This window comes from Helianthus annuus, chromosome 8 (genome assembly GCF_002127325.2).
Source record: "Helianthus annuus cultivar XRQ/B chromosome 8, HanXRQr2.0-SUNRISE, whole genome shotgun sequence".
Classification (NCBI taxonomy): domain Eukaryota; kingdom Viridiplantae; phylum Streptophyta; class Magnoliopsida; order Asterales; family Asteraceae; genus Helianthus; species Helianthus annuus.
In genome coordinates this window covers 119335866-119480044 of record NC_035440.2, presented here as the reverse complement: position 1 = coordinate 119480044, position 144179 = coordinate 119335866, and the positions used below count along the sequence as shown (strand labels likewise).

The following is a 144179-nucleotide window of genomic DNA, read 5'->3' as shown; positions in this document are numbered from 1 at the left end:
ATACAAACGTATTACAAAGGTTTATACATACTCGCTTTTACATGAACTCGCTCAACTTTTTGTTGATTTTTCAAATTACATGTATTTCAGGGAATTAGGGATCTTGCAAGGTATGCTATGTCGTCAAGCTGCGTAAGAAGAATGATGTCATCCAAGTTTAGGGATTTTGACTTTTGCCTGGACGAGTCACAAGTCTTAAACTGTGTTTATTTTATGTTTTATGGTTGTGTCGTATGAACAATATTTTTAATATGTCTTGTTGGATTGTCGTTGCATGTGTCGACTCTTGAAAACAATGTTGTCGTATTTTATTTTTAAAACTTGAATTAATGGATGATCATCATGGTTTTACTTTCATATAGCTTTGTTGTGATTAAGCTGTGGTATTAAGAAGTCACACCAAATAAACCCGCGCTTCCACAAAGCCAGGGTGTGACAGTATGAAACCCTTTTCCAAGAGTTCTTGTAGTTGTGTGGACAGCTCTTCAAGTTCTGATGGAGCTAGACGATAAGGTGCTCGAGCTATGGGCGCTGCTCTAGGAGCTAGCTCGATTTGAAACTCAACTTGACGATGAGGCGGAAGACCAGGTAATTTCTCAGGAAATACCTCAGGGAAGTCGCGCACAATAGGAATGTCTTCTATCTTCCTTTCTTCCGAGGATGTATCAGAAACGAGGGCTAGAATAGCAGTGTGGCCCTTTTGCAAACATTTTTGGGCCTTAAGGAAATAGATGATGCTCACAACAGCACCACTCTTGTCACCATGAATCACGAGGGGTTCTTTGCCAGCATGAGGGATGCGGACAACCTTCTCGTTGCAAAGAATTTCTGCTTGTTGATGGGATAACCAATCCATCCCAATAACAACGTCGAAACTACCCAGAATGATAAGAATAAGATCGATAGAGAAGGTCTGACCAGCTAGGACGAGGTTACAGCCCTTAACTATGTGTGTGGCTTCAAGACTTTTACCGTTTGCTATTTCTACCGTGTGTTTGGTGTTCAGAAGTGTTGGAGTGCGCTTAAGCATTTGGCTAACTTTTAAGGATACATAACTAGTATTGGCACCCGAATCAAATAAAACAGTAACAAAGAAGTCGTCCAGAAGAAACTTACCCATCACAACGTTGGGATCATTCCTTGTATCACCCTGACCAATCACGAAGGCACGACCTCGGGCGCCATTGCCATTATTGTTACCCCCGTTGTTGCCTCCATTGTTACGTCCATTGTTGTTCCCGTTTCCTTGGTTGTTGTTCTGGTTCTGGTTCAACTGAGGATAGTTCCTCTTAAAGTGGCCTTCAGCGCCACACTGAAAGCATCCTTTATTGCCCTGCTGTTGCTGCTGCTGGTGGTTCTGTGGAGCTTGTTGTTGTTGTTGGCGATTCTGATTTGCAGGACGTGGGCTCCTGCAATCCTTGGCTTCATGCCCCAGCTTGTTACATCTCAGACAACGACCCTTGCGGCACTGCCCGCTATGATGCTTGTTGCACTTGGGGTGGTTCCCTCGGTATCCACCCTGTCCTTGACTACCAGAAGATTGCTGACCAGGACTCTGGTGGTCATCAGTCTTTCGTTGCTGGGACTGAACTGAAGTAGAACCCTTGCCCGCATTTCCATCCCACTTGCGCTTGTTATCACTAGGAGCATCAGAAGTAGTAGCGCTAATACGCTTAGGCAGCTTGTTCTGCTCAACTGCCTGATCGGTGAGGCGGTGAGCCAGTCGTATAACTTGCTGAAAGGTACCCAGGTTAGCTGAAGTCACGTGACTCTGGATCTCTAGTACTAGACCCTTGAGGTACAGCTCAATACGTTTAATGGGAGGGTCCGCCATAGTAGGACACAAGATAGCTAATTCATTCGCTCTCTTTGTGTATGCCTCAATTTCAGATCCCGTCATCTTCAGATTGAAAAATTCCACCTCTAGCTTGTGGATGTCGTCACGACTGCAGTATTCTTCTTTGATCAACTCCTTGAAGTCGTTCCAGGGGGTGACATTAGCAACTGCCAGCCCTAGCAGTTGAACCTGCGCTTTCCACCAGGTTAACGCAGCACCTTCAAGCGTTCCAGTAGCAAACTTCACCCTACGATCTTCAGGGCATTCACACATCTCAAAAACAGACTCAAGCTTCTCGAACCAATGAAGAAGGCCTACAGCTCCTTCTGTGCCGCTGAAAGTACTAGGTCGGCAGTCCATGAATGTTTTGAATGTGCACACAGGAGGCTGAGCATGTTGACCTGTTGCGCGAGAATAAAAGACAGGTTAAGCACAAGGGTTGGTTTGCTAAGGTAGGATCAAAACGCCCTAAGATGGGTTGATATGGCAGGTTATACCTCCTGCAGGGACAGCCGCGAGTGCCTCAGCAACTCGTTCATTGATCAAAGCCGTCAACTGGGCTTGAGTGAGGTTGATACGTCCTCCGCGTCCGTTCATGATCTTCACAACGAAGCAACATAAGTGAGAAAGTGTCGCGAAAGTGCGTAAGCGTGGGACGACAGAAGAGAGTAAGCACACAAGGCTCAAATAGCAGTTATCACATAACTAATGCACTATGTGAACTATCAAATAGACAATACAAACATAAATCATACCACTTATTGTGTCGAGTCTTGCACGTGGAGCGAAGCGTCGTTGTGGATCGTTGAGCACTGTACAGGTTATAGTCTGGTTTTATCAAAAAGCTTTTCCCTTTTTAAAACCAAATTCACTATAACCAATGGCTCTGATACCAATCTGTCACACCCCCAAAATCCACCATGCGAAGTACCACCGTTTGGAGGCGTGACGTGACCAGGATCGAGCCACCAATCATATTGAACAACGTAATTAAGCAAATAAAACCAACCACAATACAATTGGTGACCAAAAGCTAGTTAACCAATTTTATCTTAAACAGCGGAAGCATAATCGTAAGTACAAAACATAAGTTCGTAGTTCATGAGTTTAAGACCCAAAACATAAGTTCCATAAGTTTATAAAGTTTAATTATTAAGTACGGGACATAACAGTTCGCATCCCACAACGACTTCCTCCTTGTGCAAGCTCCATAAGCATCTAGCGACCTGTAAGGCATGTAACAACGAGTCAACAACAAAGTTGAGTGAGTTCACGGTTGGTTGATTAGTTTTAAGATGTTTCTGAAAAACGTGGTTTGACTTTCGTTGGCTTATTTGCCGTGGGGGTTACCCCATAGTTGAAAGTATGTTTAACCAGTTCCTTTTATTACCCAAACCATTTCCATAATCAGTGGGGGCTTCCCCATGTGAACTACTAGACCGTACCATATCGACAACTGACGAACATTAAATGTGCCCTACGTCAATGTCTATCATCATTGACAGTTTGCCATAGTCCATTAGTACATGCCCGTCCGAACGGCACGGTGTAAGGTTTGTTAAACCTAATAGCGCTATTAACTAATGACTCGCTTGCCATCGGCCTCGGCGATTAAGTCGATATAAGATGAGGGACTGAATGATAGAGTTTTGTCTAGTAAGTTTTAAGGTTGTTGTCCTACCCAAGGAGGACGAACGCACGTATTCTACCCAAGGAGAATACGCAGGATTAATATTGGCATCCTACCTATGGAGGATGGCCGTATATATCCTACCCAAGGAGGATATGTAGATTTTGTTTTAATTCTTTAACCCATTCCCAAACCACCGGGAATCCCATGCCTTGTAGAAAGTGTGAACTCACCTCGGTTTGCTCGGTTTGATTAATTACTCAAATAATCAGGAAATCAAGCACGTCCTAATAAGGTACAGATAACAATCAGTTTCTCATGCATAACACGTATCCTACGTACGGTTTATCTACTCATTACTTCTATCACGTACGACACAATTCTAATGTCAATGTACTTTGTTAAGGTGTAACAAGACTTACTACTAGCACAAGGCTAGGGTAGAATCTAGTGAAGAGATGATGAAGAACAAGCAAGAAAGAAAGCTCCTTGAAGTCCCACAAGTTGCAAGCTTCCTTAATCCTTCTTCTAGACTTGAATGTGACTTAAAAATGGATGAATGGGGTGGTGGAAGGGTGGTGATGGTGGCGGTTGTGTGTGAGCCGAGAGAGGGAGAGAAGAGAGTGAGGTGAGGGGTGTGAAATGATGGAGTATGGATGGTGATCTTCACACCATGCTTTATAGATGTTCATCAAATATTATGGCAACTTATATAAGTAATAATCCAATAAAATAATGAGATATAATCTAGTAGGAGATGTGAGGCATGGTGAAGATGATTTGTGGGTCCCTTGGGACCGATTTCGGTTTAGGGGGGGTTGGTTGCAAACTTTTGTAACTAAATAGCAATGGTTAGTTAGATTTCAAGTATTATGCTTCCATATGTTATTTATTTGATATTTAGTGGGTGTTGGGGTGTTCGGGGATCACGACAAGCCAAGAAATAGTGAAACAATGTATTTTGCAAAAATTTAGTGTTCCGGGTAATGTCCGGTTATTCGGTTGGGTACCGTTCCGTTAAAGTGTTTAATTATTCCTTAAAGTGACTTTTATATATATTTTTGTAATACTTTTAATCCCCGACACTTAGGAAAGTATACAGGACCATTTAGTCAATTTTTCTGTACAAGACTAGTACGTTAACAAGCACATGTAAGCATGACGCAGTAATCAGAAAGCAGTTAAGTAATTCAACACAGTCATCAAGCACTTTAATTAACATTAATAAATCGTACGGAATACATGTAATTTTTGAGGGTTGTCACATTGCTTGACTATTTCCTTCCAGTTTGTGACAGTAACATTACCGTACATCATGCTCACCTACCATTAAATTACTTGACCATTTCAAACATTAAATACCGGGTTCAAATGGCAATCACCATTTGACCCGCATAACTCATTTATCCTTTCAACCATTCTGGTATACAATACATGAGCATAATTATATTCATATATTTACATATATATATATATATATATATAAGTTCAAAACATAACTTGAATAATATCCGCTTCTTAAAGAATATTTACTCGTTCGATCTATAATTACTTAAATTTTTGAGCCTTTCATTCTTGTCATTCATTCTTACTTATTTGATTCATGCCTATTTACGAATTTTAAACTTTTTCATTCTATCATTCATTCCCTTCTATGTTTCGAATCTGTCTCGCGGTTTCTAACATATCATTCATATCTTTCATTCCTTTCATGTTTCGAATCCGTTTCGCGGATTCTAACTTATCATTCATACTTCTCATGTGTATTTGGTACTTTCAAAACCCTGAAAGTCTTACATTTCCCTTCACCCTCACGTCCACCTACTACCTAATTCTAACGGACATACCTGTAACAATTATCACGGTCTCACGAACGTCATATGTTTCTTGTGTACTGGCCAAGTACCCAATCCACATACTAGTTTCGTGTCTTCGTGTAATCGTCACCTTATGTCCGAAGAATTAGGTTTCGGCGCGTGTAACATTTTCAAAACTTCATTACCATTCTATTATTATATTCCTTTTTGAAATTTTCCTTCACTTGTGTAACAACTCTCACCAAAATTAGTATTTATTAGTAGATTATGTGTTATTATATTCACCCGGAAACCCTAATTGAGAAACCCAAGTGATTTTACATAAACCCTAAAATTTTCAGAACAATCGGAAATCAGGATCAGGGCCCCTAAAACTCAGGGGGGGTTAAACCCTAAGTTACGATTATCTAAATTAAACGTTGTCGGAATAAAATTTTACGAATCCAGCGACTCAGCAAGGCTATGCAAGTGACGGGGCTACCCTAGGGTAGATGGTCACCCGCCGCGACACGCGACATGACTGGTGTCATGTGTCGCGACTCGCCTGGGGAACCAAATTTCAGTATATATAGGGGGGCTTGGCACTTGCAGTTTGCTGTTCGTTCGACGTAAAAATTCCAAATATACGTTGAGTTATACATTGTTTAATACAAAACACACACGAAACACGAAACGCTGCCACGACAAACAGGGTAATAACTTAATCGCTGCTACGATTAAATATCCGATCGATTTAAACTATCCAACAGGATGTTTAAGTGCTGCCCGCATTAGGGTTATACTTTGTTATTCGTCGTGATTCTGACAGGATATTTGGGTATTGCCCAAATTCGGGCTATGCTCTGTTATTCGTTGTGAATCCGCTGGATATTCGAGTATTTGCACTTTGTCATTCGTTGTGAGGGTTACATCTCATGAATTATCGTAAATGCTGTATTAGTTACTGACCTAGTTTTCGTGTGCATTGTTATTTGAATTAGGTTAATCAAGCTAATCAGTAGGCTAAACCTTCGCTCGTTAAACTTGCAATGTGAGTCATTCTCTTTTTATCAACTATTTTACAATACCTCAAATTATTTTCAAAGGTTATAATTACAGGGATTAAGTCGTGGTTATCTTGAATCACTGGCTAGTGGGGTATTATGCACATTACTAATCTCTCACGGTTAGGCAAATAAGTCCTAACAGTGATAATTGTCACTACTTGGGGAAGGACCCAATAGTGGCATGACCATAGTCACCAGGAGGTGACAAGGCGCCAGATAAAAATAAGATACTGCCATTGTAATAGCTCTTATCCTGTAAATTATAACTAGGTGTCTTTTTATTAAAATGATGATTCACTCAGTATTTCCCCGCTGACAAAATATTTTTACAACATGTTTCAGGTGACCTACTTTGAATCAAGTACAAGTGCTCAGGAGCACTCTGAAGCTTAAAGTAGTGGCTCGAATAAAGAAATAAACATGTTTGTAAAATGAAGAAATTATGAAATTTCTCTACTGTAAATTACGGGGTTTATCCCGAATTATAAATAAATAAAACTCGGGTATTTTCAAGTTTAAAACGATCCTGATAAGACTTCCGCTGTGAACATGAATACCACGTGATTTCTGTCCCGCGGCTCCTGGACCGGGTTAAACCGGACACGGGGGCCGTGACAGAAAAAGGTGGTATCAGAGCCACTGATTTAAGCCAATTAAGTATTTAGAAAATACTTAATTTATCTGATTGCCATTCTGTGATTTTATGAAACTTAAGTTTACAAAATTTTAACTTAGGATTATGTGCGTCTTTATGTGTGTTAACAGCATGAATGAAATATCAGAAGCCCTACAAAATATTTCCATCCATAGTACAGATATGGATATCACCGGTATTACTGCTGGATACCAGGCGGACGTAAAGGAGCCCATGGTATTTAAAGCCCAGCCTCAGGAAAAACCCAAAGTAGTGAAAAAGAGACATAGGTGGGCAGGTGGAGGCGTGTGCGTAGGAAGAAGCCCGCAACTCAGAAAACCATGAAAAAGGACGACCAAAAGACAAAGGAAAAGGCATAGAAATTGGAGAGAGTTCTAGACAAAATCAGGAACCCCTATCTTGGGAGGAAGAGCTAGATCGTAAACTGTCGCTAGGAGATATCATTGGGTCAACCGATGAAACCCTCTTTAGCCACCCAGCAGAAGCTCTATTGCCTGTTAACCTAGAACCTGCTATTCCAGACCCTATTATGCACCATAGACCTTTTCCAGGAACCTTAGAACAGTGGTGGTTTGCCGACTGGCAATTTCAGAACATCATGAATAGCCCTAACACTTTTCTCCCTCAATTCGACCCGGAACCTATACCCAATCCACCAATGAGTAACGAAAATTTAGCTGAACTTCGCCACTACGGCGAAGAATTGATGGATGCAGGAAATAGAATTCGGGAGGTAGGAGAGCAGATCTCCTGGAAATACGACGAGAGGGAACGTCGTTACTGAAAAAGCCAATCAACGGAAAATGCAGGGGGGGTGGTGTAATGTATAATAGTAAAATATAACTCTTGTAAAATAGTTTAAAATAAAACCTTGTAAGATAAGCAGTGTGTACGGACGCATAGTATTAAAAATATATAAAAATCGAATAGTCGCAAAGTCGAAAATTTTGGCTGTAATTGTTATGTGTTTATTTGTTTCCTTAATTGTTAATTAGTATTAATTGCCTACTTGTTAACGTACAGAATGGGTAAACAAAAGCTCTCGGATAATTACTACCAACTAGACAGTGCCCAAAAGACTAAGAAAACCTCATCCCGACCAAACTCCTCGAGATATTCAGTAAACACTAGTGAAGGAATATTTATCCGTAAAGCATCCTATGAAAACCCACTTACTCCCGAGAAAAGAGACTGGATTATTATAAAAAGTCAAGAGAAAATAGGAACGTCCAAATCAAAAGAAATAGTTATTAATAAGGAAACCGCTAAAAACCCACCGTGGGAAGACGAGTTAGAGGAAAAATGGTCAGACCTTTATATGTTAGCTACTACTGCAGCGAACCTTGATCCATAATCAAGATAAGTAGCAAAACAAAGACCAACCCTGCTAAATAAATAAGTACGAGGAAATAAACGAATTGCAGGATGTAGTTGTTAAAATAATAGTATGTTTTTGAAATATCAGTTGTAATAGATCTATAAGATTGTGTGTTGTTTTCTTAAATAAAGTTTGATTATATAATGGACTCAAAGTATTTGTGCTAAATAATAGTTCATAAACATACAGATGGAACACGCTGTAAATGAACCAGTTAACGAAGTTAACCAGTCAGAACATAATAACGAGGATCACTTCCTAAATCGGCAAGACATAGAAAATATCGTTGCTCAAGGAATAGTTAATGCTATCCCAGCTATCGTCGCTGCGGTAAAAAGTCCTGTCGAGCCTTCGCAAGCTCACCCTAGTAAACGTACGCACGACGATACTGCAAGTAATAGTATCAACGGAGGTGGTAATAATAATAACAATGGAATTCAGGCCCCGCTACACAAAAAGATGAAAGCTGCAACACCTGGTTGCACTTACAAAGAATTCCTTGCCTGTAAACCAGTAGAATTTGCAGGCAACGAAGGGGCAACTGCGGCATTACGTTGGTTGGAGAAAACGGAGGCGGTAATTAAAATAAGCAAATGTGCCGAGGAAGATAAAGTCATGTACGCTTCGCACCTTTTCAAGGAGGAAGCGTTAGAATGGTGGAACACAGTATTACAAGCTAAAGGAAGTGACATGGCTTATGTCATGAGTTGGGAGGAATTTAAACAGCTGATAGAAAGGAAGTTCTGCCCTGAATACGAGAAAGAGCAGATGGCGAAGTTCTGCCCTGAATACGAATGGTGGATATAGATTGTCGAGGGTATACCTCAAAATTCTTTGAGTATGCCAGAATTGTACCTACTCTGGCTTCGCTAGAACCAGTACTTATTTCTCGCTACATTTGGGGTTTAATTAGCAAGATTCGTGATATTGTCAAAGCTGCGAGACCACGCACAATTGACGATGCAGTAGAACTAGCCAACACTTTAACTGACGGACTGATACGCACTCGAGAAGAAAATAGAAAGAAGGATTTGGCTCAGAAAATTACTCAAGGATTTCGTGTGGGTAGTGGTAGTAACTTCAAGAAAAGAGGAACCGGGCGGTTTTCCAACATCCCATTCTGCAGTACCTGTAAAAAGAAGCATTTTGGAAAATGCAGAGGGTACTGTAGTTTCTGCAAAACTCCAGGACATCAGGAAGAAGACTGCAGAAGGAAGAAAACAATAGTTTGCTATAACTGTGGAGAAACCGGGCATTATAAGCCAGATCGCCCTAAATTAGTCAAACCAGCAGACAACAAAGCTAAACCGGCTGAAGGAACCACCAAGAGGAACGCTATAGCCTTCCAATTGACTACTCAGGAAGCCGAACTAATTCCTGATTTCATAGCTTGTACGTTTTTAGTCCACAACATTTATGCAAAAGTATTATTTGACTCTGGTGCAAACCAAAGTTTTATAAATACTTCGTTCTGCCAAGCCCTTAATTTACCTTTAACCAACCTTAGGCAGATTCTTACAGTCGAAACGGCAGATGGAAATTCTGTTAAAATAAATAAGGTTTTGCAAGGAGGAACGATAGAACTCTTAGGCCATAAATTCTCTGCAAACCTGTTACCAATGAACTTAGCCGAATTCGATGTCGTATTAGGAATGGATTGGTTAATAGCCAACCATGCTCGAATTCTCTGTGATAAAAATTCCATAGAAATCCATACACCCACAGGAGAATTAGTAATAATTACCGGAGACAAACCACAAAAGCCACTGAAATTTATTTCAGTAATGAAGTTGGCAAGTTATTCAAGAAAACAAGGAATAGCATATATGGTTTCAGTAGTTGTTAATACCAAAAGTAAGAAACTGGAGGATATTCCAATAGTATCTGAATACCCAGATGTCTTTCCAGAAGAATTACCAGGATTACCACCCGATAGGGAGATAGAATTTAGAATTCATCTAATTCCAGGAACTGTACCGATAGCCAAGGCACCCTATCGGTTAGCACCTACTGAAATGTTAGAATTAAAGAAACAGTTAGATGAATTACTAAGTAAAGGATTTATACGACCAAGTTCCTCTCCATGGGGAGCCCCGGTGTTGTTTGTAAAGAAGAAAGATGGATCAATGAGAATGTGTATCGATTATAGGGAATTAAACAAAGTCACAATTAAGAATCGATACCCATTACCTAGGATTGATGATCTTTTTGATCAATTGCAAGGAGCTAGATATTTTTCTAAGATAGATTTGCGCTCCGGATATCATCAATTAAAGGTACAAGAAGAAGACATACCTAAAACTGCTTTCAGAACTAGGTATGGACATTACGAGTTTACAGTCATGCCCTTCGGATTAACAAATGCCCCAGCAGCATTTATGGACATGATGAATAGAATCTGTAAACCGTACTTGGACAAATTTGTGATCGTCTTCATCGACGATATACTTATTTACTCCAAAAGTCAGGAGGAACATTGTGAGCACCTACATGCACTCTTAACTTTGTTAAGAAAAGAAAAGCTTTATGCCAAATTCTCGAAGTGTGAATTTTGGCTCAAGGAAGTGCAATTCTTAGGACACATGGTGAATCACGAAGGTATTCACGTAGATCCCTCCAAGATTGAAGCCATCACCAAATGGAAAGCCCCGCAATCAGCAACGGAAGTTAGAAGTTTTCTAGGATTAGCTGGTTATTATAGACGCTTTATTAAAGATTTTTCTAAGATAGCCGTGCCATTAACCAAGTTAACATGTAAAGCTGTAAAATTTGAGTGGGGACCAAAACAGGAAGAAGCTTTTAGGATTTTAAAGCAAAGATTAACAAATGCCCCAATCTTAGCATTACCAGATGGAACAGAAAATTTTGAAGTTTACTGTGATGCTTCTATGCTAGGATTAGGATGTGTATTAATGCAACGCAAAAAGGTAATTGCGTATGCTTCAAGACAATTGAAAAAGCACGAAGAAAATTACACAACTCATGACTTAGAATTAGGAGCAATAATTTTTGCCCTTAAGATTTGGAGACACTATCTGTACGGGAGTAAATTTACTGTCTATACAGATCATAAAAGTTTAAGGTACATATTTGGGCAAAAAGAGTTAAACATGAGGCAAAGAAGATGGATGGAAATCCTAAGCGATTACGACTATGATATTCAATATCACGAAGGAAAGGCAAACGTAGTCGCAGATGCCTTAAGTCGTAAATACCACGAAAAGCAAAGGCGAATTCGTGCTCTTAGATTAAATCTCCAGATAGATTTAATGGAACAATTAAAGAACGTTCAAACCACAGCAACTGATTAACCTGCGGTCACCATATATAACCAACACGTTAGTACATGGTAACATCATATATAATTTAATACATATACTTAAAAGGCTATATCACATTCTAACTACGTTAGGTATATTCCATTGAAACAACCTCTCAGTTTTATCTACTCGAGTCCGACATCAATTCCTCGAGAGTTTGGCGTTCCCATACCTGCACTCCATTTATTTCATTCTCAATAGTAACATGGTTAGGAGTACGTAATCTCAAACATATTGAAAACCAACATTTTCACATTTACGTATACCAGTGATCTACAACCATTTGATTACAACACGTGTATACACTTTCATATATCTAGGTACATTCATACGTATCCCATTCATATGTACATACATACAAGTTCACACTACTTACACACGCTACAGTTCAATATCTACATACATACATACATACATACATACATACATACATACATACATACATACATACATACATACATACATACATACATACATACATACATACATACATACATACATACATACATACATACATACATACATACATACATACATACATACATACATACATACATACATACATACATACATACATACATACATACATACATACATACATACATACATACATACATACATACATACATACATACATACATACATACATACATACATACATACATACATACATACATACATACATACATACATACATACATACATACATACATACATACATACATACATACATACATACATACATACATACATACATACATACATACATACATACATACATACATACATACATACATACATACATACATACATACATACATACATACATACATACATACATACATACATACATACATACATACATACATACATACATACATACATACATACATACATACATACATACATACATACATACATACATACATACATACATACATACATACAAGTCACATTCTCTTATTGTAAGTTGAGCCTTATCTACAAACATATCAACACAAATCAATGCAATTACAAACAAACATAACCGACTAACTTCCAACAAACATCATGAACAATCCATTAACATGATGAACATTTCAGTAACATGATGAACATTCCAGTAACATGATGAACATTCAGCAACATAATGAACATTCCATTAACACGATGAACATTCAACAACATAATGAACATTCTATTAACACGATGAACATTCAGCAACATAATGAACATTCAATTAACACGGTGAACATTCAGCAACATAATGAACATTCTATTAACGCGATGAACATTCAGCAACATAATGAACATTCTATTAACACGATGAACATTCAGCAACATAATGAACATTCCATTAACACAATGAACATTCAGCAACATAATGAACATTCTATTAACACGATGAACATTCAGCAACATAATGAACATTCTATTAACACGATGAACATTCAGCAACATAATGAACATTCTATTAACACGATGAACATTCAGCAACATAATGAACATTCTGTTAACACGATGAACATTCAGCAACATAATGAACATTCTATTAACACGATGAACATTCAGCAACATAATGAACATTCTATTTACACGATGAACATTCTATTAACACGGTGAACATTCAGCAACATAATGAACATTCTATTAACACGATGAACATTCAGCAACATAATGAACATTCTATTAACATGATGAACATTCAGCAACATAATTAAAATTCTATTTACACGATGAACATTATATTAACACGGTGAACATTCAGCAACATAATGAACATTCTATTAACACGAAAAACATTCAGCAACATAATGAACATTCCATTAACACGATGAGACTATCATCTTAATTTATATTAAGGATAGACGAAGTTCATATGAACTTACCTTGGTACTCACCCTTATCCGTAACTTCTTACATGGTTCTCTATATATAACATATCAAACTTCATTTATAAATAAGAAGTGATTCGGGAAATCACTTACCTTAAGCGTCCGTTTCGTACTTGCTTCCACGCATCCTTCCCGTTAGCCTTCCACGCTTCCACCCACCTTGACATGATCTTATACTTTCATGTTATTATGGTTACTGCATTATTAGCGTACACACACATTCTAAATTACATTCATTTCACATTCATATTCTATATTGACCTTTATTAGTCAAATACCAACCACACAATGCATAAGGATAACAATCACATCCTTTCATTCCACATAATTCTTTATATCGTCACATATCACATTTATTGGTACAACATGTGCCTTGCGATTTCCCTAACATTATACTTGTGGCCATGTTGGTACACTACGTCTGTCGACTACGTCTTACCTTGAGTCTTAGTGTTGTATAGGTTAGACATTGCACGAAATCCTAGAAACATGTGTTTGTATAGGTTTCGCTTGTTAGGCATAGTCTAGGTTTCGCTTGTATGTCATGATGATGGTTTCGCTTGAACGTCATTCATGTAGGTTCCACTTATGCGTGCATGTACGTATAAGCGAAACCTGATCATCTATATATATGGGTACGTTTAAGCGGAACAGAACACATAGTTTATGGTGTTTTTCTTCCGGTGAGCCACGAAGTGCTGCCGAAGTGCTGTCAGAACGTGTAATCGAGTTATTGATCAATACAACAGCAATATTAAAGTGAATGTGACTGAAATAGCACCAAATCATTAGTTTCCGCCTCTTGACTTGGATAGGAATTCTTCTGATCGACTCAAACAGGGCCGGAACACGATCCTACAAGTGGTATCAGAGCTCAGGAGGAGGAGTTCTTGCCATTTTAGCTGCATTTCATCTATTTTTCTTCACTTTCTTCATACTTTCAAAAAAAATTTCGGTAAAACCAGCTCAAAATCACACACTGCACTCGGAATCATGTATTAGTAAACCCTTGAAAGTTTCAGATCTAAAATCAACCTAGAACTTAAGTTTTTAGGGGTTTCGCTTATTCGTGCATGACATCAGCAGGTTGTTTCGCTTCAGTGGCAGATAGTTTCATTTCAAAGTACATTGTTCCGCTTCAAAGTACCCGCTAGTTTCGCTTCATTGGACATATTTGACACAGTTCCGCTTCAAATTACAAGTTAGGTTCGCTTCAAGGAACAGGTTCCGCTTGAAAGTTTCGTTTGATCGAATAGGTTCCGCTTGATAGATTCGCTTGTCTAGTCCGCTTTAGTGACCGAGATAGTTTCGCTTGATCAGACGTTGATAGTTCCACTTGAACTGCAACTTAGTGGTTCCGCTTATAAGTCACTTGAAAGTTCCGCTTATTTGAACAAGTGGTTTCGCTTGATTGGACAATTGGAGTTTCGCTTATTTGACTGTTGTGTAATTTTGAACAATTGAACAATGGACAACGATTTCTATAACGCCTTTGCTAGTCCGATCTCAATTACTCAGAATGCCTTGATTGAAAATGAAACCGGAACGTCTCAGAAGCCGCCTAAACTCATCGATATTGATGATTATAACGTGTAGTCTGAACGTTTTGGAAATTGGGTCGAGGCATATCACCTAGATGCGTGGGAACACACTGAGGAACAATATGTTAGACCCACAAAAAACAACGTTATAAATGGTGTGCCGTTAACACTTAGAGAAATGAGTTCGGAAGACAAAAAGAAATATCGAGATGAGAAACTCATGGTGAGTCTGCTTCAGCAAGCGATAAAAGAAGATATCTTGATATTGCTTCAACATGATGGAACTGCTTACTCAATCTGGACATAATTGGAAGCAAAATTCATTGGAAGTGATGATATGCTCAAGAATAAGATGTCTCTCATGAAAAAAAAAATTTGACTTATTTCGTGGTTTGAAAACTGAAAACACCAAGCAGATAATAGATCGATATTGTAACTTGGTGAGAAACATGTCAAAACTTGGAACTAAGAAAGATACTGACGAATTGGTTGAAAAACTTGCAGATGCGCTACCACATGAAACATGGGGAACATTTCTGATGATGCTGAGATCCAACAGAAAAGATTATAAAAATATGACACTGGGAGATTTCATCAAACACCTGGAAGCTCAAGAGATGGAGCAGAGGAAGATTGCCAGGATGAAGAATTACGATGGAGAACAGGATATCAGTCTGTACTACAAGGGTGGTGTTCCTGGATCAACAAATCATTCTCCGAAAATCGAAACTGCTTTCAGTGTTAAAGATTCTCCTGAAAAGAAGTCTTCCCAGGGATCTAGCAGCTCAAGATTTTCATCATTCGATCCAAATATTTATGTAACAAAAAATGGAAGAAAACTTCAGTGCAATATTGTTCTTAGTATTGAAAATGATCAAGATTACACTGAAGAGATTGCTAAAAATCAAATGTCTTTGTTAAGAATGGTTCTTGAGTCTTACAGTAGTTTTGTGGCCGGAAAGATCGGTAATCCAATGCTCACGAAAGAGGATTACGATCAAATTGATGCTGAGGAAATGGAATTAATGGACATAAAATGGTGCATGGCTAGTGTGATGAGACGTGCTGAGAAGTTTAAACAAATTATAGGCCGAGACGATTTTCGTGATGCAAATGTTTCAACTTTAGGATTTGATAAATCTAAAGTTACTTGTTTTCGTTGCAGGGAAAAGGGGCATTTCAAGAGAGAGTGCAAAAACTGTGAAGCTACTGGAGCCCAAAATCCTTTTGGAAACAACTATTATCACAAAAAGGCGATTTATCATCAAGTCACACCACCAGCACAACATCAGGTACAAACTGCTCACGGGAGAGATGTGATTGATAAAAGAGCATGTCTAAGCAAATATGAAAATTTTTCATGGGATAAATATATTCCAAAAGACAGCAAAGTGTGTTTGGCAGAGCAAGATGATGAAAAGTTTGCTGAAGGTTTCATTTGGGATGATTTTTGCCCAGATAAAGATCTTATAGCCAAAGAGATGTCCAAAAACACTTCAAATGCTTTCTTTGCTAATGCCTATGATTTGAAATGTGCAGAAAGAAGCAGGAAAGTCATGGAAGCTGCTGAAGCAAGACGAAGAAAGCTCGAAGAAGAGGAAGAAGAGGAAGAGAGATTAAAAGCTGAAGCTGAAGCTGAGAGAAAAAGGAGAGCTAAATTTTTCCAACCAGACAGAAAAGTCAAAGAGATTCCTGAATTTGAAGTAAAAGTTGATGCTAAACCAGCTGAAGTTCCAGAAAAATGCATGAACTGTGATTCTTTAATCAAGCAGAACAATGAGTTGCTGCATAACATAAACAGATTGAAAGAATCATATGATACAATGAAAAGAGAAATCAACAAGTATACTGATTCGAGTGGTGAACAAGCTGTGGCAATGAATACATTGAAGATAGCTTATCTGAGACAGCTTGATGATGCAAATTTTCATATAAAGAAATGTGCAGATCTGAAGTTGGAATTAGCAACACAAAAGATAGAAACTGAGAAGGTGAAAAAGTTATTAGAAAGTTACTCATGTTCTTCTTTTGTTGTTGACAGGATTTATCCAGTTGTGGAAAATTTGAAGACGTTTGAAGAAGTGAAGACGTCTGAAGAAAGGAAATCTGTGAAAAAACACGAAGAAAATGTGAAGACTTCTGGTAAGAAATCAAGTGTGGTCTACAATAGATGTCCGCCTCGGGTCGAAAATGGATATTCACCTCGAAATCCAAATTTTGAGAGAGTCGAAAAAGCAATAAACTTAGAATGGGAGTCTGGGCCATCGGATAACTTGCCAGAAAATATTGATGTCACGTACACGTCATCCGACACTGATCATGAGTCAAAGTTGATAAAAAGTGTGGTTGATCAGGTGTTAGATAAAGATGACAGTGAGGAGTCAAACATGGAGTCCAAACCCGAGTTAAAGTCTGGGTCCAATGTGTCAAAGCCGACATTCAAAAAGGACAAACGGGTTTATGATAAAGAATTTTTGATGTCAAAATCTAATTTGAATGATGAATCATTCAAAGTGGCATATACTTTGAAAGATTCTGACAAATTATACTCTGATGAAGCTTTTCCAATAAGAAGTGTCAGATTTGAAATGATTCAAAAAGTTTTCAAAATAACAGAAATTAATATTTCTGAAATAAAAGATTTAAATCTTATCGGAAAACCTAAACAATACACTTCAAGAGATCAACAAAGAGTCAACAAGAAAATGGGTTACAATTGTGGTTATAGTTTCCAAAAGAAACCAAACCATAATCGTAATTTCAAAAAGAAAGGTCTTGGTTTTATTCCACCGAAAAACTATAAAAATGAAAAAGTTTATAAACCAAAAACTATGTTTGTTTCAGGGAAAACAACAGAAGCTGAAAAAGAACAATCATTCAGAAAGCAGACAAATCAGGAATTCCTTGCCAAGAAGCAAGAAGAACTGAAGAAGAATGAAGTTCCAAAGAAGATTGAAAAGAGAACATGTTTTCAGTGCAAGATTGCTGGTCATGTGGCGAAGGATTGTCCGAAGACATTCAAGCCAAAACAGGAAGTTTCTGGTAAAATGAAAGAGAAAGTTGTCGAGAAGACTGAACTGTCAACCCGGAAGTTTACTGGTTTTGAAAATTCAACTTTTGAAAAAGGAGAATGTTCAAAGAGTGCTTCAAAAAGAAAAGATAATGTGCCAAATCAAAAATGGGTTGTGAAAGGTTCAGGTAATAATTCTGGTGATGAATCTGATTCCACAAAATCAGAGGAGCCACGTGTTGAGAAAAAGGTTGAAAGAAAAGTTCCGACTATGAACGATGAAAATTTTCCACCGTTGCGTGCTGAAAATTTTATGAAGAAAGTTGGAAAAGTTGAAATTTCAAATCAATTTTATTCTGTTAAGAAGAAATTTGATGTTGAAAAGACTTTCAACGGAAGTGTGAAACACATTTTTTGGCAAAATGGTCAATGGTAAGGCTAAAGGTGTTAAAGAATTTTATGCTGCCAAAAGAGGGGTTCACAAGTCCGTTAAAAGTAAAGATGATGAGATTGTTACACCCAAGGAAGGTCAGGCTTGGGTGGATATATTTTTCAAAGAGTAAAAACCTGACTTGCCGGAGATCCCAAGTTGGTAATCGTGGATCATGAATCGGCATCATTCTGTATTGTGTTTGTATAATGTGTTTGAGAAGTTTTTGCAGGACTTGCCGGAACTCCCAGGTTTGTAAGCGAGGAGTAGGAATCGGCACCTTGAGAATTCAACCAACAATTGTAATTGATTGAAAACCACGTTTGAAGTTTGGTTTGTGCATATCTGCATATGGTAAATCAAGGATATTAATTTGTACTTGAATTTTTCCTATAAGTGTTTGAAAGACAATGTGATGATAAGTTTTCCCATAACCTACAATTGGTAAATTCATCAAACTTATTTTCCGTAAAAACCATTCTGATTAACACAAACTTGAGTGTTTTGAAATCATAATGGGAAAATAGTTTGTTGTGAGGGGGAGTTCTGATTGTTTAAGCCAAACGGATGGAGAATTGAAGCGATTCGATATCAGTTGTCATGTTCTGTATAGTTTGTTTTCAATTTTCTTTAGATGTATTTGAATTTTAGGGGGAGTAAGAAATTTTTAGAAAATCCAAAAACATCAGAAAATTTGAAAAAGATAAAAACATGATAAAACTGAAAAATGAGTTTTTGTTGCATAAAAGAGGAAATGATAGTACATCAATGGACTATCACAGCACGCTAAAGAAATGTAAAGTCAAAATGTGATAAACAATCTTACTGTGGATGTGTCAGTAGGTTTTCGCACATTTAGTAAACTGTAAAGAGATATAAACCTAAAATCAAACTTGCTTATTATGTGGGTTAACGAAACTGCTTGGATATATAGGTAACCCCTGAAATCTTGTTTGAAAGGTCCCTTATTCTGAGATACTAGGTCTTTATGCTCAGTGATATCTGGGATATTATCCCGGGACTTCTGCTGTATGGAAATACTAACCTAGTCCCCGGATAATACTTTCCGTAAAAAGCTTTGAAATATAAGCTCGCCCTCAGCATGCTGATGAAACAATAAAATTGATAGTCGCTGCTGTTGTAATTAAAAGATCCTCTAAAGGGGACCCACCAAAAGTCGAGGCCATCATCTCTCTGCGTATACGGAAGTATCGACCTGAGCTCTCACGGCCCTCGCACATAACCCCTTTACAGATATCATCTGTGGTATACTCACCTGTAAGACTGAATATTGGGATCTGGATACGGGAGTATATTCAAGTAGTGGGACACACGGATAAGTTTAAGTATCTAAGACACTAAGTGCGTATCTCGAATCAGTTGAAATCTGTGTGAAAATTTAAGAGGACAAACATACTGACAATCTAGGTAAATTGTTTAGAACTTAAAATGAAATCAAGCTTAACGGTGTTTGATGATATGTCTCAGAAACTGATATGATCCTCTTGCACGAACTCACAAAAAATACTGTCTGTAAATATTTCATTTCTGGTTTGTTTCATGTTTTACATGAAGTGTTAGTTACTTTGTTTTTGAAAAATCCAAAAAGATTTTCGACAACTGGTGTTGAGAAGCTGATTTTCGAAGTTCAAAATGCTGAACATGAAGAACAGGTTTGGGAGAGTAAATTTGAAGTTGTTAAGTTTGCTTGAATAGAGCCTATAAAAGATCCTAAATGCAAAATCATTACTGTAGTTTACCAACATAGTTTCTAAATTGATTGAAACGATTTAGTCTTTGAAGAAACTTATGGTTGGGTAGAGATTGTGCAGGTGAACATTTGCCAGGTAATGATCCAGAGAGAATGGAGTCAGGTATCGATTTAGAACCTGATGGAAGCCTATGCACGATCTGAGAATGAAGCTGTAAATTCCAGACTACGATCCCAGTTGTTTGAGAGGGGGAGTCTGAAGACGAAAGTTGAAGAAGCAGTTAGAGCCTATACTGATCTTGGAATTTGCTATCAAGAAAGAGAAGCTTGTTAGTGATGAAGATAGAGAACGGGGATTCTTGAAATGACAAATACTTCAGAAGATTGAAGACTGATAAAGACTGTAGATGACAGTTGAGAAGACTCGAAGACTCCGTCAACATCCGAGGGGGAGTCTGTTGGTACACTACGTCTGTCGACTACGTCTTACCTTGAGTCTTAGTGTTGTATAGGTTAGACATTGCACGAAATCCTAGAAACATGTGTTTGTATAGGTTTCGCTTGTTAGGCATAGTCTAGGTTTCGCTTGTATGTCATGATGATGGTTTCGCTTGAACGTCATTCATGTAGGTTCTGCTTATGCGTGCATGTATGTATAAGCGAAACCTAATCATCTATATATAGGGGTACGTTCAAGCGGAACAGAACACATAGTTTATGGTGTTTTTCTTCCGGTGAGCCACGAAGTGCTGTCGAAGTGCTGTCAGAACGTGTAATCGAGTTATTGATCAATACAACAGCAATATTAAAGTGAATGTGACTGAAATAGCACCAAATCATTAGTTTCCGCCTCTTGACTTGGATAGGAATTCTTCTAATCGACTCAAACAGGGCCGAAACACGATCCTACAGGCCAAATGTCTTGCCATGCTATTTATGCATAGTTGACTTTTAGAAAGTCAACTGTCCATTATATGCATTATAAACTTAAGCTCATACATTCTCAACATTAATAGATTATACTACGGACATCATACACATTTCATACTCTCATAGCAATACACATATATCTACATGATCATCTAGTTGTATGCACACAAAACATAAACAATTTCTTCCTTACTAGTAATATCATGATTTTACAATTAACAACATAGTCCAAGCTTAGTTAACACACATAGCTTCCCAACCTTACTCGTTACTAATATACGCACTTTCTACACACATAACACCAAATCACATTTGATTTCATCTAAGCATAAGTAAATCAACACATAATGTGCATCATATTACCCAAGCATTGAGTACAACTTCTAATGCATACTATTTACCAAATCATATAATTAACCAAAAATCATAGATGTATTCCATCGGAAATATATTTCTTATGTTCAATTACCACAAAATACATGACATCCTCATATTATACATTTTCATCCATTACTTGCATGCGATCTCATCTAGTAATCTCTCCTAGACATTTCATCAAACACTTGGTGTGCGTACACCATTTAATGCACAATTTATAACTAATTCATGCATAATCTTCCAAGTTCTTACTTTCAACCACCAACACAACTAAACGTCAAACTAACTTCATACCATATTTAACCTAACTTGCAAGAGTTCATCATATTCAACATAATACATCAAGAATTACACAAATATTGAACATGGATGATTCACTCACTTCATCTTCCTCACCACTACAACTGGGTTTCACCCCCAAACATCAAATTAATCAAAATCATGCATAACACATGTTCTACATGGCAATTCTAACACATATACATGATTAATTTCATTCAACTTTGTAGATTAAACATAACCCACTTCATACAAGATCACCAAATCACAAATTTCAACTTACCACATGTTCATCTTGTCTAGATGGTTAAGAATCTAAACACATGCATCCGATTTGGGGCCAATCTCCATCCTAATTTGATCAATTAGGCCATTCTTAAGTTGAAGAGGGGTTTTTCCTTCTCTCTCTCTCTCTCTCTCTCTCTCTCTCTCTAATCGAACACACATACCCACACTACACACATTTAGGTGTTTTATAAAACTTTCATTACTTTTTCCAAGTTTAGCCCCTTGTGTTTGCCATTCTTTCTTTTTGTCACAAAACTTTATTCATTACTACTTAACCTACATATCCTAACTAAGTTAAAAGACTTAGTTATTTATTTATTTTTTTTCCATTACCCAAGGAACATACTGACGAAATAAAACTTCTGGTTTTTGGGGTGTTACATGATGGATTAGTGTTCATTTCTCAAAGTATTAGATTACATCATCTAAGACGTAATAACTTGTTATGATTCTAATGGGTATTTGAACCCATGAAAACATTCTAACCCTTGGGGTTTCATAGTGTCAAACAAGTATTATGTGACTAGATGATTACTTTTCATATGTTTATTTTCATGTCCTCGAACTCCAAATCCTTAAACCATATGTAAACATCCCTTAAACTCCAAATCGAACACATTCAACTTCCTTATCTCTTACACTCGTCAACACTTGGATAATCGGAAGACTTAGAAATTTTGTGAGTATACTTGGCCCATTTTACCGTTTTCATACTTTTGGGTGTAACATGTTTTTATATACAAAACACACTTAGTATACATATTCTTATGCAAATACATAAACAAACAATCCAATACATGCTTACTATTTGTTATGCTTGATTCGTGTTTTCTGGGTGATTCTTATGTGATGAACTTGTCATTAGCTTCGTACAAGCCTCCACTTAACATGTATAGCGCTATAGGAGTAACACACTGCCCGTGAACGAGAGGTCATGTTAGGTTTATTCATTCATACTTGTGTAAACAGAGGGTTGACTTGTTAATCGCATGCCAGTTTAATATGTTAAACTTGATAACTAGGTTTGCCATGTGGATTGTTCCTTATTATTTTTATACTTATATACTACGCACCAAACTTGTATACTCGCCAATACTTTTTGTATTGAACTACACTTTTAAAACATGTTGCAGGTTTAGCGACGATGTTGGTGATGCATGGAATCTAGTAGGATGCTTAGATATACACTTTAATTTATATTCTTATTGTATTGTATTTCATCATTCATGTTGTAATTGTTTCAAATCCTTGTAATTGACTCTTTAGAAATGAAACGAAAATTTATTACGTAAATACTTGTCACAAATAGTGTTATGAAGTCTCTTGCAATCTATATCGTCTCACTCCGATGTTTCCACCATCGGTTGGGGTGTGACAGTAGTGATGATGGAAGTACAAGATTTAGGAAGAAAACTTACAAGAATCGCGAGGAATCAAGAGAAAAGAGGCTGAGAGTGTGTGGGTCGGACGGAGATGTCACATCATTAAACAGTGATGTGACAGTGGGGTATTTATAGTATGAGGGGAGAAAGGCGGTGTAGAGTCGATGGGTCGGACGACCGTTCAATCGGATGGCCATCCGATCGGATGGCCATCCGGTCAGATATCCACTCGATCGAATGGTCGTTCGATCGATTGGCTCGTGCGGGTTAGTTTTCCAATTTTTGTTTCGTGCGTTGAGTGTTGCGTTGCGTTTAAGCGAGTTGCGAGTAAGCGATGCGATAGTATTAAATAATAGTTACACAAATAACATAACTAACACATAACATAAAAGTATAACTTAATTTCGAGTCCGCGATGAGATTGCGTTGCGATAGAGTTGCGATTGCGTTTGCGAATAACATCCCAAAACATAACATCAGCACATACAAGTAAAGCACATAACAACACACGTACATAGAACAATACCAATAACTGCGATTCAAGTTGCGATGCGATAGTGATGCGTAGCGTTAAGTAGATTAGCGTTTAGTTGCGTTTATCGCATTGTTACTTCACATAATAAATAAATCGTAATCTAAAACAGCGTTAACTAAACTATCGATTATCGAGTTGGAGAGTACAAGCAATAATTAAGTAAGAAATGACAGATCTGAATGCTGACATGTCTTGACTTTGACTTTGACTTGTACTTTGACTTTAAAAGTCGGGTTGTTACACGCATAACTCATTTGTCCTTTCCACCATTCTTGCATACAACGCATTAGCATAAATATATTCATATATATATATATATATATATATATACTAGCCATTTACCCGCGCGATGCGGCGGGAGTGACGATTTACAATAGAATACTCGTTTACCGTTAGTTTATCACCTATAGGTTTGGCGGGAGTGACGAATTACAATAGGATACTCGTTTACCGTTAGTTTATCACCTATAGGTTTGTTGTTCTTCGATTTCAATATGGCGCGATAAATTGTAGCAAGTGAATTTAGAGAGAAAAATGGCTCAAGATTTTAGGGTTTCATTGTTTAGAGATGTAATCCGGGTCAAGTAGGATCTATTAGTACCTTATGTAATTTAAATTGTAATCCGGGTCAAGATTTTAGGTTCCTTTGTCCAACTATTTATACTTGTATTAAACATAACTACAAAAACAACATTAAAATGTTAAGTGTTGAAAAGGTAACGCTGTCTGATTACTTACTGCACGTTGGCAGATATTTACCAATACATATGCTCTAAAGGTCAAGTCAAGATTTGAAACCTGCCAACCGATGGGTCAATATTGTGTTTTATAACAGATGAAGTGATGGCATATCTAGTAAAGTTAACCACATAACCCAACCAACCATTTTCTTGCTACAACTAACTGATTCCGAAGATCCATTTTTAGAGTTCGAAAGCCTATTTTGACCCGTTAGTTGACCCAAACAATGAACTTGAGTGGCAATGCACACAAAGAATAACTTTACCTTTTGCTGTGCATGACACTTCGTACAAGTGTATACAAGATAATCAATTATGAATACATATTGGTAGCTAGCATCATAAATATGAAATTATCTTGTTTTTGTTGGTCCAATAGTTGTTCCCATTCAAGCATCAGAAATATGTAGGTGGTTTCTAATATATAATCAGAACATGCATACATACATACATCTGTTTTTTTTTAAAAGTAGTTCACTACAGCATGATTGCTTTTTATTATAAACTTGAATGGCTATCATTTCAAATCCAGAAAACTGATTTGGGCTCGATTCAAGCCGACCGGTGTCACTGCAGTAGTCATAGAATAGAGTAAGTACGGAAGTTCTTTGTTGCGTCAAACCACAGGTTCAACCTCTGTTCCCTATTACCCTGCATATACCAAACAAACTTGCGATTAGTTTATGCACAGCTATTCATAATCATTTTATCATGAAATAAGGATACCTGAACAAATGTCTCGCTCGACCAATAGTTTCCCTTGACGCATTATGCAAGGTTCGCTCGGTCCAACAACTCAAGCAAATGTTTTCTATGTTTTTTAGGGGGAAGATGGGTGCATCTCTCCACAGGGCATACAAGACACGGGTCATTGGCGGAAGCCCGCCAAATTTAACATATAAAGTTTTTTTATATGTTAAATATGGCGAGCTGCCGCCAATAACCTATGTTTTGTATGCCCTGGGAGAGAAGCACCCATGTTCCCCCTAAAATGCAAAGAAAACATTTGCTTGAGTTGTTGGATAGATTACACAGGCTCAGTTTTTGCATCACAGCCTCAAACACTTTCAGTTCAGATAGATTACACAGGCTCAGTTTTTGCATCACAGCCTCAAAACACTTTTAGTTCAGACAGATTAAGAACACAAGGTCAGCTTATGCATCATAGACTCAACACTTTTAGTTCAGACAGATTAAGAACACAAGCTCAGCTTTCGCATCACAGCCTCAAACACTTTCAGTTCAGACAGATTAAGAACAACAAAATCCGCATCTATGGTCAAGCCTGAACTGTTCTTCGACCTTTTAAAAGGAAGACCTTTAACACTGGGTTTCTAAGATAGCTCGTTGGAATGATGACCTGTCATAGCTTGGGTGTTACATAAACTGCCAGGTCCCTTTTAAGGATATCATTTGGCAAATCAGGCTTTAACTCTTTTTATAAGTGAGCCGTTTGCCTCGAATCGGTGGATCTCTCCACAGGGCATACAAGACACAGGTTATTGGCGGCAGTCCGCCAAATTTAACATATAAAGTTTTTTTATATGTTAAATATGGCGAGCTGCCGCCAATAACCTATGTTTTGTATGCCCCGGGAGAGAAGCACCCATGTTCCCCCTAAAATGCAAAGAAAACATTTGCTTGAGTTGTTGGATAGATTACACAGGCTCAGTTTTTGCATCACAGCCTCAAACACTTTCAGTTCAGATAGATTACACAGGCTCAGTTTTTGCATCACAGCCTCAAAACACTTTTAGTTCAGACAGATTAAGAACACAAGGTCAGCTTATGCATCATAGACTCAACACTTTTAGTTCAGACAGATTAAGAACACAAGCTCAGCTTTCGCATCACAGCCTCAAACACTTTCAGTTCAGACAGATTAAGAACACAAAATCCGGAGTACACAACAAGAGTAATTTGCCACTAAACTTAAACAACCTTTAAAGCATGATGTACACGTGTTTTAAGCACAAGAAACAAATATGTAACCTGACAGACTCAGCTTATGCATCATAGCCTCAAACACTTTCAGTTCAGACATATTAAGAACACAAGCTCCGTTAGTTCTCGCAAAGTCAACCATCATAAAAAGAAATCAAGTATTAGTAAAGATTTGATATTAGTTATAACCAGTACACTATTAACTTAAAATAAATTTAATATAAATCACATTTTGTCAAGTTGCAAATATAAAAACCTTTATTCTAAAAAAAAAGAAAAGAAAATTGATGAATGATGATAAACTTTACTTTACCTCTGCTTGAGTGAGCATGAGACCACTAAGTGAGGGAACATTCTGCATATGAAGCCCCCATCGATTCGAATGAAGCAGCGTTCAGCGTCACTAAAGCCGATTCCGAGACTCTCCAAGCAGATACACTTTCTCCGGCAGCCAGAAGATCGGAGTGAGCTTGTTCTGTAATAATAGTGATCGTGACAGTCGTTAACCAAAGGTATAACTAATTAAATTCAGATCCTAAAAAAAGGTTTCCTTGCGAGTTGCGAGTGACATACCTGAACTGTTCTTGAATCTGACATGGGATGGTGAGACCGCATCTATGGTCAAGCCTGAACTGTTCTTCGACCTTTTAAAAGGAAGACCTTTAACACTGGGTTGCTAAGATAGCTCGTTGGAATGATGACCTGACATAGCTTGGGTGTTACGTAAACCGTCCATTTGACTTCACACGGATCACCATATGCTTTCTCTCTCAATGCTCACACATCTCACAAAACAACATCACATCTCACAAAAAGGGATGCCAAAAGCAGGGAAGTACAATCAACAGGAAAAAGCAACACTTTACTTTTGTGTGAAAGACAGCTTGCTTGCTGCAGTCTCTATAATATATCAACACTCTTCCATACACTGTTTGAAAGACAGCATGCTTGAAAGACAGCATGCTTGAAAGACAGCATGCTTGCTTCAGTCTCTATAAATAATTCAGAGATATCTACACTCTACTCACACTTTACAAACTCTCAACTACACTCAACTGGAAGACTCAGACATGTAATTGAGAGATGAACACAACTACGGGTAAAGCCATGGCTGCAACACACGGTTGCAAAGTGAGAACTATGCAACCTGGATATTGCCCCGCCAAGATGCTACTCGGATCTTCTATGTACCCTCAAAATACAATCATCATCACAGTCTATTGTGTTATGTAACCCCGCTTTAAAGCATGATGTACAAGAGTAATTTTCCACTAAACTTAAACAACCTTTAAAGCATGATGTACAAGTGTTTTAAGCACAAGAAACACATATGTAACCTCACAGGCTCAGCTTATGCATCATAGCCTTAACAGTTTCAGTTCAGACATATTAAGAACAAAGCTCAGCTTATGCATCATAGAGTCGACAGGCTCAGCTTATGCATCATAGCCTCACAGGCTCAGCTTATGCATCATAGCCTCACAGGCTCAGCTTATGCATCATAGAACACTTGGGAAATGAAAAAGTATATCAAAACATCCCACAGAACAAACTAAAATCAAAAGTACATAACAATCTATCTTTTCACTATTCCATATCTAAAATTGACCTAACTATCATAATTTTCATTGAACTACAACTCTTATCATCCCCAAAAATGACCTAAATATCATAATTATCACAAAACCATGACACTTATCAGTCCCAAAAATGAAGGAAAAGATCAAAATATAACAGAACAAAGTAAAATCAAAACTACAAAAACAATTTATCCTTTCACTATGTCATATCTGAAATTAACCTAACTATCATCACCAAAAATACAAATTCAAATATCACAAAACTTTCAACCTAATTTGAAATAACCGCATCTACTAACAAATCCACATCAAGATTAAAGATAAATCAACATTTAGAACCTAACCTGAGTCGATTCATCACAAAACACATGCGAAAATCCTTCGTAAACCTCAGATTTCGTCCTTCGAACATCCGTCAAGCTCTTCCTATCACTTTAATAAACATATATCAAAGACAAGATGGTAATTGAACAAGGTGTTGAAAAAACACTTAATGCACAATGTACAACTGTTAAGGCACAAGAAAACACAAAACCATTTACCCTTTACACGGATCTACATCTGCCGTCCATTTTTTTAACTTTATCACACGGATCTAGATCTGGACCGTCCATTTCACTTCACACGGATCACCAATTGCTTTCTCTCTCAATGCTCACACATCTCACAAAACAACATCAGATCTTCTCTATTGATCATCATCACAGTGAGGAAGAGCTTGACGGATATTCAATTACCATCTTGTCCTGGATCATCATCACAGTCTATTATGCATCATAGCCTCACAGGCTCAGCTTATGCATCATAGCCTCACAGGCTCAGCTTATGCATCATAGAACACTTGGGAAACATCCAAGTGATATATCGTATAGTACTTTATAGAGACTGCAGCAAGCAAGCTGTCTTTCAGACATGTACTTTTAGATCTGTGAATCTGTGATAATACTTTTACAACTGGAAGACTCAGACATGTAATTGAGAGATGAACACAACTACGGGTAAAGCCATGGCTGCAACACACGGTTGCAAAGTGAGAACTCTGCAACCTGGATATTGCCCCGCCAAGATGCTACTCGGATCTTCTATGTACCCTCAAAATACAATCATCATCACAGTCTATTGTGTTATGTAACCCCGCTTTAAAGCATGATGTACAAGAGTAATTTTCCACTAAACTTAAACAACCTTTAAAGCATGATGTACAAGTGTTTTAAGCACAAGAAACACATATGTAACCTCACAGGCTCAGCTTATGCATCATAGCCTTAACAGTTTCAGTTCAGACATATTAAGAACACAAGCTCAGCTTATGCATCATAGAGTCGACAGGCTCAGCTTATGCATCATAGCCTCACAGGCTCAGCTTATGCATCATAGCCTCACAGGCTCAGCTTATGCATCATAGAACACTTGGGAAACATCCAAGCCATCTAGGTCGTATAACTTAGGACCTTAGTCCGACAACCATCAAACTCTGCCATCTGTCCGGCCCTTAGAAACACCTTTGTCTTACTAATCTGCATGTGACATATAAACAAACAAGTAAACATAAAAAAAATTAAAAAGGTAAATCCTAACTAAAACATCGGATGTAGGAAATAACCGCATCTACTAACAAATCCACATCAAGATTAAAGATAAATCAACATTTAGAACCTAACCTGAGTCGATTCATCACAAAACACATGCGAAAATCCTTCGTAAACCTCAGATTTTCACAAAACCATGACACTTATCAGTCCCAAAAATGAAGGAAAAGATCAAAATATAACAGAATAAAGTAAAATCAAAACTACAAAAACAATTTATCCTTTCACTATGTCATATCTGAAATTAACCTAACTATCATCACCAAAAATACAAATTCAAATATCACAAAACTTTCAACCTAATTTGAAATAACCGCATCTACTAACAAATCCACATCAAGATTAAAGATAAATCAACATTTAGAACCTAACCTGAGTCGATTCATCACAAAACACATGCGAAAATCCTTCGTAAACCTCAGATTTTCACAAAACTATGACACTTATCAGTCCCAAAAATGAAGGAAAAGATCAAAATATAACAGAATAAAGTAAAATCAAAACTACAAAAACAATTTATCCTTTCACTATGTCATATCTGAAATTAACCTAACTATCATCACCAAAAATACAAATTCAAATATCACAAAACTTTCAACCTAATTTGAAATAACCGCATCTACTAACAAATCCACATCAAGATTAAAGATAAATCAACATTTAGAACCTAACCTGAGTCGATTCATCACAAAACACATGCGAAAATCCTTCGTAAACCTCAGATTTCGTCCTTCGAACATCCGTCAACCGCTTCACCAGAAAAGTAAGAATCACAAAAGAACATGGTAAGATATATAGCACTCATTGCAACTTATCAGAACATCAAACGGATCCCTTGTTCAAATCTGTGGATCCCTTGCCAGATAAAGCTTGTGATAGATCTCATGAAACCCTAGATCTGCTCATCAAACGGATCTGGTGATAGATTCAAACGGATCTGGTGATAGATCTCATGAAACCCTAGATCGCCGAGAAGAGAGAGAGAAGAGAGAGAGAAGATCTGATGTTGTTTTGTGAGATGTGTGAGCATTGAGAGAGAAAGCATATGGTGATCCGTGTGAAGTCAAATGGACGGTCCCGATGTTGATCCGTGTGAGAAAGTTAAACATTTGGACGGAAGATGTATAACCTTGTAAATGGTAAAAGGGTTTGTGTTTTCTTGTGCCTTAACAGTTGTACATTGTGCATTAAGTGTTTTTTCAACACCTTGTTCAATTACCATCTTGTCCTTCACATATGTTTATTAAAGTAGTATATATATATATATATATATATAAGTTTAAAGCGTAACTTGAATCATATCCGCGTTAAAGATTATTTACTTGTTTGGTGTGTACTTACTTACATATTTTGAACCTTTCATTCTTATTATTTATTCTTACTTGTTAATTCATACTTACTTACGAATTCAAACTATTCATTCTCTTCTATGTCTTGAATCCGTCTCATGGATTATAACATATCATTCGTATCCTTCATTCCTTCCATGTTTCGAATCCGTCTCGCGGATTCTAGCATATCATTCATATCCTTCATTCCTTCTATCTTTCGAATCCGTCTCGCAGATTCAAACATATCATTCATACTTCTCATTTTGCATTTGGTACTTTCAATTTCTTGAGAGTCTTACATTCCCTTCACCCTCACGTACACCTACTACCTAATTCTAACGGACATACCTGTAATAATTATCACGGTCTCACGAACGTATATGTTTCTTGTGTACTAGCCAGGTACACAATCCACATACTAGTTTCGTGTCTTCGTGTAATCGCCACCTTATGTTCGAAGAATTAGGTTTCAGCACGTGTAACATTTTCAAAACTTCATTACTATTCCATTATTATCTTTCATTTAAAATTTTCATTCACTTGATAGGTTTTACCATTACATGCACCCACATATTAAATTTACGTACCTGGGGTCAATTTGTCTTATTACATGCCTTGGTGTCGGTCCTAGACCGCATTCGCGGACCATCCTTTCCAAACAATTATGCTCACCTTACACAAAACATACTGTTAGTTTTCTTCAAACACATACTTTAATACATACTTACATTCACTTCTACCTTTAGATCTTGATCGAGTCTTGGATTGTACGGGCTCCTTGTCACAAGAGCACACAGGTTTCCTTCTACTTAATTTCTCTCAAACCAGGGCTCTGATACCAACTTGAAACACCCTAACACGTAATAACTTAAAAATGACGCAACGGAAAAAGGGCCTAAAAATTTCTTTCTTTATTAGACACATTACTTACATAAAGGCTCAGTTACGAAATGTCAAGCATTAACTAAAAATGTATACAACATTCACTACCAATTAACACTTTAAGGCGTTACATAAATAAAGCTAAGTGACCGTTCTTTCCATACAATCCTTGCTCTCGACTCGATCCATGTCCGCTTCTCCTCGTTCGTGGTAGAAGAAATCCGTGTAATACCTGTGGACATCACATACAACTTAACCAATAGTCATTAACAACATTATACGACATGATTCTCATATAGTCTAATATTCAATAACATTTAACAATAGAAACTTGATTCATTCAACTATCCTTTCGTATTTTCTTGTTTCGAGTTCGACTTTGATACCTCATGAACCCGATGTTCTTATACCTGCATTACATTTCAATCTCAAAGCACACCATTAGCAATCGTTAATGCCCAAACATAAGGAAACCATTCCTTCATACATTTATTACATCTTGCATTCACAAACGTATACATTCCTAATTCCTACGTGCATTCATAATAACCCACCTTCATACATACATGCGTTACTACATACGACCATACAATCTTATTTAACTATATGAGTGCATACACGGTTACGGGCTCTTGCTTACTACTTTTACACACATACTCTTATGTTATCATGTCAAAACTGTAACTTTACTTAATATGGGCATTATACATATCGACATACACACTTACTTGTTTCTAGATACGTTTACTTATAAATTTCCTTCACTTACACAAGAGTAATTCCATACTCATCGAACCAGATCAACATGTGATACAAACATATAGACAACTACCCTAAGATATACTTGGTATACGACACACTCAACTTGACATAACACACATTCAGTGCCCATTTACCCAGGTCGGCCCATCTGCCATGAACGTCTTCAGCCCAACCACGCGTTCTGCCGCCCAAAAACACATTAATCTACAAGTACATGTGTGTGTGGGTAGCCCATCAGGCCCAACTATGCATACTGTTACTCTAAGCTTTGTGTGACCCATATATACAAGCCCACCCAAAATCACGGCCCACACTCATAATGTGTGGCACCAAATCTAATTTAATGTAACAAAGAAAAACGTTTGCTAGAGTAACTCCATATTCAGCATGCATAGTCCGTTTGGCCTGTATGGCCCAGTCAACATATATATATATATATACGGTTTACATGCACCCTAATTCAAACAACCTAATGGACATCATCATTACTATTATCAAAATAATCAAACATGGCCACTTATCATTGTCTTATTGGACCAATTGTTTGTAGTGGGCTGCACATTTAATATCACTGGACCGATTTGTTTGGGTGGGTTTGACTAATGTGCTGGCCGCTAACCTTATAGGTTGAATAATGGGTCCAACCAAATCACATAATGGCGACAATCATATATATATGTACACAATTCTCATGTATTTAATCATAAGTTTAATATGCAAAACACAGTGGCCGATATTATATATATGTTATCACATGCAATGTATATTTAAGGAGGTTATCACATGCAATTTATCAACACAGGTGGCGGCAATTATGAATGATGAGTTGACAACATAGAACGTCACAACCACATGCAAACAGGACAGTTGAATCATTATGGCAAATTTCATGAACCTTGGTTTTAATTGGACCAACCACTGCATCTAATAATATAACATAGAACCCAATTCATGATTCTCTACATTTGATTGGGCCGTGGTGTTTGACCAACTATATGGCCGATCACATGCTATGATTGGACCAAAACAAGCATTCATATGGCATGGAGCAGACAAGCCTATTAAATCACATGCAATACTAGAGTGTTATGATATCAATAAAGACTGAGAAACTAACAAGCAATACCCATGCCATCATCGTGAACAATAAGCAAATAATGAATAGTAATTTATCATACTAACCGAAGTCAAGAAGGCACGATTGAAAAAGGCTTTGAATGAAGGGGGGGTTTACTGTCGATCGCAAGATTGGGAGAGAGGAGGGGTGTAGGGTTTGATTTTAAGTATGAGATTCTGTTTGTTACAAGTTACGTATTTCTATATAATACAACTTGAGGCGGTTCCTTAAATTGAGGGAAGTGGGCTCAGGCCCAAACATGACTTCGACTAATAATTCTAGAATAACTAGTGTTTGTTACATGATACGTATAGCCAACAGTGGATCACTTGGGCTTTGCCCGGCCCGAACATTGCTTCGATGTGCGATTGTGTTTGGTTTGGGCTTCGGCTCGTGTAACTTGGCCCGGGATAACTAGTGTGTGTGTGCGTGGACCGAAGGGGAGTGTAACAAGTGCGGCTGAAATAATCTAAGTCCCAAACATACGAACAGTGATTCCCTATTACATTAAGGTTTAAAAAAAATAACAATAGCGAGCATTCACCATAACATGTGATAAAAACGTAATGTAACAGAAGTAATACCCGATTAAGAGTTACAAGATTAGACGACACTAACCTTGAAAGTTCGGGTTGTCACATCATCCCCAACTTGAAAGAAATTTCGTCCCGAAATTTAGCACGTAGTTACTGAGGAAGCTAGTTAGGTTGCGTGATTTCCTGGTTTTTCCTGGGGTGTCACATCCTCCCCCGTTGATTTGGAATTTCGTCCCGAAATTCCGTAGTAGGTTCAGCCTCAGAAGTAGTAGCTTCAGTCTCAGTAGTAGTTGCATTGTTCCCGAACAACTGGGGATACTTGAGTTTCATTTGGTCTTCTCGTTCCCAGGTGAACTCTGGGCCACGACGGGAGTTCCAACGAACTCGAACAAGAGGTATTCTGGTGTGCTTGAGAACTTTCACATCTCGGTCAGTAATCTCTACTGGTTCCTCGATGAATCGCAACTGGTCGTCTATAGTGAGCTCCTTAAAAGGAACTATGAGGGTCTCATCTGACAGACACTTCTTCAGATTTGACACGTGAAAAACGTTGTGAACTCCACTGAGTTCTGCTGGTAGGTTCAGTTTGTAGGCCACTTTGCCTATTTTCTTAATGATTTCGAACGGTCCGACATATCGCGGATTGAGCTTGCCTCGTTTACCAAAACGAACTACACCGTTCCACGGTGAGACTTTGAGTAGCACTCGATCCCCAACCTGGAACTCGAGTGGTTTCCTGCGCTTATCAGCGTAGCTTTTCTGACGATCACGAGCTGCCGCCATTCGTTGTCGTATCTGTGCAATCCGTTCCGTTGTGTCTACTACAAGTTCTGGACCTGTGATTTGACTATCACCCACCTCTGCCCAACAAAGAGGTGATCGGCATTTACGCCCGTACAATGCCTCAAATGGAGCTGCCTGAATACTGGTGTGGTAACTGTTATTATACGAAAACTCCACCAATGGGAGATGCTTTTCCCAGCCGTTGCCAAAATCAATCACACATGCCCTAAGCATGTCTTCAAGGGTTTGAATAGTGCGCTCAGACTGCCCATCCGTCTGTGGATGATAAGCGGTGCTCATGTATAAACGTGAGCCAAAGGACTTGTGCATTGCTTGCCACAATTCAGAAGTAAAACGCGCATCACGATCGAAAATAATAGAGGTTGGCACCCCGTGCCTCGTAACCACTTCCTTTAAGTATACATCTGCCAAAGTAGAGAACTTGTCTGTTTCTTTGATAGGCAAAAAGTGTGCAGACTTAGTTAATCGGTCCACTATCACCCAAATAGTGTCATTTCCACGTTGAGATCTAGGCAGGCCAGTAACAAAATCCATGGAAATTTGTTCCCATTTCCATTGTGGTAATCTCTGGTTGTTGGAGAAGGGCCCGATGGTTTCTGATATTCGGATTTGACTCTCGCACAAGTCAAACATTTGCCAACGTAAGTTGCTATGTGGGCTTTCATACTAGGCCACCAATACGTAGTCCTGAGATCATGGTACATCTTATCCGAACCAGGATATACTGAGTAGCGAGACTTATGTGCTTCATCCATCACCAGCTCGCGTAAGTTTCCATAATGTGGAACCCAAATGCGCCCTGTAACATAGTATGCGCCGTCTTCATTCTGTTCTAACCGTTTCCTTGAGCCACATAGGGCTACAGCCCTGATGTTTTCTGGTTTCAACGCTTCAACCTGAGCATCTCGTATCTGGGAAGGAAGACTAGACTGAATGGTGAGTTGTAACGCTCACACACGCCTAGGTGTAGTATCCTTTCGACTGAGGGCGTCGGCCACAACATTAGCTTTGCCCGGATGGTACTTGATCGCGCATTCGTAATCATTCAGTAACTCGATCCATCGACGTTGACGCATGTTTAATTCCTTCTGTTGGAAGATATGCTCGAGACTCCTGTGATCGGTGTAAATGGTGCACTTGGTACCGTACAGGTAATGTCTCCATATCTTAAGCGTGAAAACAACAGCTCCCAGCTCCAGATCGTGTGTAGTGTAATTCCTTTCGTGAACTTTAAGTTGGCACGAGGCGTAAGCAATGACTTTATCCCGCTGCATCAATACACAACCAAGACCCTGAATTGACGCGTCACAATAAACCACAAAATCGTCTGTGCCCTCTAGCAATGAGAGAATAGGTGCGCTGCATAATCTTTCCTTTAAATACTAAAACGCTGACTCCTGGGCGTCGCCCCAATGGTAGGTGACGCCTTTCTGAGTTAGAGAAGTAAGAGGATGCGCAATCTTGGAGAAATCCTTGATGAACCTTCTGTAATAGCCTGCCAAACCCAAGAATTGGCGGATTTCTGTTGGTGTACGAGGTGCAGGCCAGTTCTTGATTGAGTCTACCTTGGATGGATCAACATGAATCCCATCCTTGTTTACCATATGGCCTAGAAAGTGAACTTCACGAAGCCAAAAGTCGCATTTCGAAAACTTAGCGTACAACCGTTCTGTTCGAAGGAGTTCTAAGATAAGCCGTAGATGGTGCTCGTGTTCCTCCTGACTCTTAGAATAAATCAGGATGTCTTCGAAGAATACAATAACAAACTTATCCAGGTAAGGTTTGCACACTCGGTTCATGAGATCCATGAAGACCGCAGGTGCGTTTGTTAATCCAAAAGGCATGACCAGAAACTCGTAATGCCCGTAACAAGTTCTGAATGCTGTCTTGGAGATATCCTCGTCTCGAGCTCTCAACTGATGGTAGCCCGATCTCAGATCAATCTTTGAGTAGAAGCTCGACCCTTGCAACTGGTCGAACAGATCATCAATACGTGGAAGTGGATAGCGATTCTTTACCGTCACCTTGTTGAGTTCGCGGTAGTCAATACACATTCTGAAGTACCGTCTTTCTTCTTCACAAATAATACTGGAGCTCCCCAGGGCGAAGAGCTAGGACGAATAAACCCTTATCCAAGAGCTCTTGTAGTTGCGCAGATAGTTCTTCCAGTTCTGATGGGGCTAAGCGATACGGTGCACGAGCTATTGGCGCTGCTCCAGGAGCTAGCTCGATTTGAAATTCAACCTGACGGTGGGGTGGTAGCCCGGGTAATTCTTCAGGAAACACTTGAGGAAAGTCGCGTACTACTGGAATATCTTCTATTATCTTCTCTTTTGCTGATGCGTCAGTAACGAGGGCTAGTATAGCAGTGTGGCCCTTACGCAAACACTTCTGGGCCTTAAGAAAAGAAATGATGCCCACAACAGCACCACTCTTGTCGCCTTGAATCACTAAAGGTTCTCCATTTGGACGAGGAATGCGGACGATCTTCTCCTTGCACAGGATCTCTGCTCGATGTTGCGATAACCAATCCATGCCAATAACAATGTCGAAACTACCCAGAACGATAGGAATGAGATTGATAGAGAAGGTCTGACCAGCTAAGATGAGATTACAACCCTTAACTAAGTGTGTGGCCTCTAAACTCTTACCATTTGCTAGCTCTACCATGTGCTTGGTGTTCAAAAGTGTTGGGACACGCTTTAACATGTGACTAACTTTTAGGGACACATAACTGGTATCAGCACCCGAATCAAATAAAACATTAACATAAAAGTCATCCAGTAGAAACTTACCCATCACGACGTTGGGATCGTTCCTAGCATCACCCTGACCAATCACGAACGCACGGCCCCGGGCACTATTGCTTCCATTGTTTCCCCCGTTGTTACCCCCATTGTTGTTTCCGTTTCCCTGATTGTTGTTGTTATTCTGGTTCTAGTTCAACTGAGGACAATTTCTCTTGAAGTGACCTTCAGCACCACACTGAAAGCATCCCCTGTTACCCTGCTGCTGTTGCGGCTGATTATGTGGAGCCTGCTGTTGTTGTTGACGATTCTGATTCACAGGTCGTGCGCCCCTGCAATCTTTTGCTTCATGACCAAACTTGTTACACCTCAGACAACGACCCTTGTTTCACTGCCCACTGTGATGCCTGTTGCATCGGTTGCACTTGGGGTGGTTTCCCCTGTATCCACCCTGCCCCTGACTACCAGAAGATTGCTGACCAGGACTCTGGTAGTCATTAGTCTTTCGCTGCTGTGACTGAGACTGAGCCGATGTTGAACCCTTGCTTGAAACTCCATCCCATTTGCGCTTGTTGTCGCTGGGGGCATCAGAAGTAGTAGTAACTGTAGTAGTAGTAGTACCAATACGCTTGGGCAGTTTGTTCTGTTCCACTGCCTGATCAGTGAGATGATGAGCAAGTCGAGTGACTTGCTGGATAGTGGCGAGGTTTGCTGCTGTCACGTGACTCTGGATCTCTGGCACTAAACCTTTGAGGTACAACTCGATTCGCTTGATAGGAGGATCCACCATAGTAGGACACAAAATTGCCAGCTCATTAGACATTTTCATGTACGCCTTGACTTCTGACCCCGTCATCTTTAAGTTGAAAAACTCCACCTCTAGCTTGTGGATGTCGTGGCGACTACAATACTCTTCCTTGATCAATTCCTTGAAATCATTCCATGGGGTGGCGTTAGCAGCAACAATTCCCAACATTTGAACCTGAGCGTTCCACCACGTGAGCGCTATTCCTTCAAGAGTACCAGTAGAATATTTCACCCTACGTGCCTCAGGGCATTCACACATCTCGAAGACAGACTTGAGCTTTTCGAACCAGTGGAGGAGGCCTACCGCTCCTTCAGTGCCACTGAATGTAGTGGGTCGACAGTCCATGAAAGTTTTGAAGGTACATGCAGGAGGGTGAGCATGTTGACCTGTCGTGTGTAGGAAGAGACAAAGTTAGACACAAGTGTTGGTTTACATGAGTAGGACCTAAAGATCCTAGAGTAAGTTGCAAATGGCAGGTTATACCTCCTGCCTGAGCGGCTGCGAGTGTTGCAGTAACTTGTTCATTGATCAGAGCCGTTAGCCGGGCTTGAGTTAGGTTAACGCGTCAACCCATGATCTTCATACCAAAGGAAACATGAGTGAGAGGTGTTCGTGAAAGTGCGATGACAGAAGAGAGTAAGCACACATGTGTTTTCAAACAACAATTATTACGTTCAGCTAAGCATACCATGAGCAAAATTCTATGTAACTAGCAAGTAGGCAATAAAACATAAACCATACCACCTATAGTGTTGAGTCTTGCACGTGGAGCGAAGCGTCGTTGTGGATCGTTGAGCACTGTACAGGTTATAGTCTGGTTTTATCAAAAAGCTTTTCCCCTTTTAAAACCATGTTCACTATAACCAATGGCTCTGATACCAATCTGTCACACCCCCAAAATCCACTCGCGGAGTATCACCGCTTGGAGGCGTGACTGACCAGGATCAAGCCACCAATCATATTGAACGATATAATTAAGTAAATGAAAGTCCAAATCAAACAATATAATTGGTGTCCAAAACAATTCAACCAAACTTAAGTTATCAGCGGAAGCATTAAGTTCAAAACCAAAATAAAGTATAAAAGTTCATAAGTTTAACATGGAACTCAACAGTCCATGTCCCACAACGACTCCTTCTCCCCTGCAAGCTCCAGCTAAACATCTAACGACCTGCAAGGCATGTAAGAACGAGTCAACAACAAAGTTGAGCGAGTTCACAGTTGGTTGTTCAGTTTTACCAGTTCGTTTTGAAATCATATGTTATTTCGTAAACCACGAGTTAATCAGTTCTTTTGTTTCCCAAACCGTAACCATAAGTAGTGGGGGGCTTCCCCTGTGAACCACTATACCATACCATATCGACTACTAACGAAAATATAAGTTGTGCCCTACATCAGTGTCTATCATCACTGACAGTTTGCCATAGTCCATTAGTACACGCCCGTTCGAACGACACGGTGTGAGGTTTGTTAAACCTAATAGCGCTATTAACTAATGACCCGCTCGCCATCGGCCTCGGCGATTAAGTCGATATAAAGAGGAGGGACTTCATGATAGAGTTTTGTCTAGTAAGTTAAGGTTGTTGTCCTACCCAAGGAGGACGAACGTACGTAGTTCTACCCAAGGAGAATACGCAGGAAATATAGTGGCATCCTACCCAAGGAGGATGGCCGTACATATCCTACCCAAGGAGGATATGTAGATTACCATTTTAGTTCTTATTAACCCATTCCCAACCCTTGGGAATCCCATGCCTTGTAGAAAGTGTGAACTCACCTTTGATTTGCTCGGTAAGATTAGTTACACTACTCGTTCCAAGCTGATCAATCAAATCCTAATTTGGTTATCATAAAGCAGTCAGTTTGACAGGAATAACTTATTTACACATCGATACACATATGTCAGCATTTACTATCATGTTTACATCTTTCTAGTTATACACATAATAGCATCGAACCAGATTAACATGTGTTACAAACATATAGACAACTACCCTAAGATATACTTGGTATACGGCACACTCAACTTGACATAACACACATTCAGTGCCCATTTACCCAGGTCGGCCCATCTGCCAAGAACGTCTTCAGCCCAACCACGCGTTCTGCCACCCAAAAACACATTAATCTACAAGTACATGTGTGTGTGGGTAGCCCATCAGGCCCAACTATGCATACTGTTACTCTAAGTTTTGTGTGACCCATATATACAAGCCCACTCAAAATCACGGCCCACACTCATAATGTGCGGCCCCAAATCTAATTTAATGTAACAAAGAAAAACGTTTGCTAGAGCAACTCCATATTCAGCATGCATAGTCTGTTTGGCCTGTATGGCCCAGTCAACATATATATATATATATATAGGGAGGGGCTCATGCGAGAACCACCCATATTGTGAGAACCTTGAGAACCAATGTAAACACAACCTAAAATAGCTAAAAAAACCTAAACCCCCTTCCCCCAAAACCTAAACCCCCCTCCCCCCCCCCCCCCCAAAAAAAAACCTAAACCCCCTCCCCCCATATTGTCGCCATTATATACGGTTTACATGCACCGTAATTCAACACAACCTAATGGACATCATCATTACTATTATCAAAATAATCAAACATGGCCACTTATCATTGTCTTATTGGACCAATTGTTTGTAGTGGGCTGCACATTTAATATCACTGGACCGATTTGTTTGGGTGGGTTTGACTAATGTGCTGGCCGCTAACCTTATAGGTTGAATAATGGGTCCAACCAAATCACATAATGGCGACAATCATATATATATATATGTACACAATTCTCATGTATTTAATCATAAGTTCAATATGCAAAACACAGTGGCCGATATTATATATATGTTATCACATGCAATGTATATTCAAGGAGGTTATCACATGCAATTTATCAACACAGGTGGCGGCAATTATAAATGATGAGTTGACAACATAGAACTTCACAACCACATGCAAACATGACAGTTGAATCATTATGGCAAATTTCATGAACCTTGGTTTTAATTGGACCAACCACTGCATCTAATAATATAACATAGAACCCAATTCGTGATTCTCTACATTTGATTGGGCCGTGGTGTTTGACCAACTATATGGCCGATCACATGCTATGATAGGACCAAAACAAGCATTCATATGGCATGGAGCAGACAAGCCTATTAAATCACATGCAATACTAGAGTGTTATGATATCAATAAAGACTAAGAAACTAACAAGCAATACCCATGCCATCATCGTGAACAATAAGCAAATAATGAATAGTAATTTATCATACTAACCGAAGTCAAGAAGGCACGATTGAAAAAGGCTTCGAATGAAGGGGGGTTTACTGCCGATCGCAAGATTGGGAGAGAGGAGGGGTGTAGGGTTTGATTTTAAGTATGAGATTCTGTTTGTTACAAGTTACGTATTTCTATATAATACAACTTGAGGCGGTTCCTTAAATTGAGGGAAGTGGGCTCAGGCCCAAACATGACTTCGATTAATAATTCTAGAATAACTAGTGTTTGTTACATGATACGTATAGCCAACAGTGGATCACTTGGGCTTTGCCCGGCCCGAACATTGCTTCGATGTGCGATTGTGTTTGGTTTGGGCTTCGGCTCGTGTAACTTGGCCTGGGATAACTAGTGTGTGTGTGCGTGGACCGAAGGGGAGTGTAACAAGTGTGGCCGAAATAATCTAAGGCCCAAACATACGAACAGTGATTCCCGGTTACATTAAGGTTTAAAAAAATAACAATAGCGAGCATTCACCGTAACATGTGATAAAAACGTCGTGTAACAGAAGTAATACCCGATTAAGAGTTACGAGATTAGACGACACTAACCTTGAAAGTTCGGGTTGTCACAGAAACTAACTAGAAAAACAAGTTTTGACAGCTTACTGGCTCTCGCGGGCGCGACAGATACAACCCCGGGCGGTCGCGGGGCGCGATAGTGGTCGCGATGCGCGACGGTAAAGCTGGTTTGCTGTCGCGTAGCGCGACAGCCCCTTTTCGACAGATCCATTCCTTTTGCTGCTGCACTTTTTGCCCAGCTATACATTCTAACCAATTCTCAACTTAAAACTTACATAACTTATGACCTAGACGTCCGTTTTGAGTAATTCCTGCTTCTACGCGTCCGTAATTTAATTACGGATCCGTTTACCATCCTAACTGACATCAAAAGCTGAATTATAAGAAAAATACATTTTTGATCCTTCATACCATTATTCGACCCGGTTAATTTCATCATTTTAGTTCCGATGCAACTAACTACTTTCAGCCCCATTAATCATTCCTATCTTAGTAATTCCAATAATTACTTAATCAAACAAGATTTCCTCGCATTCGTAATTATTAAATAATCCCCTACACATACTAATAAGTGAGTCGGAAGTCACTTACCTCGTGCATCCAAGTTTGTGCATAGCTTCCTTATTTACCCTTGACCCATTGCCCTTCCATGCTCGTATCCATGTTGACATGGCTCCTACACTTTCATGTTATCATCAATACTTTCTAGTTGGCACACATACCATTGTACTTGACTACGAGCATACCATTTGCATAATTCACATTTGACTTGCATTAGTCAATCCTATCAAGCATACAACATATACCCGATTTCACATCCTTTCAAACCCACATAATCCATCATATCATATATTTTTATACCGTGTACCATGCGCCTATCTGTAATTTTAAAATTACAACAACAAGTCTAGTCATGTTTCTCATGCGTAGTTGACTTTCAGAAGTCAACGATTTATCATTTTAACTTTCGGCTTAATCTCATAACCCATGACATCATTATAGGCTATACAATCGACATCATATACAACTTCCTACTCATAACGAAATGCGTTTACAAACACGTGATCATCTAATTATACACACTTGCTCTTACTTTCACATCTTAACACTTTGTAATCCTACAATTGGCAATATCATCTACGGTAACAATACGACATAACTCCAACATTATCGCTTACCAATAAGCTTATTCATTTCACATTTCATACAAATTCACTTTTAATTACCATAAATCAATCGCATCAAATACATGGTGAGCATCACACCATTCAAGCACAAGATACAAGTTCCTAATGCATAATTTTGTCAAAAACATACATTCCTCCGAATACTCATACGAATTCTATCTAAGGCACATTATTCAAGTTAGTTTACTACTAACCTCGTCATTCCACGATTCATTCATAAATGTCAAGCCGTTTCATACAATTCTCATATCCTAACATCACTTAGACATTTCATCATACACTTGGTGTGTATACCACCAATAAAGCACATGGTACAAGTACTTTATGCATTACTCTACTAGTTCATTCATAATTCATCAATTACAACAAGAATCAACTTAAGTACATACTATAATCAACCTATCTAACAATAATTCATTACATTCAACATACACATCAATGATTCAAACAAGGTTTTAACATGGGTTAATTACTTATGTCATCATCTTCACCGCAAGAAGTGGGTTTAACTTCTATCATTCTACTACTCAAAATCTTTCACAATACATGTTCCATATGAGGATTATAACACTTATTCATGCTCAATTTTTGTATCAATTCACGGATTGACCATAACCAATATCATCAAACATTACCAAAACATAAAATTAAACTTACTTGATGTGACCATAACACTTATTCATTTAATTACACATGGTAACCTACTAACGAATTTAATAATTCGAGTTTTGGGATGTTACATTATTTCTTGTATCCCGACACATACGATATAAGTATCTTCTATCCAATATAGGATAAGTGTTTAGGCTATCCATTGATGAGGCTTCAAAAAATAACGAACCGTGCAAGACTATAAAAAATGATCTTGAACTGTCGGGTTTCTTTTTCGGATCAGAGAATCTGATGGAATCTAATGAAATCTGATGAAAATCTGATAAAATATCAAAAAAAATCTGATGAAATATTAGAAAATCTGATGAAATATCAGAAATTCTGATGAAATATTAGAATTTTTTTTTAACAGAAATCCTAATGGAATCTGATAGAATCTGATGGAAATCTGATGAAATATCAAAAAATCTGAAAAAAAAATTACCAGAAAATCTGATAAACGCATTAGAAAATCTGACGAACGCATAAGAAAATCAGACTTTTTTATGAGATGAGAGGGAATAAGTAGAGAAAAGAGATATTGCTTACACATATTTGTCTGGTGGAAGTCTAAGTACTTATTCTTTTCTTCAAGGAATATTTTGTGAAATCTTTTTAAAAGATAATAATCATGAGTATGTTTTCTAAAGTTTCACACAGTTTTTTTTTTCATCTCTTTTTATCATATCATTCATTTTTTTTTTTTTTGAAAGTTAACTAACCAGAATTTTGAGTTATTTCATCAGATAAGATACAAATAAACTTTGTTTTATCAGAAACTTTCTTTTTAGATGTTAAAATTTTTCTTTCTGATAAACTAAAGTTTATTTATCCTTGTTTAACTCATTTTTTTGTTTTCATATCCTTTTTCTACACCTCTTTTTATACTAGAAAGAAAAAAATACTAATAGAAATAATAAAAGTAATAAGAGCAATAATAAAAGTAATGAAAATAACAGAAAAAAAAATAATTTCTCTACATACTTTATTTTTTTTTAGATCTGCAACAAAAGATTTTTCTTTTTACCTTTGGCAGATCATGAATATGCGTCTCTCTTACAGGAGCAAGGGATCTTGGAAATAATTTATCCAATCTGCTCTGATACCAATTGTTGGTCCCTTTTTGCAACCCTGTTTGAATGATGTAGCTTTCTTTGCTCATAGAGACGGGTGTTTGTGAAGTATATAAACATTCAAAGAGTAAAAATAGAGACACTGAGAGTGAGATTTCTTCAATGATTAACTCTTATAAAATAAATGTATCGTTCTATGAACACAAGAATTAATCTTTGTTTGGCGGAATCAAACAAAGAAGAAGGGGTCGATCCGAGAATCATGGTTGTAAAATAAGGTCTCCAAGGCCGAGTACTCCCCGAGTTGTCACTACAAGGTTGGTTGCCGAGGCGACTTACTTCAACTCCGCCTAATTATTCGGAATCGATGAAACACGGTCAACATCGGCCAAAATCGGATCTTGTAAGTCAACTCGGGCCGAGTCTGACTTAAAATAAAATAAAACATAATTTCTATGCATATCATATTAAAGAATGAATATCAGTTTCACTTATTTTGTTATAAATATTAGTAAATTTATTTTATTTGACATATATTTAATTTCTGAAAACTAATTTCTTAATAATTTGACGTGTTCGAGTACTCCCCGTGTACTCTCCGCCTAAACCGAGTACTCTCAACTCCCCGGTCGACCGACTAGGGAGCACCTAGCGACTTTTGCAACCATGCCGAGAATAAACTCGAATCTTGAATATCACCCCTTGGAACAATCCAGGGGGATTTCTCATGAAAAACTCTATATTAAAAATATTACTACACAAGACACATATAATTCCTACGAATGAATTATGTACTTATAGAGAATTTCATGTGTGTATCTCAAATGTGATTGGTTGATAAAATGTTGGTATGTGTGCCCAGAGCTTTATCTTCTTTATTCACCAACTTGTTCCTTTTGAGTTTCTATGAAAGCTTCACATATTAATATATTTTGCTTTTCTTTTATGTGAAAGCTTTTCACAAAGAGATATTATTCTTTTCTGATGAAATGTTTTTTTTAAAAGGAAAGATTCCTTTTCTTTTTCTTATGGAAGCATTTTTATAGAAAAAAATACTTAATGTGTTAATAAGATATATTATCTTATTAACACAATTCTTTGACTTTGTATCTTGTAAAATCCATAATGTCCCGCTAACAATTTGAAGTCTTGTAATTTTGTCGTGATCTTTAATTAAAGAATTTGAAGCTTGATTTTTTTTTCTTTCTCGGTCTACCTATTTAGTGCTTCTGGGACGGTTCGTCGGTCGGTTCGCCTTGACGGAATTATTTCTAAGTGACTTTAACAATTTTCAACAACAAATAACAAAAAGTTGCCTAACAGAGGATGAGAGACATGCAATTTGTGAATACTATAGGGAGGAGAGACAATCAAATAACGAAGACATTAGTGATGATGCGAGAACATTAAATAGATTTGAAATCCAGAACAGACAGACACATCAGAACCTTCGACCAGATTTGATTGAACATATTTGGATGATTTCGAGATACAACCCCGATGACGATAATGATAATTAAAAATAGAGTAAATTACAAAAATCGTCCTTTATGTATGTCACTTATTGCAAACTGCGTCCTTTATCTTCAATAATTACAGAAAACGTACTCGATGTTTGCAAACCCTTGCAAGTTATGTCCTTTATGTCACTTATTGCAAACTGCGTCCTTTATCTTCAATAATTACAGAAAACGTTCTCGATGTTTGCAAACCCTTGCAAGTTATGTCCTTTAGCCCTAACTCAATTAATTTTTTGTGGTTAAATATGACCAAATGGACACCGCATGAGGGTATTTTGGTCATTTTACTCTCATGTGATGTCCATTTGGTCAGATATAATTACAAAAATACCCTCATGTGGGGTCCATTTGGTCAGTTTAACCACAAAATTAACTGAGTTAGGGCTAAATGACATAACTTGCAAAGGTTTGCAAACATCGAATACGTTTTCTGTAATTATTGAAGCCAAAGGACACAGTTTGCAATAAGTGATATACAAAAAAGACGATTTTTTACTCTTAAAAATATGTGATGTAGTAGTTTTATATTTGATGTATTTTTTATTTAATTTGATATATTTTTCTAGTATAATTGTTATTGTCTTTATTTTTTCAATTAACTAGTGGTATCAAACCTGGCGCGTTGCGCCGGGTCTTCTCAGCTACACGACGGGAATTTGATCGATATCAGTTCGTTTCACTATCGACGCTCATTAAAGCAAACGGAAAAGAACAAATAAAAAATTAAATCGAGATATGACCAAAAGAATATCAAACACATAATTGGCCTAAATTAAACATAGTAAGAAGACATTCTATTCCAAATAGAAGGAACACATCCTCCACTTATAGTGTTAAAAGTGGTGGGTTCCAAAAAGGAGTTTCATTTGCTTGATTTTCATCGACTTAATGTAACCCAACATGTTTGACCTGCACATAAAAGTCGCACAAAAAAAAAAAAATAGACGTTAGACTACAATTTGATGGATCATCTATATAATCCTACAAAAGTTCTAGTATTTCAACTCCAAGTTACCCAAATCATTATGATATTAGTAGCTTAAGTAATCTTTTTAATTTAGACCTTAGTTTTGTTCGATAATTAATTTTGTATTCTATTCTGTAGTACCGATGGGGCCTTAAATAGAATGGAATTGTTGAACATTCAAATTGACATATTTTTTCATAATTATTTATGTCAATGGTGTATCATGTATCAGTCTTATCTTTTGTTCGTATTTTCTCTGCGGTTACTTAAGTGATGTTAGGTACATTATCTGCTTCTTGTAACTCACATCCATCATACTTGGGTAGTTTTGGCGAATATACGTCGTGGTACGATGCCTGTTTTATTTATGTTTTTCATGTATAAAAGTCATGTTGCTCTTAGCTATTTACTCGAAATCACAGAAAGCAGCATATATAGATTATAGCATATGAAACCATATCTTTTTTACGACTCTATTCTACACCCTTTTTTGCAAAAGTGGGGAAGTCCCGAATTTCCCGGATTGAAGCCAGTGTTTTCATATCTAGAAGATCCAATTATTTCTTTTCTTTCTGTTTAGTTTTTTTTGGGGTTAAATGCAATAAACAGCAAAGTATTTCAGGCTTATTCCATGTTTGGTAATGGGGTTTTTTTAAATACTAAAAACATCTAATATATGGATTTATGGGTGAAGAATTTACCTGCTCTTTAACTTCTTCAGAGATTCAAAGTTCTTCATGCTTCATAGATGCAAAGTTCTTCACACATGAATAGGTCTAGTGCTTTATGTTGTTTATTCAATATATCACGCACATCATGAGTAGATTTAGCAAATAACTGCAACCTGTAAAAGCTAGAAAATAACAAAACAAATAACATCAATAACGTATTAAGCAGATTGAGAAAGATTTTGCTCCACATAAGCAAATAAAAGAACATCCTTTTGTCATAATCCCCTAATCCATCTAATATATATACTTTCAATCAAACTAAAGTAAGATAATGTGTTTGAAATGGGGTTATACCTCATTGTTATGAACCACGGGAAGAAGACAATTCACCCTCCAATTTATCTCTTTCAGTCAAGCTTGGTTCTCTTTGACCAAAATCAATTTACAGACATAAGTTTAAAGTTCGCATCTACAGTTGGAGATTCCATTCAGTTATGTCCTTACCCATTCGCGGAGAAACTCTTCACCACTGTCTCATTCCATTCAATTGATGTCTCGCAATTCTGTACTTCTTTCTTCACTTTCTCGTACACCCTGTCCTTGCACTTCATTGCAACCTAAAATAGTTAAGAGAAAGTAAATCAGCATACAAATCGCGTTTACGATATCCGAAAGACATTAATTTTGGATCGGATTGTTACCTGCGAGCAACCTTTCTCCGAGAGAGGCACCACCACGTTAGAGGCGGCCACAACAAATAAATTAAGTTTGAAATCTAGCAATACGTAAGTTCATATATTCCACCAAATTCTCTTTTAGGGATTAACAAATAGATTGAAATCACATAAGTAACCCAAAAGGAGAGATAGAAACTCTCAACTTGATTTGGACATAACACAGACCTCGACTTTGACTCAGTTTCTTCAGTATATGTTTCATGATTGGTTTTTATTTTGAATACTGATGGTTTTAAGGGTTGTGAGAAAACAAAATTACCTGAGATTCTGCGGAAATCTCTTTGTTCCTTCTTCGCTGGTTCGATCTCCTCTAATCTGTGGAATATCGGAAGAAAGAGACGAAGGGGGTGTGTGACGCAGAAGAAGCATGGTAGACCTACAAAAAATCGCCTGCCCTGGCATCCCAAATCCTTCTGCTGCCACCGCTAATGGTAGCCAAAATCCTACTTCCTCCTCCGTCAAGACCGTGGAAAACCGACCGCTACGAAAGAACACCGTCGTGAATTGTTGGTGTTTCCGTCGCCGGAAGCAAAGCTGTTCGCCGGAACCCTAGAACCTCCGGCCGTAAAGTTTGCTTTCAGCGACGATCCACATCGGTCGGAGACCATAACTGGTTCCTCCACCCACCGCCGCGCCTCTCTCTATCTTACTCTACCTCCGTCGCGTTCTCTCTCTCCGTCGCGCACTCTCTCTCTCTCTCTTTCTACCGCCAGAAGGAAGCGGTGGATTTATTTGTGGTTAAAAAAACAAAGGAAAAACCTTAAATAGCTCCTGAAATTTACTGTTCATTCAGTTTTGGTTTTATCATATATGAATATAAATGTTTTTCCTATAAATTAAATTCATTTGTTTAGTAAAAGAAAGCGTATAAAAAAACTAGTGTAACGTGTCGACTCACACTCCAAACCCAACCTCTCCACTCTGAGGTTTGTATTGTAGAGCCATCTACGTAACAGACACATTAGAAAAATGGTTCCTATGCTCTTACGTAAATGTTTTAAAAACCGGTTTTAAATGAAATCGTGGTTTTTAAATCAAACCGGATTAGGCTAAAAAATGGTTCAATCGGTTGAACCAGGTTGTACCAAGCGGTTCAACCGGGTTGATTAACTAACTCTATAATTTCATAAATTACAATATCAACTCAAGAGTTAATCCAAAAATGCATGATTACATATTAAAAAAGAATAAAAAAGTAAATCCATAATAAAAAATAATCTAAAAGATAATCGAAATCATTCAATTTTCCAGCAGACTCTTTTAAATGAAAATGTGCGATATGTTTAAGTCATTTGAGTGTTGAATACATCAACTATTTTCGTTTCATAAAATACTAAATAACAACTTTTAGTTACGAATAATCATAATATATAAAAATTACGTAAGATAAGTAACATATATAATAAAAATAAGTAACAACCCACACTAAAATAACCATGGGCCGGTACCGGTAACTGGTATATCAGATTTTACCGCCGGTAAAAACCTTATACCGTTTCACTTATTTACCAGAGTATTTCGTACCAAATTTACATTCGAAAACGATAATACCAGCATAATTGGCCACTATTTACCGGTTTTAAAACATTGCTCTATCATAAAAAAAAATCCCAAAACCTGTACGGACCGTCTAAGGATATGCATCCTCCTCTTTCTAGGTCCACGTCAGACGAAGACATGGCACGTTGGCACCCCGGCGCATGTTAGAACCAACATCACTCTGCAGTGCCTGATTAAATTACGCATACGTGTCTTATCCTCGATATATTATTTGTTTTGACATCACCAAATTTTGGATCATGCTCCACTATGGATAAGAGCAATAAACAGTCAGCAACTTTGACTTTCATCCTCACCCTCCACGTGTCACCAACTTTTAATAAAAAAACTCATCAACGGCCCACATCTTTTCACTCTGAAAACCAGCCTCAGTACCATAACATTTCCCGTCTGTGTGCGCGCCACTACTACAAAACAAACTGCTGTAACTCTCCGTTATCACATCGTCGTGATATTTAGAGAGAGAAAGAGAGAGCACAAGAGCTACTTTTAGAGAGAGAGAGAGAGAGAGAGCGCAAGAGATACATCTAGAGTGAGAAAATAACTGCTGCAAGTCTCCGTTATCCTAGAGAGAGAAAGCAACAGATATTTCTAGAGAGAGAGTGAGAGCAAGCACTTTTCTAGAGAGAGAGAGAGTAAGAGCTATTTCTAGAGAGAGAGAAAGCAGTAGATACCTATAGAGAGAGAGAGAAAGTAAGAGATAGTTCTAGAGAGAGAGAACGATGAGTGAAGAAGGAAGTCCGAGGAGTCCAGAGGCGAAGCTAGGGAAGGAGGTGGAGGATCTGTGGGACGTACAAGAGGCACAGCTCACACCCACCGAGAAGCTAAATGCGTGTTTCGAGAGTATTCCGGTTTCTGAATTTCCTCATGCTTCGCCTTCACAAGGTATATATCGTTAATTTTATGATTCTGATTGATTCGCTGATTTTTTATTGATCACACAAATTCGGTGATTCAAACATATTCGGATCGTTCTGTTGTTTCAAATCATACGGAACAGATCAAGAGCATATGTTTACAACGATGAATTTCGTGATTAGTCGCATATTGTCACAATTCCGATCGGATTTTACTTGATCAATCTCGTAATTACGAAATTTAATCAGTCGAGTGTAGTTGCGTGTTTCTGAGCGTTCGTGATGTTAGAAAATTAGCTTCATAATTCATATTGAGTATTGACCACAGATTGTATTTGATATCGACTGATCCACACGGATCGATATGGTAACTACTAGAGGGGCAATCTTGACCCAAAGCCTTTTAAGTGGGTCAGTTTGGGTTGCTTTTAAAATTATATGGGTTGGTTTGGGTAAGAAATTTTAACTAAATGGGTCACAATGGGTCACTTGAAATTCCATCTTGTTATTTTTGGGTCAAAGCGGGTCGACAACATTAAAGAAATGGGTCGATGTGTGTCTTAAAGAAACGGGGCAGTTTCGGATCAGAATGGGTTTCGAGCCGGCACAAGTATCCGCACGAAACGGGTACGGCATGAAACAAGTTTTGGATCGGAACGGGGTCGGGTCGGGTCGGGTTTCAGGCCGACACGGGTTTCTGCACGGGACGGGTTTCGGATCGCAACGGGTTTCGGGCCGACAAGAGTTTCCGCACGAGACGAGTTTTGGGTCGGGACAGGTTTCGTACCGTTTCGACGCGTACCGTTTCAACGCGTACCGTTTCGACGTGTACCGTTTCGACCCGAACCGTTTCGACGCGAACCATTTCGACCCGAACCGTTTCGACCCGAACCGTTTCGACCCGTACCGTTTCAAACCGAACAAAATTGCCCGTTGATGTACAATCTCCTTAAAAAAAACATTTTTTAACCAACCCGACCTGAAACCCGTTCTGACCCGAATCCGTTCCGACCCGAACCCGATTTGACCCGAACCAAAACAACCCCTTTTTTAATTGACCCACTTTGACCCGAACCCGTTTTGACCCATGACCCGACCCCGTTTGACCCGAACCCGTTTTGACCCATGACCTGACCCGACCCGACCCGACCCAACCCGTTTGCCAGGTCTAGTAACTACGATTTGTTTAGTGGACTATGGTTGTGTAGTGTGTGGTCCAGATAGTTCTGATATTTGAAAGTTCACTTGATATTGACTTCTTGATCAGATGTTTAATATTGAATTGATGAGTACTTATTGAATTATTGTCTATACACGATCGGTGTAGTAATTACATAATTTAATATTTTAGTTAGATGTCATCGGTATGATCTCTAGTTGCGAGTGATGTTTAGGACTGTCCAAAAAGCTTGTGGCTCGTTTGGAAGAAGCTCGAAAAAAGCTTGCTCGAATTGGCTCGGTTTAAAACCGAGCTGGCACAGTTTGTAAACGAGCCAGGCCAACTCAGTTTAAATTCGAGCCAGGCCTGAGCTCACCCTGGCTTGGCTTGGCTTTTGAACTGTGCTAGTGATGTTCACATGATCCTTTCAAGCAAAAGTAGATTAAGCCTGCTATAGTTTCCCCCCTGATGTTTACCTATATATTGAATTCACTGATTAGATTGAACATCTGACTTTTTTTTTTTTTGGTTCAGTAATTGAGATAAGATCAGACGCAAGTCTGGGCGAAGCTGTCCGACTGCTGTCCCAAAATAAAGTTCTTAGTGCACCTGTTGTGGATGTTGATGCACCAGAAGACGCTAGTTGGATTGACAGATATCTTGGGATGGTTGAGTTTGCAGGCATTGTTGTTTGGATTCTGCATCAGGTTCACACACTTGTTTACTTGATTTGTAAATGACCTAGAAGGCTAGATATGCTGCTTCTTTATTAGCTTAATAAATTAATTAATGTGTTATTGTTGCTCTCATATTATATGTGCAGTCTGAAAAGAATAATGGGTCCGATGCATGTGATGCGTTTCAAAGTGCGATAGAGGACTCTATGGGACCCGCAGTTGTTGCGGCAGCTAGTGGGATGGCTTCTCCAAGATATAGAAGCTCACAGCCTGGTTCTCCAAAGACTGCTGGAAACTTTTTTGAGATATTAACTTCCTCTGATTTCTATAAAAACACAAAGGTTTTACGTCCGACTTTTTTGACATTCTTCCTTTTCTTCTAAAACTTATTAGGGTTGCCAATTCACGACACGGCCTGAAACACAAGGAAATAATTAGGTTTGGGCGTACATCTAAACAAATCGTGTTCGTGTTGGCCGTTTAATCAAACAGATTGACTCGCCAACCCGTTTAGTTAAACATGTTTACTTGTCAACCTGCTTAACCTGTTTATTGCGACCAGTTTAACACATTTACATCCTGTCAACCCTTGGCCAACCCATTTGACCTGTTTAGATAACTGGGTTAAACGAGCCATGTTCGAGTAACACTTTTTCTGGGTTAGGGTTGTTGTCTTTGACACACATATATATACGGGTCATGTTCAGGTAATCAGGTCCAACGAATTAACCTGCCAACCCGACACAATTGACACTATGATTGTTCATATTCCATTACCTGTTTCTCTCATATAATTCATAAAAACACAGGTTAAGGACATCTCAGGATCATTTCGATGGGCCCCATTTCTTGCATTGCAGACATCAAACTCATTTCTGACCATGCTTTTACTACTCTCAAAGTACAGAATGAAGAGTGTACCGGTAGTCGATCTTGGGGGCCAAAAGATAGACAACATCATTACACAATCTGCTGTGATACACATGTTGGGAGAATGTTCTGATCTCCAATGGTTCCGAAGCTTGGGTTCCAAGAAACTATGCGAGCTTGGTCTTCCCCTGATGAACACCAATCAAGTTATTAAGGTACACATGATCATATACAAACAACAAGAAACTACCTATCTTTTGTTTTTTGTTTTTTTATTTATAAAAAGGTAGTCATTGTATAAATATAATTATATCTAAAAAATAGGTAATTATTGGGATTATAATGACTTTACAGGTAGACGAGGATGAACCGGTGCTGCAAGCGTTTAGGCTAATGAGGGAGAAGGGGGTCGGTGGATTACCAGTGGTCAGTGGCGGAAATAAGCCAGTTGCTAACATAAGCATTAGAGACAGTCAGTTCCTCTTAATTGCCCCTGAAATCTACAAAGATTACAGGTTCGTTACACCATCTTCTTTACCATTTCTGCTGCATAGATTCCACAATTTTGTCCAAACCTAAGAAAAAAGAAAACTAGGATGAATGTCATAGAGCTCTGACAAAATGGGCAGTTAGTGGGTCGGGTTAACCCACAAAACACTTTTTTTCCCACGATAAAAGGATTTAATAAATAATTATCATGATAAATACTATTAAGATATTTGTTAAACTCTTTTTTAAAATAATACTCTGAATGCTCGAACAAAGTGCGACTTACGAGTTTGAATGCAATAATAACACATTTTGGGCGACTGTCGACGCATTTACGGGTTGCAGAAAACAGTGTTTAGACAACTTCTGTATTTGGGTCAATCTATTTTCACCCTTAAAATTACTAGGTATTCTAATATGACCATTAGCAACTTTAATGTCTTTTTTCTTTGCTTTTCATTTAAAGTTTAATTTTGTAATTTTGTTATTCTTAAATGTGCTATATAAATTCCGATACATTGTCGTGATATGTCTATTTTTACCTAAATTAAACCGAGACGTATGACGTATCCAATATAAATATATTATAAATGATATGGCCAATTTTTGGAAAAAAAAAGTATATATCACAACTAGGGCTGTAAACGAGCCGAGTCGAGCCGAGCTAGACCTAGCTCGAGCTCGGCTCGAACTCGATTCGAGCTGGCTCAGCTCGAGCTCGAATTTCAAATCGAGCTGAGATTTGAGGCTCGAGCTCGACTCGACTAGAATTCGAGCTAGCTCGGCTCGATCTAGCTCGAAGTAACAAAAAAACCGCAAAATTTACTACTTCAAAATTAATTTCTTCATAGACTAAGGGCCCTACTTGCCATTTAATTTAACCATATGGCTAAATATGCAAGTATAAATAGTTAATTCACTTTGTACATTGTCTTTACCTTCTTTTATAGGGGAAATACTCCCTTAGTTTTTGTTTTCTAAGCGATGTGGGACAAAAAAATGAAGGATGTAAACTTATCGAGCTAGCTCACGAGCCGAGCCAGACCAAGCTCGAGCTCGGCTCGTTTACAAATCGAGCCGAGCCGAGCTGGCTCGTTTACAAATCGAGCCGAGCCGAGCTGGCTCGTTAACAACCGAGCCAATTTCGAGCCGAGCTTTCTTCGAGCTTTTTTCGAGCGAGTTTCGAGCGAGCTGCGAGCCACGAGTTTTTTGAACACCCCTAATCACAACACCCTATTCATAAGTTATTTGAATTTATATATAAAAGATTATTTTTAAAAGAGTTGATTACTGTTTTCGTCCCTGTGGTTTGTAAAAAATCACTATATCAGTCCATTAGTTTAAAAATTGCGATTTCGGCCCCTGTGGTTTCACTTTTGTAACCATTTCAGTCCACCTCATAACCATTTCAGTCCCTGTACTAACAAAATAAATGGATTGAAATGGTTATGAAAGTGAAACCACATGGACTGAAATGGTTACGAAAGTGAAACTACAGGGACTGAAATCGCAATTTTTAAACTAATGGACTGAAATAGTGATTTTTGACAAACCACAAGGACAAAAACAGTAATTAACTCTTTTTAAAAATTACCGATACACACCCTTTAAAAATTTTTGATTTGACCCACTAAAAAGGAAAAAAAAGCTAAAGTGGGCAAAATAGGCTACTCAAGTTCAGTTAATATTTATTTGTACTTGCATAATCATGGGATTTGGAATGTAGATCCATCACAGCCAAGAACTTCGTGACGTCGGTGAAAAGGTATCTAGAGAATAACCAGAAGGCATCACCTTTAGTAAGTGGCATGATTACTTGTAGAAAAGACGACACGCTTAAAGACGTGATCACGAAGCTTGATTCCGAGGAGATTCATAGGATATACGTAGTGGACGACGAAGGCAATCTTGAAGGCGTGATAACGCTTAGAGATATAATATCAAGGATTGTACACGAGCCTCGTGGATACTTTGGTGACTTCTTTGATGGTGTGTTGCCATTACCTGCCAACAGTCGGGTTTGACTCGAGTATTTACCTCCCGCTTAACTTCTCGGTTTTGCTTTTTTCTAACATGAGACTGTTTTTGAGTTTGTTTTGTATATATCTGAATAAGTTGTATCTGGTTGCAACTATAAAACGGTATGCAGATAGGCAGGTCTAGTTTGTTTTCTACATGTTTTGTTGTAAAACAAATCAAAGTTTATAAACAAGTTGCGAATCAAAATATGCGTTTAAGTTCTACCAAATGTACCTGTCACCAGGTTCCTATTATTCAACTTTTTTTAACAATAGTATCAACTAGTTTAAGTACAAGAGTTGCTCAAAGTAAATTATATTATTTGTAATTATATTATTTACAAGTGTTTACGTAAAATTTTGAAATGAGCGAAATCTTTGATTTACATATATAATTTAACTCTAAAATTATCCAAACATGTATGAAATTAGATAGAGTTAATAGTCAAAATGGTCCCTGAGGTTTGCTCACTTTTGTCACTTTAGTCCAAAATTCAAAATTTTTAAATCTGGGTCCCTGAGGTTTGTATTTTGTTGTCATTTTAGTCCAAATTTTAAAACCCCCTATTTTTTTTACTGTTGCAACAAGTCTATTTTGTCCTTTTGTGCAGGGGTATTTTGGTCATTTTTATGAGTTATTATAACAAACCCAGATCAAGAACCCAGATTATCTCTCTCAAAGCAGATTAAGAACCCAGATCAACTCTCTCTCTTCTCTCTCTCTCTCTCTCTATAGCACCACCACCACCGCCAACAACTCTCTGCACCTCCTCTCTCTCTCTCTAAACACACCCGACTCTTTCTCTTCTCTCTCTCTATAGCTTTTACCCTCTCTTTCTCTCTCTAAACCTCGCCGGAGGCGATGATGATACAACAACAACGATCAGAGGGTTTTGACTTGATATGAGGTACAACAGCAACGATCAGAGGCGATGATGATTTTTTCGTTGTCTGAGTGAATCGAGTGAAGCTTGAGACTTACCGTATCTTGGCGGGGTGATATCCGGCTGTTGAAGCAGCCATGATGTTTGCAGCCATGGCGGTTGGTTCCTCTTTATTTTGATTATTATTAATAGATCTGAGCCTCTTCTAATTCTTCTTTTTCATATTTTCGTTTTTATTTTTATCAAGGGTTTTGACTTGATATTTTCGGGGTTAGTTAGTGTTGTTGATTCGTCATAGTTGCAGGTGCTGATGTTCAGTTGTTTGAGAAGATGATGATGATTCAGTTGTTTGATGATCTGCTTTGAGAGAGATGATCTGGGTTCTTGATCTGGGTTTGTTATAATAACTCATAAAAATGACCAAAATACCCCTGCACAAAAGGACAAAATAGGCTGGTTGCAACAGTAAAAAAAAGAGGGTTTTTGAAATTTGGACTAAAATGGCAACAAAATGCAAACCTCATGGACCCAGATTTTAAAATTTTGGATTTTGAACTAAAGTGGTAAAAGTGAGCAAATCTCAAAGACCATTTTGGCTATTAACTCAATTAGATATTACCTAAAATAATTGACAAACTTATATATATAATTAATAAATAAATATTGACTTTTCATATTTTTCCTCGTTTCATAACCAAGTAAAACCATTCAAGTTTTGGTTAAATTTGCAACACAAGGACATGAAGTGAACTGTTTAACGGGTTTGACCATAACCTTGTTCCAAGAGCCGGCCTAATGGGCTTGCAAAGGCCTAGGTCCTCCAAATTTTAAAGGTCTTAAATATTTTGTATTTTGGGCATCCTTCTTCAATAATATTAGCCCAACTATTGAATAATATTTGTATTTTGGGCCTCTCTCCTCATAGCCATGTCTGCCAAATCATTATGGAAACCATTGCATTCTAAAGAAAATATTTAAAAAAAGATCTAATATTGTCGAGAGTGGGATTTGAACCCACGCCCTTTCGGACCAGAACCTTAATCTGGCGCCTTAGACCAACTCGGCCATCTCGACATTTTTGTTTTGTTCCATACAGAAATTAAAAGATCAATCTACAGAACCCTTAACCACGAGTAACACATCATACAAAAAAAAAGATTATAAAAACACAGGTGGAGGTAGCAGAAACAAATGTGATACAAGATTACAACTTACAATAGAACACTGAACAAATTTTCAAATACAATACTTGAAATTTTTTTTGCAATAGGGCCACCACTTCGTAGTTCGATTAGGGCCTCTGAAAACGTAGGAACGGCACCGCTTGTTTCCGCATTCATGTTTAAATCAGGTTTGACCATAATGTGTCAAAAACTAGAGAATACTTGGTACACTTTATTGTCTAGCATCATATAAAATTTTTGCGAACACATTTGAATTGTTGATCACTTTCGTTTACTTGTAAAACTGAAAGTGAGGAAAGAAGTGTTCTTGAAATTCACTAGTAGATGTTGCTTGACATACAGGTAAAAGGTTAGCACTTCTTGGAGTTTTGTTCGCTTAAAGTGGATACATACAAAGGGAAGCAACACGCTTCCTTAGCCAATTACTACACAAACACGTCTAGAGCAAGAATCAAAGGCTATTTACTTAGGGGCTCTTTGTTTACCTCTTAATGAAGCTCTTAAAGGTTCAGACCTCTTACTGGTTCAGCACTTAATAGTTCAGACTGTTTGTTTCATGAGCAGATGTTTGAATGGTTCAGATAAGTGCCTCTAAATGATTAAGTATTATACAGAGTCTGAATGGTCAGACATTTGCCTCTGAAGGGTTAAGCATTATACTGACTTTTAATGGTTCAGACCTCTTACTAGTTCAGCACTTAACCATTCAGATGTTGCCAAACAACCCCTTAAAAGACCCTAGCTGTGGCGGACCTACAGCTAGTCTCGTGGGGTGGCGACCACCACCCTTAAATTTTTTTTAGTGTATTATTCAACCCAAAAATCTCGATCGCCTCCTTAAAATTCTCATTTGCCAAACACATGAGCATGGCTTTGTTACTATAAAGGACGGACTCATTATGGTTTCTACAACCAGCTCGACAAGTATTGATGGTCCAACACTCGTCAAAGGGAAACAAGTATATACTTAAGACGAAACAAATGTTGCAAATCGATGGGGCATATTGTTTGTGCATAAAGTTACCAGCCACAAGAGTATCGTTTAATCTAATATGACTGGTAGCTTTGCTGGAGAACAACATTCATGTAAAGGGTATTTCAGGCATTCACTTAATTTATTTTATTATATCTCATTAGTCAACCAACAAACTGCTTAACTTACATAAAAAAGGCAACTTGAGCTCTCTTAATCATAAAAACAAACAAACCCTAGTCTCTTGCTGCCTTATAGTTCATGATTCAAGGTTCAAGCCATGCCTCCACTTGTTGCCGTGCGAATTATCTGAAACAAAGCTGGTAAAAACAACACATAATCAGTCACATAATGAAGCCACCAAATTGACAAAACAAAAAAAAAAACACTTATTTTCAAGGTCATGGGTTCAATTCCAATGGTTGATCTGCAAACCGATATAGACATTTTCTGGCAAAGTTTAGAAAAGAGAGAAACTTACAGGATCCGATCACAACAAATATGAAGAAACCGAGCACGATGGGTCCCACAGGATAAGAATCCTTTTTCTTTGTTGCCGTTTCAGGAACGGTGCCGCGCTTCTTGATGTTCTTCTCAAACCTCTCCACCTTTCGGTCGGCTAAACGCTTGGATGTAGTCTACACAACATGATAAATCAGTTCAAGAACAAAAAGAAATCAACCCACAAGAAAAGAATTAAAAAGCAACATGCACTTTACTTTACATACTAAAAGCAAAAGTATATCTAGAATTATAACTTCAAAAGCTATGGATGTTAGCCTGAGGCCTAACCAAATATAAACACACATATGCATACATTTAAACAATTCTGTAATGTTAACAATTCTGGAATTATTTACTATATTATTTTAAGATTATATAAAATATTAATCAATTTGGTTTCCACACGGTTAAACAGGTTTGAAGATCAATTTGGTTTCCACACGTTTAAAAACAGGTTTGAGGTAATCGATCGGGCAGTATGACCTAACAAAATACACTTCCCAAACTAGTGAAAATTTCTAATAGTAATTTGATAGCCAGTGGCATACCCGTCCCAAATGTTTCAGGTTTTTCCGTCAGGTTCAGGTTCAAGTTCAAGTTCAAGTTCTTTTGCCAAGCTGATGTTAAATGACATGTAGTAAGTAGACAACTTTAAGAGACAGAAATCAACATATTAAAAAACATTCAATTGATTTTAACAGAAAAGGGGCCAGTTCAAAATATGAGCTTTAGCACAAAATGGCAAATATGAATAAGAATCTTTAGTATATAAAACTGATGTGACATGACAAAAATTGAGTTATAATTGACACAACAGCCAACTTTAATCCCTTCATCAATATTCAAATATACATTGCCTTTCAAAAAAAAAAAAAAAAAAAAACTCAATTCGATTATGCACCTCATTTCACAGACTTATCATAATAGATCCCATCACTAAATTCTTACAAAAAACAAAAGAAAAAGAAAAAAAAACAACCTATTATCAGTATATCAAGTACCAAAACAAGAATCAACATCAAATCATAAAATAAAAAGTCAATATTTGACCTAAAAAAGTGAAACCCTAAAATAAACATTAAAATCGAACAAAATTTCCACACAGATGGAACCATTTTAACCAGATCTGCTCAAATTTCAAATTAAATCCGTTATTCACAAATCGGAAGCTCTAATTCGACACAAAAACAACAGTTATTAAGTACAAATTTAACGGCTAAAAGAGATTAAATACGAACAAATGAGAGGATTAAAAGATAAAAAACTGTGAGAAGTATGAGGGAGACGATTACCATTGTATGGTGCAAAGATCTGATCTGCAAATCTTTGGATCGATTGAGAGAATTTAATAAGGAAGATGTGTGTGTGGGTTTTGAGAAACAAGTGCCTGTGATTTAGAGGAAGTCTGTCTGGATTAATTATGTGACCCGTGGTATTGCTATACAGAGTTGCCCGATCCACGCGTAAACAACTACAAATTGACTCATTAAGGGCATGTGTAGTCATAAAGCCCTCAAAGGGGCGTTATGCGCCATGTGGCATGCCACGTCAGCAAAGGGGCTTTATGGGGCTTTATGCAATTTGGGGCCGTAGTCATAAAGCCCCTGTGTAATCATTACTCAATTAATTTAATTTTCTATTTTTTAAATAATTTATAAGTTTTATAAAATAAAAAAACATTTCATTAAATAAAAAACACTACATTAAAAATTAAAAAAAAAAGTTACACTAAAAAAAAAATTACACCTAAAAAATAAATTTATTCTTCGGTGTCATCTTCGTTCTCTCCTTCTTCCTCTTCGTTTTCTCCAGCATCTAAACCTACGTCTTCAAAGTTCCCGTCTTCGAATTCCTCCCCCACTTCTTCCTCGGAATCTTCGTCGTGATCATTGTTTGATCGAATTGGGCGAATCGCCCAAGCATGCTCAACCAAATCCGCCTTCAACGTGTTATGTATTTCTCTAGATCGCAGTAGTTGAGCATTTGCGAGTCTCTCTTCCGTTGTCGCTTGGGGTAGTTCGACCAAATCTTCAGGAATATAGTTTTGGCATATCGCTTTTCCATCATCCTCAATGATCATATTATGCAAAATGATGCAAGCATACATGGCCATTCGTATTTTATCCTTATGCCACATGCGACAAGGATTCCTGATAAAATGCCATCGTTGCTGTAGAACCCCAAAACACCTCTCGATGTCCTTTCTCGAAGACTCTTGTAATTTTTTAAAATACTTCCTTTTTTCATCGAAAGTTTCAGAAAACGTTTTAACAATAATCGAATACTCGGGGTAGATACCATCGCCCAAGTAGTAGCCATGCTCGTAATCGTTCCCGTTTGCATGGAAACCGGCCTTTGGTATAGTTCCAGAAATGTAGCCCTCGATTAATGGTGAAGCCTCTAACGTATTAATATCGTTAAAACACCCGGCTACACCAAAGAAGGCCGACCAAACCCAAAGGTCGTATGACGCAACACCTTGTAATACCAAAGTTGGCCCTTTTTGATCACCCCGCGTATGTTGACCTCGCCATGCGGTTGGACAATTATACCAACGCCATTAACGACAATCCAAGCTACCAATCATGCCGGGTATTCCATGCTTTTCTAGATGCACCTCATATATTTTTTGAAGGTCGTTCCAAGTGGGGTTTCTCAAATAACGTTTTCCATATAACTGGCATATTCCTAAAATATAATTTAAAAGTTACGAAAAAATAAATGTATAAAAGTAAATAAATAAAAGACAATTAAAAAATTACCATAGCAAAAATGTTCCAAGGTATCTCGGGTTGTTTTCTCCGCCATCTTCAAATACTCGTCGTTGATGTCGTACGTGTTTCCGTATGCTAATACGCGTAAGGCGGATGTGACCTTTTGAATTGAGGTGAAGCCTAGATATCCTCGTGCGTCCATTCTTTGCTTAAAGAAATCGTACGTATTTTCCAAGTCATTGTTAATGCGCAAAAATAACCTTTGGCTCATCCGAAAACGTCGTCTAAAAACATTCGGTCCGTGAACCGGTGCCGCGTCAAAATAGTCTTTCATCAAACGCTCGTTCGCGGCTTCACGATCTCGCAAGATATAGGTGCGTCGCAAGATGGGTCGTGGAGGGGGAGGTGGCCGAATGTGCTCAAATGTTTGTAGCACAAAAGTACATGCACTCGTAACCCCTTCTTCCTCGGCCGCGTCTTCGTCGGGCGAAAAATATCTTCGGTAAATTTCGGTGAAAGACTCTTCCGACGGGGAACCCATTTTTTATAAAGTGAGACTAGTTTTTTTAAAAATATATAGAGAATGAGAAGGAGAATGAGAAGGAGAATGGTTTGAGTTGTAAAAAAAGTGGAAGAATATGAGGTTATTTATGGTGTTAATAATAAAAAAAATTGATTTTTTTTTAATATATGACCGTTTGATAACGGTCAAAATTTTAAATAAATCATCTCCTCGCGCCGCGATAAACATCACGCTGTTTTTTTTTTTTGGTTCATAGCGCCCATGGGGGCGGTGTGCTAGGCGCCATATCGGCGCTATGGCTTGGTCTCGCGCCCCAGTACATGTGCTCTAAGATGTTAGGTAAGTTATTTAGATAGGGTCGTATTATTCACACATTTTGAAAAATTAAATCGACACCTACAATACATATTGTATAAGCCTATCATGCGTGGTAATACGCATCGTATAGATGAAATTCAAACTTTAAGGTCAGTCAAAGGCTGACAAGGTCCCCATTATGCGCAGTAATACACATCATATAGGCCTATACGATGCGTATTGGTACTAGGTTGTCCTTCAAAGCTGACATTTAGGGTTCACATGCAACCCTAATACGCATCGTGTAGGCCTATACGATGCGTATTGTAGTACGATGTTGCTTTCTGTCACTCAAAAGTGACAGAAAGTGATTGACGTCAGCCTTATACGGGTCGTATAGGCCTATACAACCTGTATTGAATTGTAAATTTGCATTATGCTTCCCCTATTTAAACGATGAAGAAGACGATGATATATATCGTCTTCGTTATATATTCACATTCTTGCGCACAAGATTCATTGGGTGACGAGCAACCTGCTTACCCTAAAGTTTCGTACAAAACTGATCAGTTACGAATAATATATATTTTTGTTAAATGTTATATTTTTTCTGTTAAAAAATATTATAAAATTGTTAATAAATAATATATTAAAAATTGTTATATTTTTTAAATAGGATAAAAAATTAATTAAAAAATGTAATATTTTTATAAAATTGATTAAAATTGTTATATTTTTAAAATATTATAAAAATACATTAAAAATTGTTACATTTTTTAAAATATTTGTTATATTATTAGATTGATATGGATGACGTTGTTATATATTTTTTAAAAAGAATTATAAATAAAATTGTTATATTTTTAAAATATTATAAAAATACATTAAAAATTGTTACATTTTTTAAAATATTTGTTATATTATTAGATTGATATGGATGACGTTGTTATATATTTTTTAAAAAGAATTATAAATTTTATATTTTGTTTAAAAAATTATATTTTTGTTAAATGTTAAATTATAATAAAATTGTAAATGAAAATACATTCAAAATTGTTATATTTTTTAAATATGATAAAAATTAATTAAAAAATGTTAAATTTTTTATAAAATTAATTAAAATTGTTATATTTTTAAATATAATAAAAAATACACTAAAAATTGTTATATTTTTTTAAATTATTTGTTATATTTTTAGATTGATATGGTTGACGTTGTTATATATTTTTGTAAATGAATTACAAATGTTATATTTTATTCTTAAAAAATTATTATAAATGTTATATATATTTTTCACCTAGGATTTTATATCATGCGATGATTTGGAAGGTTGGGTAAAAAGAAGGGGTTTAGCCAACGGATGGTGTTAAAACACCATGACTTGAATAGCAATGGAATCATTCCAGATGTTAAAATACCATGGTTGTATTACAATTTAAGTCATGGTGTTTTTGGAATATGAATGGTGTTTTATACCTTCCAGATAACCAAAATCATTCAAGATGTTAAAACCCTATGACTGTATTAGGATTCAAACCGTGGTGTTTTTGGAATTCATATAGTGTTTTATACCTGCGAATTAACAAAGATGTTGATACGAATTTTATGGATTAAACAATACTTGATACTAGAGGTTATTACCATATTTCAAATAATAGAATATGGAATTTATAGTTTCCTAAAATCCCTCAAAAACAGTTTTGGAAAGAATTTGTTAATTAAATTGATTTTTATTTGAAATTACCCTATGACCCTCAATCTCTAATTTTAATTCAAGACACATGTTCTTATCATATTCCTTCTTAGGCTATAGGGTGTGGTCATGATCCTTATGATCTCCATGACCCTCCACATTAGCGTCATGTCACTTACTTTTAATCCATCATTCAAAACCACTACCCTAAGAGTGTGGTCATGACCCAAACCAATAATCTTTTATTTTAATTTATTTGTAAAAAAGGAAAAAAGAACATTAAAAAAGGAAAGGAAGGTCATGGTTACCATGGTTTAATCCATGCCAACCATGGTGAATGAAATAAGGGGGGGTAATGGTATAGCAATTATTAATGATCCTACATGGCAATTAATGACACAACCATGCCCCCCACACCCTTTAGCCTTATATTTCTCACACAAACCACCATTTTTAGAGGATCCTTAATCTAACTTGACTTGTTAAACTTATACTAATTTATTGTGTCATACATTTAAGTCTTTTTTTTTCACATACTTATTAACTTTACATTCTAAATACTATATTCTATTTAGACTTGTTATATAAACTAATAAATATATATTCTCATCCAATTTTAGTCAAACTATGATCTAAACATACACTCACATTATGGTAAATATATGATGTTCTATTTAGTCGAGATGATTCAAACTATATATATTTCATTATTTTATAAATACGAGTTATTTTAATATGTGACATTCTTATAGCTTTTATATTTCATAATTGTTTGAAACTTTTAGAATCCTAGATCAAATCCCTAAATTCATATGAACCTATAAATCTCTAAGTCATTTGAATTCATTTTATTATATCATTCATCCTTGTATATTATACATGCTATCAGGATAATTTTGGGATTATTCAAACCGCGATGACGGTATAATTTCAATAACCTTTATTTCACCATAACTTCTACAAGAGTTAATTACGTTTTTCGTCCTTATGGTTTATCAAAAATCACTATTTCAGTCCATTAGTTTAAAAATTGCCAAAACAGTTCATGTGGTTTCATTTTCATAACTATTACAGTCCAGCCTCACTAACGCCATCCAGTTATTCTGTTAGTTTATTTGAAATGACCATAGTGCCCTTATTATTAAAACTACAAAATACATAAATAAAGAGTTAATTACGCTTTTCGTCCATGTGGTTTGTTGAAAATAACTATTACAATCCATTAGTTTAAAAATTGCTAAAACAATACCAATACTTTCACACTTCCACATTCAACTCACCGATAATGGCGGTTAACAATTTCATCTATCTACCATCCTTTACTCTACTTTTAACGCTCTCTATTTCCTCAAATCTAGCTAGAAGATCACCTACTCCAGCTCCACACACTGTTGCAGAAATCGGCCTAGGCGGCCAATTAATCGGCGCCTAGGCGCTAGGCGGTCACTTATTGCCTAATTTTGAGCTAGGCGGTCAATTAATCGGTCATGGTCAAAAATCGGTCAAAATCGGTCCTAGGCGGTCAAAATCGGTCCTAAGCGGTCAAAAATCGGATTAATCGGACAATATTAGTTGGTCAAAATCGGTCCTAGGCGGTCAAAATTGGTCAAAATAGGTCAAAATCGAACCATACTATCTGAAACTTGAAGTATTTATGTGAATTTTGAAGTATTATTTTTATATTATTGGGTATATATATATAATTTTGAAAAAATACATACAAAAATCCCATTCCGATTAATCCTGATTAATCCCTAGGCTGTACCTCACCGCCCGACTAGCGCCTAGCGCCTTCTACAACATTGGCTCCACACCCTCTCCACTTCATCCATCTTCAACATCTCCCACCACCAGTGTTGTAAAAGTCGCTAGGCGGTCCGTAGTCGGGCGACTGAGGAGTTGGGAGTAATCGGAGTACTCGGAGAGTACTCGGGGAGTACGCGGAGATGGTAAATATAAAGAAAATTAATTGTTATATATTATTTATGTGTTAAAATAAGCACAATTCATGTCAACTGAGTATAATTTAAAATGAAACATGTTTAAAGTTCAAATATTCTGAATACAAGTCCGACTAGTCTAAGTACAAGGCCGAGTAGTCCGAGTACAAGGCCGAGTAGGCCGATTTTGACCGAGTTTGACCGATTAAAAGTCAACAAACCACGTTGACCGCCTAGACCGACTAGGCCGACTATGTCCGACTAGGCCGACTAGGCACCGAGTACTCCCGAGTAATCCCGAGGCCGACTAATTGAGACCGCCTAGGAGGAAGTCGCCTCGGAGGGGGTCCGAGGACCGAGTACTCGCCGAGTACTCGGCCGAGTAATCCGACTTTTACAACACTGCCCACCACCACACACACATACCTAAACGATGACCACCTCCACCACCCATATGCCCACCACCGTCATCAAACTACCACCCACCCCTCCCCCTACCCTCATGGCCATTCTCTTCAAACAAATCATCGGCCAACTCCTTTTCTACCGATGAATTCTACCAATTCCAACCACTACACAGGGCACCGCCTATACTTCATCTCCACCCCTCAAGTTTTTCGGGTAGGCCTCAAGTTTTCCTATTGGCGTCGATTGTTATGGGGAATATTAGGTGGCCGGCGATTTCGATTGAGACGGGGAAAGTTGGGTGGTCGGCGATTCAATTATTGTGTAACCGGTTGACAGAGACATATCTGACGCCGATGGAGGTGATAGAGGAGATCCGGTTGACGGTGATCGGGAGCGGTGGAGCTGGAGAAGGTGATGTTCTAACAGGATCCGAAGATACGAGGAGAGTGAAAAGTAAGGATACTGGTACTGTTTTGGCAATTTTTAAACTAATGGACTGTAATGATTATTTTTAACAAACCACAGGGACGAAAACGTAACCAACTCTTTATTTATTTTACTTTTAAATTTAATAACAGGGACATTATGGTCATTTGATATAAACTAATAGAATAACTGGATGACGTTAGTGTGGGTGGACTGTAGGGACATTATGGTCATTTCATATAAACTGATAGAATAACTGGATGACGTTAGTGTGGGTGGACTGTAATAGTTACGAAAGTGAAACCCTAAGGACTGTTTTGGCAATTTTTAAACTAATGGATTGAAATAGTGATTTTTGAAAACCCACATGGATGAAAAAGATAATTAACTCCTACGAATTTGTTTGCATATTTTCAGGTGAAAATAAAATCATATGTAACTGTCGATTTTCTCCATGGTTGGGGCCGGGAGTGGTGGCATTGCCCATAAATTTGTATCTTTATCCCTACTAATGTTAGTTGCTTCTAATACATTACTAAAGGTCATTCGAGGTTGTTTCTTGCCATTTTTTCTAGAAGAAACACCTGACATCGCATCAATAGCATTCGATGAATTATTGATAGCCTCGTTGGAAGATGAAAATGTGTCCTTAGATAGGCTTTTTTGGACGGATGAAATTAACGAACTAAACACACCAACTTCCTTTAATCCTTGTATAATCACCTGTTAACGGTTAGAAAAAAACGTTACTATATAAATTGGATTAAACGGGTCAAACATATCGGATGGGTCGAAATTCGTCCAAAGTACTCATCTTTATATATATAACATCCTAAACCATTTTCTTTGAATAAACAGGTTACTAATTAAACAATACAATTTTTTAATGTTATTTGGCGTAACAAAAAACAGTTCCACGTCAACCCAACCCGATCTTTCATTTCAACCCCTTTATCCAAAATTTACGAGTTTTAACTGGTTACCCGTCTAGCCATATGACGACCTCTAGTGTGTGTGATGCAAATTGTATTTACTTACCATAGGAGCATAAATACGAGTTAAAATCCCCGTTTTCATGAGTTTCATATTTAGATCTTTGTCCGTCCATACAACATGCTCACGGTACCTAAAGATTAACACATTACTCTGTTAACTAAGCTTCGAATTGTGACCATAAGATATTTTTCTATTTTAAAGGTATTTTAGACATTTTACTAGTAGTCAAACATGATGATAATTTCATCATTGTGATCAAATATTCTTTTTAACATTTTTTTTAATATGCAAAAACAACCAATTACAAATAAGTGACAACTAAACTAGGGGTGAGCAGAAAACCGAAATAACCGAACCGTAACCGAAATAACCGACAAAACCGAACCGAAAAAAAACGACGGTTTGGTTTTCAGATTTTTAATAACCGAAAATTTTGGTTCGGTTATCGGATAATCATTTTCAAAAACCGAAAAAAACCGAACCGATAAGTTACAATCTATATATTTTTATGTTTAAGTTTAATTTGTTTAAGTGTTTAACCCAACGCTAGTAGAAATTATTAATTTTATTCTTGAATGTTAAGTGTTTATAATAAAAACATTACATGTTTATTTATAATTGAAATGATTTATTTATTACCTAGAAGAAATAACAAAATTTAATATAAAATTTAAATGATCTTCAAATTATTATAAAAGAAAATGTCTTATTTAAACTTTGAAGAAATATAAAAATAAATTAGAAGGTTAATTTCAGTAAAAATAGATTAGAAGGTTAAGTTTAGAAAGATTCTTATATTTTAAATTATACATTTTATTTTTTGAATCTAACATAATTTTGTTCCAAAAACCGAAAAACCGAACCTAACCGGCATAAAAACCGAAACCGAAGAAACCGAATCGAACGGTTTTAAAAAACTGAAAACCGACATTTCGGTTTCGGTTCTGATTTTACCCAAAAATCGAACCGAACCGTGCACACCCCTAAATTAAACTGCATGTTGATTTTGAAAACTAAAGTAATTTGCTTTGACTTTAGAAAGTCAAACAACAACTATTCTAAAACTAGTACTGATAAGTGATAAGCAGAAATGCTGAAGAAAATATAAAGTGATAAATTTTACCAATTTAGCATCTCTTCCTGTGATACAGTGGAAGCAATTATAAAAGCCTGCAGCAAATAGCAACCATAGGGATTAGTTTATACCTTATAGCATACACAAATAAATGATTAAATACTCACAGCTCTGTCAAAATCCAACATGAAGCATCTTTCAACCACTTCTTTAGTAGGCTTGCAGCGACAACGATCACGCCTTGATGTCAAATCTGAAAACTTGGTGTAGGAGTAATGTAGAACCGCGGCCTCATCAAGTTTAAGCTCTCTAAATACACACATCTATTTAAGTTAGTTATGGATGGTCTAGAGGCAGAAACATAGGTGAGGCGAGTGACGGGTTAAAACAAGTTGTGTAACGCATTTTCAACAAATAACATAAATCTATGAACAAAATGATTCATGGGTCAAAATGCACCTTTAATCATTTTATTCCAAAAATTGAAAAAATGGTAGAAGTTCATACTTTGGAGTTTTCATATAATTATGCCATCTATGTGCACCGTGTGGACGCAAATGTTTTTGTACACGAGCAGCAGATTTTCCATTTGAATAAGTCAAAAAGTAATTTGGATTGCCACGACTTGATTCTTTGTAATTCGCAAAATACGTTTCCTTCGTAAGGTGATCAAAATTCTTTTTGAACATTGAAACCTGCGGAAATTAATACATGACTATGGATCTCATGTGTCCTTAATTTTTCGTTATAACTAACATACACATGTATAATAATACCTCACTAAAAGGTTCTTGTATGTCGTCTCGTTCAACACTGCTCTCCTAAACCAATAAGGGAAAATCAAATAAGGGCTTAACAAAATTCGATCGAAAAAAAAAAAAAAAACTAAAGTACCAAAAAATGGCGCCTGGAAATTAACTTACATAATTTGGAAAGACAACCGTATCAATATCTTCGGGGATGTCTGTTAAAAGCTGTCTAAGAGAGTATTCACTAGTCCCGGCTGGATAGATTAACTCATCTGTGTCCAGATGAACAATCCACTCCATATGAGCTTCCTTGAAATAAATAGACAACATCAAGAATTTCATAGAGTTTTTTGTATGTATAAAGCTAAAAAAATAGAAAAAAAAAACACAAAAAGAAATCAGAAAAGATTATACCTGTGCCATAACAATAGCCATTTCCATATTAAGTGATTGTTTGACAAATAGTTCATGGTTGCAAGGTTTGTAGAAGAATATTGACAACCATGTCTCGTTCCATGCCCGACTGAATATTCAAAATAACAATTCATTTGCATTTTGCAGGGGGACCAACAAAAAAAAGAGATCATTTCATTCAAATATTAGTTTACAGAAATTCATAAATAAATAAATGAAACAGAACCGACCGACCTCTTGGCTTGTTGTTCTTCAAGTTCTTTTGTTCTATGTATCAGCTTCACATTCTGTAATAAAACAAACGTAAATTATATTATTTGAGACACCTGAAATTAAGAAAAATATGAAGGGAAATGAGAAGCTAAGGCTCACAGGAATGGATTCAAGAACTTTAGATACGAGGGGGGATGCAGCCTTTCCTTCCACAAACAAGAAGAAGTTGGTAACACCAATAACTTTATGATAATAAATCCATGGTAATATTTGCTCTAAGCCTGCAGAAGTGCTTGAAGTAATGCATATCTGCCATTTAACAGATTACAGATAGCACTAATTAATCTTGTGGAGCCTTAACATCACTATACTAGAGCCAAATCACAACTTTCATGTACATTTACATAGCTTCAACGCAGTGAACGATCAGAGAGTGTTTGAGATTGCAATTGCTTATTAAAACTATTTATCTGTGTATAGTTGTTTTGATACAAATGATGGATTTTGAGTATTTGGATAATAGCAAACTTGTGACACCTTAGAAAAATTGGAAATTGTTTTGTTTTGTTTTGTTTTGTCAACAGGAGAGATATCGGATCATAAAAAATGGCCTGCCCTAAATGTCACTAATTTTTAAGGGGGGAGATCGGGATTATTGCCTACAAAATACACTATTTTTTTAAGGGGGGCGCCACTAGCCGGACGTTACAAACCTACTTATAATTCTTGTGTTTTGTTCATAGTTGTTAAAAGCCATCACCTCTTGCGCCTAGGCCCATTTTTCAGGTGAGACGAGGCAGTTGCGCTTTTAGTCAAGGAAATTGCGCTTTAATTCTCCAAGTGATGGTTCAGGCGCACATTCCGGTGAGATTCCTAGATTCCGGAGAGCTTCCGGCCAAATTCTCTAAATTCCAACAAGATTCTAGCCAGATTTCTATTTTTATTCAAGGAAAACTACTTTATAACACTAATACACTAATATTTTGGTACTAATTAGATGATATAAAGTGTTACAAAATAGACTTTGTTTATTTTATTTGAAGAATAGTATTCTTTTTCTAATACATAATATATTTTTAACTTTTTTTCAGTATGCGCTTTATTTTTCTCAGACCCTCGTTTTTTTTTTTCGCTTTGCGCCTAGGACCCAGGCAAGGCCAGTGCGCCTTGTGTGCGCCTAGTGCCTTTTATAACTATGGTTTGTTGTAGAAAAAGCAATTCCAATGTTACATACTAAGCTTGTTGTCACCATAGCATCAATCATCATGCAATCATGCTAAAACACATGCTTCTTAAGTTGAAAACTAATCAGCCAACTCACGTAAACAATAAGCAATCCAATTTATCAAACCTCAACACTGGACACCAGGTCACCTGTCACATCATACGGGTCATACGTGATACATAATTCGTGTTTGAAAACAAACTTTTATCGTAAATTACACAACCCTAGATATATATATTCGATCTTAAATTCTACGTAAAACATCATAAATTCCATAACAACGAATGAAAACTTAAAACCAACAACATAAACAACATACGCAAACGATCCATACCTTCGGTTTACCATCCGACTCATAATCAAACCTCCACTCTCTAAAATACGGAAACGTAACAGTCCGACTTGCTCCCAAAACATCCACACAACTCGCAGGTGTGGTACCCGACGTAGAACTATCCATACCAGGAAACTCAAACCGGTTAAAATCCGAAACCCGGATCGCAGGATCCACAAACTCCCCATGCCATTGGAGGACCAGTGCGAATGCAGCTAGAGAGAGAGGGAGGAGAGTGAGAAAGAGTAAGAGTCTGGAAGTGAAAATGTTGTGAGATGGTTGGGATAAAGAGGAAGAAGATTGACTGTGTTTGATTGGTGGGTAGGAGTAAGAGCCTGCCATTGATGATCTGGAGATGGTGAAGTGAAACCCTAAGGTTGAAGAAGCATGATGCTTGTGTTTACTAGTGTCATGGCTACGAGTGAGCCGTTTTATAGTTGCGGCTTGGCTGAGACTTGATAAGAATATCTAGTAGGGCCTCATATCATCCTTGCAAACCATTTTTTCATTTTCAACCCCACCATTACCTTTACCCTTTTTAATTTCTACCTGATCACCTACCTATATTTAAATAAAGCCCTTTTTTTTCACTTTGGGTCCCCTACATTTGTAAAAAGTAATAAAAACAAAGCCCCTGTACAGAGGCTTAGATGCTAAGAGCACCTAAAAACAAATTTTCACAATGGGTAAGGCCTTCAAAGGGATTCAAGGACATCCCTCCAAGAGATGCATTGGAGTTGGACCAATAACTAGTAGAGATGGGCATATCGGGTTTTTTTTTTTGTACCCGGAATCGGTTTTTGTTATAGTGTAGGGGAACCGGTTCTTGTAGGAACCGGGTCCGATTCCTAACCGGGTTTAGAGCTTTAATACTGGAACCGATAGTAACCGATCCCGGGTAGGATTAGAACCCGGTTCTCTGAAGAACCGGTTCCACCGGGTATGTCATAAAAATATATTTTTTATTTAACAAACACCCCACTTTGAGGGCCCACCACCTACCACCGGACGGGTCCGCTTGAAGGGACCGCCCCATCATTGGACGACGACAACAAGACACTTCCAACGGTCCCGGACAGTTTGGGTTTGGCTTGTTGAGCGGACCAAGCCGCCGAACGGCTTGTTGTTTATGCCTTTAAACATAGTTTCATAAAGGGTTAACAACATGTCTATCACGCCTTTTTGAAGCTTATACGTTGGTGGGAGCACGCGTTTAGAAGCCATAAAGACCTAGTCTAAGGGTCGTTCCACGAATGCCAACCCCAAAGACGACAACCTTAATCACCCTATCTGACAATGATTTGACTCGTTTGTATCAAGTATCAACCCTGCAATATCAGTGAACAATCCAATTTTACTCCCTAAATCACTCACTGCCATGATTTTCCCATCAAAACTCAAAATGTCGTCCAACATAATAATAGTTACTTTCAAAACTAATGGATATTATAATGTGAATAGAAAATTTTGTACGTTTCTATACAATAAGTGACTCTGGTTTGTTAGATCAAATTAAATGTTCTATAAGAATTTATCGATGGTTAAAATATTGGATGAAACATCGTTAAAATATTGACCTACCCCTCATTTAACTGACCTTACCCCTCATTGAACTTTCTTTTTTAACGATTGTTAAAATATTCGATGAAATTGGCATGTTTTTGAAAATGTAGGAACGAAAATCACACAAGTAACAATATGGACTAAAGTGGCAAATTTTGCTAAATGTTAGGGACGAAAATGACATTTTACTATTTTCTTTTGTGACTTTTCATACCAGTTAATGATTTGAAAATAAAGAATTGGTTTAGACCACAAATCTGAACAATATAACCGTCAAACTGGCACATCCGGCTAACCCACCAACCTTATCGGCTTGATTGCCATTTTCTAAAAATTGTAGTTAGTGGTTCGGCCCATAACTTTCTTCAAAACCGGCTGAACCGGACACAAATGCCCCTACTTAAAATAAACACAATGTACAACTTTCATTCCAACTGCACAATGTTTGATCTTTGTTTTTATACAGAGATTTCTAGCACTCTAACTGCATGCATATTCAATCATTCAAACTAGTTACATTATGTCTGCAGGAGTTACTACACCAGCAAGCAATCTGATCTTCATCAGACCCACAAAAATAGAAACCCGCCAGCCACTAAATCTTCGGCTATTAGCTGCAAGAAAAAAAAAAAAACACTTGATTACCTGTTTCTATGTGTAAAATGAGCTTATCATACAAAATTATGATCATGGTTACTGTTAAAAAGCAAACAAAATATTAACATATCATCTTTAACCCATGTTTGTTATATCTTTTGTTTGTGGGTTTCATCTCTTTACTTCTTAGATCAAGCAAACATAACCAGTAGTCTCGCGTACTCATTTCTCGGGACCCACAAAAACTGTTTAATTACCAACAATGACTTTAATTTTGGGTCCTAACCTATATAGTTAAAGGCAGGCACCCAGGCTTAACAAGCCAAAAACAGTCTAAACCAGCTGAACACCAATCCAAAACAGCTAAAATTGGCCTGCACTGGACGTGAGCCTTTTAAGTGTCAGGCTCACCATACGCGTCTTGAGCCTTCAACTACCTAGGTCAATACCCATCAAATCAGGAACCGAAAACAAGATTTATTAAGGGGCTGGAAGCGTAAAATGGGACATATGGCTCTCATATGCAAATCAAGCTCTAAAGAATCAGGTGTGTTTGGGAGTGCATACTAAAACTGTTTTTTTTTTTTTTTTTGTTTCAGAAACAAAGCAATAAACACACTCAAAGCAGTCTGTTCTTATATCAGAACTATAAGATATGGCATAATTTCCTCTACATAAAACTCTTCTCTTTAAAGGTTATCATCACTAACTCACCAAAATCTAACAAAACATAAAATTTAGCTTCTGATGTTACAAGCAATTATAGGAAGTACATGTAGATTGTTTTTGACTCCATTCATATCAGAAAGACCGAATATATATGTCTAAACGAACAAAACATATCGAATGATCCGCAAAGCTTGAATATAACTTCTACTTTGGCTCATTGCAAATGAATTCTCACTTAAAGTTTGAGATTTCCATAAATTAATATCACAGTTAAAACAATAGCATAAAGAAAGATCAACAATTGTAGAACTTAATTTCACTATAAGAAGTAAGAACACTTCACACAAGGGGAAATCAAGATTTGGTAAGAGCAAATGAGATAAACATAATCAAGAACACAAACTTATGATTGTACAGGTAAGATTTTGGCCAAGAAGCATAACATAGAAAGATTTAAACTTTGATATAAAGATAAGATTCTGTGAACATAATCAAGAGCACAAATTATGATTATTTCCCAGAAAAGATGAGGATTTAAAACCGCCCATGATTAAAAAAAAAAATAAACAAAATAAATCCAGGATTTAACACATATTGTCGTCTTATAAACAGATTTCATGAATTTTGACAAGCTGGAACATAAAAAGCTTCAAACTTTGATACATAGGATAAGTATTTGATGGATATAATCAATAACACAATTTATGATTATATCCCAGAAAAATTCAAGATTTAAAACAACCCATGATAAAAAAAAAATTAAAAAAGAACCAAGATTCAACACAAATGGTTGTTTAATTACAAAATTCATAAACTTTACCCAAATAGAACACAAAGAGATCCAAACTTTAATACAAAAACAACAGTGTGACAACCAAAAAGACAATCTTACTCTTGACCATCAACCCCTTCCTTGCCCACCACTCCAATATGACCCAAGAAGAACCCCATTTAAAAGAAAAAAAATTCTAAGATCTAACACAATTGTTGTTTTCTAAACAGCATTCATAAATTTTGACAAAGTAGAACACCAAAAGATTCAAACTTTGATACAGTAAAAAAAATTATGAACATAACCAAGAACAGCCCCATGTAAAAGAAAAAAAATCCAAGATTCGACAAAAATTGATGTTTGATGAACAAAATTCACAAATCTAACTCAACTAGAACACAAAAGGATTCAATCTTTAATACAAAAAGAACCAACAAGACAATTAATCTTACCCTTGACCATCACTACCTCCTTGCCCACCACTCCCACCACTCCCATAATCCTCCCCGGTCTGCCACACTGACTGCCACGCCTGCGAAGGCGGCCCATACATCCCCGTAGGATCCACCGCAGGCCGCCCCATCGTCACCCCAGCCGGAGGATAATAATACGGCACCCCACCCCCCACCCCCACCCCTACCCCAGACCCCACCACTCCACCACCAACCCCACCCACCACATCCTCCTTAACCTCATCTCTAGGCACAATATCAACAAGAAAATCAAAAATATCTGTCCGTGTAATAGCCGCTGCAATGTCGTTTTTCTGCAACGTACGTCGTTTGTTTTCTTCTGCATGGAGCCATGAACGTATGGTAAGTTCTAAAATGAAGAGTTCGCATGCTTTTGCGAATAGTATTGGAGCTTCTGCGGAGATCATGCGGACGTCTTCGTCGGCTTTCATGATCTTTTTGATCCGGGCTAATGGGAGCTGGTGGTTCTTGAAGTCGTTGACTTGTTCGATCTCTTGACGTTGGTAGTTCCAGAACATTTGGAGTTGTTGGTGTTGTTGTTGGAGGAGGTGTTGGTAGGGGGGTTGGGGTGGGAATGGGGTAGGGTGGGGTGGGGTGGTGGAGGGGGGTGGGTGGTGGTTTGTGGTGGTGGTGTTGTTTAGGTTTTCCATTGGGGTGGTGATTTTGTTTTTGTTATTGTAATTGTTATTCTGTTGATCATGTGGAAATGAAAAGGGGTGGTTTGGAAATGGAAGGGGAGGATAAGGTGGGGGTGTGGTGATTGAGAAGTTGCTATTGGATGGGATGGTGTTGAGGTTGATTGGCTTATCCTGGGTACCCTAGGAAGGGTATTATTGTAATTCATCATTTATTATGTTCAAAGTGGTCCTTGTAAGAGTATTTTGATGGAATTTCTTTTTCGTTCGTGTAACTTAACTAAATTTTCGTTTTAACTATAAAATTTGTTTATTTGTAATAACCCCCGACGTTCGATTTCCAATATACATTTTTAATTAATTAAATAATGCATTCTTCTATCCATAACCACATTAAAATACACGAGTGAGGATGAATGTAAACTCCCAAATATGAAGGTTTACCTTAGTATTTCATATAGTTTAGGTACGAGGATAAGGACTTCAATATAGTCATGAAAATACGCAAAATCTAATATCTTTTAATAACTGGTTATGGAGACTCCATTTTGAGTGCTTTTAAGAGGTCAGTAATATTTTTTTTTCCTCTTAGTGTTAAGATTTGGTTTGGGTAATTAATATGGATATAAATAGTTTTATGATTTGGGATGTTTATGAGGTATGCCTTCGGAGATGAGGTGTGGTAACCGCGTGTCTATCGAGGAACGGACATGAAATGACATATATGCAGGGGCTTGTTAGCATTGAACAACCAACTAAGAAAGCCATACTCAACTTGGGATAGAGCTCGAACATATACGAGCTAACGCGGCTAGCATGGGCGGACCCAAGCACACCTTAAGGTGGGCGGGCGCCCCCCTGAGGAAAAAAAAATTTAGTGCTAAGTTCCGTCGAAAATCTCGTCCGCACCCCTTGGGATTTTTTGTCCGCACCCCTTGGATTTTTCGACCGCACCCTTGAAATTTTTCGTCCGCACCCCTTAGGTAAAAAGTTTTATCAATTTATATTTTAAGTTTTTTTTAGTAAACTCTTATTTAAAAAAAATACCATCTAAATTATATCTATATACTATATTATAAAACATTTCCTTAAGGACTTCTTAAAATTTAAGAGATACAAATAGGAATGCTTAGTATACAACACACAATGCATATGTTAACTCTTTTTTAAGGGCAAATATGTCTTTAAAACACTCTAATTAATCTGAAGGAAGTCAAGAGTTAAGATTTATCTATGAAAGCTAATGACATTCAATTCAACAATTACATTAGAGGTATATATATTTACAATTACATTAGATGTATATATTTATGTTTGATTAACTCATTCAAATACTATATTATAATTGGAATTGTATACAAAAAATCTATTCAGATCAACGAAAATCATAAGAAGCGCCTTGAAAATGCAATTATTGTTATATATATATATATATATCAATTAATAATTAACTAATCACTTTCAAAATATAATATATAACACCACCTATGTTCATCCTTTTTTTTTGAACGGCACCTATGTTCATCTGATTATTATGAAATATTTAGTTTAAACTAAAATGATTTTGTCGGCAAAACGTTGCGATGTCTGTTAATAAGATGATGAGGGATAAGCCTCCATTATATTAGAGAAGCTCACACGACCAGTTTATATAACCTTTGTTATTCGACTTTAATGGTAAGTGAATGCAAAAATCAATAATATGCATCTAGAGAATTTAATTTCAGACCGTCCATATTCTATAACCGGTGCTAATAAACACTCTCATGATTACTTCATTTTGTAATTGATAATCAAAGTTGGTCTTTAAAACAGATCAATGTTTATGCTTTAGATGCCCAACCATGGCATGACATGACCATTTATGATGAAAAAGCTATGAAATTAAGAAATTGTCTTTGTTTGTGTGCAAGCTTCCCATCGATGCAATTGGATTTTGAGGAAAAAGCTATGAATCAGTTACCATACGATCAACTTCTTCAACTGCTGCAACCAAAGTCGCATCACAACCATCCAAAGTAACCGCATGACTAACACTAACAACCTTAGACTCTCCGTCACTGAAATCAGTTACGCGATCAGAAACAACCTCTGTTGGGTGTAAAACATACCTCTGTCACGTTACTCCGCCATGATCGCGTAGGATTTAACTGATTTTGGTTCTTTGAAGTTTTTAGCTGTAGGGCCACTATGCCATTTTCCAAGGATCTATTTTGTATTTTTTTAATCAATTATGAAATCTATTATTATTACAGTTGTTCTTTTTGTTAATGTCTCTGAATGTCTTTTTGACTATTTTTTATTTAACTTAGCATCAAGCTCCTAGCTTTTTACATCATTCTCATGTTTGTTGATCTTGCATTCTTGCTAACGGTTTATGAAGAATAACGATCACAATCCGTTTCTTGAAGTTATAATTATGAAATGCTAGAGTCGAAAGTTTAAATTGATGGTGAGCTTGGCGATGGTTGTGCGTAAGGGTGGATCAATATAACCTATTGTCCAGGTTGACCCGTTATCCTGTCTAAGTTTTAAGGGTTGTAAACAGTTTTACCTCTTGAGTTGTGCATTGACTCCTCATTTTCAGCAGAAGTGAAGAAATTCATATTTCATTTCCCAACTACACTTTCTCTCTTCATCAAGGACTCTCCAGCTAGCCAGATCTGAACATATAAACCGGTTAAACGCCAACACTGTTGTTGTTTATTCCTTGAATCTGATTCATCTTATCTTCAATCTGTTCCAACTACAACTACGCTTATTGCCACTTCAAGATGCAGTATTTGTGACCAAGTTCTTTATTTTCTCTGTTGGTACAATAATCTTGCTCTCTTGTGCATTATGCAACCATATGTCCACTGTCCATAATCACTATAAACAGATAGATGATAATAAAAATAACTTCTTATTATATGTGCCTTTTTTTGGGTATAATCTTTTATGCCTTTTCAACATGTGATAGCGGCCTTGTGCTTGCTTTTACTAACAACAAAATTAAAATTGGCGGGACTTTTTTTTTTGTACATTTGGATATATTACCGTCTAATATTGGTGTACGAACCCAACTTCCTATAATTAATATCATGACAATGAACGTTTGACTTCAAAACCATCAGTCATCTACATCAATAAAATATCATAATTGTCAAATTTCGTGAATTTCAAAATTTGTTACTAAGTTATTAATCATATATATTAACTTTTTAATAATAAGTGGTCTTGAATTCTTGATTTTCACGGTAATGCTTATTTAGACTTCGCTACACAAGTTTAATCTAATAATTCCACAGTTAATAAAAAAAGGTGATAAGTTTAATCTGATAATTCTATAAAGAATAGAAAAAAGGTGATTTTTGTTATTAACCTTTTGGATATGGTACTAATGTTTGGTGCAATACGGAATACTTATTGTATCATATATATGGAGTCATCAATGTGTATCTACAACCTATAAACAATGGAGTCATCAATGTGTATATTGTATATATGCTTCGAAATTGTATCTTATAAATCGTTGCTGGTGTAAATTATCGACTCCGCCGCAACGCGCGGGTTCCCCACTAGTAACTTTTAATACCTAACTAACTAAACCCAAATATCCATACCTTTACCCACTTATAATTCCTAGCTAGCTAGCCCACTAAGTCTTAGCCCATTAACTAAACCCAACAATATTTCAAACTATAATCAAATAATTAAAGCCCAAAACCTTTAGAAATTCTCTCCCGCTCTCTCTCTCTCTTGCGTCCCTGCACTGCCAACGAACAACATCACCCAGCGATTGCAGTCCAGCAGCCGGCGACCACCGTAATCAGCCACCATACCACCGTCGTTTGACACCAAATCTAACCGGAATCCGAACACGGGTAAGTTTCTTTGTTACTTTGATGATTTTGGTTGATATTATAGGAGAAAAGGGGTAATAAAGTTGTTAAATAGGTTTGAAATTTTGTGTGTTTTGACGTTGTTTATGGTTGTTTAGATGATTTTTAGGGTGATTATGTTGTTTATATATTTTTAGGGTGATTACAACTTACGTTATGATTTCTAGAGCTTGAATAGTTGAAAATTAAAATTAAAATTGAAACATTATATTATGGAGCGATGAACTTATGTTATATAGAGAAAGATTTGCTTAAGAAATTAGTTTTAGTTGATTTTTGGATATATTTCAAAAAATGAAAACACGTAGGGCGTCGACGTTTTAATTATGTTTGTAACAAGGTTTGACATGTTTTTGACGATTATATAAATTTAGTTTGATGTTCGTTTGTTTTACATGACCCGACCCGATATGAACCGATTTTTTTACTTATATAACTAGGGGCCTAAAATTTTTTAAAAATGTTCCGCACCCCATGGAAAAATTCCTGGGTTCGCCACTGACGGCTAGGCTCAAGATTTCTCAATAAAGCTAAAATTTGAGCTTGAGCCCGACTCGTTTATAACTCGAGTTACTAAGTTTAAAAAGATAATACTTAAACCCCTAAACTAACTTCAAACAAACATAATTTCGTGAACCCTGGTGAAATCAAAGAATAAACTGAAGCGTTTTAGGGGGTTAAGGTTTAGGGAGGGTTTCGTCATTTTCTATTGGGCCCATAAGTGATGAAAATGACATGGATCTTGTTGATATCTTAAAGTGTATTGTCAATTTCTAAATATCCAACTTGAATGGTTTTCGTAATTCCTACACCATACCATTATCTGTTTCCACTATTTGAAAATAATTCCCTCCATTCATTTTAAATATAAAATGTAAATAAAATCTATACCTTTATTATTTTATAAAAATACATTTACAATTGTATATTTTCTTTGAAAATTTTAATTTTTTATAGTGACTATACATTATTTAATGCTGAATTTGTTATGTACAGGTAAATATTGATTTAATTTTTTCAAAGTATATAAAAATATGTATTCATCTGAAGTTTAAAGATCAACCATACGGTAGTTTTTTAGTAAGAAGTTAGCTTTTTAATATATGAATATGAGATTTTGTTAAATAAATCGAAAAGTGATAGAAGAATTCACTGAAAAATGGAGTAAATTTGAAATTTTTAATCTTTGGCTACTGTCATACTACTTGGGTACTGAAGTCAATCAAAGTGAACATGCATGGGACAACCTTGAAACAATCTGCTTATGCAAAAAAAGGTGTTAAGAGATTGTAGGTATAATGACATAATGCAATATTCGAGTAAGTATCCGATTAGCCTAGGTTAAATTTAACAAAAGAAGGTGTTGGAGCAAACCTAAGCCAGTCGAACAATCGAATGTTGGTTGGTTGTCTTGCTATTTAAGTCACACTTGATCGGATCTTAATTATTTGGTTGGTTTGGAAAGTCGATTTATGGCACCCCTAGGCCCTAAGGAGGATCATTTACAAACAATATAACACAAATTGAGATACTGAAGCGTGAAAGTTTTTGAGATTCAAACCTGATTTCCCATTCACTAAACCAAGACTACATATACATGTAATTGGAGAAATATAAGGAAACTAACAACCTATATCCATGGAAACAATATATTAACACCTATACACAAGGTTGATTAAATAACAACAATCATACCGAGTAAATCTCACAAATAGTAGAACTATTGGTAAGGTCTGGGGGAGGTGGGATGTAGGCAAACCTTTCCTCTATCCTAAGAATAGAAAGGTTGCTCCCTGAGAGACCTCCGGCTCGAAAACAACCAACAGGCAGATAGACAAAAGATGGATAAGTAAATAGCGTAGCAGTAGTCAGATAGATCATCAGCAAGCAACATATAAGCATAGATACAAGAAAAATCATCATATATTGGCCTACCTAAAGTGTAAAAGAAATCTAGCCCTCCTTCCCAAGGCAAAGCTTTGACACGTCTATACCCTCACCTACAAGGCCATAACCTTAATCCTACGTCTCCACGAACTCCTATCCTGAACCATGTCCTCAGAGAGGTGCAACTCTACCAAATCTTGCCTAAGTCTTTCATCCCAAGTCAACTTGGCCTGCCTCTACTCCTCCTTCCTTCCACTGTTATGGTTTCCACCGCTCTAACTGGTTCAGTCAACTGCCTCCTCTTCACATGCCCAAACCATCTCAATCTCCCCTCTTTTAACTTGTTTGATATACTAGATACTCGTAACCAATTCCTAAAAACCTCACTTCTTATTCGGTCTAACCTCGTGTGGCCACACATCCACCTCAACATCCTCATCTCCGCTACCTCCATCTTGCGCGCTTGTGTTTTCTTGATGGCTCAACAATCTGTCCCGTATAACATAGCTGGTCTAACTGCTACCCTATAAAATTTCCCTTTTAATTTTGTTGGGAACCTCCTGTCACACAAAATCTCAGTGGCTGCTCTCCACCTACACCAGCCAACCTGAATGCGGTGAGATACATCACTATCTATCTCCCCGTCCCTTTGCACAAACGATCCTAAGTACTTGAACTTAGTCGTTTGTGGGACCACTTGACCCTCAATGGTAACCTGAGTGAAATACATAAAATAATATACAAATAAGGGGTGTTTGGGATTGCTTATTTAACTTAAAAAGAACTTTTTGGCAAAAGGACTTAATAACTTATGACTTATCCAAAATGAGTTTTTAAAAAGGTATCTGGATGAGCTTATGAGGTGGGAAAAGTCAATAAGTCAATAAATTGTTTTAAACAAGTGTTTGGATAAGCTTATGAGGTGGGAAAAGGTAATATTTCAAGAAGAGTTAAAAGGAGTTTCAAAGTCAAGGTTTCTTGGCTTTTCAAAATGGTTTTTCCACCTTATACAAAAAGTTGTTTAAAAAAGTCCTTTTCACATATCCAAACATTATTTTGACTTATTGGCTTTTTCAAAAAACCAACAAGTCAATAAGTTGTTTCAAAACGCTAAGCCAAACACCCCCATAATACACCCACTTAGTCTGAGCAGGAGACTATCAATGCACATGATGGAACGGAACCGAGTAGAAAGTTGTCTGAGGTAGACCTTTCATAAAAATATATTCATATTGAAAATCAGCTGGATATATAGAACACGAACACTAGCGATACAAACCTTTTCCTGAACAAAGTGGATATCAAGTTCTTCATGTTTAGTATGTTGATGTTGCCCCGGATTTCCGGTTAAATACCTCATCTTCTCCCATACCTATTCCATCGCGCTCAACCTCTAGTTCGCATGATACGGCGCCCAACCAATAGAGTTTCAAGTTGGAGACAAAGTGCTATTAAAAGTATCTCATTGTAAATGAGTAGTATGATTTAGCAAGAAAGGAAAGCTAAGTCCGATATCTGTTGGACCATTTGAGGTTATTAAAAGAATGGGACCAGTAGCTTATCAGCTAAAGTTGCCAGAAGAAATAGCGGGTATAAATGATTTATTTCATGTATGAAACTTAAGGAGATGCCTAGCTGATGAAGCTCTAGTGGTATCTCTTCAAGATATAAAGAACTGAAATTTTTTGAGAAGCCTCTACAAATTAAAGACAAGAAGGTCAAGAACCTCAAGCGTAAAGTGAAATGAGATTCGAAAAGAGGACCACAATACTGATGTGTGTAAAATGCAACATATAAATTACATCAAATGAGGCATAAAACTAACCCTTTTTAAGTACTAATGTTAGAAAAAGAGTGTTTTTGTCTTCCTTTTGTATTTTCAGGATTAAATGAGCTCAAATTAACAAAAGAAGCAAAAAAGCAGCTAAATGTAACATAAATACAAGAAAAGGAACATAAGTGGATTGCCCGACCCCTCGACAGCATCCTCCCAAGCAAAACAGAGAAGGCAGAAGACTGAACACGCCCCGTGCTCAGCCAGCACGGGGCCGTGCCCAAGAAGCAGCATATAAGACAAACCTATAGAAGCTTCTATTGCCCACCACGGGGCCGTGCCCAGTGAACACGGGGGCGTGGCGAAAGTACTGCAGGCGCATTAATTGTAATTGCGAATTACAATTAATGAGGAGAGAGATTATCAGACGGGCACGGGGCCGTGCCCAGGCTTCTGTTCAGCCTATAAATAGGAGTGCTTGGCTTCATTGCAACTCATCCCTTGGCACACCACCTCTCTCACACTTCATCCACCACCCACCACCACCATAACACCATCATCCACCACCATCATCCATTGTCCATCATAGAGTGTGTGAGTCGTCTCGGGATCCAAGATTGATCGTAAGAGTTCTTGTCAATCAAGGCCATGTTTGCCTAAGTCTCTTACATCACTTGGTGAAGACAAGTGTTTAGTATAATACTTTTTATTTTTAATCTTTTGCACTTTTTATTTGGTTTTGTATTAATGACTTTAATAACTAGTTGCTTATGTTGAAGGTGACTTTTCCTTATCGTTTGTCCGTGGTGTCTTGGCATTATTTTACTGTCTATATAAAATAAAAGATTTTCACCATTCATATCTCCACGGTCTATATGGAGGTATGTTGGCTACTTGGTCGGGGGTTAAGGGAACAGTTTGGTAAGGGTCTTGCCCTTGTTCAGCGTTTAGAGGTCCTGCAAGGGACCTGAGTCAAATTTAGTAGGATCTCCTTCAATACCCATAGGTATTGGATGGCGGGGATCCAAACTCTTTGACCCCCTCATAAGTTAACTACTATTAATACTATAACCCGGCTATTTAGGACTGTATCCCTGCTGACTCAGACTACTTAGTTGAGGGTAACGTCACCTCCAAAAGAGGAGCCTACCATAATTTGCATTAATAACTTAATTCATTATCTTTCAATAATCCGACCCTTTAGGATTGTATCCTTGCTGACTCAAACTACTGGGTTGAGGGTAACTCGCCTTCAAAAGAGGGGCCTACTACAATAACTAAGATAATCTCTTAAACAAGTGCAATAGTGCGAAAATAATAAAAGGTTATACTAATACACGAGTCGGATCCAAGTGATTCATGTTGTCTATCTGTTTTTATTTTTATTTTATTTTTCAGCATTTAGTTAGCTTTTATTTTCTTAGTTTAAAAAATCTTTTCTAACATTTTGATTTGGTTAGACGTTGAGGATAAACCGGTACTAAAAGCTCTTGTGTCCTTGGACGACCTCGGTATCTTACCAACACTATACTACGTCCACGATGGGTGCACTTGCCCATATGTGTGTTTAGTGTTAGTGAATATCGTGTTTTACAAATTTAAAACTTGGCTAAAAGTGTAAAAAGGGCTTAAAATATACATCTAAAACATATACACACTAGCACACATCAAGTTTTTGGCGCCGTTGCCGGGGACACAAGGATTTTAAGAAAGCTTAAAATCGACGGCCTAATCAGTTTTTCAAAACCTTTTCAAAACGCGCACACATTTTTCTGCATTTTAGTTTAGTTTGCATTTATAGTAGCCTGAACACGGGGCCGTGCTCACTGAACACGCCCCCGTGCTGCATATTTTTAGTTAGATACCCAGATACAGAGTCTGAACACGGGGCCGTGCTCACTAAACACGCCCCCGTGTCCAACGAGACCAGTAACTTTAATTAAAACGCCCAGATACAGATCCTGAACACGGGGCCGTGTCCACTGAACACGGGGCCGTGTCCAACCTTCTGTTTCCATTTTTTTTTGTTTTCTGGTCCCGAGACTCAGTTGTGGTCTGTTGAGTGATCCCTATGGATCAATACTCAGGAGGCTACAACTACACCTATGAGGAGGATGATTATATGAGAGACTATTGCACTAATTGTGGTAACCCGCACTCGGTACAATATTGTAACTTGTTTCAACCATCCACTTCATACAACCATTATGAGGAGCCCATGTACGAGCCATCAACTTCATACACATCCTATGAAGACCAAAGGTATAAACCTCCTCCCTCATACTTATATTTTGATGAACCAAGGTATGAGCCTTCATACTCATACTTTGAAGAGTCGAGATATGAGCCACCACCTTCATATACTTATTATGAGGAACCATGGCGTGAACAACCCACCTCATATGAGTACTATGAATAACAAAATTTCGACCCTTATCCATCATATACTTACAATGAAGAACAATGGTGTGAACCATCTACTTCATATGGGTACTATGAGGAACCAAGGATCAAACAACCGGATTCAAGCTTCGTGGATCCCAATCCTTTCTCTATCACCGAAGTGACCGATAGGATATTAGAACACATTAAAACTATCGAACGTTGCATAAAAGAATCTCGCGCAAGGGAAGAGGAGTCCCGCGCAAGGGAAGAGGAGTCCCGCGCAAGAGAAGAATTAAAGTGTAATAATAACTTGGAGATAGTTGAAAACGTAAAAATGGAAGAACAAATAAGTGAAAAACCGACACATGAGTTAAACAACGAAAAATGTGAGGTCGATAACGTTAAATTACAAGAAGAGTCTAATTTTGAAGAAATTAATCTCTTGTCACCTTCTTTTGAAAATCATTGTTTAGTAACCCTTCATGCTAAGTTTTTAAAAGAGCTAAACACTATACAAAAATTGAAGAAATGGTAAGTGTTAAGTTAACTAATGATCAAACTTCGCTAATAAAAGAAGATCCTTTTGAAATTAACATTACACCGGTTCCATGTTTCTTTCAAAATTCATTTATTAGTAATATCACCATTGATAAAGATCTTTGTGTTAACATAATGCCTAACTACATTTTTGAAAAGCTAAGTATTAGTGATTTTGCTCCACTTCAAATACCCATTTTTCTATCCGATCGGAAAGTAATAAAATCAATCGGTGTAGTTGAGGATGTCTTGGTTCAAGCAAATCAAATGGTTATTCCAACCGACTTTGTCATCCTCGATGACGCTCCTCTAGTCTTGGGAAAACCTTTTGTGAAAACTCATGAAGCTTTGAAAAACCGGAAATTTAACAATCTACCTCTTTAATTAGGGGCATTCAAAAGGGACATAGATCTTGAGCGTTCAATGAAATATCCTTTTGGCAATAATGACCCCCTAATTGAAGATGAAGATGAGCCACCCAATACAACTGAAGAAGATGAACACTTTGTTGAAGAAGAGGTCGCCATAGAACAAACCTTTAAGGTTCTTGATCTAGATGAGCCACAAAATAAGGTGTCTCCTAAAGACCCACCCATTAAGCTCAAAGAACTTCCTAAAGGTTTGGAATATGCTTTTCTAGACAAAGATGGTAAATTACCTGTAATTATTTCGTCTAAATTAAGTAACATAGAAAAAGAAAAATTAGTTAATCTTCTTAAAAAACACAAAAATGCGATCGATTGGAAGCTTGTAGATATTAAAGGAATAAATCCTTCCATGTGCATGCACAAAATTTTAATGAATGATGACTACAAGACAGTAATACAACCACAACGAAGAGTAAACCCAAATGTGCAAGAAGTGGTTAAAAATGAGGTCATCAAGCTACTTGACGCCGGGCTAATCTATCCTATCTCCGATAGTCCATGGGTAAGTCCCGTCCAATTAGTCCCAAAGAAAGGAGGTATAACGGTAATAACTAATGAAAAAAATGAATTAATACCAACAAGAACCGTCACAGGATGGAGAGTTTGTATAGACTATAGACGATTAAATGAAGCAACAAGGAAAGACCACTTTCCTTTGCCCTTCATTGATCAAATGTTAGAACGACTATCCGGTCATAAATTTTACTGTTTCTTGGATGGTTTTTCAGGTTACTTTCAAATCCCGATAGCACCTGAAGACCAAGAAAAGACGACTTTCACATGCCCCTACGGAACTTTCGCCTATCGACGCATGCCATTCGGTCTATGTAATGCACCTGCAACATTCCAACGTTGTATGGTGGCCATTTTCCATGACATGATAGAAAAGACAATGGAAGTCTTCATGGACGACTTTTCTATCTTTGGAGATTCATATGACCAATGCCTCGATAACCTTGAACGAATGCTATCCCGATGTGAGGAAACTAACCTCGCCCTTAACTGGGAAAAATGCCATTTCATGGTAACAGAGGGAATAGTACTCGGACATAAAATCTCAAGCGAAGGAATGGAAGTTGATCGAGCAAAAATAGAAACTATTTCTCGATTACCTCCACCATCCTCCGTTAGAGCAATCAGAAGTTTCCTAGGGCATGCCGGATTTTATAGAAGGTTTATCAAAGACTTTTCAAAAATTTCAAGACCTCTAACAAAATTACTTGAAAAAGATGCACCTTTCATCTTTGACAAGGAATGCAATCAAGCATTTCTAACCCTCAAGGAAATGCTAGTCAATGCATCTATCATGATAGCCCCTGATTGGAAATTTCCTTTCGAAATCATGTGTGATGCAAGTGACTTTGCTGTTGGAGCAGTCTTGGGACAAAGAAAAGAAAAGCATTTCCACCCAATTTATTATGCTAGTAAAACAGTTAACGACGCACAAGAAAATTACACAACTACTGAAAAAGAGTTACTAGCTGTGGTATTTGCTTTTGATAAATTCCGTTCTTACCTTGTTCTTTCTAAAACTGTAGTCTATACAGATCATGCAGCCATCCGATACCTCTTCAAGAAACAAGACGCAAAACCCCGTTTGATCAGATGGATTCTACTCCTCCAAGAATTCGACATTGAAATCAAAGACAAAAGAGGAGCAGAAAACACTGCTGCAGATCATCTTTCACGCCTAGAAGACCCAGCTTTGGAGGCAACCAGGGACGAACAGATCAACGAAAAATTTCCCACAGAATCCCTGGAAATGGTGGAGAGCAGACAAGAACCATGGTATGCCGACTATGCTAATTACTTAGCTAGCGGTATAGTCACCGAAGGATGGCCGCATCATCAAAGAAAGAAATTCTTTGTTGATGTAAAGCATTACTTTTGGGAAGACCCTTATCTTTTCAAAATATGTGCCGACCAACTCATCCGAAGGTGTGTCCATGGTAGTGAAGCACGAAGAATTCTCCATCATTGTCATGAAGGTCCATACGGAGGACATAATGGTGCCGCTAGTACCGCACGAAAGGTATTTGATTCAGGATTTTATTGGCCAACCATTTACAAAGATGCCCAAAATCTTGTAAAGACATGTGATGCTTGCCAAAGATCAGGTAATATTTCTTCCAAAAACGAAATGCCTCAGAATGGCATTCTCGTCTGTGAAATTGTTGATGTGTGGGGGCTCGATTTCATGGGACCCTTCCCACCGTCAAAAGGAAACAAATATATACTTGTGGCGGTTGATTACTTGTCTAAATGGGCAGAGGCCGAAGCTCTTCCAACAAACGATGGAAGAGTAGTGGTAAAATTTCTGAAAAAAATTATTCTCTCGTTTTGGAACACCAAAAGCTTTGATAAGTGATAGGGGTACCCATTTTTGCAATCATCAACTCGAAAAAATCTTAACAAGGTATGGGGTCTATCACCGGGTCTCAACAGCATATCACCCTCAAACAAATGGACAAGTCGAAGTGACTAACTGAGGTTTAAAACGAATACTTGAAAAAACCGTAGGTTTAAATAAAAAGGAATGGGCTGACAAATTAGATGATGCTTTATGGGCTTTTCGAACTGCTTATAAAACCACTATAGGCACAACCCCATATAAGCTCGTATATGGAAAAGTTGTCACTTGCCAGTAGAAATAGCTCACAGGGCCTACTGGGCAATAAAAAACGTAAACCTAGATTTAGAAACTTCAGGTAAAAATCGATTTTGTCAAATGAATGAATTAGACGAATTAAGGAATTATGCATACTCTAACTCCGAAATTTATAAGGAAAGAATGAAAAATTTGCACGACAAATATATTAAGCCTAATGAATTTCGAGTAGGAGACCAAGTTCTGTTGTTTAATTCACGACTTCGATTATTTCCTGGTACACTAAAATCTAGGTGGTCAGGACCTTTTTCCATCACCCATGTTTTTCCTCACAGTGCAGTAGAAATTAAAGCTCGAAATGGTATCCCATTTAAAGTCAATGGCCAACGGCTGAAACTCTACCGAGGATCCATTGAGGATGAAGAGGAAGAGATCTCACTTCAAACGGTTAACGAATGACAAGGACCCACATCATACCCGGTATGTTACGAACAAGTGAGTATACATCAGAACCGGTAAGTCTTCTAACCATGTTTTCGAAAAAATGGGCACTCACACGAGCACTTTAATAACCAAAAAAAAAATTTAAAAACTTTTGCTCGGCACGAGGCCGTGTCCGTTGAACACGGGGCCGTGTCGACGCAACTGTCGGGATAAAACCCTCTTTTCATAACAGTTACCTCATTCCACACGCCCCGTTTTACCGAAAACGCTCTGGTTCAAGGCGATTTTCCGCAGATTTCCAACATTACCTCCACGTTTAACAACATCAAGGTATGATTCTATCATCATTAGTAGTTAGATTAGTTACTTGCATGTAGTTAAACATCAAAAATTTGGGGAAAAAATCTAGGGTTCTTCAAGTTCATCCGGATTGAACCTCAAATTTTTGATATAATCTGTTAGTATTAGTTTAGATTAGTGTAATGGGAAGTAAATACACTTGTATTGTTGATAGATTTGCCCGATTTCTCACAAAAACTTCAAACCCTTGTTTTTGAACCGAAAAAGATAAAACTGAAGCGGTAAACGGGTTATTTTGGGAAAAAACGGCACTTGGGGTTTCATTTTCGGGGGAAACCTCTCCTACTTGGGTAAAAATTTTCAGATTTTTGGGACCGGGACGAAAAATGAAGATTTTGAGTAACAGACGTCTGGACACGGGGTCGTGCCCGCTGAACACGCGGCCGTGTCCAGCTCACTGTTTGCAGTTTCTTTTGAAAATCTCACTGTTTCGTGCTAACTTTTGGTGTATTCTTTCAGATGTCGAAGTTCACAAGGTTTAACGCGAATGAGCTCGACGCTAGGGCAAGATACGAGTTACTTCAAACAAGGCCCGAGGTGTAACAACTCTCATTAAAATCAATAATTAGAATGATAATTAGTCAAAAAGAAAACCCTAATTGAGACACCTAAGTAATTCTGCACTAACCCTAAAATTTTTAGAACAATCGGAATTAGGATCAGGGCCCCTAAAACTCAGGGGGAATAAACCCTAGTGATATTTATCCAAAATATTACGTTGTCCAGATTGAATTTCAATTTAATAGTGAGTCATGCAAGCTAGTCCCGAACCCAGCTAGTCTATGTAATTAGACTGCACCCTTTACGGACCGTAAAGGGAAAAGCCATACGGTCCGTAAGCGTGTCCAAAAGTCAGTATAAATAGCAGATATTGGCACTTGCTTTATGTTGTTAATTCGACGAAGAAATTCGTTGTGTAGAGTACGTTATAAGCAGAAACAGTTCCAAAACACACACTAATATCGAATTGCTGCCGCAAAACAGGGTAATAACTCGATCGCTATTACGATTCATTTTCCGACTGATCAATATATCCAATGGATGTTTAAGTGCCGCCCACATCAGGGTGATACTTTGTCGTTCGTCGTTAAATCGATGGATGTTTAAGTATCGCACTTTTTCATTCGTTGTGAGAATTTGATCTCGTGAGTTATCGTAACTGCTGTATTGATCACTAACCCGGTTTTGTGTGCATTATTATTAAATTAGGTTAACAAGGCTAATCCATATTCTGTCCGTACTAAATCTGCAATGTGAGTCATTCTCTTTTTATCAATTGTTTTACAATACTCCAAACTATTTTCAGAATTATAAATTACAGTGATTAAGTTTATGTAATCACCAAATTACAGCCAGTATGTGGGGTATTGTGCACATTACTACTGTTTTAATCACATTAGGTGGGTGAACCTAAAAATTAAGTGATATACGTCATTCATTGGGGCAGCCAATGGTGATATGACCACAGTCACAGATCCGGTCGAGTGACAAATACTGTGGGTAGTTGGTTGATATCTGAAACATATGTAAAAACTCTTAATACTGTAAATTATAATAAATGTGTCGTTTTCAGTAAACTGAATGATTCACTCAGTATTTCCCGCTAACAAAACCTTTTTCAAACATGTTTCAGGTGATCTATTGTAATTCAGGAAAAGTGCTGGGAAGCAGTGTAGGCTTAAAATAGTGGCTCATTATAAAATAAAGAAATATGTTTTGTAAAAATAAGGATTTCTCCGCAAAACCATGTTATTGTAAATTACCGGGGTTTTATCCCGAGTTGTGAAATAAAATAATCGGGAAAAGTTTTTAGCTTTAAAACGATCCTGACGATACAAATTTCCGCTGCTAAAATCACATAAATAAATATCACGGGATTTCTGTCCCGCGGCTCCTGAAACGGGTCAAACCGGGTCGGGGGCCGTGACAGAAATGAGGTGGTATCAGAGCCACTGAGTAAAGCTAATTAAGTATTTAGAGATACTTAATTTTTCCTGATTACTATTATGTGATTATGTGTTTTATTAAACTGATTATTTGTTAGTTACAGTATGGGTAAGCAAAAGCTGCAAGATATCTATCTTAAATTAGATAGGTCAGTCTATGAAGAGGGAAGTTCATCTTCAAAACTCCCTACGATTCCTGAAGAAGGAATATTTGTGCGAAAAGCACAATATGAGAATCCGTTTTCTCCTAGAAAAAGGAGTATAATTATTAAGAAAAGTAAAGAGCAAATCCGAGAAAAGAGGATTAAAAAGGAAACCCAGGAATTAAATAATAAATCACCTTGGGAAGACAAGCTAGATGAGAAATGGGCAAATTTGTATATGCTAGCCACTGTAGCAGAACATGCAAATCTATAAATACCCTAAATCTAGTAATAGCACTTCCCAGTAAATAAATAAATAAATCCGAGTGTGTTCTTTCCTGTTATTTTGTACAAATAGTGTGCAATAAAACTTTGATGTTTCTTTGTTAAACTTTGTTCCAAAGTTTTAACTTAGCATTTTTGTGCATTTTGCATATATGCTACACAGCATGAATGAGATATCTGAAGCCTTTCAGAACCTCGATCTTTACCCGGTGAATGTAGAAGTTTCCCAAGATTTCACTGGATACTTTGCTGATGTGGAACAACCTGTAGAATTCAAGGCTCCACTTTTGACAAAACCAAAACGAAAGAAAAGAAAGAATTATGTATGGGGTAGTCGTATCCGTAGGAAAAAGCCAGCTCCGAAACTTCCTAAAATAAACAACCCTTTAGGAAAAGGAAAAGAAATTGTAATCAAAGAAAGTACTAAACAGCAAGAGATGGAAACTGAAGTTAGGAAAGATTCTAGGCAAATGGAAATACAGTTTGAGGAATATTCTAAGGAAATAGAAATGAAAGTAGGATAAGGTTCTAGACCAACTCAGATAGAAATCGGAGAGAGCTCCAACCGAAATCAGGGAACAACTTTTCAAGATGAAATAGATTTTCTATTGGAAAATTGTGAGACTATTCAACCTGTCAATACTAATATTTTTACCTATCCTGTTGAAAATCCACTCCCTATGAATTTTGAACCAGCAATCCCAGAACCAATAGTTCACTATCAACCTGTAGAAATGGACGAATGGTGGACGAATGATTGGCAATTTCAAAATATTGTCAACGATCCTTATTCCTTTTTTCCACAATTCGATCCAGAACCCCTACCTAATCCACCAATGAGTAACGAGAATATGGCTGAACTTCGCCATTACGGTGAAGAATTGATGGATGCAGGAAATAGAATCAGGGAGATAGGGGGATAAATTGCCTGGAAGTATGATGAAAGGGAACTTCGTTTTTAGGACGAAGAGTAACGAGAGATAGGAGGATGGTAAAACTATAGTTGTGTAATAGTAAAAGTAAATAGTGAAATCAGTCTGTAACATAACTCCGAATAAAACTTTGTAAAATATCTGTGTGTAGTGATGCATACTATAACGGATATAAAATGGAATCGAGAAATCGATAGTTTTGACTATACGTGTATTGTAAATTGTGTGATTGTTGTGCATAATTGGTATTTATCAGATACTAATAAAATTATATATATTATCAGATGGCAAATATTGGTAATGAACCGGTAAATGAGGTTAATCAGTCGGAACAACATCCAGGGGATCAATATATGACTAGACAAGATATTGAAAATATTGTTGCTCAAGGGATAGCCAATGCTATTCCAGCATTTGTTGCTGCTGTAAAAAGTCCAATCGAACCGCAACATATCGTTCCTAGTAAACGTACTTCTGAAAATAACTTCAGTAATAGTATAAACGGGGGCAATAATCATGTTAATCATGATAATGAATCTCAGCACACGCCACTCCCTAAGAAATTGAAAGCTGCAACACCTGGTTGCACTTTTAAAGAATTCCTTGCTTGTAAACCCACTGAATTTGCAGGCAATGAAGGGGCAACTGCATCACTGCGTTGGTTAGAGAAAACCGAAGCAGTAATTGCAATAAGTAAGTGTGCCAAAGATGATCAAGTCATGTACGCATCAAATCTGTTTAAAGAAGGAGCACTCGAATGGTGGAACACTGTGTTACAAGCTAAAGGAAGAAATAGGGCTTATGCTATGACTTGGGAAGAATTTAAGAATCTCGTAGAAAGAAAATTCTGTCCTGAGTATGAAAAGGAACAAATGGCAAGTAAGTTCCTAACTCATCGGATGTTAGGTGTGGATTGTCGTAGTTATACTTCGACATTCTTTGAATATGCTAGAGTGGTACCAACACTGGCTTCGCCAGAACCGGTACTCATTTCTCGCTATATTTGGGGATTAATTAGCGAAATTCGAAATATCGTTAAGGCTGCGAGACCTCGCACTATTGACGATGCAGTAGAATTAGCTAACACCCTAACCGATGAACTGATACGCACAAGAGATGAAGACAGAAAGAAAGAATTAGATCAGAAAATTACCCAAGGATTTAGGGTGGTTAATAGTAGTTTCAAGAAAAGAGGAGCAGGGCAATCTTCAACTCAGCCATTCTGCAAAATTTGCAAAAAGAAACATTTTGGAAAATGTAATAAACTTTGCAATTTTTGCAAAACGATAGGACATCGTGAAGAAAACTGCAGAAAGAAATCCATAATATGTTACAATTGTGGAGAAGCTGGACATTTCAAAACAGAATGTCCTAAGTTAGTCAAACCAGTAGACAACAAACCCAAGGCGACTGAAGGAGCTACTAAGAAGAATGCCAGAGCATTCCAGCTAACCACTCAAGAAGCAGAGCTCATTCCGGATGTGATTATTTGACTCTGGTGCAAACCAAAGTTTTATAAATACTTCATTCTGCCAAGCTCTTAAGTCACCCTTAACTACCATTAGGCAGATTTTTACAGTCGAAACCGCAGATGGGAATTTAGTAAAAATCAATCAGGTTTTGCAAAAAGTAGAAATATAACTTTCAGGTCATAAATTTGCTGCAAACCTATTACCTATGAAATTAGCTGAATTTGATGTTGTGTTAGGAATGGATTGGTTAATAGCCAACCATGCCCAAATCATTTGTGATAAAAACTCTATAGAAATTCAAGCACCTACTGGAGAAGTAATCATGATTACAGGAGATAAACCTCGAAAGCCACTGAAGTTCATATCAGTAATGGAAGTTGCTAATTATGAACGAAAACAAGGAATAGTATATATGATTTCAGTAATCATTAGTACTAAAGGTAAAGAACTTAAGGAAATTCCTGTAGTCTCAGAATACCCAGATATATTTCCAGAAGATTTACCTGGGTTACCACCAGATAGGGAGGTAGAATTTAGAATTCATCTAATTCCAGGAACTACACCGATAGCTAAGGCACCTTATCGATTAGCTCCTACTGGAATGCTAGAATTGAAGAAGCAATTGGATGAATTACTAAGCAAAGGATTTATACAACCTAGTTCATCCCCTTGGGGTGCACCAGTGTTGTTTGTGAAAAAGAAAGATGGATCGATGAGAATGTGTATCGATTATAGAGAGTTGAATAAGGTTACAATTAAGAATAGATACCCATTACCTAGGACTGATGATCTTTTTGATCAATTGCAAGGCGCTAAGTACTTTTCTAAGATAGATTTGCGTTCCGGATATCATCAATTAAAGGTTCAAGAAGAAGACATACCTAAAACTGCTTTTAGAACTAGGTATGGACACTATGAGTTTACAGTCATGCCCTTCGGATTAACCAATGCACCTGCAGCATTCATGGACATGATGAACAGAATCTGTAAACCATATTTGGATAAATTTGTAATTGTTTTCATAGACGATATACTTATTTATTCAAAAAGTCAGGACGAACATTGTCAACACTTGCATGCACTCTTAACTTTGTTAAGAAAAGAAAAGTTGTACGCTAAATTCTCGAAGTGTGAATTTTGGCTACAAGAAGTGCAATTCTTAGGACACATGGTAAATCATGAAGGTATTCACGTAGATCCTGCTAAGATAGAGGCAATTACCAATTGGAAGGTTTCGCAAACTGCAATAGAATTTAGAAGTTTTATAGGTTTAGCTGGGTATTATAGACGGTTTATTAAGGATTTTTCCAAGATAGCTGTACCATTAACTAAGCTAACCTGTAAAGCCATTAAGTTTGAATGGGGATCTAAACAAGAAGAAGCCTTCAAGAATTTTGAAGCAGAAATTAACCAATGCACCAATCTTAACCTTACCAGAAGGAACAGAAGATTTTGAAGTATATTGTGATGCTTCAAAATTAGGATTCGGATGTGTGTTAATGCAACGCAAGAAGGTAATTGCGTATGCTTCCAGACAATTGAAAAAGCACAAGGAAAACTATACGACTCATGACTTAGAATTAGGAGCTATAGTTTTTGCCCTTAAGATATGGAGACATTATCTGTATGGAAGTAAGTTTACTGTTTATACAGATCATAAAAGTTTAAAGTATATATTTGGGCAAAAAGAGTTAAATATGAGGCAAAGGAGATGGATGGAAATCCTAAGTGATTACAACTGTGATATCCAATATCATGAAGGAAAGGCAAACGTAGTCGCAGATGCCTTAAGTCGTAAGTATCATGAGAAGCAAAGGCGAGTCCGTGCTCTTAGAATAAATCTACAAGTAGATTTAATGGAACAATTGAAGGAAATTCAGGAAACGGCAATCAAGGACGATGCCGAAGGAATGAAAGGTTACCTAAAAGAATTGAAACAAGGAAATGATGGAATTTGGAAATTCCACAAAAGCAGAATTTGGGTACCTAAACAGGGAAAATTAAGATCAAAGATTTTAGAGGAAGCTCATAAATCTAGGTATACTGTACATCCAGGAAACAATAAGATGTACCAAGATTTAAGAAAGAATTTCTGGTGGATAGGAATGAAAAAGGATATAGCCGAATACGTATCTAAATGTCTAACCTGTTCACAAGTTAAAGCCGAACATCAGAAACCTTCAGGTCTACTACAACAGTTAGAAATGCCTGTATGGAAATAGGAACTCATAACAATGGACTTTGTTACTAAGTTACCCAAAACCAGAAAAGGTAATGATGCAATTTGGGTAATTGTGGATCGATTAACCAAATCTGCTCATTTTCTACCAATAAAGGAAACCTTTAGCATGGAAAGGTTAGCCAAGTTATACGTAGATGAAATAGTATCCTTACATGGAGTCCCACTCTCCATTGTATCGGATAGAGATAGTCGTTTCACTTCCCGTTTCTGGACAAGTTTCCAAGAAGCAATGGGAACCCGACTCAATCTAAGTACTACATATCATCCACAAACAGACGGACAAAGTGAAAGGACGATCCAAACTCTAGAAGACATGCTTCGCGCATGTGTAATTGACTTTGGTGGTAATTGGGATAACCATTTACCATTAATTGAGTTCTCCTATAATAATAGTTATCATTCGAGCATCGAAGCCGCTCCATTCGAAGCACTGTGTGGACGCAAGTGAGTGCAGAACTCCCGTATGTTGGGCAGAAATAGGAGAAAGTCAATTATCAGGTCCAGAAATCGTACAAGAAACCACAGACAAGATAACTCAAATTAAGGAAAGGTTGAAAACAGCCAGAGATCGTCAGAAAAGCTATGCAGATAATCGCCGCAAGCCACTAGAATTCCAGATAGGAGACAAAGTACTTTTGAAAGTATCTCCTTGGAAAGGAGTAGTACGATTCGGTAAGAAAGGAAAACTGAGTCCAAGATATGTTGGACCATTCCCAGTGATCCAACGAATAGGACCAGTAGCTTATCGCTTACAACTACCAGAAGAACTAGCTGGAATACATGATGTATTTCATGTATCCAATCTCAAGAAATGTCTATCAGACGAATCCCTGGTAGTACCTCTTCAAGACGTAGAGGTAAATGAAAAGCTGAAATTCATAGAAAAACCCTTACAAATAGAAGATCGAAAAGTCAAGTTTCTCAAACACAAGCGACTAGTACTGGTGAAAGTCAAATGGAATTCAAAGAGAGGACCAGAATATACTTGGGAACTGGAGTCAGAAATGAAGCGGAAATACCCTCATCTATTTTAGTAAATCTCGAGGACGAGATTTTTCTTAAGGTGGGGAGGATGTAACAACTCTCATTAAAATCAATAATTAGAATGATAATTAGTAAAAAAGAAAACCCTAATTGAGACACCCAAGTAATTCTGCACTAACCCTAAAATTTTCAGAACAATCGGAATTAGGATCAGGGCCCCTAAAACTCAGGGGGAATAAACCCTAGTGATATTTATCCAAAATATTACGTTGTCCAGACGGAATTTCAATTTAATAGTGAGTCATGCAAGCTAGTCCCAAACCCAGCTAGTCTATGTAATTAGACTGCACCCTTTACGGACCGTAAAGGGAAAAGCCATACGGTCCGTAAGCGTGTCCAAAAATCAGTATAAATAGCAGACATTGGCACTTGCTTTCTGTTGTTAATTCGACGAAGAAATTCGTTGTGTAGAGTACGTTATAAGCAGAAACAGTTCCAAAACACACACTAATATCGAATTGCTGCCGCAAAACAGGGTAATAACTCGATCGCTATTACGATTCATTTTCCGACCGATCAATATATCCAATGGATGTTTAAGTGCCGCCCACATCAGGGTGATACTTTGTCGTTCATCGTTAAATCGATGGATGTTTAAGTATCGCACTTTGTCGTTCGTTGTGAGAATTTGATCTCGTGAGTTATCGTAACTGCTGTATTGATCACTAACCCGGTTTTGTGTGCATTATTATTAAATTAGGTTAACAAGGCTAATCCATATTCTGTCCGTACTAAATCTGCAATGTGAGTCATTCTCTTTTTATCAATTGTTTTACAATACTCCAAACTATTTTCAGAATTATAAATTACAGTGATTAAGTTTATGTAATCACCAAATTACAGCCAGTATGTGGGGTATTGTGCACATTACTACTGTTTTAATCACATTAGGTGGGCGAACCTAAAAATTAAGTGATATACGTCATTCATTGGGGCAGCCAATGGTGATATGACCACAGTCACAGATCCGGTCGAGTGACAAATACTGTGGGTAGTTGGTTGATATCTGAAACATATGTAAAAACTCTTAATACTGTAAATTATAATAAATGTGTCGTTTTCAGTAAACTGAATGATTCACTCAGTATTTCCCGCTGACAAAACCTTTTTCAAACATGTTTCAGGTGATCTATTGTAATTCAGGAAAAGTGCTGGGAAGCAGTGCAGGCTTAAAATAGTGGCTCATTATAAAATAAAGAAATATGTTTTGTAAAAATAAGGATTTCTCCGCAAAACCATGTTATTGTAAATTACCGGGGTTTTATCCCGAGTTGTGAAATAAAATAATCGGGAAAAGTTTTTAGCTTTAAAACGATCCTGACGATACAAATTTCCGCTGCTAAAATCACATAAATAAATATCACGGGATTTCTGTCCCGCGGCTCCTGAAACGGGTCAAACCGGGTCGGGGGCCGTGACACGAGGAGTACCCCAGACGAGCTTGCACGGACCTGTTAACCTTGGTAAACCAGCTGGACCGATTCAACAACATCGTTACGGGACCACTAAGGGTTGCATTAACCACTCGGCTTCGGTCGGTGCATCAATGCACCATCGAGTTCTATAGTACTTTTACCTTCACTTCAAGGTGTGACCCGTTTGATAATGAAGGGGTTGCATTTTGATGTGGGGGGACGAATTACTCGATCTCTATGGCACAGTTCGGGGCAATAGTGGGACTGTACGCGGAAGAAGAATCGGGAAATGAGGAAAATACCGGGGGATTACGAGATTTGGATGAAAATGAACGTCAACCGCATGGGCCCAAATCGGTGAAGGAATCTACAACCCTAGCAGCACCAAGAGTACTAAGCTGAGGGATCCACTCTATCGCTACATTCATAGGCTCCTCACCTACTCTCTTAACCAACGTCACGACAGTAGTGGCGTTGTGGGGTTGAAAGATTTGGTTGTCCTTTACTGCATCCACAACCGAAGGGCCCTCGATGTTCCATACCTCCTGCTGCGCAACATGCATCTGAACCACCTTGCTCGTGCTCCAACACCTATCTTCTTTGGAGGATGGGTGTACCGCCTCTTCAAGCACTTCACGCGCATCCCTAGGTCCTTTGAAAGGAGCCCATGGTCGGGACGAGTTGACTATCACATTTGCCGAGCCATGAACTTACTTTATGAGGTGGAAGACGGGTCAGTGAGCTTTCAGAGGATGCAGGGCCATGCATGGAACCCACAGGAGGCCCTAGTTCTTCACGCACCACCTCCTCACTACCAGTATCAACCCCATGGTGATCTGGGTCAATCCTCCTCACAAGGAGGCGGTTTTCCTCACTTTCAAAGTTTACATGATCTTTTGCAGGAAAACCTCATGTGCACCAGGAACACCTACAACCTTGCCAACAATACATACCACCGGGTCGGAGCTATCGAACGAAACATCAACGATATACAAGACGACATCGGCAGCATCCGGGAGTATATGGCGGGTCATGGGGATGGAGGTGATGACAGCGATGAGGACATGGACTGGGGGTTGAAGGAGCAGGACCGGGTTGATGGCAAGCCCACAGGTTAAAGTCCCTTTATCTATCGAAACAGTTTGTGGCCTGCGTGCCAAGTGTTGAACAATTTACTTTCCTTAACTACTTTTTATTTTCTGCTTTATTTTTCTTTTACTCTATGGTTTGAACAATTAACTTTGGTAATTTAGGATTTTGGTATTGCTTGGTGTGGTATTTAGTGATGAAACAGGTACAAACCAAGGCTTAGAGTACTAAGCATTAGCACTCATAAAGCCAGGATGGGAAAACCGGAGGAAGGAACATATTTTCAGGCTTACAGACTGTCCACACGGGGACGTGTCCAGCCGACACGCCCCCGTGCTCACCTCCCAGACCTGCTGTTTGGTTACTTTCCTGCAGATTTTTGCCAGACACGGGGCCGTGCCTAGCCAACACGCCCCCGTGTCCACCTTCTGTAAGTTTTCATTACTGGCAGTTGACCACGGGGTCGTGTCCAGACTGCCAGTAACATAAATTTTTGTTTTTAACACCATGTTACACATTCAATCAATCTAAAAATTTATTTTTGAGACACATTGAGGACAATGTGTAATTTAAGTGTGTGTGTGGGGGGGGGGATGCTAAAACCTTGAATTTTGCAAGTCCTAATAACAAGCCTTACACAAAACTCTATTGGAACCGCTAATCACCCCAAATTTTTTTTCAAAAAATTTCATTTTTTTTACTTGTCTAAAGTTTAAGTTGGGAATTCTAAGACTAACAAGGTTATATTTTTACAAATTTACAACCGATAGCGTCGTGATAAAAAGAACCAACATAAGAAAATTATGAAACGGCATGACAAGCTTAGTTAAAAGTCGATCATATATACTTGATCACATAGAAAAAACCCATTCCCACAAAAAGTGAGTTTTGAGCCTTTATTGAGTATACAAATATACATCTTTACGCTAAATGCTCATTTTTCGTTTCTTGTGTGAATAGCCGCTTGGTTCTTACGACTCTAGAACTTGCCACGACAATTCATTCCCGGTCCTTACCAACTTAAACCCAAGTAAGTAAATGATGGAGGCATTTGGACTAACCTTTTTTTTTCAAAACCATTATTTTTATTTTTCTTTTTCTTTTCACCTACCCAAAAACTCCCCCTAGTTAACCCCTTTAAGCCTAAACCTTTTCATTTCTTAACCCAAAACCCTTTTTACCCACCAAAAACCCTTTTTATTTTTACCCTTTATTTTAGTAACAAGCTCGGTTTTCGTGTGACTGAAAAAAAAAGAAGAGAATTTTACAATGAAATTAGAAATAAACAAACAAAGCTCCTAAAAAGCTTGTTTGAAAAAATACTTCATTGAGAATAAAAAGTCACTAATACAAAATGTTTTACGAAAACCGACGCTTTTTACGCTTTTCGCCCTTTTCTACTAACCACTAACCCAACTACCCACCTTTAGCCCAAGCCTTTACCCAAAAGGTCCTCTTGATATTTACAAAGGTAAAAAGTTAAAAAGGAGGAAGATTGATTGCTTGGCAAGCCTATGGTAGGAATAAGTTCCATGCCGCTCTCGAGTGATTCAGTAAAAAAAATACACCTTCGGTCGAGTGTGAGTGATTTCTCCCGTGAGGTATGTGAACTTGTATATAAATGGAAATTTAAAAAGGCATACTATGCCCAAATAAGTAATTTCTCTTATGAAATGTTCTAAATAAATCATAACGAATAGGATTGTAAATAAATAAAAATAAAACCCAATAAGGATCTTGGATTCCCGACACTCTATGACAAGCCAAAACCTTCTCTTCTACCATTCCATTTGGGAGTGTAAGCCACATATTAAAGAGTTTTGCTTGAGGACAAGCAAAAATTCAAGTGTGGGGGTATTTGATGTGTGTAAAATGCAACATATAAATTACATCAAATGAGGCATAAAACTAACCCCTTTTAAGTACTAATGTTAGAAAAAGAGTGTTTTTGTCTTCCTTTTGTATTTTTAAGATTAAATGAGCTCAAATTAACAAAAGAAGCAAAAAGGCAGCTAAATTTAACATAAATACAAGAAAAGGAACATAAGTGGATTGCCCGACCCCTCGACAGCATCCTCCCAAGCAAAACAGAGAAGGCAGAAGACTGAACACGCCTCGTGCTCAGCCAGCACGGGGCCGTGCCCAAGAAGCAGCAGATAAGACAAACCTATAGAAGCTTCTATTGCCCACCATGGGGCCGTGCCCAGTGAACACGGGGGCGTGGCGAAAGTACTGCAGGCGCATTAATTGTAATTGCGAATCACAATTAATGAGGAGAGAGATTGTCAGACGGGCACGGGGCCGTGCCCAAGCTTCTGTTCAGCCTATAAATAGGAGTGCTTGGCTTCATTGCAACTCATCCCTTGGCACACCACCTCTCTCACACTTCATCCACCACCCACCACCACCATAACACCATCATCCACCACCATCATCCATTGTCCATCATAGAGTGTGTGAGTCGTCTCGGGATCCAAGATTGATCATAAGAGTTCTTGACAATCAAGGCCATGTTTGCCTAAGTCTCTTACATCACGTGGTGAAGACAAGTGTTTAGTATAATGCTTTTTATTTTTAATCTTTTGCACTTTTTATTTGGTTTTGTATTAATGACTTTAATAACTAGTTGCTTATGTTGAAGGTGACTTTTCCTAATCGTTTGTCCGTGGTGTCTTGGCATTATTTTACTGTCTATATAAAATAAAAGATTTTCACCATTCATATCTCCACGGTCTATATGGAGGTATGTTGGCTACCTGGTCGGGGGTTAAGGGAACGGTTTGGAAAGGGTCTTGCCCTTGTTCAACATTTAGAGGTCCTGCAAGGGACATGGGTCAAATTTAGTAGGATCTCCTTCAATACCCATAGGTATTGGATGGCGGGGATCCAAACTCTTTGACCCCCTCATAAGTTAACTACTATTAATACTATAACCCGGCTATTTAGGACTGTATCCCTGCTGACTCAGACTACTTAGTCGAGGGTAACGTCACCTCCAAAAGAGGGGCCTACCATAATTTGCATTAGTAACTTAATTCATTATCTTTCAATAATCCGACCCTTTAGGATTGTATCCTTGCTGACTCAAACTACTGGGTTGAGGGTAACGTCGCCTTCAAAAGAGGGGCCTACTACAATAACTAAGATAATCTCTTAAACAAGTGCAAAAGTGCGAAAATAATCAAAGGTTATACTAACACACGAGTCGGATCCAAGTGATTCATGTTGTCTATCTGTTTTTATTTTTATTTTATTTTTCAGCATTTAGTTAGCTTTTATTTTCTTAGTTTAAAAAATCTTTTCTAACATTTTGATTTGGTTAGACGTTGAGGATAAACCGGTACTAAAAGCTCTTGTGTCCTTGGACGACCTCGGTATCTTACCAACACTATACTACGTCCACGATGGGTGCACTTGCCCATATGTGTGTTTAGTGTTAGTGAATATCGTGTTTTACAAATTTAAAACTTGGCTAAAAGTGTAAAAAGGGCTTAAAATATACATCTAAAACATATACACACTAGCACACATCAAGTTTTTGGCGCCGTTGCCGGGGACACAAGGATTTTAAGAAAGCTTAAAATCGACGGCCTAATCAGTTTTTCAAAACCTTTTCAAAACGCGCACACATTTTTCTGCATTTTAGTTTAGTTTGCATTTACAGTAGCCTGAACACGGGGCCGTGCTCACTGAACACGCCCCCGTGCTGCGTATTTTTAGTTAGATACCCAGATACAGAGTCTGAACACGGGGCCGTGCTCACTAAACACGCCCCCGTGTCCAACGAGACCAGTAACTTTAATTAAAACGCCCAGATACAGATCCTGAACACGGGGCCGTGTCCACTGAACACGGGGCCGTGTCCAACCTTCTGTTTCCATTTTTTTTGTTTTCTGGTCCCGAGACTCAGTTGTGGTCTGTTGAGTGATCCCTATGGATCAATACTCAGGAGGCTACAACTACACCTATGAGGAGGATGATTATATGAGAGACTATGGCACTAATTGTGGTAACCCGCACTCGGTACAATATTGTAACTTGTTTCAACCATCCACTTCATACAACCATTATGAGGAGCCCAGGTACGAGCCATCAACTTCATACACATCCTATGAAGACCAAAGGTATGAACCTCCTCCCTCATACTCATATTTTGATGAACCAAGGTATGAGCCTTCATACTCATACTTTGAAGAGTCGAGATATGAGCTACCACCTTCATATACTTATTATGAGGAACCATGGCGTGAACAACCCACCTCATATGAGTACTATGAAGAACAAAATTTCGACCCTTATCCATCATATACTTACAATGAAGAACAGTGGTGTGAACCATCTACTTCATATGGGTACTATGAGGAACCAAGGATCGAACAACCGGATTCAAGCTTCGAGGATCCCAATCCTTTCTCTGTCACCGAAGTGACCGATAGGATATTAGAACACATTAAAACTATCGAACGTTGCATAAAAGAATCTCGCGCAAGGGAAGAGGTGTCCCGCGCAAGAGAAGAATTAAATTGTAATAATAACTTGGAGATAGTTGAAAACGTAAAAATGGAAGAACAAATAAGTGAAAAACCGACACATGAGTTAAACAACGAAAAAGGTGAGGTCGATAACGTTAAATTACAAGAAGAGTCTAATTTTGAAGAAATTAATCTCTTGTCACCTTCTTTTGAAAATCATTGTTTAGTAACCCCTCATGCTAAGTTTTTAAAAGAGCTAAACACTAATACAAAAATTGAAGAAATGGTAAGTGTTTAGTTAACTAATGATCAAACTTCGCTAATAAAAGAAGATCCTTTTGAAATTAACATTACACCGGTTCCATGTTTCTTTCAAAATTCATTTATTAGTAATATCACCATTGATAAAGATCTTTGTGTTAACATAATGCCTAACTACATTTTTGAAAAGCTAAGTATTAGTGATTTTGCTCCACTTCAAATACCCATTTTTCTATCCGATCGGAAAGTAATAAAATCAATCGGTGTAGTTGAGGATGTCTTGGTTCAAGCAAATCAAATGGTTATTCCAACCGACTTTGTCATCCTCGATGACGCTCCTCTAGTCTTGGGAAAACCTTTTGTGAAAACTCATGAAGCTTTGAAAAACCGGAAATTTAACAATCTACCTCTTCAATTAGGGGCATTCAAAAGGGACATAGATCTTGAGCGTTCAATGAAATATCCTTTTGGCAATAATGACCCCCTAATTGAAGATGAAGATGAGCCACCCGATACAACTGAAGAAGATGACCACTTTGTTGAAGAAGAGGTCGCCATAGAACAAACCTTTAAGGTTCTTGATCTAGATGAGCCACAAAATAAGGTGTCTCCTAAAGACCCACCCATTGAGCTCAAAGAACTTCCTAAAGGTTTGGAATATGCTTTTCTAGACAAAGATGGTAAATTACCTGTAATTATTTCGTCTAAATTAAGTAACATAGAAAAAGAAAAATTAGTTAATCTTCTTAAAAAACACAAAAATGTGATCGCTTGGAAGCTTGTAGATATTAAAGGAATAAATCCTTCCATGTGTACGCACAAAATTTTAATGAATGATGACTACAAGACATTAATACAACCACAACGAAGATTAAACCCAAATGTGCAAGAAGTGGTTAAAAATGAGGTCATCAAGCTACTTGACGCCGGGCTAATCTATCCTATCTCCGATAGTCCATGGGTAAGTCCCGTCCAAGTAGTCCCAAAGAAAGGAGGTATGACGCTAATAACTAATGAAAAAAATGAATTAATACCAACAAGAACCGTCACAGGATGGAGAGTTTGTATAGACTATAGACGATTAAATGAAGCAACAAGGAAAGACCACTTTCCTTTGCCCTTCATTGATCAAATGTTAGAACGACTATCCGGTCATAAATTTTACTGTTTCTTGGATGGTTTTTCAGGTTACTTTCAAATCCCGATAGCACCTGAAGACCAAGAAAAGACGACTTTCACATGCCCCTACGGAACTTTCGCCTATCGACGCATGCCATTCGGTCTATGTAATGCACCTGCAACATTCCAACGTTGTATGGTGGCCATTTTCCATGACATGATAGAAAAGACAATGGAAGTCTTCATGGACGACTTTTCTATCTTTGGAGATTCATATGACCAATGCCTCGATAACCTTGAACGAATGCTATCCCGATGTGAGGAAACTAACCTCGCCCTTAGCTGGGAAAAATGCCATTTCATGGTAACAGAGGGAATAGTACTCGGACATAAAATCTCAAGCGAAGGACTGGAAGTTGATCGAGCAAAAATAGAAACTATTTCTCGATTACCTCCACCATCCTCCGTTAGAGCAATCAGAAGTTTCCTAGGGCATGCCGGATTTTATAGAAGGTTTATTAAAGACTTTTCAAAAATTTCAAGACCTCTAACAAAATTACTTGAAAAAGATGCACCTTTCATCTTTGACAAGGAATGCAATCAAGCATTTCTAACCCTCAAGGAAATGCTAGTCAATGCACCTATCATGATAGCCCCTGATTGGAAATTTCCTTTCGAAATCATGTGTGATGCAAGTGACTTTGCTGTTGGAGCAGTCTTGGGACAAAGAAAAGAAACCAGCTGGTCTACTTCAGCAGCCTAAGATACCGCAATGGAAATGGGAAGAAATTTCCATGGATTTTGTTACAGGTCTACCTAGATCTCAGCGTGGGAACGATACAATATGGGTCATAGTTGATCGACTCACCAAGTCTGCACACTTCCTGCCGATCAAGGAAACGGACAAGTTCTCCACTCTCGCAGACGTCTATCTTAAAGAAGTTGTTTCGAGGCACGGAGTGCCCACCTCTATTATTTCGGATCGCGATGCACGATTCACGTCAGAGCTTTGGCAAGCGATGCACAAATCCTTCGGCTCACGATTAGACATGAGCACAGCATATCATCCTCAGACGGATGGGCAGTCTGAGCGAACTATCCAAACTCTAGAAGACATGCTTCGAGCGTGTGTCATCGATTTCGGCAACGGCTGGGAAAAGCACCTCCCTTTAGTGGAGTTTTCATACAATAACAGCTATCATACCAGCATTCAAGCCGCTCCATTCGAGGCATTGTACGGACGTAAATGCCGGTCACCTCTCTGTTGGGCAGAGGTGGGGGATAGTCAAATTACGGGTCCAGAGATTGTAGTGGACGCCACAGAAAAGATTGCGCAGATACGACAACGCATGGCGGCAGCACGCGACCGTCAGAAAGCCTACGCGGACAAGCGTAGAAAGCCATTGGAATTTGAGGTCGGGGACCGGGTTTTATTGAAAGTTTCACCCTGGAAGGGTGTGGTACGTTTTGGCAAAAGGGGCAAACTGAATCCGCGGTACGTCGGACCATTCGAAATCTTAGAAAAGATTGGCAAAGTAGCCTACAAGTTGAACTTACCAGCTGAACTCGGAGCAGTTCACAATGTCTTTCATGTGTCAAACTTAAAGAAGTGCTTATCAGATGAAACCCTCATCATTCCTTTTAAGGAACTCACTATCGACGAGCGGTTGCAGTTCGTCGAGGAACCAATTGAAATCACGGACCGGGATGTTAAGGTCCTCAAACACAAGAGAATCCCTCTTGTTCGAGTTCGTTGGAACTCCCAGCGTGGCCCAGAGTATACCTGGGAACGCGAAGACCAGATGAAAGAAAAGTACCCCCAGCTATTCGAAACCAATGCATCCACTTCTGAGGCTGAAGCTACTACTACTGAATTTCGGGACGAAATTCCAAATCAACGGGGGGATGATGTGACACCCCAGGAAAACCAGTGAACGATGTAACTTACCCAGCTTCCTCAGTGAGTGCGTACCAAATTTCGGGACGAAATTTCTTTTAAGTTGGGGATAATGTGACAACTCAAATTTCCAAAATTTCTATTTCGTATTTATTGCACGATCATGTATTGATTGCCATGAAGTTATTTATGGTTTGATTGTTTGGTTGTATTTGTGAAACTTGTCAAATGTGTGAACTTGTTAGTGTGAAACACAAAGATCCTTCGAAGGATCACGAAACATGACTTACAGATCGAAGGATCACGAAAGATAACCTTCGATTCGAAGGATCAACTTTCGGTTCGAAGGATCACGAAACATATCCTTCGACCAAGGACTCTATCCTTCGAGCAAAGATAGGATCCTTCGACATCTTTCGGCCCAGTCTTTCTAATGGGCTTGGCCCATTCCTGTGATACGTTTTATATACGTGAATGCATGTAAGTCGACAGTTATTTCAAAAACCCTAGTTCCATTGTGTGTGTGTGATGGCATAGCAGACCCATTCTCTGTTCGAAGATCTCGTTCCGTAATCCAGATTTTCCGGTTAGTGTGTGATGTTGTTTATGTTAATAGATGATGCTTTGAGTGTATATGATTTCATGATTTATCAATTGTCTTGCAATATGTTGTTTGTATGTTAACCGGATATGTATGTTAATCGGATATGGATGTTAATCGGATATGTATGTTAATCGGATATGGATGTTAATCGGATGTGTATGTTAATCGGATCTGTTGTGATGATGTTTAATGATAATGTTTTGTGGATCGGCTGTGATATTATGCAATTTGGAATTTTTATTGTTCATGGAACCGGAACATAATATGATTAAGTGTTATTATTGTTCATGTGGTTAAATTAGGGTTCATGAGGTTTAATATGAAACTCCCTGTTTGATCGATTCTGAGGTAACCGAATACTTGAATTTGTGTTAATTGATAATCACGGATAAACTTGGAAACTTTGAGTAAACGTAACTGATATTTATCGAAAGATACTTGTTAGTCGAAACATAGTTGTTGTGACCGAAAGATACTTGTCCTTCGAACCATAGTAGTGTTGACCGAAGGATAGCATTGACCGAACCATAGTAGTGTTGACCGAAAGATAACAGCGTGGTCGAAAGATGACATTTGGTCGAAAGATGACATTTGGTTCGAAACATAACAATTGGTCCGAAAGATAACTGTGATAACTAATATGTCGAAAGATAACTGTTGTGTCGAAAGATAACAGTTGGGTCGAAAGATAATGGGGGGTTATAAACATACTTTGAATGATGGAATGTATGCTTGATTTATTTGGCATGCCATGCTTGGTGATGAATGTTAACATTTGTATTCGTGTACACTAGCTGATGATTAAATGTGAAATGATACGTGTTGTGCCGATATGCAAACTGAGTGTTATGTGATACATGATTGATGCATGGTATTGGCTATCAAGCACTATGTGACATTAGATTGCATGCGTATCATTGCGAACATGAACTGATTTGTTATACGTGCATACAATAGGACGTGATTAATTACTTGTGAGTGCATAACCTAGCATACCGAGCAAACCAAGGTGAGTTCACACTCCTACTAAGGCATGGGATTCCCGGGTCGTGGGAATGGGTTAAAGGTTATCATTGACTAAGAACGTATATATGCTTTTCCTAGACTATCACCTATCATGGTCCTCGGATGTCAGGACGGTTCCGTAGGTTGGGTAAAACCTACGTGGTCACATGCCAATTACTGCCTCGGATGTCAGGCACGCACGTAAAACCTACGTGTACGCATTACTTACTTCTATCCTCGGTTATGAAGGATACGTGCGTAAAACCTACGCACACCCCATACGCGCTACTGTTCTCGGACGAAGAACAGGGATAATACGAATAGTCTAGTGATCACATAACATGGGAAGCCCCCACCTGTATAACTTACTATTGGCCCTGTAGAGCCACCCGTTACTTACTGTTACGCATTTACTTACTGTGAACTCGCTCAACTAGTTTGTTGACATTCTGTTACATGCCTTGCAGATCGTTAGGTACTTGGAGCTTGCACTGGAGAAGCGGGTCGTTGTGGGCAAGGATCGTGGTTTCTACGTTGAACTATTATGACATTTAAAACTATTAGCTATTGTTGGTTTATTTACTATGCTTCCGCTACACTTTGAAACTATGGTTATGTTTTGAACACCTATCGTATTGAATGGATGGTTTACATTTATTTTACTTAATATTAATTACATGTTCAATATGATTGGTGGCTTGATCCTGGTCAGTCACGCTCCCAAGCGGTGATACTCCGCGTGTGGATTTTGGGGGTGTGACAGATTGGTATCAGAGCCATTGGTTATAGAGAACTTGGTTTTAATATGGAAAAACGTTTTTATTAAAACCGGACTATAACTAGAACAGTGCTCTCAACGATCCACAACGACGCTTCGCTCCACGTGCAAGACTCAACTTCCTAGGTACTAAGGTTTATGTTTATTGCCTACATGCTAGAATTTGCATAGAACTTTGCTCGTAGTATGCTTACATTACCTTGCTCACAACTTGTCATTGCATGAGAATACTTATGTGCTTACACTCTTCTGTCATCGCACTATTCGCGAACCTTTCTCACTTATGTTGCCTTTGATGTGAAGATCAATGGCCGCACGAATTAACATGACTCAAGCCCAGCTAGAGGCTCTCGTTGCTGCGGCAGTTGCAGCCGCCCAAGCAGGTCAACCCGCTCAGCAACAACCTGGGTGCACCTTCAAGAATTTCATGGATTGTCGTCCTAGCTCGTTCAGTGGCACGGAGGGAGCAGTTGGACTCCTCCACTGGTTTGAAAAGCTCGAGTCGGTTTTCGAAATGTGTGAATGCCCTGAGGCTCGCAGGGTGAAGTTCGCCACTGGCACACTTGAAGGGATTGCGCTCACTTGGTGGAACGCACAAGTGCAGATCTTAGGGTTGGCAGCTGCTAACGCCACACCCTGGAATGATTTCAAAGAACTGATCAAGAGGGAATACTGCACTAGAGAAGACATTCACAAGTTGGAGGACGAGTTGTATAACTTGAAAATGGTTGGTTCGGAAATCGAAGCTTACACCAAGAGATCGAATGAGTTGGCTGTGTTATGTCCAACTATGGTGGACCCTCCATACAAGCGTATTGAGTTGTATCTCAAAGGTTTGGCACCAGAAATACAGAGCCACGTTACCTCGGCTAACCTCAACAACATCCAGGAAATCCAGCGTCTCGCTCATCGCATCACCGATCAGGCAGTGGATCAGAATAAACTGCCTAAGCGCGTCAGCGCTACTGCTACAGTCACTCCTTCAGCTACTCCCGTTACCCTCAGTGACAACAAGAGGAAATGGGAGGGGGATTCAAGCAAAGCATCAATTTCGGTTCAGTCCCAGAATCAGCAGCGAAAGACTGGCAACTATCAAAGCCCTAACCAGCAGTCGTCAGGTAGCCACAGGCAGGGTGGATACCGAGGAAACCTTCCAAAGTGTAACAACTGCAACAGGCACCACAACGGCCAGTGTAACAAGGGCCGTTGTCAAAGATGCCTCAAGATGGGTCACGAGGCCAAAGACTGTAGAAGCCCTCGTCCTGCGAATCAGGATCAGCAGCAGCCACCGGCACAGCAGAATCAGCAACAGGGCAACAAGGGGTGCTATAATTGTGGTGCTGAAGGTCACATCAAGAGACACTGCCCTCAGCTAAACAGGAACCAGAACAACAACAACAATCAGGGCAACGGGAACAATAACAACAATAACGGGGGAAACAACAACAACAATGGCAACGAAGCTCGGGGTCGTGCTTTTGTGCTAGGTCGGGGTGACGCAGTGAATGATCCCAATGTGGTTATGGGTAAGTTTCTTCTCGACGATATTTATGTTACTGTCTTATTTGATTCGGGTGCTGATACAAGCTATATGTCATTGAAAATGAGTAAATTATTAAAACGTACACCAACACCCCTAGACACCAAACACGTCGTAGAACTAGCCAATGGTAAAAGTGTAGAAGCCGCACAGGTAGTCAAGGGTTGTAGTATTGTTCTAGCGGGTCAGACTTTCTCGATTGATCTCATACCCATAGTTTTGGGTAGTTTCGACGTCGTCATCGGTATGGATTGGTTATCCCAACATCACGCGGAGATCTTATGCAAAGAAAAAGTTATTCGTATTCCTCGCTCCAGTCAAGAACCTCTCGAAGTACAAGGTGACAAGAGTGGTGCTGTGGTTGGCATCATCTCTTTCTTAAAGGCGCAGAAATGTTTACGAAAGGGACATACTGCCATTCTGGCACTTGTCACTGACGCATCAGCAAAGGAAAAGAAGCTGGAGGATATACCAGTTGTGCGTGATTTTCCTCAAGTGTTTCCTGAAGATTTACCTGGTTTACCTCCTCATCGTCAAGTCGAGTTTCAGATTGAGTTAGCTCCTGGAGCAGCACCAATAGCCCGCGCACCGTATCGTTTAGCTCCAACCGAACTGGAAGAACTGTCGAAGCAGCTACAAGAGCTCTTGGAAAAGGGCTTTATTCGTCCAAGCTCTTCGCCTTGGGGAGCTCCAGTGTTATTTGTGAAGAAGAAAGACGGTACGTTCAGAATGTGCATCGACTACCGCGAACTCAATAAGGTGACGGTGAAGAACCGTTATCCCCTTCCGCGCATAGATGACCTATTCGACCAGTTGCAAGGGTCGTGTTACTATTCCAAGATTGATTTAAGGTCAGGGTATCATCAGCTGAGAGTCCGGGATGAGGACGTCTCCAAAACCGCTTTCAGAACTCGCTACGGTCATTACGAGTTTCTTGTCATGCCATTCGGGCTTACGAACGCGCCTGCAGTCTTCATGGATCTTATGAACAGGGTGTGCAAACCTTATCTTGATAAGTTTGTTATCGTTTTCATCGACGACATTTTGATTTACTCCAAGAGTCAGGAGGAGCACGAGCAGCACTTACGTCTTATCTTGGAACTTCTTCGAAAAGAGCAATTGTACGCAAAGTTTTCAAAATGCGACTTCTGGCTTCGTGAAGTCCACTTCTTAGGCCATGTGGTGAACAAGGATGGGATTCATGTCGATCCATCCAAAGTTGATTCGATCAGAAACTGGCCAGCACCACGTACACCGACAGAAATACGCCAATTCTTGGGTTTGGCGGGTTACTACAGGCGATTTATTAAAGACTTCTCAAAGATCGCGCAACCACTTACTATGCTAACACAGAAAGGTGTCGTTTACAGATGGGGTAATACGCAAGAGACCGCTTTTCAGTACTTAAAGGATAGGCTTTGCAGCGCACCTATTCTCTCATTGCCAGAGGGCACGGATGACTTCGTGGTTTATTGTGACGCATCGATACAGGGGCTTGGTTGTGTATTGATGCAGCGGGATAAAGTTATTGCCTACGCTTCGCGGCAACTCAAGGTTCATGAACGGAACTACACGACGCACGATTTAGAGCTGGGAGCCGTTGTTTTCGCGCTTAAGATATGGCGACACTACCTGTACGGTACCAAGTGCACGATTTACACCGATCACAGGAGTCTCGAGCATATTCTTAAGCAAAAGGATTTGAATATGCGTCAACGGAGATGGGTTGAACTTCTAAACGACTATGAATGCGCCATCAAGTATCATCCAGGCAAGGCCAATGTTGTGGCTGATGCCCTCAGTCGGAAAGACACTCTACCTAAGCGCGTGCGAGCGCTACAGCTTACTATTCAGTCCAGTCTTCCTGCACAGATACGAGCTGCTCAGTTAGAAGCACTGAAACCCGAAAACGTCAAAGCTGAAGCCTTACGCGGCTCAAGGCAACGCATGGAACAAAAGGAAGACGGCGCCTACTATGTAACGGGGCGTATTTGGGTCCCACTTTATGGCGGTTTACGCGAACTTGTAATGGATGAAGCTCACAAGTCTCGCTATTCGGTACATCCAGGGTCGGATAAAATGTACCACGACATCAGCACTACTTATTGGTGGCCTAGTATGAAGGCTCACATCGCTACGTACGTTGGAAAATGCTTAACCTGTGCGAGAGTCAAGGTTGAATATCAGAAACCAGCTGGTCTACTTCAGCAGCCTAAGATACCGCAATGGAAATGGGAAGAAATTTCCATGGATTTTGTTACAGGTCTACCTAGATCTCAGCGTGGGAACGATACAATATGGGTCATAGTTGATCGACTCACCAAGTCTGCACACTTCCTGCCGATCAAGGAAACGGACAAGTTCTCCACTCTCGCAGACGTCTATCTTAAAGAAGTTGTTTCGAGGCACGGAGTGCCCACCTCTATTATTTCGGATCGCGATGCACGATTCACGTCAGAGCTTTGGCAAGCGATGCACAAATCCTTCGGCTCACGATTAGACATGAGCACAGCATATCATCCTCAGACGGATGGGCAGTCTGAGCGAACTATCCAAACTCTAGAAGACATGCTTCGAGCGTGTGTCATCGATTTCGGCAACGGCTGGGAAAAGCACCTCCCTTTAGTGGAGTTTTCATGCAATAACAGCTATCATACCAGCATTCAAGCCGCTCCATTCGAGGCATTGTACGGACGTAAATGCCGGTCACCTCTCTGTTGGGCAGAGGTGGGGGATAGTCAAATTACGGGTCCAGAGATTGTAGTGGACGCCACAGAAAAGATTGCGCAGATACGACAACGCATGGCGGCAGCACGCGACCGTCAGAAAGCCTACGCGGACAAGCGTAGAAAGCCATTGGAATTTGAGGTCGGGGACCGGGTTTTATTGAAAGTTTCACCCTGGAAGGGTGTGGTACGTTTTGGCAAAAGGGGCAAACTGAATCCGCGGTACGTCGGACCATTCGAAATCTTAGAAAAGATTGGCAAAGTAGCCTACAAGTTGAACTTACCAGCTGAACTCGGAGCAGTTCACAATGTCTTTCATGTGTCGAACTTAAAGAAGTGCTTATCAGATGAAACCCTCATCATTCCTTTTAAGGAACTCACTATCGACGAGCGGTTGCAGTTCGTCGAGGAACCAATTGAAATCACGGACCGGGATGTTAAGGTCCTCAAACACAAGAGAATCCCTCTTGTTCGAGTTCGTTGGAACTCCCAGCGTGGCCCAGAGTATACCTGGGAACGCGAAGACCAGATGAAAGAAAAGTACCCCCAGCTATTCGAAACCAATGCATCCACTTCTGAGGCTGAAGCTACTACTACTGAATTTCGGGACGAAATTCCAAATCAACGGGGGGATGATGTGACACCCCAGGAAAACCAGTGAACGATGTAACTTACCCAGCTTCCTCAGTGAGTGCGTACCAAATTTCGGGACGAAATTTCTTTTAAGTTGGGGATAATGTGACAACTCAAATTTCCAAAATTTCTATTTCGTATTTATTGCACGATCATGTATTGATTGCCATGAAGTTATTTATGGTTTGATTGTTTGGTTGTATTTGTGAAACTTGTCAAATGTGTGAACTTGTTAGTGTGAAACACAAAGATCCTTCGAAGGATCACGAAACATGACTTACAGATCGAAGGATCACGAAAGATAACCTTCGATTCGAAGGATCAACTTTCGGTTCGAAGGATCACGAAACATATCCTTCGACCAAGGACTCTATCCTTCGAGCAAAGATAGGATCCTTCGACATCTTTCGGCCCAGTCTTTCTAATGGGCTTGGCCCATTCCTGTGATACGTTTTATATACGTGAATGCATGTAAGTCGACAGTTATTTCAAAAACCCTAGTTCCATTGTGTGTGTGTGACGGCATAGCAGACCCATTCTCTGTTCGAAGATCTCGTTCCGTAATCCAGATTTTCCGGTTAGTGTGTGATGTTGTTTATGTTAATAGATGATGCTTTGAGTGTATATGATTTCATGATTTATCAATTGTCTTGCAATATGTTGTTTGTATGTTAACCGGATATGTATGTTAATCGGATATGGATGTTAATCGGATATGTATGTTAATCGGATATGGATGTTAATCGGATGTGTATGTTAATCGGATCTGTTGTGATGATGTTTAATGATAATGTTTTGTGGATCGGCTGTGATATTATGCAATTCGGAATTTTTATTGTTCATGGAACCGGAACATAATATGATTAAGTGTTATTATTGTTCATGTGGTTAAATTAGGGTTCATGAGGTTTAATATGAAACTCCCTGTTTGATCGATTCTGAGGTAACCGAATACTTGAATTTGTGTTAATTGATAATCACGGATAAACTTGGAAACTTTGAGTAAACGTAACTGATATTTATCGAAAGATACTTGTTAGTCGAAACATAGTTGTTGTGACCGAAAGATACTTGTCCTTCGAACCATAGTAGTGTTGACCGAAGGATAGCATTGACCGAACCATAGTAGTGTTGACCGAAAGATAACAGCGTGGTCGAAAGATGACATTTGGTCGAAAGATGACATTTGGTTCGAAACATAACAATTGGTCCGAAAGATAACTGTGATAACTAATATGTCGAAAGATAACTGTTGTGTCGAAAGATAACAGTTGGGTCGAAAGATAATGGGGGGTTATAAACATACTTTGAATGATGGAATGTATGCTTGATTTATTTGGCATGCCATGCTTGGTGATGAATGTTAACATTTGTATTCGTGTACACTAGCTGATGATTAAATGTGAAATGATACGTGTTGTGCCGATATGCAAACTGACTGTTATGTGATACATGATTGATGCATGGTATTGGCTATCAAGCACTATGTGACATTAGATTGCATGCGTATCATTGCGAACATGAACTGATTTGTTATACGTGCATACAATAGGACGTGATTAATTACTTGTGAGTGCATAACCTAGCATACCGAGCAAACCAAGGTGAGTTCACACTCCTACTAAGGCATGGGATTCCCGGGTCGTGGGAATGGGTTAAAGGTTATCATTGACTAAGAACGTATATATGCTTTTCCTAGACTATCACCTATCATGGTCCTCGGATGTCAGGACGGTTCCGTAGGTTGGGTAAAACCTACGTGGTCACATGCCAATTACTGCCTCGGATGTCAGGCACGCACGTAAAACCTACGTGTACGCATTACTTACTTCTATCCTCGGTTATGAAGGATACGTGCGTAAAACCTACGCACACCCCATACGCGCTACTGTTCTCGGACGAAGAACAGGGATAATACGAATAGTCTAGTGATCACATAACATGGGAAGCCCCCACCTGTATAACTTACTATTGGCCCTGTAGAGCCACCCGTTACTTACTGTTACGCATTTACTTACTGTGAACTCGCTCAACTAGTTTGTTGACATTCTGTTACATGCCTTGCAGATCGTTAGGTACTTGGAGCTTGCACTGGAGAAGCGGGTCGTTGTGGGCAAGGATCGTGGTTTCTACGTTGAACTATTATGACATTTAAAACTATTAGCTATTGTTGGTTTATTTACTATGCTTCCGCTACACTTTGAAACTATGGTTATGTTTTGAACACCTATCGTATTGAATGGATGGTTTACATTTATTTTACTTAATATTAATTACATGTTCAATATGATTGGTGGCTTGATCCTGGTCAGTCACGCTCCCAAGCGGTGATACTCCGCGTGTGGATTTTGGGGGTGTGACAATTCGGTCTATGTAATGCACCTGCAACATTCCAACGTTGTATGGTGGCCATTTTCCATGACATGATAGAAAAGACAATGGAAGTCTTCATGGACGACTTTTCTATCTTTGGAGATTCATATGACCAATGCCTCGATAACCTTGAACGAATGCTATCCCGATGTGAGGAAACTAACCTCGCCCTTAGCTGGGAAAAATGCCATTTCATGGTAACAGAGGGAATAGTACTCGGACATAAAATCTCAAGCGAAGGACTGGAAGTTGATCGAGCAAAAATAGAAACTATTTCTCGATTACCTCCACCATCCTCCGTTAGAGCAATCAGAAGTTTCCTAGGGCATGCCGGATTTTATAGAAGGTTTATTAAAGACTTTTCAAAAATTTCAAGACCTCTAACAAAATTACTTGAAAAAGATGCACCTTTCATCTTTGACAAGGAATGCAATCAAGCATTTCTAACCCTCAAGGAAATGCTAGTCAATGCACCTATCATGATAGCCCCTGATTGGAAATTTCCTTTCGAAATCATGTGTGATGCAAGTGACTTTGCTGTTGGAGCAGTCTTGGGACAAAGAAAAGAAAAGCATTTCCACCAAATTTATTATGCTAGTAAAACACTTAACGATGCACAAGAAAATTACACAACTACTGAAAAAGAGTTACTAGCTGTGGTATTTGCTTTTGATAAATTCCGTTCTTACCTTGTTCTTTCTAAAACTGTAGTCTATACAGATCATGCAGCCATCCGATACCTCTTCAAGAAACAAGACGCAAAACCCCGTTTGATCAGATGGATTCTACTCCTCCAAGAATTCGACATTGAAATCAAAGACAAAAGAGGAGCAGAAAACACTGCTGCAGATCATCTTTCACGCCTAGAAGACCCAGCTTTGGAGGCAACCAGGGACGAACAGATCAACGAAAAATTTCCCACAGAATCCCTGGAAATGGTGGAGAGCAGACAAGAACCATGGTATGCCGACTATGCTAATTACTTAGCTAGCGGTATAGTCACCAAAGGATGGCCGCATCATCAAAGAAAGAAATTCTTTGCTGATGTAAAGCATTACTTTTGGGAAGACCCTTATCTTTTCAAAATGTGTGCCGACCAACTCATCCGAAGGTGTGTCCATGGTAGTGAAGCACGAAGAATTCTCCATCATTGTCATGAAGGTCCATACGGAGGACATCATGGTGCCGCTAGTACCGCACGAAAGGTATTTGATTCAGGATTTTATTGGCCAACCATTTACAAAGATGCCCAAAATCTTGTAAAGACATGTGATGCTTGCCAAAGATCAGGTAATATTTCTTCCAAAAACGAAATGCCTCAGAATGACATTCTCGTTTGTGAAATTTTTGATGCGTGGGGGCTCGATTTCATAGGACCCTTCCCACCGTCAAAAGGAAATAAATATATACTTGTGGTGGTTGATTACTTGTCTAAATGGGCAGAGGCCGAAGCTCTTCCAACAAACGATGGAAGAGTAGTGGTAAAATTTCTGAAAAAATTATTCTCTTGTTTTGGAACACCAAAAGCTTTGATAAGTGATAGGGGTACCTATTTTTGCAATCATCAACTCGAAAAAATCTTAACAAGGTATGGGGTCTATCACTGGGTCTCAACAGCATATCACCCTCAAACAAATGGACAAGCCGAAGTGACTAACCAAGGTTTAAAACGAATACTTGAAAAAACCGTAGATTTAAATAAAAAGGAATGGGCTGACAAATTAGATGATGCTTTATGGGCTTTTCGAACTGCTTATAAAACCACTATAGGCACAACCCCATATAAGCTCGTCTATGGAAAAAGTTGTCACTTGCCAGTAGAAATAGCTCACAGTGCCTACTGGGCAATAAAAAACGTAAACCTAGATTTAGAAACTGCAGGTAAAAATCGATTTTGTCAAATGAATGAATTAGACGAATTAAGGAATTATGCATACTCTAACTCCGAAATTTATAAGGAAAGAATGAAAAATTTGCACGACAAATATATTAAGCCTAATGAATTTCGAGTAGGAGACCAAGTTCTGTTGTTTAATTCACGACTTCGATTATTTCCTGGTAAACTAAAATCTAGGTGGTCAGGACCTTTTTCCATCACCCATGTTTTTCCTCACGGTGCAGTAGAAATTAAAGCTCGAAATGGTATCCCATTTAAAGTCAATGGCCAACGGCTGAAACTCTACCGAGGATCCATTGAGGATGAAGAGGAAGAGATCTCACTTCAAACGGTTAACGAATGACAAGCACCCACATCATACCCGGTATGTTACGAACAAGTGAGTATACATCGGAACCGGTAAGTCTTCTAACCATGTTTTCGGAAAAATGGGCACTTACACGAGTACTTTAATAACCAAAAAAAAAAATTTAAAAACTTTTGCTCGGCACGAGGCCGTGTCCGCTGAACACGGGGCCGTGTCGACGCAACTGTCGGGATAAAACCCTCTTTTCATAACAATTACCTCATTCCACACGCCCCGTTTTACCGAAAACGCTCTGGTTCAAGGTGATTTTCCGCAGATTTCCAACGTTACCTCCACGTTTAACAACATCAAGGTATGATTCTATCATCATTAGTAGTTAGATTAGTTACCTGCATGTAGTTAAACATCAAAAATTTGGGGAAAAAATCTAGGGTTCTTCAAGTGCATCCGGATTGAACCTAAAATTTTTGATATAATCTGTTAGTATTAGTTTAGATTAGTGTAATAGGAAGTAAATACACTTGTATTGTTGATAGATTTGTCCGATTTCTCACAAAAACCTCAAACCCTTATTTTTGAACCGAAAAAGATAAAATTGAAGGGGTAAACGAGTTATTTTGGGAAAAACGACACTTGGGGTTTCATTTTCGGGGGAAACCGCTCCTACTTGGGTAAAAATTTTCAGATTTTTGGGACCGGGACGAAAAATGAAGATTTTGAGTAACAGACGTCTGGACACGGGGTCGTGCCCGCTGAACACGGGGCCGTGTCCAGCTCACTGTTTGCAGTTTCTTTTGAAAATCTCACTGTTTCATGCTAACTTTTGGTGTATTCTTTCAGATGTCGAAGTTCACAAGGTTTAACGCGAATGAGCTCGACGCTAGGGCAAGATACGAGTTACTTCAAACAAGGCCCGAGGAATACCCCAGACGAGCTTGCACGGACCTGTTAACCTTGGTAAACCAGCTGGACCGATTCAACAACATCGTTACGGGACCACTAAGGGATGCATTAACCACTCGGCTTCGGTCGGTGCATCAATGCACCATGGAGTTCTATAGTACTTTTACCTTCACTTCAAGGTGTGACCCGTTTGATAATGAAGGGGTTGCATTTCGATGTGGTGGGACGAATTACTCGATCTCTATGGCACAGTTCGGGGCAATAGTGGGACTGTATGCGGAAGAAGAATCGGGAAATGAGGAAAATACCGGGGGATTACGAGATTTGGATGAAAATGAACGTCAAGCCGCATGGGCCCAAATCGGTGAAGGAATCTACAACCCTAGCAGCACCAAGAGTACTAAGCTGAGGGATCCACTCTATCGCTACATTCATAGGCTCCTCACCTACTCTCTTAACCAACGTCACGACAGTAGTGGCGTTGTGGGGTTGAAAGATTTGGTCGTCCTTCACTGCATCCACAACCGAAGGGCCCTCGATGTTCCATACCTCCTGCTGCGCAACATGCATCTGAACCGCCTTGCTCGTGCTCCAACACCTATCTTCTTTGGAGGATGGGTGTACCGCCTCTTCAAGCACTTCACACGCATCCCTAGGTCCTTTGAAAGGAGCCCATGGTCGGGATGAGTTGACTATCACATTTGCCGAGCCATGAACTTACTTTATGAGGCGGAAGACGGGTAAGTGAGCTTTCAGAGGATGCAGGGCCATGCATGGAACCCACAGGAGGCCCTAGTTCTTCACGCACCACCTCCTCACTACCAGTATCAACCCCATGGTGATCCGGGTCAATCCTCCTCACAAGGAGGCAGTTTTCCTAACTTTCAAAGTTTACATGATCTTTTGCAGGAAAACCTCATGTGCACCAGGAACACCTACAACCTTGCCAACAATACATACCACCGGGTCGGAGCTATCGAACGAAACATCAACGATATACAAGACGGCATCGGCAGCATCCGGGAGTATATGGCGGGTCATGGGGATGGAGGTGATGACAGCGATGAGGACATGGACTAGGGGGTTGAAGGAGCAGGACCGGGTTGATGGCAAGCCCACAGGTTAAAGTTCCTTTATCTATCGAAACAGTTTGTGGCCTGCGTGCCAAGTGTTGAACAATTTACTTTCCTTAACTACTTTTATTTTCTGCTTTATTTTTCTTTTACTCTATGGTTTGAACAATTAACTTTGGTAATTTAGGATTTTGGTATTGCTTGGTGTGGTATTTAGTGATGAAACAGGTACAAACCAAGGCTTAGAGTGCTAAGCATTAGCACTCATAAAGCCAGGATGGGAAAACCGGAGGAAGGAACCTATTTTTCAGGCTTACAAACTGTCCACACGGGGACGTGTCTAGCCGACACGCCCCCGTGCTCACCTCCCAGCCCTGTTGTTTGGTTACTTTCCAGCAGATTTTTGCCAGACACGTGGCCTTGCCTAGCCAACACGCCCCCGTGTCCACCTTCTATAAGTTTTCATTACTGGCAGTTGACCACGGGGTCGTGTCCAGACTGCCAGTAACATAAATTTTTGTTTTTAACACCATGTTACACATTCAATCAACCTAAAAATTTATTTTTGGGACACATTGAGGACAATGTGTAATTTAAGTGTGGGGGGGGGATGCTAAAACCTTGAATTTTGCAAGTCCTAATAACAAGCCTTACACAAAACTCTATTGGAACCGCTAATCACCCCAAGTTTTTTTCAAAAATTTTCATTTTTTTACTTGTCTAAAGTTAAAGTTGGGAATTCTAAGACTAAAAAGGTTATATTTTTACAAATTTACAACCGATAGCGTCGTGATAAAAAGAACCAACATAAGAAAATTATGAAACGGCATGACAAGCTTAGTTAAAATTCGATCATATATACTTGATCACATAGAAAAACCCATTCCCACAAAAAGTGAGTTTTGAGCCTTTATTGAGCATACAAATATACATCTTTACGCTAAATGCTCATTTTTTGTTTCTTGTGTGAATAGCCGCTTGGTTCTTACGACTCTAGAACTTTCCACGTCAATTCATTCCCGGTCCTTACCAACTAAAACCCAAGTAAGTAAATGATGGAGGCATTAGGACTAACCCTTTTTCTTTCAAAACCATTATTTTTATTTTTATTTTTCTTTTCACCTACCCAAAAACTCCCCCTAGTTAACCCCTTTGAGCCTAAACCTTTTCATTTCTTAATCCAAAACCCTTTTTACCCACCAAAAACCCTTTTTATTTTTACCCTTTATTTTAGTAACACGCTCGGTTTTCGTGTAACTGAAAAAAAAAGAAGAAGAGAATTTTACAATAAAGTTAGAAATAAACAAACAAAGCTCCTAAAAAGCTTGTTTGAAAAAATACTTCATTGAGAATAAAAAGTCACTAAAACAAAATGTTTTACGAAAACCGACGCTTTTTACGCTTTTCGCCCTTTTCTACTAACCACTAACCCAACTACCCACCTTTAGCCCAAGCCTTTACCCAAAAAGTCCTCTTGATATTTACAAAGGTAAAAAGTTAAAAAGGAGGAGGATTGATTGCTTGGCAAGCCTATGGTAGGAATAAGTTCCATGCCGCTCTCGAGTGATTCACTAAAAAAATACACCTTCGGCCGAGTGTGAGTGATTTCTCCCGTGAGGTATGTGAACTTGTATATAAATGGAAATTTAAAAAGGCATGCTATGCCCAAATAAGTAATTTCTCTTATGAAATGTTCTAAATAAATCATAACGAATAGGATTATAAATAAATAAAAATAAAACCCAATAAGGATCTTGGATTCCCGACACTCTGTGACAAGCCAAAACCTTCTCTTCTACCCATTCCATTTGGGAGTGTAAGCCACATATTAAAGAGTTTTGCTTGAGGACAAGCAAAAATTCAAGTGTGGGGGTATTTGATGTGTGTAAAATGCAACATATAAATTACATCAAATGAGGCATAAAACTAACCCTTTTTAGCACTAATGTTAGAAAAAGAGTGTTTTTGTCTTCCTTTTGTATTTTCAGGATTAAATGAGCTCAAATTAACAAAAGAAGCAAAAAGGCAGCTAAATCTAACATAAATACAAGAAAAGGAACATAAGTGGATTGCCCGACCCCTCGACAGCATCCTCCCAAGCAAAACAGAGAAGGCAGAAGACTGAACACGCCCCGTGCTCAGCCAGCACGGGGCCATGCCCAAGAAGCAGCAGATAAGACAAACCGATAGAAGCTTCTATTGCCCACCACGGGGCCGTGCCCAGTGAACACGGGGGCGTGGAGAAAGTACTGCAGGCGCATTAATTGTAATTGCGAATTACAATTAATGAGGAGAGAGATTGTCAGACGGGCACGGGGCCGTGTGCAGCGGACACGGGGCCGTGCCCAGGCTTTTGTTCAGCCTATAAATAGGAGTGCTTGGCTTCATTGCAACTCATCCCTTGGCACACCACCTCTCTCACACTTCATCCACCACCCACCACCACCATAACACCATCATCCACCACCATCATCCATTGTCCATCATAGAGTGTGTGAGTCGTCTTGGGATCCAAGATTGGTCGTAAGAATTCTTGACAATCAAGGCCATGTTTGCCTAAGTCTCTTACATCACTTGGTGAAGACAAGTGTTTAGTATAATACTTTTTATTTTTAATCTTTTGCACTTTTTATTTGGTTTTGTATTAGTGACTTTAATAACTAGTTGCTTATGTTGAAGGTGACTTTTCCTTATCGTTTGTCCGTGGTGTCTTGGCATTATTTTACTGTCTATATAAGATAAAAGATTTTCACCATTCATATCTCCACGGTCTATATGGAGGTATGTTGGCTACCTGGTCGGGGGTTAAGGGAACGGTTTGGTAAGGGTCTTGCCCTTGTTCAGCGTTTAGAGGTCCTGCAAGGGACTTGGGTCAAATTTAGTAGGATCTCCTTCAATACCCATAGGTATTGGATGGCGGGGATCCAAACTCTTTGACCCTCTCATAAGTTAACTACTATTAATACTATAACCCGGCTATTTAGGACTGTATCCCTGCTGACTCAGACTACTTAGTCGAGGGTAACGTCACCTCCAAAAGAGGGGCCTACCATAATTTGCATTAATAACTTAATTCATTATCTTTCAATAATCCGACCCTTTAGGATTGTATCCTTGCTGACTCAAACTACTGGGTTGAGGGTAACGTCGCCTTCAAAAGAGGGGCCTACTATAATAACTAAGATAATCTCTTAAACAAGTGCAAAAGTGCGAAAATAATCAAAGGTTATACTAATACACGAGTCGGATCCAAGTGATTCATGTTGTCTATCTGTTTTTATTTTTATTTTATTTTTCAGCATTTAGTTAGCTTTTATTTTCTTAGTTTAAATTTTTTTTCTAAAATTTTGATTTGGTTAGACGTTGAGGATAAACCGGTACTAAAAGCTCTTGTGTCCTTGGACAACCTCGGTATCTTACCAACACTATACTACGTCCACGATGGGTGCACTTGCCCATATGTGTGTTTAGTGTTAGTGAATATCGTGTTTTACAAATTTAAAACTTGGCTAAAAGTGTAAAAAGGGCTTAAAATATACATCTAAAACGCATACACACTAGCACGCATCAATACACATGGGAATTAGAATCAGAAATGAAATGAAAATACCCATACTTATTTCAGTGAATCTCGAGGATGAGATTTTAAACAAGGTGGAGAGAATGTAACAACTCCCAAAGGACCCTAGGAAGAACCATGATCGAAACCCGGACATGCACGACAAGACCCAACGCGATAAACGAAGAAAACATGTTCATGACACTTAGGAGCGTCGCAGGAGACACCCCTGATTCTCTGGCGATGCGCGGAGGGTGCCAAGACACGTGGCACCAGTGCACGACAAGTGGCAATCCTATACGCGTGTCAGAGCTGACCTAGCCCTAGCTGGCAGCTCCCGCGCCACGCGGGGCTGACCCTGTGATCTTCCACAACTATGGGTGCAAACGAGCCGAGCTACTCGCGAGCTACTCGAGCTCGGCTCGAAAAAAAGCTCGAATGAGCCGAGCTTAAACGAGCTCGAGCTCGAGCCTAAAAACAAGCTCGCTTAGCAAAAGAGCCCGAGCCCGAGCTTCGCTTATCGAGCTTGAGCCGGCTCGCGAGCCTTAACGAGCTTTCTTGTTATATATTTTGTATTAATATATTAAACATACCATTTATGTAAATATAAAAAATAACTAAATTATATGTATAACAATAATTATAATTAATAAATACTAAACGAGTCGAGCCCGAGCCGAGCTCGAGCTTGAAAAATTACCTTCGATCCAAGCTCGAGCTTTAGAAATAAAGCTCGAATCGAGCCGAGCTCGAGCTCGAGCTTTCATATGTTAAACGAGCTCGAGCTTGAGCCTGGTCGAGCTCGGGCTCGGCTCAGCTCGTTTGCACCCCTACCCGCAACGCGCGGGGGAGTCCCCCTGGGCTATATAAGGGCAGGGGTGGGACGAGTTCTGGTGTACCAAATCGATCTTAAAATCATTCTCTCAAACTCTTGTTCTGTTGTTATAATACTTGAACCCCAAAACCTCGAAACTCTGCTTGTTAGAAAGTGTGCTAACCCTGATCACTGGTACGCTACCCTGTCTGATTGATCTGAAACCAATCAATGGATGTCAAAGTGTTGCCTGAATAAGGCTATACTTTGTTAACTACGTTGGGGTTTTGATCTTGTGATTAATGTTAAAGTTTGAATTGGGTTAATATATTAATCGTGTTGCCAGTGGCGGAGCTTGAACAAAAGTTCCGAGAGGGCGGAAAGTCATGGGACCTAATTTATATATTGTATAAATACTTAGGCAAAATAATTGGGGGGGGGGGGCAATCCTATATAATTTTAAAATTTTCGGACGAAAAAAAGGAAATTTTACACTTCTAAACGAAACATTCGGGGGGGGGGGGGGTGCACCCCCCACTTTACACTAAGCTACGCCCATGCGTGTTGCATTGTATCTTTATTTAGGAACCCAAGACTTAAACCAGGAGGCAATAACTAAAAACCCTAATTCTGCAATGTGAGTCATTCTCTTTTAAATGTTTTCAAAACCCTAAATGTTTTCAAGTTATTACTTAATAATTACAGGGGATTAAGTCTTTGTATTTTTAAATAACTACCGGTATGTGTAGTTTTGTATACACTACTTGATATCGTCACTAGTTGAGAGAATGATCAACAGTGATATGACCACAGTCACCAAAATGGGCGAGTGACAAAAACTGTTGGGAATATGCTACTCGTTTCAGGTGACTTACTGTGAAAGTAAGAATGTGTCTTTTTATACAAATGAATGATCTCACTAGTATTTTTCGCTGATAAAATGTTTTTAAACGTGTTTCAGGTGACTTACTGTGAAAGTAAAGGAATATGCTACGAAGCCCTGAAGGCTTAAATAAAGTGGCTATGTTACCAAAATAAAGAAAAGAAAATGTGTTTTGTAAAAATAGGGTTTATCCCTATAAAAACCTTTTGTTGTAATATGGGTTTTATCCAAGCTGTTTAATATTAAAACTTCGGTGTTTTAAAACTCTGAAATTTTCCTAACTACGATCGTGATAAACTTTTTAATAAACACCGGTACCATTTTTTGTATCTGTTAACGACTCTCGCCCAGGGTGGGGTCGGGGGTTGTGACACCAGATAAAGGCGGAATGGCAGATTAAAACTTGAATAGCTGAAGACATTCCTTTTATCCACTTAAAAGAAGAAGCAAAGGTGGGATAGCAGTCTAGAAACAGATTCGCTAAATGCATTACTTTTGTACAAATCATTCTTTAAACATCAACACATCTTCGACTGCCTACTAACTACACTACAACCTGCGTACATAAGCAGTGCAAAGGATTACGGATTACCTTTGAAAAACTTGTAAGTAATGGTAAACCGTATGCTAATGACAAATGACAGGAAGTTATATGCCTAGACGTCCCAAATTTTGTTCTACCCTGATAAATTAATGACAAAACTGTTATTAACATGAAAAAGGTATACCTAATTGAATCTAAATTGTAATTCGTGCATCACGCGACAACGAATCTAAATTGCAATGTCGTGCATCGCGCGACAATGAATACCCCTAGTTATATTAAAGTGACATAAATTCAAATAACTAACATGTGGTTTTATCACATGTTACTTTAATATAATTAATAGTTTATTCTTAATTGGTACGGGTTCCTAAAAAATACAACATTTTTGCATGGAGAGCAGTGCTAGATCGGTGGCCTACTCAGGAGGAGCTTTAAAAATGAAACATCCAAGTGGAGTCACAATGTTGTTTTCTATGTGGTGAAGAAAAGGAACCAGCATCTCATATTTTCACGGTGTGTATAATGGCAACCGTCATTTGGCAAGCCATAAGTATGTAGTGTCGGGTACCTCAAGTGTTCGCATTTTTGGTTAATGACTTCTTAGAGCTCCACGAATTTGTAAGATTAGAGTCGGAGGAGAGAGAGGTTTTTCATGGTATTCTCATTATAACATGTTGGAGGATATGGAAAGAGAGGAACTATTTTCAAGTAAAGAGGTCAATATTGTGGACATAATAGGGATGTAAAGACCTTGGGTTTTATATATTTAAAAAATAGGGCTAAGCTTAAATTCATTGAATTGTCTCATTGGTGTAAGTTTAGGTTAATGTAAACTCTCTGTATATGGTTGGTTGGGCTGGCCTGCCGGCTTTGTAGCTGGGTTGTGTTCGTTGTTTAATAAAATTTACCTTAAAAATGTGATGTGTGAACTTGAGAGATTAATTCTCACATTAGTGTGTTAGTAGAATTCAGAGTGTAGTGATTTGTATAGTTGAGCAAGTACCAAAGGGATTTTCGTTTAGCGGTGTCAAGGTGTTGGAAAAAGTCTTCATTCATAAGTGGTGAGGGTTCAAGTTCTTAGGTGGAGAAAAGGTGTAGTAGGTTTAGGTGTGAGTTAACCATTCGATAAACAAAAGGTGAACGACTTGGAGACCGGACATTCAACCACTTGGAGAGGAACACATGTACAACACATCTTGATACCACTATCCTACAATCCATTTGGTAGTCTTACTTTATACTATACACATTTATGGTTTCTTGATCATTGGGATTAACCGGCCAGTAGCTTTGACCCCTCTTCTTTCTCTGGGCCCATGGATCGGTGTAATGTTATGAGCCTATCTCCTTGTCAGGCTTCTCGAAAAAGGCCCAGGTTCTCTTCCTTCTCTGCTGAGCCCAACATTGACCTCTAAGGAATTGCGTTGACCCAAGATAAGGAAGGCAGATGGGATCTTAATTCTCCTCATGCAGATTTTCTACTGTGTAACAAAAAAAGGACGATGTCGGCTTACAGCCTTAGAACACCTAGGCGTATTCCGAGCAAGGTTGCTGCTACTTCTGTGGTCGTTGATTAGAACGATGCTGAAGCCTGGAATTCCCCCCTCCCCAGCTCTCAGTCAAACCAACAGCCAGGATGCTCGGATGCTGATGTTCTTTTGGGTGTTCAATCAGAAGTCGATTTGACTTTGGAAGTTGGCGGAGCCGTGGGTATTGATTTCGTTAACAGTGAAGCTTTAGCCCGTGGCTTCGTCAAAGGTGAGGTGTCCAAAGTCGTTTCTCAATGAATTTCTTAAGCCTCAACATTAGAGGATCGGGGGACTCATGGAAGCCAATTTGGGTCCGGGATCTGGTGTTTAAACACAAGGTTAATTTCCTGGATCTGCAATAAATTCAGTTTTCTGATCTGGACAGGTCAACATTAGGGATTTTTGGGGGCGAAATAACTTCGACTTCGATTTTGTGGGCTCAACGGGTAGATCGGGGGGTGTCCTTAGCATCTGGGACCCAACAATCTTTACTAAAACCAACGTCACAAAAGGTCGTTACTTCCTGTTGACAATGGGGACTGTCAAGGGGCATGATACGAATTTTAACATCCTAAACGTTTACGCCCCCAACGTAGAGGTCCTAAAAGGGAGCTTTGGGAGGAATTGAAAACTCTTATGCAGGCTAACCAGGGGTATTGGATTGTTTTTGGTGATTTCAATGCGGTGCGGTGACCCGAAGATTGCAAAAAACTCAGCTTTTGATCCTGCGTCTTCTAGTGACTTCAATGACTTCATTTATTCTTCGGATCTGGATGAGTTCTCTATGAAAGGAAGAAAGTACACTTACTGCAAAGGTATGGGGTCCAATCCTAAACTTAGTAAAATCGATCGTTTTCTACTATGTCATAGGTTCATTGAAAAGTGGTCGGATGCTTGTTTTATGGCCCTTCCCCGCTTTCTGTCGGATCACTCACCCCTTGTCTTAGCAGTGGAACTGATTGATTTTGGCTAAAGTTGTTTAGGGTGTTTAACTCTTGGCTTGAAGAAGCTGGATTTTCAAAAGTTATTGATGCCGCCAACAACTCTTATGCTTTCTCGGGGTCCTCCGGACCTATTTCTCTCTAACAAGTTGAAGCATTTAAAATCAGCCATTAAAGTGTGGGCAAGAGAGTCCAGCCGGATTGATTATGAATTGAAAAACAATCTGATGTCTGAATTATTTAGCTTGGATGAGGCCAAGAGTTGGAGGAGACGGATGTGTGGGTCTATTCGGAATGTAAGGCAAGATTAATGGAACTGGAAGCAGTGACTCAAAAGGATCTCAGACAAGTCTCGCGTGTTAAATGGGCTTCTTTTGGAGACGAGAATTCTTCTTATTTCCATGGTTTAGTTAATAGCAAAGGGGCAAGGTGCAAACTCTGCGGGATTGTGAGTAATGGGGTGTGGACTAATAACCCTAAACTTATAAAGAAGGAGGCTCACATCTTCTTTGCAAACAGATTTAAAGAATCAATGAAGACTAGACTGATCTTAAAGTGTGCAGACATAAAGAAACTTTCAGATGCAGAGGCTAGGGGCCTAGTGGAGCCTTTTTCGGTTGAGAAAATAAAACTGGCGGTCTGGGATTGTGGCGACGACAAAGCCCCGGACCCCGACAGTTACAACTTCCGGTTCATTAAGAGGTATTGGGATATTCTCGGCTCAGATTTTATAGCTTGGGCTAACTATTTCTTCGAGACTGGTTCGATATCTAAAGGTTGTTCCTCCTCATTCATTGCTTTAATCCCAAAGGTTCACGATCTTTCTTGTTTCAATGAGTTTAGACCTATTAGTCTCATTGGTTCAATTAGCAAGGTTATTTCCAAAATCCTTGCTAATAAACTTAAGAACGTCCTAAACTCGGATATTTCGGACACCCAATCAGCCTTCATTAAAGATAGAAACATTATTGGCGGGCCCTTAATGTCGTGGTTGAGGAAGACGAAATTTAAGGGCCTTATTTTAAAATCGACTTCGAAAAGGCTTTTGACAACGTCAATTGGAACTTCATTGTCAATATTTTGGAGCAAATGAACTTCCCCGATAAATGGAGAACTTGGATTAAAGGCATTCTAACTTCCACGAGAGCTTCGGTGCTAGTCAGTGGTTCCCCCTCCTTCGAGTTTGATTTTCAAAAAGACATTAGGCAAGGGGACCCTCTATCACGTTTCCTCTTTATCATTGGGATGGAGGGTTTCTCTTGTATGTTCAACAAGGCAGCGGGAAGCAGTATCTTCAAAGTGTCCCAATGGTGGCCCTCTCATCTCTCGCCTCCTTTTTGCGAACGATGCTCTCATCATTGGGGAATGGTCGAGAGAAAATGCCCTCAACATGGCTCGGCTTTTGAGGTGCTTCCATCTCGTTTTGGGTCACCAAATCAACTATTCTAAATCCAAGATCTTCGGGGTTGGCGTTAACAGTGTCGAAACTTCCTAGGTTGCTAGCTCTATCGGATGTGAAACAGGATCTTTCCCTTGTTCTTACCTTGGCATCACAAAAGGGGCAAACATGAATAGGCTCAACCTTTGGGCCCCAGTTCTTGAGACTTTCGACAAGCGTCTTTCCATATGGAAAGCCTGTTACGGCCCTCGTCCCCGGTTTGGCCAGGTCCAGAGCCGCGAGGCAGGAAATCCCATGGTATTAAATTTTAAGCGACAACAGAAGTCTTTTTAAAACAAGATCTTTTAATATTAAAACTGCCCGTTTACATAAATTAGGGATAAAACCTTGTAATTTACAATAAGGTGATTTCAATGGGAAATCTTTATTTTTCAAAACATGTTTCTTTATTTATTTAAATTGAGCCACTTTTCTATGCTTGTAGTGCTTCAAGGCACTTTTCTTGGATTACAATAGATCACCTGAAACATGTTTGAAAAAGGTTTTGTCAGCGGGGAAATACTAAGTGAATCATTCAGTTTACTAAAAATGACACATTGGTTATAAATTACAGTATTAATAGCGATTACAATGTTTCTGATATCAAACCAACTACCCACGGTACTTTGTCACTCGACCCAATGGCCCTCTAATTGTCCAATGGTGTCTGTGATTATGGTCATATCACCCATTGGCTGCCCCAATGGTGAAGATTATCAAGTAATGTATACAAAACCCCACATACCGGCTGTAATATGGTGACTACAAATATTTAATCCCTGACATTATAACTTTGAAAAATAATTTGGAGTTTTGTAAAACAGTTGATAAAAAGAGAATGACTCACATTGCAGATTTAACGAGCAGTGTATAAGCTTACTGATTAGCCTTGATTAACCTAATTAAAATAATAATGCACACAAACGGGGTTAGTAACTAATACAGCAGTTACGACAATTCACGAGATTAAACCCTCACAACGATTAATAAAGTGCAATACTTAACAATTCAGCGGATTCACAACGAATGACAGAGTATAGTCCGAGTTCGGACAACACTCAAACATTCAAGTCGAAATCACGATGAATAACAAAGTATAAACTCAATTTGAGCGGCACTCAAACAATCGTTGGATAGTTACAATCGATCGGACGTTGAATCGTAATAGCGATTGAGTTATTACCCTGTTTTGCGGCAGCGTTTCGAGATTTTGTGTGTGTTGTGGAATGTTTCTGCTATAACTCAGCGTCTAATTTGAGTTTTATCGTCGTTCAAATGCCAAATTTTGATTGCCAATGTCTGCTATTTATACACTAATTTTGACATGCTTACGGACCGTAAGACTTTTATTCCTTACGGTCCGTAAGGGACACCTATCCACTATAGGGTAGCCATGTCTGGGACTAGCCTAGCTGAGTTGACAACTTCGTAAAATTCGAATTTGCCAGCGTTTTATTTAGATAATCGTAACTAGGGTTTACCCCCCCCCCCTGAGTTTTAGGGGCCCTGATCCTGATTCCGATTGTTCTGAAAATTTTAGGGTTTGCGCAGAATCACTTGGGTGTCTCAATTAGGGTTTCCTTATTGGATAATTAACATACTAAGTATGTAATTTAGTGAGAGTTGTTACATCCTCCCCACCTTAAGAAAACTCTCGTCCTCGAGATTTACTGGAATAGATGAGGATATTTCCGCTTCATTTCTGATTCCAGCTCCCAAGTGTATTCTGGTCCTATCTTTGAATCCCATTTAACTTTGACTAGCACTAGACGTTTGTGCTTGAGAAACTTGATTTTTCTATCTTCTATCTGTAGTGGTTTCTCTACAAATTTTAATTTTTCGTTTACCTCTACATCTTGAAGAGGTACTACCAGGGATTCGTCAGATAAACATTTCTTGAGAGTGGATACATGAAACACATCATGTACTCCAGCTAGCTCTTCTGGTAGTTGTAATCGATAAGCAACTGGTCCTATTCGTTGCATTACTAGAAATGGTCCTACGTATCTTGGACTTAGCTTTCCTTTCTTACCGAATCGTACTACTCTTTTCCAAGGAGAGACTTTCAAAAGTACCTTGTCTCCGACTTGAAATTCTAGTGGCTTGCGGCGATTGTCTGCATAGCTTTTCTGGCGATCTCTAGCAGTCTTTAGTCTTTCTTTGATTTGAGTTATCTTGTCTGTGGTCTCTTGTACAATTCCTGGACCTGATAATTGACTTTCTCCTATTTCTGCCCAACAAACTGGAGTTCAGCACTTCCGTCCATACAGTGCTTCGATTGGGGCAGCTTCGATGCTTGAATGATAACTATTGTTATAGGAGAATTCAATTAAGGGTAAGTGGTTATCCCAATTACCACCAAAATCAATTACACATGCTCGGAGCATGTCTTCCAGGGTTTGTATCGTCCTTTCACTTTGTCCGTCTGTTTGAGGATGATATGCAGTACTTAAATTTAGTCGGGTTCCCATTGCTTCTTGGAAACTAGTCCAGAAATGGGAAGTGAAACGACTATCCCTATCTGATACAATGGAGAGTGGGACTCCATGTAAAGATACTACTTCATCTACGTACAACTTGGCTAGCCTTTCCATGCTAAAGGTTTCCTTCATTGGTAGAAAATGAGCTGATTTGGTTAATCGATCCACAATTACCCAAATTGCATCATTACCTTTTCTGGTTTTGGGTAACTTAGTAACAAAATACATTGTTATGAGTTCCCATTTCCATACAGGCATTTCCAACTGTTGTAGTAGTCCTGAAGGTTTCTGGTGTTCGGCCTTAACTTGTGAACAAGTAAGACATTTAGATACGTATTCAGCTATATCCTTTTTCATTCCTATCCACCAGAAATTGTTTCTTAAATCTTGGTACATCTTATTGTTTCCTGGATGTATGGTATACCTAGATTTATGAGCTTCTTCTAAAATCTTATTTCTTAATTCTCCCTGCTTAGGTACCCAAGTTCGTTTCTTGTGAAATCTCCAAATTCCATCATTTCCTTGTTCTAGTTCCTTTATATAACCTTTCATTCCTTCAGCATCGTCTTTGATTGCTGTTTCCTGAACTTTCTTCAATTGTTCCATTAAATCTACTTGTAGATTTAATCTAAGAGCACAGACTCGTTTTTTGCTTCTCCTGATACTTACGACTTAAGGCATCTGCGACTACGTTTGCCTTTCCTTCGTGATATTGAATATCACAGTCGTAATCGCTTAGGATTTCCATCCATCTTCTTTGCCTCATATTTAACTCTTTTTGCCCAAATATGTACCTTAAACTTTTATGATATGTATAAATAGTAAACTTACTTCCATACAGATAATGTCTCCAGATTTTAAGGGCAAAAATTATGGCTCCTAATTCTAAGTCATGAGTCGTATAATTTTCTTCGTGCTTTTTCAACTGCCGAGAGGCATACGCAATTACCTTCTTGCGTTGCATCAACACACATCCGAATCCTAATTTTGAAGCATCACAATATACTTCAAAATCTTCTGTTCCTTCGGGTAAGGCTAAAATTGGAGCATTCGTCAATCTGTGCTTTAAAATCTTAAAAGCTTCTTCTTGTCTAGGTCCCCATTAAAACTTAACGGCTTTACAGGTCAACTTAGTCAAAGGTACAGCTATCTTAGAGAAATCCTTAATAAATCGTCTGTAGTATCCAACTAAGCCTAGAAAACTTCTAATTTCCATAGCTGTTTGCAGGACCTTCCATTTGGTGATTGCTTCTATTTTAGCAGGATCTACGTGAATTCCTTCGTGATTCACCATGTGACCTAAAAATTGTACTTCTTGCAGCCTAAATTCACACTTCGAGAATTTGGCGTAAAGCTTTTCCTTTCTTAACAAAGTTAAGAGTGCATGTAGGTGCTCACAATGTTCTTCCTGACTTTTGGAATAAATAAGTATATCGTCGATGAAAACGATTACAAATTTATCCAAGTATGGTTTACAAATCCGATTCATCATGTCCACAAATGCTGCTGGAGCATTTGTTAGTCCAAAGGGCATGACTGTAAACTCATAATGGCCATACCTAGTTCTGAAAGAAGTTTTAGGTGTGTCTTCTTCTTGTACTTTCAGCTGGTGATATCCGGATCTTAGGTCTATCTTAGAAAAATACCTAGCGCCTTGGAGTTGATAAAAAAGATCATCAATCCTACGTAATGGGTATCGATTCTTAATTGTAACTTTATTTAGTTCCCTATAATCGATACACATCCTCATCGATCCATCTTTCTTTTTCACAAACAACACTGGTGCTCCCCAAGGGGATGAATTAGGTTGTATAAATCCTTTGCTTAGTAATTCATCTAATTGCTTTTTCAATTCTAGCATTTCAGTGGGTGCTAATTGATAAGGTGCCTTAGCTATTGGTGTAGTACCCGGAATTAGATGAATTCTAAACTCTACTTCTCTATCGGGTGGTAACCCAGGTAATTCTTCTGGAAAGACGTCTGGGTATTATGAGACTATAGGGATGTCCTGGAGTTACTTACTTTTAGTGTTAATGATTACATAAATCATATACACCATTTCTTGTTTTCATGAATAACTAGCCAACTTCATTACTGAAATGAATTTCAGTGGCTTTCGAGGTCTATCTCCTGTAATTAAAATTACCTCTCCTGTGGGGGTACGGATTTCTATGGAGTTCTTATCACAAAGGATTCGAGCATGGTTGGCTACTAACCAATCCATTCCTAATACTACATCGAATCCAGCTAATTTCATAGGTAACAGGTTTGCAGAGAACTTATGACCTAATAGTTCTATCTTTCCTTCTTGCAAAACTTTATTTATGTTAACAGAATTCTCATCTGCCGTTTCAACTGTAAAAACCTGCCTAAGGGTGGTTAAGGGTAAATTAAGAGCTTGGCAAAATGAAGTATTTATAAAACTTTGGTTTGCACCAGAGTCAAATAATACTTTCGCATAAACGTCGTGAACTAAAAACGTATCAGCTATGATGTCAGGAATTAGTTCGGCTTCCTGAGTAGTCAATTGAAATGCTCGGGCATTCTTCTTTGTTGTTCCATCAGCTGGTTTGCCTTTATTGTCTGCGGTTTTAATCAATTTAGGACATTCTATTTTGTAATGTCCTATTTCTCCACAGTTATAACAGACTATGGTTTTCTTTTTGCAATTTTCTTCATTATGTCCCACAGATTTGCAAAAACTGCAGGTTATATTACATCTTCCAAAATGTTTCTTTTTGCAATTTCTGCAGAATGGCGGGTTTGAAGATTGCCCTGTTATTCTTCTTTTGAAGCTGCTATTATTACCCGTACGAAATCCTTGGGTAATTTTCTGAGCTAATTCCTTCTTCCTGTTTTCATCTCTTGTGCGTACCAGTTCATCGGTTAGGGTATTAGCTAATTCCACAGCATCGTCAATAGTACGAGGTCGTGCAGCCTTAACGATGTTACGGATTTCACTAATTAGTCCCCAAATATAGCGAGAAATGAGTACCGGTTCGGGCGAAGCCAGTGTTGGTACCACTCTAGCATATTCAAAGAATGTCGAAGTATAACCGCGACACTCTACGCCTACCATATGATGGCTTAGGAACTTATTCGCCATTTGTTCCTTTTCATATTCGGGACAGAATTTTCTTTCTACAAGATTCTTAAATTCTTCCCAGTTCATAGCATAAGCCATCCTTCTTCCTTTTGCTTGTAATACTGTGTTCCACCACTCTAGCGCCCCTTCTTTGAACAAATTTGAAGCATACATGACCTGATCTTCTTCGGCACACTTACTTATTGCAATTACTGCTTCGGTTTTCTCTAACCAACGCAGTGTTGCAGTTACCCCTTCATTACCTGCAAATTCTGCTGGTTTACAGGCAAGGAATTCTTTGTAAGTGCAACCAGGCGTTGCAGCTTTCATTTTCTTAGGAAGTGGGGCCTGTCGTGGATTATTATCGTCATGATTGCCGCCTCCATTTATGCTGTTACTGTCGTTATCTTCCGGAGTACGTTTGCTAGGAATGATTTGTTGTGGTTCAGCAGGTTTCTGAGCAGCAGCCATAATTTCTGGAATAGCATTAGCTATCCCTTGAGCAACGATATTTTCGATATCTTGCCTAGTCATATATTGATTTTCTTGATTTTGCTCAGATTGGTTTACTTCATTAACTGGTTCATTCTCGTTTTCCATCTGTTAATTAGTATTGGTATGAATTATTAGTATCCAATAATTGATAGTTAGATATAACAAAACAATTACACAGAAGCACATAAAATTTTACAACACATATATATATAGTCAAAATTGTCGATTTTCTCGACTTCTATTTTGTTTTATAGATTATATAGGCATCCATACACACTGTTTATCTTACAGTGTTTTATTTCCTATTTTACAGAGTTATATTTTACTACTACTGTTATTATACAGACATTCTTCCCACCCCACTATTCTTTGATCAACTGGCAGTTTATTAGCGACGCTCCCTCTCGTCGTATTTCCAGGAGATTTGTTCCCCCATTTCCCGGATCCTATTCCCTGTACCTATCAACTCTTCACCAAACTGACGAAGTTCGGCTAAGTTTTCGTTGCTCATTGGAGGATTGGGGATAGGTTCTGGATCAAACTGTGGGAGAAAGGTATAAGGACTATTAATTATGTTTTGAAATTGCCAGTCATTCGTCCACCACTCTTCCATTTCGTCTAAAGGTCGAGTGTGGATTAGAGGGTCTAGAATAGCTGGTTCCAGATTTACGGGAAGTTGGATTTCGGCCGGGTAAGGGTATAGATTGTTGTTGATAGGGCTAATGACATCACAATTTGCCAGTAGACGGTCTATTTCGTCTTGAAATGTGATTTCTTCAGGTTGTTTAGAGCTCTCTCCTACTTCTATTCCCTTTTGTTTAAAATTTTCTCTAGTTTCTATCTCTGCTGGTTTAGAACTCACTCCGGTCTCGATTCCTTTTCCTTTGTCTATAGGGTTTTCTACTTTGGGAAGTTTCCTAGTGACTGGCTTCCTCTTGCGTACTTTCCTCCATCCTACATATCTTCTTCTTTTCTTAGGCTTTGCTTTTTCTGGAGGTGGAGCTTGAAATTCCAGGGGTTCCTCCACATCAACAAAATAACCAGTAAAATCGTGAGAGACTTCGATTGGTACTGGGTATAGATTGAGATTCTAAAATGCTTCAGATAGCTCACTCATGCTGTTTAGCATATATGCAAAATGCACAAAAATGCTGAGTTAAAATCTTATAAGGAAATCTAAACAAATATTTAGTTTTATTACATATTGAAAGACTAATTTTACAAAAGATAATGGAAAATTTAAACCACACTAGGATTTATTTATTTACGGAGTAGTAATTTTCTACTAGACCAGGCTTATTGGTAGTTTAGAGGTTTGCATTCTCTGCTACGGTAGCTAGCATATAAATATTTGCCCATTTTTCATCTAATTTGTCTTCCCAAGGTGGACTATTGCCTAATTCCTGGATTTCCGGATTAAACCTCACTTTCTTGACTTGGGGTTTCTGGCTTTTCTTAATAATCGAATTTCTTTTCTCTGGGGTAAGAGGATTCTCATATTGTGCTTTACGGACAAAAATCCCTTCTTCCAGATTTGCTGGGTATTTGGAGGAAGAGGTTCCTTTTTCTGTGGGTGCAATATCTAATTTGTGGTAGATAGCAGAAAGTCTTTGTTTACCCATACTGTAACTTAACAATTAATCAGTTAATAAAACACATATTCACAGAATGGCAATTAGAAATTCTTAAGTATTCCTCAATTACTTTATTAGGCTAAAATCAGTGATAAGCTTAAAACAGTGGCTCTGATACCACCTTTTCCTGTCACGGCCCTCGTCCCCGGTTTGACCAGGTCCAGAGCCGCGAGGCAGGAAATCCCGTGGTATTAAATTTTAAGCGACAACGGAAGTCTTTTTAAAACAGGATCTTTTAATATTAAAACTGCCCGTTTACATAAATTAGGGATAAAACCTTGTAATTTACAATAAGGTGATTTCACTGGGAAATCTTTATTTTACAAAACATGTTTCTTTATTTATTTACATTGAGCCACTTTTCTATGCTTGTAGTGCTTCACGGCACTTTTCTTGGATTACAATAGATCACCTGAAACATGTTTGAAAAAGGTTTTGTCAGCGGGGAAATACTGAGTAAATCATTCAGTTTACTAAAAATGACACATTGGTTATAAATTACAGTATTAAGAGCGATTACAATGTTTCTGATATCAAACCAACTACCCACGGTACTTTGTCACTCGACCCATTGGCCCTCTAATTGTCCAATGGTGTCTGTGATTATGGTTATATCACCCATTGGCTGCCCCAATGGTGAAGATTATCAAGTAATGTAGATAAAACCCCACATACCGGCTGTAATATGGTGACTACAAAGATTTAATCCCTGTAATTATAACTTTGAAAAATAGTTTGGAGTTTTGTAAAACAATGGATAAAAAGAGAATGACTCACATTGCAGATTTAACGAGCAGTGTATAAGCTTACTGATTTTCCTTGATTAACCTAATTTAAATAACAATGCACACAAACGGGGTTAGTAACTAATACAGCAGTTACGACAATTCACGAGATTAAACCCTCACAACGATTAATAAAGTGCAATACTTAACAATTTAGCAGATTCACAACGAATGACAGAGTATAGTCCGAGTTTGGACAGCACTCAAACATTCAAGTCAAAATCACGATGAATAACAAAGTATAAACTCAATTTGAGCGGCACTCAAACAATCGTTGGATAGTTACAATCGATCGGACATTGAATCGTAATAGCGATCGAGTTATTACCCTGTTTTGCGGCAGCGTTTCGAGATTTTGTGTGTGTTGTGGAATGTTTCTGCTATAACTCAGCGTCTAATTTGAGTTTTATCGTCGTTCAAATGCCAAATTTCGATTGCCAATGTCTGCTATTTATACACTAATTTTGACATGCTTACGGACCGTAAGACTTTTATCCCTTACGGTCCGTAAGGGACACCTATCCACTATAGGGTAGCCATGTCTGGGACTAGCCTAGCTGAGTTAACAACTTCGTAAAATTCGAACTTGCCAGCGTTTTATTTAGATAATCGTAACTAGGGTTTACCCCCCCTTAGTTTTAGGGGCCCTGGTCCTGATTCCGATTGTTCTGAAAATTTTAGGGTTTGCGCAGTATCACTTGGGTGTCTCAATTAGGGTTTCCTTATTGGATAATTAACATACTAAGTATGTAATTTTAGTGAGAGTTGTTACAAAGCCTTAGTTCTATTCACCGGGGGTAGGATCACCCATTTAAAGGCGGTCTTGGAAGCGTTGCTCATTTACTACTTCTCCATCTTTAAAGCTCCCGCGGGTATTTTAGCAAAATTGGAAGGAAAGCGACGGAAGTTTTTTTTGGGGAGTGATGAAACACTGGTTAACACTTAGGCTAACTACCTTGGTCGTCTCGTGTATGGGGTTCAATCTCCTTCTCCACTCGCTGATTATTGGCTTCCTACAAAATAAAACACCGATGACTCGCCACAAGGAGGAGAATAGGGAGGTTCTCCTTGTGAACACCCTCCGGCGTGAAAATAAGTACTGTTCTGAGGGGAAAATCGTGTGTGTTGTAGGTGAAA

The 144179-nt window shown here is 38.4% G+C and overlaps 4 protein-coding genes, 1 long non-coding RNA gene and 1 other non-coding gene across 7 annotated transcripts; 1 reads left to right on the top strand and 5 right to left on the bottom strand.

The window, feature by feature from the left end:
* Positions 1 to 25237: 25237 nt before the first annotated feature.
* Positions 25238 to 25716, bottom strand: LOC110871525. Its single transcript, XR_002553809.2, has 2 exons — positions 25508 to 25716; positions 25238 to 25432 (listed from the first exon to the last, which is right to left on the bottom strand). It is a non-coding gene; the product is annotated as an uncharacterized LOC110871525 (long non-coding RNA).
* A 25548-nt stretch (positions 25717 to 51264) lies between these two features.
* Positions 51265 to 57351, top strand: LOC110873851 (SNF1-related protein kinase regulatory subunit gamma-1). The gene is made up of 6 exons (XM_022122859.2): positions 51265 to 51943; positions 53609 to 53781; positions 53898 to 54092; positions 54561 to 54836; positions 54976 to 55136; positions 56837 to 57351. The coding sequence occupies exons 1-6, from the start codon at positions 51781 to 51783 to the stop codon at positions 57132 to 57134; spliced, it is 1266 nt and encodes a 421-aa protein (XP_021978551.1). The 5' UTR covers positions 51265 to 51780; the 3' UTR covers positions 57135 to 57351.
* Positions 57352 to 59005: 1654 nt separating this feature from the next.
* On the bottom strand, positions 59006 to 59086 carry TRNAL-AAG. The gene has a single exon. It is a non-coding gene; the product is annotated as a tRNA-Leu (tRNA).
* Positions 59087 to 60281: 1195 nt separating this feature from the next.
* On the bottom strand, positions 60282 to 62153 carry LOC110873852 (probable stress-associated endoplasmic reticulum protein). Its single transcript, XM_022122860.2, has 3 exons — positions 61966 to 62153; positions 60651 to 60807; positions 60282 to 60489 (listed from the first exon to the last, which is right to left on the bottom strand). The coding sequence occupies exons 1-3, from the start codon at positions 61966 to 61968 to the stop codon at positions 60443 to 60445; spliced, it is 207 nt and encodes a 68-aa protein (XP_021978552.1). The 5' UTR covers positions 61969 to 62153; the 3' UTR covers positions 60282 to 60442.
* Positions 62154 to 69044: 6891 nt separating this feature from the next.
* LOC110871527 (glycosyltransferase-like At2g41451) lies at positions 69045 to 74046 on the bottom strand. The gene is made up of 11 exons (XM_022120221.2): positions 73681 to 74046; positions 72281 to 72430; positions 72143 to 72195; positions 71909 to 72017; positions 71669 to 71803; positions 71522 to 71566; positions 71253 to 71440; positions 70913 to 71054; positions 70794 to 70840; positions 69713 to 69800; positions 69045 to 69397 (listed from the first exon to the last, which is right to left on the bottom strand). Exons 1-11 carry the CDS (start codon positions 74020 to 74022, stop codon positions 69104 to 69106), a joined length of 1593 nt encoding a protein of 530 aa, XP_021975913.1. The 5' UTR covers positions 74023 to 74046; the 3' UTR covers positions 69045 to 69103.
* Positions 74047 to 75643: 1597 nt separating this feature from the next.
* On the bottom strand, positions 75644 to 78457 carry LOC110873853 (nuclear transcription factor Y subunit C-1). 2 transcript variants are annotated; one of them, XR_002555528.2, is made up of 2 exons: positions 76127 to 77727; positions 75644 to 75857 (listed from the first exon to the last, which is right to left on the bottom strand). XR_002555528.2 is itself a non-coding variant. In XM_022122861.2 (2 exons), exons 1-2 carry the CDS (start codon positions 78402 to 78404, stop codon positions 75854 to 75856), a joined length of 675 nt encoding a protein of 224 aa, XP_021978553.1. In that variant the 5' UTR covers positions 78405 to 78457; the 3' UTR covers positions 75644 to 75853. The 2 variants fall into 2 exon arrangements, 1 of the variants encoding a protein (XP_021978553.1); XM_022122861.2 differs by lacking the exon at positions 76127 to 77727 and adding an exon at positions 77734 to 78457.
* Between the last annotated feature and the right edge of the window lie 65722 nt (positions 78458 to 144179).

Bases quoted from the DNA above. Each gene is read 5' to 3' on its own strand.
- LOC110873851 (XM_022122859.2), top strand. From the start codon at position 51,781: ATGAGTGAAGAAGGAAGTCCGAGGAGTCCAGAGGCGAAGCTAGGGAAG. The intron at 54,093-54,560 runs GTTTTACGTCCG...ATAAAAACACAG, and splicing joins ATTTCTATAAAAACACAAAG to GTTAAGGACATCTCAGGATC. The intron at 55,137-56,836 runs GTTCGTTACACC...TTTGGAATGTAG, and splicing joins GAAATCTACAAAGATTACAG to ATCCATCACAGCCAAGAACT.
- LOC110873852 (XM_022122860.2), bottom strand. The intron at 60,490-60,650 runs GTAAGTTTCTCT...TGTTTTTACCAG, and splicing joins ATTTGTTGTGATCGGATCCT to CTTTGTTTCAGATAATTCGC.
- LOC110871527 (XM_022120221.2), bottom strand. From the start codon at position 74,022: ATGGCAGGCTCTTACTCCTACCCACCAATCAAACACAGTCAATCTTCT. The intron at 72,431-73,680 runs GTATGGATCGTT...GTTAAATGGCAG, and splicing joins AGTCGGATGGTAAACCGAAG to ATATGCATTACTTCAAGCAC. The intron at 69,801-70,793 runs GTAAAATTTATC...GTTAATCTTTAG, and splicing joins CAGGAAGAGATGCTAAATTG to GTACCGTGAGCATGTTGTAT.
- LOC110873853 (XM_022122861.2), bottom strand. From the start codon at position 78,404: ATGGAAAACCTAAACAACACCACCACCACAAACCACCACCCACCCCCC.